This window comes from Eretmochelys imbricata, chromosome 1 (genome assembly GCF_965152235.1).
Source record: "Eretmochelys imbricata isolate rEreImb1 chromosome 1, rEreImb1.hap1, whole genome shotgun sequence".
NCBI classification, from domain to species: domain Eukaryota; kingdom Metazoa; phylum Chordata; order Testudines; family Cheloniidae; genus Eretmochelys; species Eretmochelys imbricata.
The window spans coordinates 295,118,504-295,262,682 of NC_135572.1; the positions used below are offsets into that span (position 1 = coordinate 295,118,504).

The following is a 144,179-nucleotide window of genomic DNA, read 5'->3' on the forward strand; positions in this document are numbered from 1 at the left end:
GCTGATTTGGAGTTTGGCATCACATTTTAAAAGACAAAGCATCAGAATGATGGATAAACTGAGGTTAGCATGCACGAGGCATGTATGTTTTAAGGATAGTGCTTAATTCTTTCATATAGGTTTGGACATCTTGCTCTAACATTTGGATTTTTACATTTGTATCTTTTCTTTAGCCCCATTTCCCCAGGCCAGGCTGTTCAGATTCCACTGAATTCACTTAGAGAGCTCTGAACAATGTCCCCAAGACCTATTTAAAACACAGTGTATATTGACGTAGTATTGATTCATACAGGGTGAAAATAGCATCTGAATTGTAGTCATAGCAGGGGTGACAATGATGAGTTTTATCGCAGCTGGTGGTTATTGTTCAGCAGATATGAAATCTTATATCAATAATAGCCATCCTGTAGAGACTGTTGAATAAGAACACAAATTATCTTTACATTATAAGTTTCCTCTATTCCCTGTCTTTCACTATGCCAAGAAAATATAGTTACTGATGCAGAGAGTTTCAGTTTGCTATGTCCTGCCAGTACTGGTCTCAGTATAGCATTATTTTTCTCTCTCAAAACAGTGATAATTCTCACACAAGGCCATATTAACACATAAGCACTAGAGATCCATGCCTTGGGCTCCAACTTTTGGAGTCATGTGATTACATCAGAATCTCATCCCTCATTTAAAAAAAAAAAGTATATTTCTAGCACTCGTTATTGGGAAAGAGAAGCTTGAAAATGTGACTCGTGTAAGCAGTGCAGTAGTGTCTGCAGACAATCGGAAACAATAGCTCTGAGAGGTGTGAAATGGCCTCGTCACCTCAGTACAGTGTTAACCCTGCCCCATTTCAAATGAAGATTGTGTGTGGGAAGAGGAGAAGAGTGCAGTGGGCCATGCCCACGCATCCAAGCACATACCCCACAACAAGGATGTGAGTACTAGGCTCCAGCTGATGCCCCCAGACCCTCTGGTGAGGAAAGAGGGCACCTACTACTGTTGATAGTGGGGTGGGGTGTGGGGGGCTTATTGCCTCTGCCTGTCTGGAAGGATAGAAGGTTCCCTACTATTGCCGCTCTGAGTGGGGGTGGGTGTCACAGTGTAGGGGAGGGCAGCAGAGCAGGGCCATGGGAGATGGAAATCCATTTCCTGGTTTGTGTAGGGCACCAGTTACCTTAATCCAGCCTTGCTCATAAACAATGCACAGGTGTGTTTTCAGGATCCAAGGTACCAACATTTCTAGTCCTCCCTAATCCCCTTTCGGCAACCAGATGGGGATGACTGAGAAATCTTTTTGTGGATTCATAGTACTATTTAACCCACCCCACCCCAGCCCCAGATCTAGAGTTCCTATCCCTCCCCTTGCAGCTACACCAGGCAATGAAGAAATGAATATCACAATATCAATTAAGCATTAACTGGCTCTGTGGATACTGGAGCATAAGGCTAAGCCTTTAATTAAATGAAAAACCAATAATCGTAAGTAGCAAACAACTTGCTTTCCTTAATGCTGATGTAGGAATAACAGTTCCAAACAGTGACTAACAAAACTAGAACCATATTTTAAACATTCATCCTGTAGATCTCTATATAGTCTCATATTTGTAATAAAAAGACGTACTTTATAAGTGAGGTGCAGCGGGAGCGTTCTGTGGGAAAGGCTGTTGTTTATATCAGTCTGCAAATACCTGCTGAATCTGATAGATTATCTAAATTCAATAGGCTAAGCTAGTCACATGTGACCCCTTTCTCTAGTCCAGCATCTCAAACCAAAAGAAAAAAGGAAGGAAGCTGCTTCAGGCAAGTAGACGACTTGTGGGTGGGTGGGGGAAGGTTATAATAAATGTTCACGGGAAGCAAGTGCCAATAAGAGCTTTGCGTGCGTGTAAGGACTTCATGTTCTCGACTTGTGTAAGCAAATGAGGGAAACTGATGCACTGACTGGTCAGGTGACTTGCCCACACAGCAGCTCCTGAGAGAAAAGGAAACAGAAGTCATTAGTCCAGTCACCCAGGACCCTGGTATATCACTAGACATCTTTTATATTAGAGAGAGACAAGATGTGTGAGGATCTTGGCAAGGTGGAACAGATTGCAAAACATAAGTAGCTAAACAATCTGTTCCACCTTGCATTTAGCTGTGACATTCTGAGTAAGTCTCCCAGACCTGAAGAAGAGTTCTGGGTATGTCGCTCGAAAGCTTGTCTCTCTCACCAATGGAAGTTGGTCTGATACAAGATATTACCTCACCCACCTTGTCGTGCTAATATCCTAGGTCTGACACAGCAACACTGCACACATCTTTTCTTGTAGGCACAGGGCAGTCCCATTGACTCAGATGGAGTAGTCCGACTGCAACCAAGAGCAGAATTTATCCTGAAATACCTATTGTTAAAGACTACTATAATGTTCAACTGCTGTAAGAAAATGGTGCACCATTTACTTGTATTTGGCTCAGTTCTCTCTATGGAAAATAAAGTAACACTTGCCAAGATCCTGTACAGCATACCATACGTATCCTTTTAGTATGCAGTAGCACATATATGATCATTTTTTTTCCTCATAATGTTTGTAGGATCCTCTTCTTACTTTATCCTTAAGTGATGTGTCTCAGTGTTTAGAAAGTCACTGGTGTATCATAACTGCAGTTCTCTCGGGCATGCCATGATCTGCACTGGCAACTAGCTTGCCAACTTAGAATCATAGAATCATAGAATATCAGGGTTGGAAGGGACCTCAGGAGGTCATCTAGTCCAACCCCTGCTCAAAGCAGGACCAATCCCCAATTAACTCATCCCAGCCAGGGCTTTGTCAAGCCTGACGTTAAAAACTTCTAAGGAAGGAGATTCTACCACCTCCCTAGGTAACGCATTCCAGTATTTCACCACCCTCCTAGTGAAAAAGTTTTTCCTAATATCCAACCTAAACCTCCCCCACTGCAACTTGAGACCATTACTCCTTGTCCTGTCCTCTTCTACCACTGAGAATAGTCTAGAACCATCCTCTTTGGAACCACCTCTCAGGTAGTTGAAAGCAACTATCAAATCCCCCCTCATTCTTCTCTTCTGCAGACTAAACAATCCCAGTTCCCTCAGCCTCTCCTCATAAGTCATGTGTTCCAGACCCCTAATAATTTTTGTTGCCCTTCGCTGGACTCTCTCCAATTTATCCACATCCTTCTTGTAGTGTGGGGCCCAAAACTGGACACAGTACTCCAGATGAGGCCTCACCAATGTCGAATAGAGGGGGACCATCGCTTCCCTCGATCTGCTGGCTATGCCCCTACTTATACATCCCAAAATGCCATTGGCCTTCTTGGCAACAAGGGCACACTGCTGACTCATATCCAGCTTCTTGTCCACGGTCACCCCTAGGTCCTTTTCCGCAGAACTGCTGCCTAGCCATTCGGTCCCTAGTCTGTAGCTGTGCAACTTCTTTGCATGTGCTCTAACTAACAAAATATTTAACTGGTACAAATGAAATATTAGTGGTTCCCCGGGTGTTCAGGAAACTGAACTGCTTTACTAGACCATCATAGGAATACCTCTTGTCTGAGCTAGTCAAAAACAGACTGAAAAAGCAAACAGGGGCATTGCTAAAAAATGTCACCAAAATCTGCCATTTTTTGTCAACATTTTGAAAAAATTTCCATTGAAATTTAAGCCAATTCTCCATGGAGCATTTACTTGCAGTAAATCAGTTATATTCTTCGAATGGCAACGTGCGATTGAATGATTCTGAAATAGGTACAAGTGCTGTGTTATGCCCATGACCTCACCCCACACCCCCAGCAATATTTACCATCTCATTGTTTGGCAACAGCAAAGATGTCAAGGGCAGCTGGAGTAGAGCATAATCAGTCAGGACGATCTTGTAGCTTCTTTTCTTGTTTTTGAATGGTACTTAGACGCTTATGATAAGAGGAAAAGTGTAGGGTAGGGGTTTGAAAAGAAAATGCCTGCTGACATGCTGAGGGTGCTTCATACTCAAGTGGTAGGGAAGAAGAGCAAAGAAGTGTGATGAAAAGTAGAGCACACACATGGCTAAAGGGGGGTTTGTTCCACTGCATGGATGGAGGAGGTGTGAGTGAAACATCATTGAAATATCCCCTGAAAGCGTCCACCTCCCCTTCTCTTATGAAAGTATTACAGTAATTGAAAAATCCCTACAAGGGGGCAAGAGGAAATGTTTTGTACAGAGAACAATGCGGCTTGCTATATTTCTATAATGAATGTGGATGTGCTATCGGAGGCATGGTCTTTGGAAAGAGTGCTCTGGCCATTGAACAATAGAGAAATTATTTCACTGAACATCTCTACAGTTTCCTATGGAAGATGCAACCCTTTGTATTTTTATGCATTTTCTTGGTTCTTATTTTCTTGGCAAATAACTGTACACTTCAATTTACTTGAGCTTGAAGATTTACTTTGAGCACATCAAAATAGAACTGCAAATGAAGACAAAGAAGCAAGGGCCTGATTTTTCAACACCACTTTTATGCTGGTATGACTGCATCAAAGCCAGTGGAGTTACACTGGTATAAACTGATACAAGAGAATAGAGAATCCGGCCCATTTTCTTTATTTTTAAAAAAAAAAAGAGAGAGAGAAGTGGGATTTTTGGTCAGGACCACCTGCGAAAGCTTGCACAGCGGCGATGCCTAGCACACTTTACATGGAGAGAGAACATTAGTCTCCAGTGCTGTTTATCCACCACCTGTAGCAAGTGCTAAATTCACCTAACTGACTTCAACAGAGGCCAGTATGTGAAGGGTTGATAGCTCAAGCTCACTTTTGAAAAGCAATATTTGTTTTTATTTAATGTTTGACAAACATGTTTTCTCTGTGAGCCTAAGGGGATGTAATGAGGACACCCGGTAAAAACTGGAATTTTTATGTAATATGTGGTAGAGTCAGCTAGAGATTTCAGTATGCATACCCCTCACCTGCCTCACCCTGCTATAGGCTCCTCTCAGACATCAATCCTCCTTTCAACACCTGTAAATAATATACTAGGCATACTTTAAATGGCCTTAGGAAGCATTTTTATATTAAACTACAACAAATGTAGCAACAGGTGTATGAAACCCATCCAAAGTATCTTTCAGACGTCAGGTTAAATCCTGTTCCTTTTACTCATGCAAATCCCATTGTCTTCAATGGGTTTACTTGTCTAAACATGGCAAACGCGATTTGGCCCATTGCATGAGCCTAATGTTGCAATATGCTTCATATTTGCTTCATTCTGCCAAAGGCACTTTAAGAAACCTTTTATATGTCTAGTTAGTAAAACTCCACACAGCAACAGAAAAGATAACCAATCAATTAAATGTGAAGACTGTCTTTGTCCTTCATCAGTTGATTCAGTCCAGTCATACATCATCTGATTCTAATGGTATTACCGCCAGTCTTTAATAAACTCTACATGTCACCAAGGTTAAATTTCTTATTCACGTACCTTGTATCCTATCTGTAGTAAAGGAAGAGTGTCAGAAGTTCTGGGAGTCAGGATAAAAGTTTGAGTACACATTATACATCTTAGAGATGATGAGCTGGGCAGACTATTTGGACTTGTTTCTGCTTTCTAAATCATGCAGGTGCTCAGATTCTCTGGTCTAAGAACCTGAATATAATACAGTACATCCTGTGCTGTGTTGTGAAGTTGCAGTGTTTTCTCCCTCTGGGCATCAATTTATTTCCCAAAACTCATTGAGCAGTCATCAGATAATTACAGCTGGGTGAATGCAGCAAAAATGTTTTCCACAAGAATTCACTCTAATTTAAACATGAATTTCCTCTATGTTCATGCTTCTGTTGTGTTTGGTTTCCCCAAGAAACTTGAGGGATGGAGTTTTACATCCTCAACCATTTGAAAAGACTAAGTTTTAAGCGTGCACGCTGGAATGTTTGTGGAAAGCAAAAGTGCCAGGTCATGATGACAAAGTTGTGCTGGTGCTGACATTACAGTATTCCTTTGCATCTGCCTGGGGCCAAAGTGGTCTGTCTGTCAGAAACGTGTTTCCGTTCTCTGCTGGCATCACTATTTCTTCCTTATGTTCTGGTGTTCAATAAAAAGCACTTGTATATTTTATATAGGACACTGTTTATCGCAGTAAGGGTATAACATTTCTCAAACTCCTTGCCAAACTAGCAATTAATTGAGCCAGGCAGGGGCCTGGAACTTGGACAAAACAGAACATTATGAGAACATAAGTAGATGAAGAACAAATAATTTATGAGACAAGGTGATCTGATATGCTTGTGATTCTAGCTTGCAAGAGGCACCCCAAACGGTTATTCACCTTAGGTCTCAGCAATATTTCAACAAACCATGCTAGGAACAATCATGTTGGAAAATGGTTGTCAAGTCCGGCAAAACTTGCTGCATTAGCTCCCCCATGACTCCTATGACAGTTGCTAGCATGACTGCATCATTTCCCCCCGTGCACTGTGGACAGGTTTTTTTTGTTTTTTAAAAAGCCACCTTGATAATCCAAAAGTGATGCTATATACAGTACTGTTCTTATTTACAGCAGTAGAGAGTGCATATACAGCCTTGCACAATCGCAACATTCTGTAACGGTTTGAAAATGGTTCCAAGTGGTGGTTACAAACTATCGTGTGGACGGAGCCTCAAAGAGCTTATAACAAGTTCACAAGGAGTTTTATGATGAAGTATTATCTTGTTTTATTTTGCTTTTGCATAGGGCCAGTTCTGGAGGCTGCTTAGGTGGCAGCGGCAGGGCCTATCACTATGGCAACACTGCCTTTCTGCGGCAGAAGGAGAAAGCCGAGGATAATCCACACAGCAGATGACACATTTCTGATGGGGAACCCGAGACGCTAAGTTCTTCTGGGCAGGGGACATGTGTTATATTTATGCAGGGCTTAGTGCTGAGGCCGGAGCCTCCGGGTAATACAAATAAAATAACCACGTAGGACGGTGATGGGGTAGTGAAGTGGACAACTGACCCACAAATTGCCACAAGCACAAACCTATCCATGCTCAGTGTAGGACTCAAACGTTTTCACATGGGTGAAGTGCTTTGGTGTAATGTTTACTCTCCAGGACAGGGCTCATAGTATGCAACTGGATAGTACAGAAGTCTTATGGGCCTGTTTCTCCACTGCCTTGCCTAGTCATTCAGGGTTTGATCCCGCACTACTCTAGTTTAGAGGTGTTTTGCTATTGCCTTCACTGGGAGCAGTATCATGCCCTTTCCTGTGCAAAGCAAGTGTGGAGAGGGTAGATAACGCTATTATTCTGATGAGGTAGTGTTTTGCAGCCATGGCCACAGGTGTAAGTGACAATCCAAGGTACAAGGCCGTGGAGAAGCAGGACATCGATGTTTTATTTGCAATATACAGGAATAGAAGGCTAACCCACCATTCTTTTCATGGAACAGCAAAATATGCTGCCTAAAGTAGCTCACAGTCTGTGGTGATGGTTGCCCTGAAAGTGTGATCAATACAAAGTCAGCTGCAAAGATCTAAATTAGTCAAACCAGGCATAATTCCAGACTCTCTAGACCGCATGCAGCTCCTGCACATAGTAAATAGACACACTGCCTGCGATAAAATATAATTAATAGGAGTTAAATTTCCATGTCGCGCTTCTGTTCAAAACATGCTACAATAAGCAATTTTGCGCCACAGTTCAGACCTGTCCTTGGAGATTTTATAGAAGAAATTGTAATTACATGCTCATTGCAGTGAACCTTGATGAGACAATGGTGACAGTCCAGTATATTCCTTCCATTTAGAGTGTATTCCTTTTATTCTGAAAATATAAATAAAACCACAGATGCAGCTGTATGTAATAAATGTACTGATCTGTTATTTGGCATGATTGCTATATTCCCTTGCCTCCTAGTTTGCCTCCAGATCTTTCAAACTGAAATACAGTGGGAAGCTGTTCACCAGAGAATGGAAATAAAATATTTCCCAATGCATTCATCGTACTTAAAGAGTTCTCAAAATATTTGCACGTTCAAGGAATTCTTTTTAGCTTGCAGTTATCCTGTAACAAAATATTATCCAAGTTATGAAATCCTTAGTCTTTATTCAGGCAGATTCCCATTTACCACATTGCAAGTTGTCCCAATAAGCACAGAGTTAAAACTTGAGCCTAGATTGTTATGGTGCAATTGAAATCACGCGGGACTACTTTCATAGTAAAATATCTGTGAGTAAGGTCTTTAATAAGGAATTAGTTGTTCGGTTTTAAGTGTTTTGCCCATGATAAACTACCCAACCACGGAAAGATTAAAATGTACTGGAAGATTGTGTATGTAATTCAAACTTCAGAAACAAATAATTAGAACAAAAGGATCAAAATTCACCAATTATCCCAATTTTAAATATGTAGAGATATACATAGAATACCAACTCCTATACACTTCTGCTTCTCCCTTTAAAATGTTTAAATCTCAGTTGAATTACTAACAGACCTGATAAAACAATTTTATTTAGTATAAGTCAGGGTTCCGTCAACATTAGCCACAATTACCAAAAAAAAAAAGACATTTCAATTTTCAGCTGGACAGATGGGCAAAAGGTGTGTACATGTTTGGTTTCTGCTTCTTGTTAAAAATCCACTTTCTTTGTTTCACAGCACGGTCACAAGTGAAAGATCTTGGTGCTACAAACATATGTGTGTATGCAGACAAGCTGTGGCCCACAAAGATTAAACCTTGGTGTTATGGTGAGAGCATGGCAGTATGAATGGAAGAAATATATTTCCTTTAAAAATAATTTTAAAAATCCCTTATTTAAGCAACCTCCTAAAAAACCAAAACCACAATACTACAGTAATCACCCAAAACATTTCAGTATTGCTACAGAGAGTTGCTGTATTCTGGATCTTTATTGTACTACAAACTTTAAAGGCCAATTCTGCTCTTGATAGCAGGTAGAAATATATTAAAAAAATGTAAAAAGTCATTTGTGTATAGATTATTACTTGGGGCAGCATTCTAAGAAGGAGAGTTTTACCTTAGTTCTAACTATAATCCTATGAAAGGTAAATTCCAATTTAGTCATATGCTATAATAAAAATAAAAAATGCTATAACAAAACTAAAGAGGACCTGATTTTGTGTGCGAGCCTGGATTCACACGTGTGTGTGACGAGCCTGCATTCACACAGGTTCCATTGGGCCAGATTTTCCGGCATGGTGAGTTGTGTGTGTGTGGGGGCGGGGGCGCATCAAAAAGCCAATTGCAGACTGAAGGCTGCTCTACATTCCATCAGCTGGTATCTGTCCCAAAGGATCATCCACCAGCTGAGGACTGGAGCACAATGCACTTTGGTCACATCCTTCCCAGTCCCTTCTCACCCTCTATACTGGGTTATGCGTGTATGAGTAGAAGTCAGCTCCCTGGGCTCTCCTTCCACTAGGTAATTCCACACACCATGGAAATTACAATCAGGGGAGAAGAAGCCAGTTGACTCCTCCTTTGTGCCACTAGAATGACACAGAGCAGGGGAGAAAATCTACACTATCATGTTCCACAGAATTACTCTGTATTCACACTGGTCTAAGTGAGAGGCACAGTTTTTAAAAAGCCTTTTGAAAGAGGACAAAGAATATAATCTCATTTGTTAAGGTTAAAGAACAAATACATTTTCCTTCCAATTAGTTTGACACAATGGCCTTTGCCAGCTGTGTCCAGATTGTACCTTGTAGCTGTAACTTTTTAAAAATTATGAATAAAGAAGGGCCTGAACCAACCCCCAAATTCCAGCTCTGAATGTCAATCGTGGGTTGGGTCTGAGTTCACAATGTGCGCGTCTCTCAACAATGGGCCAAATCCAAAACACCCAAATTTTGATTCAGATTCTGACCTGATGGCAACATCATAGCAAATCTGGACAAACTCTGCTGAGGTCAATGGAGCTACTCCAGAGTCACACACCCATGTAACTGAGAGAACAATTTAGCCTGTAGAATTTGATTCTGGTTCCAGTTTGGATCAGGAGTTTTGACTCAGGTCCATGTTTAATTTTTAAGACTTGAATTTTGTTCGATTTCCACCATTAAAGAAAGTCTTCAAAGTAATGTTTTTCCAGGCCCCTAAACTTATCTAATAAGGTAGCAGCATGTTGGTCTGCTAAGTAACTAATTCGGGAAGTTCTTTCTTTCTGTCATTGTTGTTTCAAGGTTTTAAATCATTAGAACAACACTGCTCTGCAGAACAGCAGCAGATGAAAAAGTAGCTGTCGTAAGCTAGGGCCGGTCTGATCTTTACATATGCATTAGTAACTGTGGTGGGTGAGGGAGAGAATAATATGTGGGAAGGGAATTAATTGGAGGTCAGCACAAAACAGACTTACATAAATGATATGATGCACACAAGTTGTCTTAAGAAATTAAAGATACTTGGGTAGGGAGGAGAGCTTTAATTGGACTTGACCTTGTAACATTCCCTTATGTTCCTGGGTGGGCTGGCTGGTCTATTTAAAAATGCCTGGTTCACAATAACCCCACCCAGTGTTTGGAGATGCTTCTCAGTACAAAACAAATGAGCATTTGAATACTGCTCCAGCATCTTAGCAGTTAATGGAAACAATAAGTACAGCTGTGTCATGTAGCACCTCGGAGATCCTTATCATGAAATGTTTTGACATTAGAAAATATTTTCATTAAGGAAAATAATACCAATAAAAACAACGCCTGCTACTAAAGCAACAGCTTTCCAATTGCCTATCTGCATGTATTTTTAGAAGAAACAAAACCTGAAATACAATAGTATCCACTAAACAGGGCAGTTTTTACACAAAGATTTGATTAAAGTTAATCGTAAACATGTGTCAAAACAAAAACCCTATCAATAATAGATCAGCCATTTTGTCTAATAGATCAGGAAGCCTGCACAAAGAAATACGGGATACACTCACTGTGCTGCTGATTTTCTGAACAGCTGAGGTTTTGGTGGGGGTGAGGGGTGTATAAAAGGGAGTGGAACTGGGACAGGCATAAGCTGATTTTTCGAGAAGGGCGAGGATTGTGGTTTTAAGGCCCTAGCTGCAGTACTAGGAATCCCTCAGCCAGAGTTTCTCCTGGGGCTCTAGGAGAGGCGTATGCAGGAACATGAACTCCAACCTCCATTAAAAAGGTACGGAGTATTGGATGTTTTAAATTCAAGCTGATTTGATTTGGCAAAAAGGTCATGTCACATGGTATGTTTCTCTTTCCCGATTGGCTGGCTGATTAACTGTAAGCCAGATTTCCAACATAAGTATTTGTAGTTACCAATTAAAAAATGGCTGGGGTGATTTTTCAACATTAGCTTAAAATATGTTGCTTCATGAAGGTGTGGCACAAGATCCACCCCCTACTATTATTAACTTCTGCAAGGCACAATTCTCTTAGCTCATCTGGAAATGCTGCTTCCTGTGGGTTAACGGGATCTTGATTCTAGACGTATTACAAACCCAGCATATCTAACCACAGATTAGGGGAGACCCTGCTGATTTAGTGGTGAAGTCCTTTCACAATGTTTAGCTGTTGCAAAATTCACTAAGCAGAATTTTCTACAATCATCAAGGTCCGGGTATAGCTTGTGTGGGCATATCATGTGCTCAGAAGCGATACGCACAATAAATCAGTACTAATTAACAGTCATCGAAATCAAAACTGCAGTTGAATAAGATGTTTACTTTCTGTCTATCCAAGTACTTATATCAGGGGTTTTCAAAAGTTTCCATTAAATCTTTTTTTGATGGAAAACTGGGTTTTGTTTAAATGAAAATTCTCATGGACATTATCAGCTTTCTGTGACCAAAAATAAATAAATAGATAAATAAAAATAAAAATAAAAATCAATGAATCAAAACCAAGAACCAATACCCACCCAAAAATGTCACTTCTGGGCCAAAAAACAGGAAGGTTTTTGGTTCTTTGGCAAAAACTCAGGTTTCACTGAGAAACCTCCGTCCCACCCTTCCATTTTCTGACCAAATCTAACTTACATAGCTCTCATCACTACAACATCTAGAACATAGCATCACTTCCAGGAAACCAAACCAAATTCACATTTGACACAAATGACTCAGGATCTTGCATAAGAGTAATTTACAAAGGCAATAAAGCATGCATCAATTCTGGTAGTTGTGTTCCAAGTATTACAAAAGTTCCTTTCTGATCTTATGTATCCTGCAACCTCAGACTCCTCTTTAAAATCCCTCTACAAGTCTGCTGCAGTTTCCACGGTATGCATCTGATGAAGTGAGCTGTAGCTCACGAAAGCTCATGCTCAAATAAATTGGTTAGTCTCTAAGGTGCCACAAGTCCTCCTTTTCTTTTCACTTTTTACAGTCAGCTTTGTGTTGCTAATCTCCACCCTGGCTTTCATTGTGCATGCTGTCCAGAAACCTTATTCCACACAATTTGATGCATTAAAAAAATCTGAAGAGGAAACAAGATATGGCCATATCATTAAGTCTGGCAGTTCACTATTGCAGTCCTTTCAACTTAGCCATTTCTTTATTGTTCGCTTGTCCTGTTAAATCTCATTTAACTTGTAGGTTTCTTAGAACATGGACCTGTCATTTTCTGTATCTTTAAAGTGCCTTCCACACCCACACAGCCGTATAAATAATAATAATTTGTTACAAAACCTTAAATTGAAATTGTATTAATGAACTAGAATATATTTCTATAACTTAAAAAAAATGCTCTACAATAGCCAGGTAGGTCCCTTTTAATGTGTCTTAAAAAGAGTGCAATAAGCTTGGCCAACAGAAGCTATGAAGTGTCCAACCCCATAATCGCAAACTAATTTCTAAAGTGACAAGTTAGATACTGTTCATGCAGAGACTGCCTTACACAGTTAGCCATAAATTGCACAAAGCTTCAGACACTTCCCTGAGGAAAGGAAATATTAACCAGGGTGTAAAACTATCCTTGCTCTTTTTGAAAAGTGCCTTCGGATCTTGAACATCTATCTGGACAGTTACCTTCCAGTTTAACATCACATTCAAAGGGCACTACCTCTGTGAGATTAGCACTTCCCAGAACTGCAGTGTAGTATCAGTGCAGGCTTGGATTCCAAGTTCTGGTGAGAGACTTAAATTTACAACCCTTGTGGCCTAAAGGCAAAGTTTTACCAAATGAGGCGTACTGACATGACCAGAGGGGATATAATAGAGCCAGAGGGGCCAACAATCCTAATTTTTATGGCGCAGCCCCAGATGTCCACATCATTGGAACAGGAGACAGAAAAATTTACTTGTTTTAATGATTTAGCTACAGAGGAATAGAATAGAAGCTTGATTGTAGCAGTGTTTTGGTTTTTTTTTGGAGGGAGGAAGTCGTACTTTAGTTCAGAACAAATTACTCTTTTTCTATTTGTCTAGTAAGGATTTTTTTTTTCCAAAATAGAGTGGGATCCCAAAATGAGTCTAGCTTGATGACTTTGTGAGTGATCTTTTTTGACTTACTGGATATCAGCTGTTCAGCGGTGCATTAAGTGTTGAAACATTGACACATGAAACATTCCATACTGTATCAGGTTCATGCCACCTAGTGGTGATAGTACATACAGTAGAACCTCAAAGTTACGAACACCTCTGGAATGGAGGTTGTTTGTAACTCTAACTCTGAATATACATTGTAAACTTTTGAAAGAACAATCACAACTGAACATTGACTTAATACAGCTTTGAAACTTTACTATGCTGAAGAAAAAGGCTACTTTTAACCATCTTAATTTAAATTAAATAATTTTTCTAATGTCAAAACATTTCATGATAAGGAATAAATACTTGTTATGTTATTAGTCCATGCCTACCCTGCACATGACAATTTTGTCTTTCACCCTCAGACATCATATGAATCCTTAGATTACTGAGGACTAGTGTAGTGGTCCTCAGTAGAAAGAACTGAAGGCAAGTACAAGCATTTGTAAACAGACCTGCCCATTACAGCCTGATCTGTATTCCCATCTTGGGCTGCTGAAGCCATCAGCAACCAAGGTAAGAAGGAGAAAGAGAAAAAAAAATCAGTGCTCTAAGCGTGCAATTCTCATTCCTGTTGCCCACATCTCCAGTATTCCATAGGTGCCCAAGCTGCAATGTAACCCGCAATCCTCCCAGTGTTCTTTTGAAGCAAATATTTGCACTGTAAAAAAGATAAACAAAAGAAATAACATTTTTCAATTCACCTCATACAAGTACTGTAGTGCAATCTCTTTATCATGAAAGTGCAACTTACAAATGTAGAATTATTATAAATATTTTTACGTAACTGCACTCAAAAACAAACAATGTAAACCTTTAGAGCCTACAAGTTGAAGCATGAAGGAGCATTTGAATGTTTAGCATATCTGGCATGTAAATACCTTGCAACACTGGCTACAACAGTGCCATACGAATGCCTGTTCTCACTTTCAGGTTCTCACTTTTACTTATTGTAAATAAGAATTGGGCAGCATTATCTCCCATAAATGTAAACAAACTTGTTTGTTTTCATGATTGGCTGAACAAGAAGGAGCACTGAGCGATCTTGTCTGAGGTGAATTGAAAAACACTATTTCTTTCATTTATTTTTTTACAGTGCAAATATTTGTCATAAAAACAAAACAAGCACTGTACACTTTGTTTTGTGTTGTAATTGAAATCAGTATATCTGAAAATGTAGAAAAACATCCAAAAATATCTATAATCAATTTAAACTGGTATTCTGTTATTGTTTAACAGTGTGATTAAAACGGATTAATCACAACTATTTTTTAATCTAGTTAATTTGTTTTGCATTAATCGGGTGCATTAACTGCGATTAATTGACAGCTCTAATATAAAACAGGCTCCAACCCCTGACACTTACAGAAAGTGTTAAAAACAAGTACAACTAGAAAGGCGGGAGCCGCAAAAACTGACTGTGGAAGAGCTGTTGTATTAGCATCGGTCTGTTCGGTCCTTATCAGTATGTTTTGGTGTTATATTCAGAACACAGGCAGCATATTACTTACAGAAACTGGAGGAACCATTTGTTTTGGCTAAGTTGAGTCTCTTGGTGCTCTGCAACAAACTGTAGAGCCTCTCACTTAGTTTCTTGGGGTGATGGGAGGTGGGCAAGATGCTGCTGTGAGTGGCGAAAAACAAAATACTAACTCCCAAAGTGTTTTGCCAAACCTCAACGGGGACAGCTGCACAGAGCCTGCCAGACACAGTGTCTGTACAAAGTAGAGACAGAAAGAGGAAGAGACACCAGGAATATTGGTTACAAAGCTTGTAGTATAAAGATTTTACATCAGAATAGCATAGATAGGGTTGCCATCTTAAAGATTAATCTTTAATTAAAGATTATATTATGTGAGGAAACCTCCAGGAATACATCCAATCAAAACTGGCAACCCTAAGTGGAGACCAAGCCTCAGTATTTTGTTTTCTGTGTCCCAACCCTGTGGAGACCTGCCCACAGCTGCATCTAGTGTTCTAGCCTCCTTCTCAAGGGGGAGTAAGTATTGTTTTATACTGCATGCTCCCTGCACTGCTCCCTGGAATGAAGCATCAGAGCAGTCATGACAGGTGCTGGTCAAATAACTGATTTGTCAGATCGCTGGCAGTTCCAAAGATATAAAACTATCTATTGGGTTTTGGTGAACATGAAACTGAAGTTTTTCAGTGAATCAAGAAGCTGGAAAACATTTGTTTTGGGTTGAACAAAACATGTTGGACCCCAAACAGAACATTTTAGGCTTTTATTTATTCATTAATAAAAGAAAGTGAAATTTTGGACTATATTCACAAAAGCAAGGAGATGGGGGCAAGAAGCCCTTTTACCCCATAGCCTAGGGTACTTACCTGTGACATGGGAGACTCACATTTTAATCCCTACACTAGAGCAGAGACTTGAACATGGGTCTCCCGTGAGTGGCCTAACCTCCAGGCTATTGGATGTTCTAGGACAAGGCTCTCTTCATCTCTCTTGCTGACCCCCAGGTTCCAGTCACTGCTCCAGTGATTTTTCAAGTATTTCAATGAAAAGTGGAACAACTTCAACAAAAGAGACTGACCCATCCAGCCCACAATACACTACAGCACAGGGGTTAGGGCACTCACGTAGCACCGGGGAGACCCAAGTTCAAATCAGGCAGAGTGGGGTCTTGAACGCTAGCCCCCTACATCCCAAATGAGTGTTAGAACTGGGGTGATCACAAAATCATTGGTGGTAGCATGATACCTAAGTCCTCTTGTGAATCTAGGTCAAAAACTGCTCAGGCAATAGTATTTGGCAAATTAGCGTCTAATTCTTTAATACTTTTGTTCAACCCAAAACTGCATTTTCTTTTTCAGCCAATGCATTAGCTGTCTGGAAACTTTTTCACACATGCACACGTGCACATGCCCGCACACACACACAAAACAAAGTTGTTTAGCTATGATACTTTAAAGTATCCAATCCCCCTGGGGCGTCCCCCCCACCACCGCTTCAGCTGCATCTTGTGTTCCAGCTTCCTTCTCAAGGGGAAGTAAGTATTGTTTTATATTGCATGCTCCCTGCACTGCTCTATTGCCCAAGGCCGAATAATTGATACCCTCCACCCCCTCTGCCCCTGCCCCCCCCACTCCACCCCTTCCATGAGGCCCCATCCCTGCCCCACTTCTTCCCACCCCTTCCCAGCCCCCAATCCAACCCCTTCCACAAAGTCCCCACCCCAACTCCACCCCCTCCCTGCCCCTATTCCAACCCCTTCCCCAAATCCCCGCCTCTGCCCCGCCTCCTCCCCTGAGCACGCAGCTCCCCGCTCCTGCCCCCTCCCTCCTGGAAAGCGCCTGGAGGTAGGCAGAGGAGCGGGGATGCGGCGCACTGGGGGGGAGGGGGAGCGGAAGCGGGGGGGGCGGGGAGCTTGGCGGCCTGCAGGAAATAACTCTGGGAGGGCGGGCAGCTTGGTGGGCCACAGAAAATAACTCCGGGAGGGCGGGGGATGGGGCGCAGGGAGCTTGGCGGGGCTGCAGGAAATAACCCCACGGGCCGTGTGTTTGAGACCCCTGACCTAGATGGAGCTACTATAAGGTGGGTGCATAACTGGTTGGAAAATCATTCCCAGAAAGTAGTTATGAGTGGTTCACAGTCATGCTGGAATGGCATAACGAGTGGGGTCCTGCAGGGATCGGTTCTGGTTCTATTCAATATCTTCATCAATGATTTACATAATGGTATAAAGAGTACACTTAGAAAGTTTGTGGATGATACCAAGCTGGGAGGGGTTGCAAGTGCTTTAGAGGATAGGATTAAAATTAAAAATGATCTGGACAAACCGGAGAAATAGTGTGAAGTAAATAGGATGAAATTCAATAAGGACAAATGCAAAGTACTCCACTTAGGAAGGAACAGTCAGTTGCACACATACAAAATGGGAAATGACTGCCTAGGAAGGAGTAGTGGATCACAAGCTAAATATGAGTCAACAGTGTAATACTGTTGCAAAAAAAGCAAACGTCATTCTAGGAGGTATTAGCAGGAGTATTGTAAACAAGACACGAGAAGTAATTCTTCCTCTCTACTCCGTGCTGATTAGGCCTCAACTGGACTATTGTGTCCAGTTCAGGAAAGATGTGAACAAATTGGAGAAAGTCCAGAGAAGAGCAACAAAAATGATTAAAGGTCTAGAAAACATGACCTATGAGGGAAGATTGAAAAATTGGGATATTTTAGTCTGGAAAAGAGAAGACTGAGAGAGGACACGATAACTGTTTTCAAGTACATAAAAGATTGTTACAAGGAGGAGGAAGAAAAATTGTTGTTCTTAACCTCTGAGAATAGGACAAGAAGCAATGGGCTTAAATTGCAGCAAGGGCGGTTTAGGTTGGACATTAGGAAAAACTTCCTAACTGTCAGAGTGGTTAAGCACTGGAATAAATTGCCTAGAGAGGTTGTGAAATCTCCATCATTGGGGATTTTTAAGAGCAGGTTGGACAAACACCTGTCAGAGATGGTCTAGATAATACTTAGTTCTGCCTTGAGTGCAGGGGACTGGACCAGATGACCTCTCGAGGTCCCTTCCAATTCTATGATTCTGTGATCTATAGTGTATTGTTATTATAGGTCTGTACCTGCTCCTCTTTGATATCAATCAGAATTTTGCCCTTGATTTCAGTGGTAGCAGGATAGAGCTTTATCTGGACGCACTAATTAAAACTTTATTTTATATTTCTTCATCAGACACCATCAAAAGCATAACCGTATTTAGACAGCTAAGATTTGTGAACTTGAGATCCAGCACATCCGCTGGTTAGAGAATCTTTTGAGGATATGAACAAACCCCCTTTACTGACATCCCAGGTTTTTAAGTAAAACAATTGCAGAAATTCCTTAATTTGTTTTTAAAGGAGAAACTTGCCAAAATTGTCACAGACTTTGATTGTCCCTGGTAAGGCATTCAGCCAGCACTAGCGTGGGCCAGGTTCATCTCCATGCCCAAGAGATGAAAGGTTCAATATCCTACCATTACCAATCCTCTAGGTCATTCTATCCTCTACTAAGCTTATAGTTCTGGTGTATTTATGACTTTTTTAGTTTAGATGTTTTGCTGAATATTATAACAAAACCCAAAGCCAAACACAGCCAAGGGTCTCAAGTTATATGAAAATCACAACTAAAACATTACAAAGGGCCTAATCCTGTAGCTCAGTAAAGTGGCATCAGTAATTTGTCTTTAGCAAAAACGGAAATCTTATAAACCTTAGCCATGTGATCAGTCCCACCAAATTCAATGGGGACTCCTTATACGAGTAAAATTTGGAAGAATTAGCCCATTATTGTTACATACATAAAGACCTGAGGCTTCCTAATAAAATTAGCTAAGAAAACTGCTGACTAAATAGAAGTAAATTATTAAATGACTCCAAATCATCATATTTAATCGCACATATTTTCTCAGTCTGTGAAATGTTGTTAAGAGCTAGTTTAAGTGAAATTAAAAATATATCCAAGATAAAAACTAACTGAAATTTGATTTTTGAGCTTTGAGAGACCGAGCAGCTGTGACATGGACCAGAGTGCTGGCCTGGTAGCACTTTTATTTCCCAAAATAGGTGGGAACTTTAGATTTTGCTACAAATATTTAAAAAGAGACAGCAGAAAAGATCACATCTACAGAAAGAGAACACAAGCTTGGTAAGGTCTAATCCCCACCCACTTTACTCTTTCAACTGAGGTCATATGTGCCACACTATAAAAGGAACAAGTCCTATTGTACTTTTCCTCAAGAAAACCTCCCACGGAGGACAGAGGCCTAGAGTGTTAGTTGAAGCTACCATGCACATTCAGGGGGAGGAGGGATTGTACACCAGCAGCAGTTCTGAGGGACTGTGTCCAAGACAAACAGAATACCGTTGGGAAAGAGTACACAACAGTGGCTGCTGGTTCACCTCTAAAAGACTGTAAAATAACCCCCTCTCCTCATATACACCTCCTCTGTTGGCCTAGCTGGTGTGGAAGTGGAAGGGGGTGGGGACAAGATGATAGTAGCACACTTACACTGCTCTTAAGACGCCCTAGAAGCAGTGGGGTACCTAGTTTCCTGGTCTTTATGTGCAACAACAGTGGCTGGGCCTGGCGTCTGCACAGGTCCCCTAGGGATAAGAGGAAGGCTCACTGCACAACTGTGCAGGGCTAATTCTCACTCCCAGTCCAAATGAAGCTGACTGAAAGATTCATAATAATTTCAATGGAAGTTGCATCAGACCCCCAGGGAACTATCTAGCCCCCATCTATTGAATTTCTCCTGAGGTTTTATCTGGAAGTTTGATATTTGTGTTACAGTGATAATGGTTTTGCCTTAGTAAGGAGTGGATGATTTGGCCCAAATCCTCTTTATACGGTACTATATTAGAGAAGTGTTCCGGGAAGCTGCAGAATGGGAAGGTGCTAGGAAACAGTCCTGCAGTCTAATATTAGATTTCTTTGTACTCACATGTATGTGCAGACAGAGTATGTGAAATGATTAACCATGGTTACACTAACATACTCCCATCTCAGGGAAAACTCAGCCTACTTCTTTCTGAGAAAGTGTGCTCCTTGCACATCCTCTAGCCTAGCTAGCCTATGTGCATCTTTGCTGGAAATCACTTCTAGCAAATTAGTGAAAGAGAGACTTCATTAGGAAAGAATAATTGCTGTCAGCCCTACAGCACTATGAGCGTTACATATACTTTGTTATATAACAAAAAGCCCTGCAAGCCCAAAGAGGAATGCACTACTCTTCTGAGCAGCCATATGATCTTATTGTCTTCAGCCTTGCCTCATCCCACCTGCCCAGCTCCTCTCTGTGTTTATTGTCACCTGCTGCTTCTCTTCATAGGGCCAGATTGGGACCGGTTCTTCCATAGCTGCACAAGAGTGAAGCATGGAGGAAACATATCTGAGGAGCATGTCCCACCACATGCAAAGGCCTCTCCCAATTGCATTCTCCAGAGAAGAGGCTAGTCTCAATTTAGTCCTAAAACACACAGGAGTTGGTGCAAGCAGCAGCTATAGCGAGCTCCTAAAAGCTGTGACAACAATATAATTAAGTTCAACATCCTGAGGAATAAACCAGCTATCAACTGATGGTGATTAGGAAGATGTTTCCTTATGAACAAGTCCACTGAGGGTTTCTGCACATTCCTCTGAAGCATCATACTGGCCACTGTCAGACAAGATATTGAGCTAGCTGGACCATGGGTGGTACAGAAGTTAACCTATGTGGTAATTCCTAGGTAATCCCTACGCTAGATCACAGGGAACATACCTGGGGTATACTGTAGAACCTCTGAGTTATGAACACCAGAGTTACCACAACCACGCACCTCATTTGGAACCAGAAGTATGCAATCAGGCAGCGCAGCAGCAGAGCCAGCCCCCACCCCAAAACAACTATACCGCACAGTATAGTATTAAATGAAACTACTAAAAAAATAAAGGGAAAGTTTAAAAAAATTTTGACAGGGTAAGGAAACTGTTTCTGTGCTTGTTTAATTTAAATGAAGACAGTTAAAAGCAGCATTTTTCTGCTGCAGAGTAAAGTTTCAAAGCTGCGTTAAGTCAATGTTCAGTTGTAAACTTTGGAAAGAACAACCACAATGTTTTGTTCAGAGTTACAAACAACCTCCATTCCTGTACACTGCCTCAGAGGGGGCAGAAAGGAGCAGATGAAGGTATCAGCCTGTGAAGCCAGCCACGTGCACTAGGGGAATAACCTGCACCATCATTTAGGATACTACAGAATGTACAGTACCCTTGCACACCAGGTGTCTTGAGGAGAGACTGTGCTTCCTTGACCACACCACACGATCCATCGTCTACAGCCAAGCTCTGCGATACAACCGCATTTGCTCCAACCCCTCAGACAGAGACAAACACCTACAAGATCTCTGTCAAGCTTTCTTACAACTACAATACCCACCTGCAGAAGTAAAGAAACAGATTGATAGAGCCAGAAGAGTTCCCAGAAGTCACCTACTACAGGACAGGCCTAACAAAGAAAATAACAGAACGCCACTAGCCGTCACCTTCAGCCCCCAACTAAAACCCCTCCAACGCATTATTAAGGATCTACAACCTATCCTAAAGGATGACCCAACACTCTCACAAATCTTGGGAGACAGGCCAGTCCTTGCCTACAGACAGCCCCGCAACCTGAAGCAAATACTCACCAACAACCACATACCACACAACAGAACCACTAACCCAGGAACTTATCCTTGCAACAAAGCCCGTTGCCAATTGTGCCCACATATCTATTCAGGGGACACCATCACAGGGCCTAATAACATCAGCCACACTATCAGAGGCTCGTTCACCTGCACATCCACCAATGTGATATATGCCATCATGTGCCAGCAATGCCCCTCTGCCATGTACATTGGTCAAACTGGACAGTCTCTACGTAAAAGAATAAATGGACACAAATCAGATGTCAAGAATTATAACATTCATAAACCAGTCGGAGAACACTTCAATCTCTCTGGTCACGCAATCACAGACAGGAAGGTCGCTATCTTAAAACAAAAAAACTTCAAATCCAGACTCCAGCGAGAAACTGCTGAATTGGAATTCATTTGCAAATTGGATACTATTAATTTAGGCTTAAATAGAGACTGGGAGTGGCTAAGTCATTATGCAAGGTAGCCTATTTCCTCTTGTTTTTTCCTACCCCCCCCCCCAGATGTTCTGGTTTAACTTGGATTTAAACTTGGAGAGTGGTCAGTTTGGATGAGCTATTACCAGCAGGAGAATGAGTTTGTGTGTGTATGGGGGTGGGTTTTTGGAGGGGGGTGAGGGAGTGAGAGAACCTGGATTTGTGCAGGAAATGGCCCAACTTGATTATCATGCACATTGTGTAAAGAGTTGTCACTTTGGATGGGCTATCACCAGCAGGAGAGTGAATTTGTGGGGGGGAGGGGAGGGTGGAGGGTGAGAAAACCTGGATTTGTGCTGGAAATGGCCTAACCTGATGATCACTTTAGATAAGCTATTACCAGCAGGACAGTGGGGTGGGAGGAGGTATTGTTTCATATTCTCTGTGTATATATAAAGTCTGCTGCAGTTTCCACGGTATGCATCCGATGAAGTGAGCTGTAGCTCACGAAAGCTCATGCTCAAATAAATTGGTTAGTCTCTAAGGTGCCACAAGTACTCCTTTTCTTTTTGCGAATACAGACTAACACGGCTGTTACTCTGAAACCTGTGCTTCCTTGAGCTCCCTCGAGGGTAGAATAGCTCTGCATTTCCCCGTCTGTGGGCCAGTGGCTAAATGCTGCAATTTGGTCCTCACACCATTAGCTATTTGGGACAGGGACTCTTTCCTTTGCATTGTGCTTTATAAGTCTTTATGCAGAAGCAATAAAAATATTGTTAAATGAGTGGTGATCAGACATTTGTGATAGCGGGAACATGCTGTCAAATGAAAAATTTTGCACAGATGCAAATCCTTGCTTAGAAAGACTGCACTGTTTCTATACGCTGTTCACACACTATTCTACAAGGCTATCAGGTAGACTTCTGCCTTGCCACTCACCCAAGATTGCCATCAGATTAATAGATTCCAAGGTCAGAAGGGACCATTGTGATCATCTAGTCTGGCCTCCTGTATAACACAGGCCCCAGAACTCCCCCAAAATAATTCCTAGAGCAGAACTTTTAGAAAAACACCCAATCTTGATTTAAAAGTTTCTAGTGATGAGAATCGACTTTGACCCTTGGTAAATTGTTTCAGTGGTCAATTACCCTCATTGTTTAAAATGTGCACCTTATTTCTATTTGAATTTGTTTAGATCAAATGGCTGGAAGTTGAAGTGTGTTAGACCTTTCTCTGCTAGACTGAACAGCCCATTATCAAATATTTGTTCCTCACATAGGTACATACAGACTAATCAAGTCACCCGTTAACCACCTCTTTGTTAAGCTAAATAGACTGAAAGACCTCAATCTGTCACTATAAGGCACATTTTCTACCCTTTAATCATTCTCATGCACTTTTCTGAACCTGCTCTAATTTATCAAGTCTTTTTGAATTGTGGGCATATAGAAGGCACAACAATCATCAACAGTGCCACCTAATGGTTATGCTGGGTTTTGGCAGAGCACCTCCCTGTTTAAAGCACAGTCTAGTTCTTCAGTGCCTCTGCCCCAAGGCTTACCAATCCTCTCCTTTAGCATAGAGACTTTGTTGGGGCTAGGCTCTGGAATAGTCAAGGTCTTTTCCAGCAGGTCTGTCACCTAGGTGAAGACTCCTGGTGTGGTAATGCTCTCTCGGGCCTGCTGTCTCCACCAGGGTCCAGTCCAGGGTCCAATGGTGGGCAGCTACACTCGACATCTTGGAGTGCTAAGCCACTGCCCTCCCCTGGACCACACCCAGTCCCCTTTAGCTTCCCAATGTAACTCACTCTAATCAAGTCTTTGGCCTGCAGTCTCAGTTGCCTGCCTCTTCTTTGTGGACAATGAGTTCCTGGGTAGTATTTTCCCTTCAGAGCTCAGAGCAGCCCTCTGTTCCTGTCAGCTGCCTCCTTCTGAGCTGCTCTACTCCCCTTTGTAAAGCCCTACCTCCAGCTTGTACAGGCTTTGCAGATGTGGCTGGGCAGAACCTCCTGGGCCCTGAGCTGTTTGTTAACCCCTTGCTCTCCAGTGTGGGGTTTGTACCCCCCATCGCAGGGCACCAGAACTGGACATGGTATTCCCACAGTGGTCATCTGCAAATTTGATCAGTGATGGCTTTATGTTTTTTCTCAGGTTATTGATAAAAATGTTAAATAGCATAGGGCCAAGCACAAATCTCTGCAGAACTCCACTAGAAACAATCATCATCAAATGGGTCCCTGTTTATAATAGCATGGAACTGACTAGGATCAGGAACCGGGAGAATCATATTTGAATGCCAAAAGGTTAAGTGTAATTTCCTTTCTGTTGTTCACCTAATTTCCATTCACTCCATGAGTTCTCTTTTCGCCAAATGGCTATGCAGTCTTAAAGTCAGTGTCACAGAACTGTGAATTATCAGTTTATTTGTACAGCACCAACTGGGGGCTAGCACTGCATGCACTGTCCATAACTAGATTTTATGGAGAGAGGGGGAATGAGAAGTGACAAAGCAGCACTAAATGGCAGTTTAGCATGTACTTAGAGAACCTTTGTATGAAGAATTGTATATGAGTTGTGTATAAATACTTCGAATCATCTAGCAAATAGCCCGCATGCAGTCAAGGACTGTCATCCACTTTTCTCTCACCCTGAAGTCCACCTAAGTTACCTGGCCAATACAGCTAAGACCAAGTAATGAGATACCAGAGGCCAGGCTCGGTCTCTTGTTTCTATTGTCACATTGGTACTACCAATCCTTCAGGCCACCCAGGAATTACATACACATTGCCTACATGAGTTACTGGAATGTCCAACCCCCTGCTCCAAGCAGGCCCAATCTCCCATTTTTGTCCCAGATCCCTAAATGGCCCCCTCAAGGATTAAACTCACAACCCTGGGTTTAGCAGGCCAATGCTCAAACCACTGAGCTATCCCAGCTGGTTCCTTTCCCCACTAACTACACCCCAAGCTCAGAGGGTTGGGTTCAGCAAAGCAGCCCTCTCCTCCTGTGAAGGAAGAGCAGCATATATGCTAGTCCCCTTCCTAAAGCTTAGTCAGCTGGGAGAGAGCAGAGTCTTGCCCTGCTCACTCTGCCAGGCTCCTAGTTCAAGGCCTTGAGAGGAACGGTACTGGGATTTCTTCCCAAACACTGTTTCGTCTCTGGACCATTTTCTCTCTGACAATGTCTCCTAGGTCCCTGTATATTAGACATCCCAAAATCTTAAAGGGAGCATGCCATGTGCGGGGTGCACTAACTCCTAGACACCACTACCCTTAAGGTGCCAGATCATCCCAACTTCACCCACCTCCTCTTTATTCCAGTCTTGCACTGACTCTACTGTTAACACCAGTTCTGCTCTTCTTGGTGTGACATACTTTAGAAATAAAAATGGATGAGCCATAGATACCAAATGACAGGTTTCAGAGTAACAGCCGTGTTAGTCTGTATTCGCAAAAAGAAAAGGAGTACTTGTGGCACCTTAGAGACTAACCAATTTATTTGAGCATGAGCTTTCGTGAGCTACAGCTCACTTCATCGGATGCATACCGTGGAAACTGCAGCAGACTTTATATACACACAGAGATCATAAAACATTACCTCCTCCCACCCCACTGTCCTGCTGGTAATAGCTTATCTAAAGTGATCATCAAGTTGGGCCATTTCCAGCACAAATCCAGGTTTTCTCAGGAGAGTGAGTTTGTGTGTGGGGGGGTGGAGGGTGAGAAAACCTGGATTTGTGCTGGAAATGGCCCAACTTGATGATCACTTTAGATAAGCTATTACCAGCAGGACAGTGGGGTGGGAGGAGGTATTGTTTTATGATCTCTGTGTGTATATAAAGTCTGCTGCAGTTTCCACGGTATGCATCCGATGAAGTGAGCTGTAGCTCACGAAAGCTCATGCTCAAATAAATTGGTTAGTCTCTAAGGTGCCACAAGTACTCCTTTTCTTTTTATAGATACCAAAGTATGTGACAAGAGTACATAAGCATTATCACCCAGTGCATCTCTTCAAAGGTGCTGAACACTTCTCTCACTAACTTTCAGTGGCGTTATGGGCGTTTAACACTCCAGAAGATCAGAGCCAAGGTGTCTTCAGTTGGCCACCCTAAAAATGGAGGCACCCCAAATCTATAGTTACTTTAAAAAAGGGTGACCCAATTGACTTGCTCACATTACACAAAAGTTAGTGGATGAGTTGAGAATAGAACCAGGATATCCTTACTTTAAGCCCACTTCTGCAACCAGAAAGATGGGGTATTGGGCTCCCCAAAATTCTGAGTCAAACCATCTGTCAGTTGGAAGAGGGTGTTTTACGTCTCCCACAAAGACATAGAACAATATTGAGGCATCAGGCCAGGATTATAGACTTTGGAAGCTATTTTTGAATCCACAGTCCCGCATGGCAACAAAACCCACGTTTCTGATGACCCGTGAAGCAGTTCCACAACTTAAACAGAATTATGACGTATAGTTAAGTTGTAGTTATTAAATGACATGTGAAATAAATTGACAAGCTTGTCTGAGAAACATTGGCTATTTATAGTGTTAAACTATAGAACTGAGGACAGCCCAGCTGGGCTTCTCCTTTGCTCCTATAACAGCAAGCGCTGGAGGCTACAAACTCTGGAGGAAGAGAACATGTCTCATTTGACCCCCTGAGGCTGACACATGGAGTGGAACTGACAGGCTCCAGAGCAAGCTGTGTCTAGCCCTCTTTAGCTGGAGGGAGGATTGCAGAGACATGGAGCCTTTGAGTGATGGCAAGAGGGACTTCCATGTAAAAAAAATAATTCTGTGGAACTGATCTGTGAATTTCTCTTTAAAGAAGGTTATCTGTAACTTATAAGCAACATGGATAATAGAGTTATGAAGGGATCCCTATGTTCCTAATAAAGATGATAAGCTTTTTGCTATCAAAAGTCTAACAAGAAAGTGAAAGGCAGGTCAGCTCAGCACACTTAATCACAAATCTTGCCAGAGTTATTAATGGATCAAATGCTGGGAGGCTTTGAGCACTTGCAAAGCTTATTGAAATCAGGACCCTGGAGGCAGAGTTAAGGTCAGAAGATAGGTCAGCACAGAACCAAGGCAAGGGTCAGGATATGCAGTGGGACCCAGTGATGCCAAGAGGCAAACAGATGGGTGAGTGTTGGGGGAAAAGAATTTGAACCAGAAAAATATCCATCATCAGGTTTAGAGAAAGAGAGAAGGACACATGCACACACACACCAAAACAAATAAAAATAGAGCTTTATGTGGGACTCAATCACAAAAGCTGAATTTGTTGATTCAGTGGGAGGAAAAGAATCCATCAGAATCTGTAATAAATATTGTCCAAACAAAATAAAATGCTTATGTGTATATCATAGGAAATAAAAGGATGTGTTGTTCAGATTTGATGAATGCTTGGAAGGCAAAAGTGTCTTGTATTAGCAGATCTACAAGTCCAAAACCACCTAATTATGTCATGTAATAAGATAGCCAGGGAATAATCGTACAAACAAACCATTTGTGTATATCATATATAGTCCCCTAAGTGACAGACTATTTTTATGCAACAAACACATTGATCCATTTAATATTATAGGCATAATGTATTCCACATTTTTAGTACCATATTTCCATAAGTTTTGGGATGTATATTACTGTTCTGAACATTTGGATCGAGTAAGACTATAAACCATTTGTACATTTACAGCATGCACATAAAATATCTGACTAGTCTGAGTGCTTCAACACTATTACATTATGTTACCTTGTATAACTGTTTTATTCCTCACTAATGTTTATGGGTTATTCAGAGGCAGATAGTTTGCATCATCAAGCCTAACACAGTTGCCTAGTTAATAGCATTACAGAAACAATTATGAGGACTCTGGAGGTTCAGTGTTGGATTTATTGCTGCAGGACTTCCTCCTCATTAGCCGTTCCTCACACACAGCTGTAAAGGAATAGGTGGTATTCCCATGATTCAAATGTGACCAATGTCTGCACAGGAATATGTTTTTCACTCCTGCAGGATAACTTATTGCGCCTTATTTTATTCAACAGGGAAATCCATAGTAAAGATATGTATATATTTTTGGGTGGTGGTGAAGATAACTAAGGGAGGTGATGCCATGTTATAGCTGCTTCTCCAAGCAAAGGATCAAAACCCACCATCCCTTTGAGTCCCTAAGAGTCCATCAGCAGCCAGTGGGCTTGTGTCTATAACTTGGTTAATTGGGAATAGTCTTGACAGATATAATGCAAGTGATGTTTCGATCCAGTTTCAATATATTTGAGGAAACAGAGATCAGCTCTCACTTGGAGGTCTGCATTTTGAACAAGGAACCTGCTGACAAATAGGAGGCCATACATAATGCACAGAGAGGTAAATGGGTTTTAGCCACTTAATTGGCTCTTTAAGGAAGTGTATCGAGGTGGAGCTTCTTGAACAATACAAAGAACCATAACAGCAGCAAATCAAGTTGTCTGACTTAGTGAAGCCCATGGTTTCAATTTCAAAAATATCCAATGGGTACCGGTATATTACATATCAACATTAGGATTTTTTGGCCTTTGATATCCCTTAATACAAGATGTGAAACTTCCTGAACATTTGGAATGCAGAACATTGCTTCCTCCTTTATTTCCTTGAATATACACAAATGTTTTATTTTGCTTATAAGCTAGTTATTAAGTTCTCCATCACCTCACACCAATCAACAAATTGCAGAGGAATGATTATTATTTACCTTTTATACAGGGCCTGGTCCCACCTAACTTTCGGTGAAATCAGCGGGAGCTGGAATAGGCCATATTTCAGTTGGAGCGCATAGTGCTTTCCAGACATAAAGACAATAAGATCCCTATCTCAAGAAGCTTAGTCTACACTAGACAGACAAATCAGTGAATAGCAACAGCAGATCATGCTAGGTACGAAGGTGGAGAGGGTCAACAGCAGAGGACAGAAAGGGTATGTAAAATACTCCATAAAACTTAATATTTCTAGTGTTTTGCGCCTCTCTATACCATGTTTTTTTAATTCAGTATGATCAGGCACACATACTGCCACAATGGAGATTAGGAGTGGAAAGCTAGTCAAAAGAAGTGAGCCTTGAGCAGAGATTTGGGAGGAGACAGATTAAGGTCTGCTGGCTCCATAAGGGTCAGTGAATGGCTGCAAAGAGTGGAGGAGCACTAGTGGCACAGTGCCTAAACAGGCTTCAGAAAGACATGAAACACAATTTTGCTCTATTTCTCTAAAACCTACTTTCAGGTTTGGTACTGATGTAAGTAACTAACAGATTAGGGATGTGATTTTTTTACCCATATAGTTAAACGGGTGTAACTCCCTCGTGCGAATTCAGGACAGGTCTACACTTAAAATGCTGCACTGATGCAGCTGCACCGCTGTAGCAGTTCAGTGAAGACACTACTACACCCACCGGAGAGGTTCTCCCACTGGGGTAGTTAATCCACCTCCCTGAGGCGGTAACTATATAGAGGGGAGAAGCTCTCCAGTCAACATAGCCCTGTCTACATGGGGATTAGGTATTGCTCAGGGGTGTGAATTTTTCAGCCGACAGTTATACCAATGGAAGTTTATCCTTAGGGTGACCAGACAGCAAGTGTGAAAAATCGGGACAGGGGGTAGAGGGTAATAGGCGCCTATTATGAGAAAAAGACCCCAAAATCAGAACTGTCCCTAAACATCGGGACACCGGGTCACCCTATTTATAGTGTACACCTGGCCTCGGTTACAGTGGACACTAGTAGTGCACCTTGTACCAGCACAGCTCATTCCCCTTCCTGGGCACCTGCAGCCTTGGGCTCCTCTTTGGGGCACCCTGGGATCCTCTCCGCCTTTCCTTCACGGGGAGCGGTGCGCCACGTACCCGCACCGCTCCCAGCAGCGAGCAGGCGCGTGTGCCCGCACCTCACAGCGAGCCCCTCCCCACCAATCCACCAGCGACGCGCGGCTGGGGCCGAGCCCGCTCCTGGAGCCCTTCAGCACCGGGCCAGCGGACCCGCTGCGGGGGGGCGGCGAGCGGCGGAAGGCCCAGCTAGGAGCCAGCCCGGGGAAGCAGAAGCCCCGCACGGGGCGACCATCCGCCTCGCGGCGGGGGAAGCCAGCGGGCTCGTGCTGGGCGCCGGCCTCGCGCTCGGGGCTCCCCGGAGCAGCCCCCAGCAGGGGCAGCCCGCGCGCGGATGGGCAGGGCCCGGGCCGGCTGCCTGGCAGCCGAGGCGTGGGGACGCCAGGCTCCGCTCCCGCTGCGGCTCCTCTGGCCTGTCGCCCCGCCCCGCCTGATTGGGCGGCTCCCCGCGCAGGCGCCGGGGGAGGGAAGCCAGGCCGGGGGCTTCGCCAGGGAAACGGGAGTGTTTACAGCCGCCTGCCCGGAGCGGCCCCGCCGCCGCCGCCGCCGCCATGCCGGTGCGCTTCAAGGTGAGGGCGGCCGCCCGCCAGGCCTTCCCGGGCCCTGGCTTAGTCTCCGGCCTGTCCCCCGCGCCGTCCGGCCGGGCACCGGCGCTGTGCGAACCAAGCAGGCACGGAGCGGGTGATGAGCTGCGTGGAGTGGGGTCAGGGCCGGTCGGTCCTGGTCCTGTGTGGGCACTGGGCTGGCCGGGGATGGTGCAGGACCCGTGTGGGCACTGGGCTGGCCGGGGATGGTGCAGGACCCGTGTGGGCACTGGGCTGGCAGGGTATGGGAGGATTGTACAGGACCTGTGTGGACTCTGGGCCGGCACAGGATGGGGGGATGTTACAAGACCTGTGCGGGCACGGGGCTGGCACAGGAAGGGGCGATGGTACGGGACCTGTGCGGGCACAGGGCTGGCATGGGATAAGGGGATGGTGCAGGACCTGTGTGGACACTGGGCTGGCATGGGATAAGGGGATGGTGCAGGACCTGTGTGGACACTGGGCTGGCATGGGATGGGGGGATGGTACAGGATAGGCGGATGGTGCAGGATCTGTGTGGGCACTGCACTGGCATAGAATCGTTTGTGTGGACACTGGGGTACTGAGGTAGAGTACAGGAGAAGGGTTGCATGTTGGTACAGGTACAGTGTGGCACCAGGGTAGCACAAGATGGGGGTGGCATGTGGGTGCTCATCCAGTAGCAGGTCTCTTAACTGAGACGAACTAAGGGGATGTGGCATCTCGCTCTTATTTATGTAGTACAAGAGATGTACGAGGTGTTCAGCAGAATATGTAGAAAAATAAGGTTCTTGCTCCAAAGAAGATTGATTCAGACAAATATGATCCAAGGAATAAATTTGAGATGAACTGGATCCATAGTATTTATTTTTTAAAATGTAGTTAAAACTTTAAATAGTATGCACATTCTAGATGGTATCCTTGACATGTGAAATGACTTTGTATTTGCACTGTTTCTGACATTACTGTCAGAAAACAGAACAAAAACTTTTTGCTTACTTTGATCAAGATTGTTTTAGAAGCAGAGGTACCTACCTGCTTATCTGACCGATTATGCTTTACAATGTGCCTGTGGATATTTAAGTGCTGGGAGATCTGTTGTTGGGAGGTAGGTGGAAAAATGGCACTACTCACAGTGTATGTCCATTTGCTGTAGGGATTGAGTGAATATAAGAGGAACTTCAAATGGAAAAAGTCAGATCTGTCAGAGTTTTGTAACCCTTCACGAGAGCAAAAATCCTCAAGGGCTGGACTTCGGTCTGATCAACTAGGTAAGCTATTAGAAATAACTGCCATAACTCATACATCATCTTTGCACAGAGCCCAAGTTTTGCAGAGAATGAACTAGTTTACATTTTTATCTAAAGTGAGAAATGTACATGTCATTCAATGGTGTATGTCCAGCTCTAAACATAGGCACAGAGTTAGCACGAGATGGGTTGTATTGCAGGGGTACAGGGTGGAGGTAATAAAGCAAATTAGTTATAGTAAAATAATTAGGCACTATTACTCTTTGCATGAAACAAGACAGAGGCAGGAATGGGAAGAGATGACAAAAGAGGCCACACATTAAGTGGAAGGCAAAAGATGAGTAGGAAAAGTTTGAACTAGTGAATAGGCATAAGCGATTAATGAAGGGATATAGATATGAAATAGTCTGCAGAGTGTACATATTAGAGTAAGATTGGTTGCCTTCTTTGAGCTTGACATTTAAGCATTATAAGAGTCATCTACTGGTAGTAAAATTGGTTGTCAGTGTAAGCATCAGGCAATTTGATAGCTTTGTCAAGACAAGTAATTATCCTATCTTCCATCTCACCACCTTCTGCTCTAAGTGCGAGGTAGTGTCTTTGACCTTGCCTTTTCTAACAATCATATAGCAATGTGTATGGTATTATTAAAAATATTCCCAAAACAGAACACTTGTTCCCCTGCCAAGAGAATGAGAATAAACACCTGACAGGTTGCAGTCATGTTGCTTAATGCGCTACTGGAAGTTTCTGAGACTTCCATACTATGGTGATGAGAGTAGTATAAGAACATGCATAGTATAGAATAGAGGTGAGTTACAATGAGATTTCATGAAATGTGAATTATTAGGCACCTGGGACTCAATTCTGTGAGATGCTGAGTGCCTTGACTATCAAGACCCAAGAGCTCAATTCTTCATGGAACTAGGGTTTTGTGGGAGGTGCTGAGCACATTCAGCTCCAAAGTGAGGGCACTGTGCTCAGCCCTGTGCACAATCAGGGCCCTGGTTTGGATAGTTCATCATGCCCTTCTCCCTGGCCTGGATCTTTTTTTAAAAATTGAACTGTAAGTAATCTCAGTTTAGGTTTTTAAAAAAAGATAACTTCAAGAAAGATCAAATCACAGGATAGGAAAATATCTACTTTAGGAAAACAGAAAGCTTTTTTTTTTTCTCTTGAGCTAAAAATAAATTACAATCCTTGTTAGCATGGAGAGTTAATTTAACAGTATCATGGCAGTTCTCTAACAAAAGTGCCATTGTTGTACAAGTCCCAACATTTGCACTTGCATTTTCTTATTAAGGAAACTGCACATTTCTGCCCATTGTTTTCATAGGAATACTACATTTTAAGTACCATTTGTGTCTTAAACTAGTACTTGCATTTTAACAATTTATAATCAACAAGTTGTATCCATGTTACTGGATTTTATTTAGTCAAATTATTTCCAAAATGAATATCTTAAAAATTGCAGTGATGCTTTTGAAATTGCTTTTCCATTCCTTTTGCTTCAGTCTGTTGCACAAGCTGGAGTTTAATGTAACTTTGAATGAATTCAGCAGTGTTGATTTTTAAGTTAAACAGCTCCCCAGCTTACCTTTTTGGAAAGTCCTCAGATGGAGTTTTGCAGGTGGCATTTAAAAATCACCTGGCCATCAGAGTCTTCTCTCTGTGTGTGTGTGTGTGTCTCAGGACACAAAATAAGAGTTTGGAACTGTGTTATCTGTGCTGGTTCTCTCTGGTCTCTCAAACCAACATGGTCTTCAAGTGGTCAGTGACAGCAAGACTTTCAAAGCAATTCCAAGAAAGCTACAAGCATTCCCTTTTATTTGAATCCAGTATTACTAACACCAAACATTCAAAAATCATGTCTTAGACCCAAAGTCACAGAAATGGCTAAAATCTTAATTAAAAAAATTGGGTAATTTTTATTGCCTTCTGATTTGAGCCTTTGTAAACTGTCACATTTTCAAGCTTTTTTCCATAACCGTGAGGGCTAGAAACTTTAAACTAAGATTCTCATCTACTCACATGCCTCTGGGAGCTAGGGATTTAAGCTAAACATCAGATATCACAAGACTCAAAATCATGTGGGTTGGCAAAAAAGCCATCTGTTTTCATAGTTTTTGTTGTGCTTAGGTTATGTCTCCCCCAGACCTTTGCTTCCATTTTATATGCCCACCTCTTTGTCTGATCACATTTAATCACACACATCCTTGGAACACTACTCACAGACACAGATTGGTGTCTCCACTGACTGATAATGTTTGGCTCACTTTTGGCTCTTTTCGGTTGAAATGCATACTTAATAGTTTCTCTTAACAGATTGTGGCAATTTAAGAATTACTCATAACACTTATCCAAACAAACAGATAGGTCAGCTTGAGTGCTGAAAATTTAATTCTGCCATATTCCCAGTGTTCCTCCAAATGTTACATTACTACTTTTGGCATTTATATGCTTTGTAGCCCAAACATTCTATGCATCTGACATTTAATATGCTACCTTCTGCCTGAAAGACAGTATATTCTCTTTCTAGCTGTACCCTAATTCCTCACAGATTAGTTTATATACTCTGCAACTATTCATCTCAGCCAAATAGAGTCCTTTGTTAGTTGTTTAACACTCTCCAGCAGGATTCTGTTGTCACACTTTATTTAACTACTATATGTTTAACCACCCATTTCCCTCTTAAAATGACTAATTTTGTTCTCCTTATCTTACATAAATCAGCTATTTTTTAATTGTTTAAAACCATCTCAGATAATCAGTGTCTCTTTTTTGTGTAAATAGGGAAAGATGTTTCCTAAGCTTTAAAAATATTGTGTAATGTATTAAAGATACTAAGTTATTTTAAAGGCTACTCTCGAAGATTTTTTTTTTTTTGAAAGAAGAAATCTGTGCAGGTGTCTGTGCAGAATGTTATTACGCATATGGTGACAGGTTACTGCTCTCCAGTGACTGTAAGGTTAAAACCTATTCAGCAATGCACCTATGCAACATACATAAGTAATTTAGGAAGTTCCATGCCATGCTTGGCCAGTGCAGATTGATGATTTGATAATTTTAGCCAAATTAATCTTTGTAGTGGCTGCGGGTTAAATTTCTGCCCTCAGCTATGCTCACTGACTCCCATTGATTACACTGGAAGTTGCAAAAGAGGCTTGTACGACTTGATCTTGTGAGGTTTCAGAGTAACAGCTGTGTTAGTCTGTATTCGCAAAAAGAAAAGGAGTACTTGTGGCACCTTAGAGACTAACCAATTTATTTGAGCGTAAGCTTTCGTGAGCTACAGCTCACTTCATCGGATGCATACAGTGGAAAGTACAGAAGATCTTTTTATACCCACAAACCATGAAAAAAATGGGTGTTTACCACTACAAAAGGTTTTCTCTCCCCCCACCCCACTCTCCTGCTGGTAATAGCTAATCTAAAGTGATCACTCTCCTTACAATGTGTATGATAATCAAGGTGGGCCATTTCCAGCACAAATCCAGGGTTTAACAAGAACATCGGGGGGGAGGGGTAAGAAAAAACAAGGGGAAATAGGTTACCTTGCATAATGACTTAGCCACTCCCAGTCTCTATTCAAGCCTAAATTAATTGTATCCAATTTGCAAATGAATTCCAATTCAACAGTCTCTCGCTGGAGTCTGGATTTGAAGTTTTTCTGTTATAATATCGCAACTTTCATGTCTGTAATCATGTGACCAGAGAGATTGAAGTGTTCTCCGACTAGTTTATGAATGTTATAATTCTTGACATCTGATTTGTGTCCATTTATTCTTTTACGTAGAGACTGTCCAGTTTGACCAATGTACATGGCAGAGGGGCATTGCTGGCACATGATGGCATATATCACATTGGTGGATGTGCAGGTGAACGAGCCTCTGATAGTGTGGCTGATATTATTAGGCCCTGTGATGGTGTCCCCTGAACAGATATGTGGGCACGGTTGGCAACGGGCTTTATTGCAAGGATAGGTTCTTGGGTTAGTGGTTCTGTTGTGTGGTATGTGGTTGCTTTTGAGTATTTGCTTCAGGTTGGGGGGCTGTCTAGGCAAGGACTGGCCTGTCTCCCAAGATTTGTGAGAGTGTTGGGTCATCCTTCAGGATAGGTTGTAGATCCTTAATAATGCTTTGGAGGGGTTTTAGTTGGGGGCTGAAGGTGATGGCTAGTGGCGTTCTGTTATTGTCTTTGTTAGGCCTGTCCTGTAGTAGGTGACTTCTGGGAACTCTTCTGGCTCTATCAATCTGTTTCTTCACTTCCGCAGGTGGGTATTGTAGTTGTAAGAATGCTTGATAGAGATCTTGTAGGTGTTTGTCTCTGTTGCTATTACCAACAGGAGAGTGGGTTTGTGGGGGGGTGGGGAGAAAACCTGGATTTGTGCTGGAAATGGCCCAACTTGATTATCATACACATTGTAAGGAGAGTGATCACTTTAGATAAGCTATTACCAGCAGGAGAGTGGGGTGGGGGGAGAGAACACCTTTTGTAGTGGTAAACACCCATGTCAAGGTTCCTCCCCCACTCTGAACTCTAGGGTACAGATGTGGGGACCTGCATGAAAATCTCCTAAGCTTACTTTTACCAGCTTAGGTTAAAACTTCCCTAAGGTACAAATTAATTTTATCCTTTGTCCTTGGAATATCCACTGCCACCACCAAACTCTAACTGGGTTTACTGGGAAACGTAGTTTGGACACATCTTTTCCCCCAAAATCCTCCCAACCCTTGCACCCTACTTCCTGGGAAAGGTTTGGTAAAAATCCTCACGAATTTGCATAGGTGACCACAGACCCAAACCCTTGGATCTGAGAACAATGAAAAAGCATTCAGTTTTCTTACAAGAAGACTTTTAATAGCAATAGAAGTAAATAGAGGTAAAGGAATCACCCCTGTAAAATCAGGATAGTAGATACCTTACAGGGTAATTAGATTCAAAACATAGAAAATCCCTCTAGGCAAAACCTTAAGTTACAAAAAAGACACACAGACAGAAATAGTCATTCTATTCAGCACAATTCTTTTCTCAGCCATTTAAAGAAATCATAATCTAACACATACCTAGCTAGATTACTTACTAAAAGTTCTAAGACTCCATTCCTGGTCTGTCCCCGGCAAAAGCAGCATATAGACAGACACACAGACCCTTTGTTTTTCTCCCTCCTCTCAGCTTTTGAAAGTATCTTGTCTCCTCATTGGTCATTTTGGTCAGGTGCCAGCGAGGTTACCTTTAGCTTCTTAATCCTTTATAGGTGAGAGGATTTTTCCTCTGGCCAGGAGGGATTTTAAAGGGGTTTACCCTTCCCTTTATATTTATGACAACCCATTTTTTCATGGTTTGTGTGTATAAAAAGATCTTCTGTACTTTCCACAGTATGCATCCGATGAAGTAAGCTGTAGCTCACGAAAGCTTATGCTCAAATAAATTGGTTAGGCTCTAAGGTGCCACAAGTACTCCTTTTCTTTTTGATCTTGTGACAGGCTAAGCACCCACATCTCCCACTGACTCAGCTGGGAATTAAAGGCACTCAGCATGTATGTAAGAGCTCAACATTTCACAGGCCCATAGTTTGTAAACTGTCTTTGCTCAAAGATCTACAAAATTTATTAAAAATCAATCTAGTGTTATATATTCAGATTCTCATCCCAGTATGTTAACATTCTGATCTTGTGTTCCAGTGTCTTTAAATCCTAATAGACTTATTTTATTGTGCTCAAGCTTAATGCATATTTTGCAGGAATCACAAGAGAGCCAAACTTCATTTCCAAGAGAAGGGTGCCTTACTTCAACCCACAGATTTCAAAGTCCTTTGATTGGAGAGGGGACAGCGATTTGGAGGGATATTTGGACGACGCACCAGAATTCGAAGGCACTGGGCCTGCAGAGTCACACACAGATAACCACGATAATGATAGAAATCTGGAAAACATTGAAACACCTGAAGCACCCAGGCTTCCTAAAAAAATTCGGTCTCACTCTGCAGATTCTAGGATTGAATCAGCCATCACCCTTGCAGAAAACAGTAGGAAGAAGTTGCCACCCGCAACTCCAGTGAACCAGAAAGCAGTATTTGTATCTCCAAAAAAGCACTTAGAAAAAATGGATAATGGGGTAGGGATCATTAGAAAAACTTTTCCCTTTCTTATAGTCTATGGTTGAAGTTAATAATGTGACTATTACAGTAAATTAAATACAGTTAAGCAAGCTTTCATGCTTAAAACTTTCTTCTTTTTCTTATAACTTTGTCTCTATGCAACTCTGTATTTTGATGTTAATCTATGTTAAGACCGCATTATGTTGGAAGAGCTGTTTGTTAGGACCAGATTCTGATTCCACTTAAGTCCATGGGAGTTTTACCATTTATTTCAAGTGAACTAGAATTTAGCCCATGATTTGTAGTCTTCCAAGATATTGTCGAGAATGAGATAGCGTATCTTTCATTCAGTTAGTTGGCCTGATCTAAGGATGTGGATTATAACAGCTTAGTTAAAAGAAAATTGCAGCAACAGAAAGTAGAGGAGAACAATAAGTGGAGATTTTTCTGATTCATTGACAGTTTCACAGAGTCCTGCAAAAGAAATCGGGCATGAATATTTCACCTTCAAATAGTTTCCCCAGAAATTCTGAATATCAAAGGCAGTTTTTATGGAAAACCCCCCCAAAAAACTCTCCAATGCTTGCAGCTGACCAGGTAATTTTAAAGAATCTGAAAAGTAAATATATAATTTAGTTTATCAGTCAATAAAGTCATTTAATTACAATACTTTCCTTATATTTTGTTATGGTAGATTGGTATGTTATTTACAGTGCCACTTTTGTTTTATAATATATAAAAGCGCATTAATTCACATATGATCCCTTATAAAAGGATCTGATCCTGCCTCCCCCTATGCAAGCAAAACTCTCATTGCAATTTTATGTACTTCAGTGGGAATTTTGCTTGTGTAGAGTCTGCAGGATCAGTTCAATAATAGGTAGGTGTTGTAATATCACATTGTTTAAATTATGAAAGACTTCACAGAGCGCTCCTTTTCATTGAGATTTTATTACTAATCCGTACGATGCTCTCCTAATTGGTGCTCATTAAAACAGCTGTTCCATTGCAAAGAACAGGAAGTCTGAAGCTGTAAGGTTTTTTTTCTTTTGAAGTTTACTCCAAAAACATACAGTGTAAGGGCCCTGATCCTGCAAATGTTTACACGTGTGTTTAAATTTACTACTGTTTACTACAAATTTGGGATCAGTGGGACTACTCAGAATAGTAAAGTTATACACATGTAAAGTGTTAGCAGTATCAGGATTTAAGATTGAAATTTTTATCATGAGATTCTAGTGTTATTAACAGAGTATTGTATCTTGACTTTCTGACTTATATCTGTGAACAACTTGATGAAAAGTACATCTGAATATTACAGTAGTAGAGATACCTGATCCTTAAACAGATGTATTAAGAATGCCCAAATTATCTTGACCTCAAGATAATTGTTCTAATCCAAGCCCATATAGCAAAGTTGAGGAAAATTTATCTCTATGGCATATGGCGTGTCCTTTAAGTTTCAGTAATCTGTGGGAAGATCAGGTCTGACCAGTTGTAGAATTTGCTTGACTATTACATCTTCGTTTATAACACAGAATTAATTGCAGAAAAAGGAATGGATCAAATTACTGCGCAATAAGAGCCTTATTTTAAACCATGAAAGAGTCCATCAGTACTTACTGACAGGCTGTAATGTAGGTTTTATCGTGTATTGTTTCAAAAATCTGTGATCCTGAATACCAATCTAAAGGTGAATTGCAAAGATTTGCCAACTACCTTCGTCCCCAACTGAAGAAAATATGCTCTTTTAGAAAAAATAAAATAAAGTCACAAATAAGGAAAAGTAGTTGGGTCTAGACTTAGAAATGTCTCTGAATTACATTCATGCAAAGGAATAAACTGAAAAATAATTACTGAAATTAAGTAATTTCCCCATTTAGCCTATAAATCTAATAGGTAACTTTTCCTCATGCAGTATTTGTTCACCCTTTGCTTCTCTGTGTGCATATTGGAGGAGTCACTACGGTAACTAATTTTGAAAATTTGACTTTAAGGTTAGGAAATTAACTTCTTTTGTTTTTTAAATTCAAAGGTTATTCACAATACAAGTAAATCCATTCCCCCATTTAAGTCTCCCACAATTATCCCTGAAACTGAATATGAGAGAAGTTTCAAAGTTTCTCCTCCAGTGATGGGACCAAAACTGAAGTGTGATTTGGAAGAGAGAGAATTTCCTGTATGTGCACCAGTAAATATCTCCCCTGAAAGAAAGGTATTCATATACATCTTTGAATGGTATTTCAGTAGTCTGTTTATAGTGTTTTTTTCTGTTAAGTTTTATAATTATTACATTTGACATTGCAGTCCATTGGGAATGGTTCTGCTCTAAAAAAGGACTCTAAAAATAACATTGTGAGGCTCCCTGGGTTTGTCTCTGTGATTTCTGTGTGAAGTGTGCTCAGTTTCCAAAATAAAAGATTTTTCTTTTTGCTAACTGCCAACCCAAATCCTTAGCTTGGCTCTGAGATTCTTTCCTTTCTGTGTACTGCTGCTAGCAATATGGATTCTGCCAGGCAAGTTATGCCCTGCTTGGCACCTGTGCAGTCTCTTGATGACCAACAAGGAGTAGAATTCAGTTAACTTTCTATTGAGTGTGTTGGTTCTCCAAGTCTAACAGGAGTAAAAAGCAATCATTTTTTTGTAATCACAAAACTCCAAAGCTATGCATTTGAACATGTACAAGGAACAAATCCAGTCTGTGTAAAGGTACCAATTTTACAGTCAATTTTCAGACTATAGTTACGCTTAAAGAAAAAATGGGTGCAGGGATTGTAACTTTTATTCAACTCACTTTTTAAGTTGATAGCACACCATGTAGTATAGACAGATTCCAGTGTCTAGTTCAAACGTTAGGATGTCTTTTGTAAAGCCCAGACAGCAGTCAACTACCTTTTAGGTCTTGCATACACTAAATTATTTTTGCAAAGATTTCTTAACCATTGCTATTGCCAGTTCAGCTGTACTACCACCAGTGCACTTGAAGTTTAGAGAAGGTGTGGGTTGTTGGTGCAGGTTTGGCACCAATTCATCTTGAGTTGGTTTAGAATACACTATGGTAAGAACACTGGTAGTGACGGGCTTTTTTTCCTGGTAGCAGAGCTGAACTAATTATACCAGTAGTAGAAAATGTTTAGAAAAAATATCGGTGTAGACACAGCCTTCAGGGAACATGACGATAGTCTTTTTATTAAACTCAGATCCACTGGAATAATGGTATTCTGTCTGGCTGAGAGTTCCAAACTACGTAAAATCTAACCTACTTTGCACAGTCGTAGGATAAACAAGATTTTTCTAGTATGCTGCTCAGTGTTTTACCCATTTTAAAGCCCTACAGAGTAGGCTATGCATCCTTCAGTAATGAGGTCTGGATGGGACGCTGTTCAGTCCATCATATCTGTTTCTTGATAAACTAGCTTTTGCCCTCTGTTTTGCTTCTCTAGCAAGTATGAAGAAAGTCTGAAAAGTTTGGGGTTTGGTTTAAGTTTTCTGCTTATTTTTAAACATTGGAAATACAGGTTATAGTGTACCCTGGAAGAGAACAGGAGAAGTAAGTAAAATTATAACGTTACAGGAGAAGAGACAGTTGAGCAAATGAAGGAGTAAGGAATTTTTAGTTACGCTGTCGGAAACATTTTTTTATATATATTTATCTTCAGTGATGAATATATATTTTGGAGAACAGTGTGTTTCTAAAGATTCATCACACCCGCCTCTTCAGTTCAGTGTGCTCTTGCAATATATATCTGAGGGCCTCCAGCAAAACCAGATAGCCACATGTGACAAAGCTGAGATTTAAGGTAAAAAACAAGCAGGAAAAATGAAAAATTTGAACAGGGGAAAAACCCTCAAACCTTTTGTAAATCACAACGCAGCAAAAAAGAGTGCAAGCCAAGTTTTCTAAAAAATCCTAAAATTCTTCTCACGTCACTTTTAGGGGCTTTCTCACAAAATAATAGAAGAAATACAAAAATTCCCCCTACTTTAGTGCAACATTAAAGATGTACCATATTTTTTAAATTTCAGAAATACAAAGATAAGATTTATATAGCAGTATTAACTTAGCCACCTTGCATAGGTGTAGTACTGTTTTATTCCTGTGGTTTCTTATTAAATGTGTAGTTTTATGTTAAATGTATTCCATAAAGTATATAGGATGTATGATGTGGCTGAGTGAATGTTGCAGTAGGAACCTGAATATTGGCATTTCCAGGCTTTGAGATTTTTTCAAAACAAGCAAGCTTAACATTGCTGTCTTGTAGAGATTACATTAAATATGTGTATGAGAGCTTGTCTACATGTGTGTTAGTGCGCAACGTGCGGGTGTGCACTAACTGGCCATGTAGACCCTGCTGGCGTACACTAAAAGTTCCCTAGTGTGCACTGAATAACTGGCTAGCCAACAGTACTGCAGAAAAGGATTGGGGATTATAGTGGATCATAAACTGAATATAAGCCAACAACGGGATGCAGTTGCAAAAAAGGCTAATATAATTCTGGGATGTATTAACAAGAGTGTCATATGTAAAACACAGGAGGTAAATGTTCCACTTTATTGAGCATTGGTGAGGCCTCAACTGGAGACTGTGTCCAGTTTTGGGCTCCACACTTTAAGAATGGTGAGGACAAATTGGAGATAGTTCAGAGGGAAGCAATAAAAATGATAAAAGGTTTAGAAAACCTGACCTGTGAAGAAAGGTTAAAAAAACTGGACATGTTTAGTCTTGAGAAAAGGAGGCTGGGAGAGACCTCAGAACAGTCATCAGATATATTAAGGGGTGTTATAAAAAGGACTATGATCAATTGTTCTCCATGTCCGCTGAAGGTAGGACACGATGTAAAGGGCTTAATTTGCAGCAATGGATATGCAGATTAGATATTAGGAAAAACTTTCTACCTATAAGGGTATTTAAGTTCTGAAATAGACTTCCCAGGAAGGTTGTGGAATTTGCATCATAGGAGGTTTTAAAAAACAGATTGGACAAGCACCTGTCAGGGATGGCCTTGGGATACTTGGTTCTGCCTCAGTGCAAGGTACTGGACTTGATAACTTCTTGAGGTCCCTTCCAGCCCTATATTTCTATGATTCTATCATTTAAAATGTTAAAAAAAAAAAAAAAAAAAAAAAGCTAGTGTGACATAGAATTTGCATTTACAGAGTTTGTTTAGTTTGTTAGCTAATATGGTATTTCTAAAATTATCTTTGCCTTAGAATGAAAGGAAAGAAACATTCCTAAAGCCAGCGGGAGATTCACCAAAACAAGGGAAATCAGAAACAGAACAGAAACCACCCAAACAAAAAAATAAACAACATATTACTCAAAAGCCCCGCTCTTTACATACAAGTCTTGGGTATGTATGTATAGAAAAACTGAACTTAGGTATTCAGCACCCTAATATTGTGAGGTGTGGTGGGCATTCATCATTTTGACATTGGAATCAAGTGCATTACCTTAGCATATCTGTCTAACACCTCTTGTCCACATACCTCTTTTTTTTCAACTTCATACTAGCATTGTGATTGTGCTTGCTGTGGATAAACCAAAACACTGCTTCATCCTTCACCAGCTCACGCTGGACCAGTGTAGTGCTGGAAACAAAAGCAGGAGTTCGGTTAGTTCTCCCAGTCCAGTCCCCTATTGCTGCTGTTTATCTTTCAGTGACTGCTTTGAAAATGTAGACTGCTAACTCAGTCACCTGTCAAGCTGCTCACTTACTGGTTGCATGCTGGCCTTGAGGTACTTGGTTGTTCTCTGCTCTGCCCAGTTCCCACCATGCCTCATCATAGGAAGGCACACAAGATTAACATGAAAACTTTCCTGAGCCATAGAGTCACCTGAAAAACATGGAGAAAACTGAGTTAGTCAGATGATGCTATGGGTATTGCATATACCTTCTGCCTCTCAGCATTACTTACATTGCCAGGATTGCCTTGGCAGTCCATACACTTTTTAATTTTTTTTAAAGCAGCAGCTCCTATGCTTCTAAGATCTGAAAAAGAGAAAGAGAAAACCCCAGAAAATGGACATTAATCAGAAACGTACAATCCACCCCACCACCTTCATTCTCTAGTAAATCCATGTGCCTTCCTATTGTGCTCCTTCACCCACTTGTTTTCTTTAAGGTTTTACTGGGATGGGGTGGCTCTGTGTCTTCTGTCTAAGCCTGGGCCACTCCTGTCTCTGGACCTTGGAAGATAAGTTTGTTTTGCTACAAACCAAGAAAAAACACAAAGGCAACAGATGCAATTTATTCATGGAAAAATAAATGAAAATAAAATGAGATTAGGCTCCTTAACTCTTTGGTTGTCAGTGTTTCGGCCTTCAGGCTCAGAGTCAGTTTGGCAGTGGCTTTTGAGGGAAGGGTGGTGATCCTCTGCCATGGTATCTGCTTTCTGTAAGACTGTAGCCGCTGCCCTTCATGATTCTACAGTGGCTATTTGTGCAGGACAGAAGCATTCAAAGCAGTTACTAGAGCAAATCCAAATTGTGAACACATGCAAACACACAACACTTATCTTTTGATAGAAAGAAACTGCATCTGATATGTGTCAATGCTTTGCAATATATACTCCTGAAACAGAATGACTAGTGTGGATGCGCTGCAGTGTTGCTTCTTGAGCTGGTTCAGTCACACCATCATTAGTAGAACATATGGGACCAAGTTGTGTCAGTTTCAGGGAAGGGAAAACAGGACTCTGGTCAAAAGTTAGGAGAGATGTCAACTGAATTTTTCCTACATATTAATATATACTGGGTTAATTTTACTTTTTAACTTTTGCCTTTTATAGTCTGTATTCCTGAAGAAGTGTTGGACAAAAGGGTTATTTCACGTTTATGCTGAAAATGAAGTTAGTTGTATTTTGGGCCAAGATTAAAAGAGGATGATTGAACTGCTCAGCAATTTTTTAGGTAGACAGAGCTAATTTCAGTATATGTTTATATGTTTGTATATTTCACATGAGGGGAAATGTGTGAAGACTAATTAATTTTAGTAAGTGCTGAGCACTATTGAAAATCACAGTACTTCTTTAGGTGCCTAAATATGCCTAACTTGAGGCACACATTTTTCAAAGTTTTGGCTTTGGAATTCATCTTTAATTGTCATGCAGCTTTTACTGTGCAAGAGCACTTATAATTATATTTATGTAATTATGAAATTTGTTTTTAAACAGTCTCCTAGATGATAAACAAAAAAAATAAAATTTTACTGTCTCCCCCCCTCCCCCCTTAATGTTCTAGGAAGGTGAACACTGAATATAGATCAAAATTTTTGTCCCCAGCTCAATATTTATACAAAGATGGAGCTTGGTCACGTATCAGGAGAAACATACCAGATCAAGTGAGTATCCATATAAAATTTTCTAAGCATTCTTTTAGGGCCCCAGTGAGCAAGGTGCTGAGGGTCCTCATCTCCCATTGAGGAAATTCAGGATTCACCCCCTTTGTAGGGGGCCCAACCCCAAGGTACTCCATTCTATCAAATCCTTGCAATATCTTTGTGTGGTCCATGGGGCAGACATTGTGACTCCACAGTGGGATTTCTGTGCCTAGGACATGCTGAGAAGGTAGGGTCCAACTAGTTATGATCAAACCAGGGTGGAAATGTAATTGAGATGGTCTGTGGGAAAGGCCTCTCATTCTGAGTGTTTGCAGAGTCAGCGTCCAAAGACACTAATGCAGAGGGAGTGAAAAGGAATTGTATTCCGATCCCTTGCTTCACTTGCTATACCAAGCAAGTTTACTTTGCTTTGTTGAGATAAAGATATGTTTTGCCTAAATGTGTATATATAGTATTATATGGGGAACTAATTTTGTAATTTGTTGAGATGTGTCACTGTAAAATTTTAGAACAATTGAACCTCATAATAATTACTGTGAAACCAAACTCATGAGGACCTAAGAGGACTAAAAACAAACAGTATTTTTTAGTTTTGGTATGTATGAAACCTCAGCTTAGTACAATTAAAATTTTAGGAATTTCTAAGTTATTGAGCACACTCTGATTGCAAGTGTTATGGAAACCCTTTGCTTTTAAAGTGAAATACCATTTTGTCAGATGACGATTTCCCATGCCCGTAGGATTTGAGATATTGTGAAGGTAACACTAAAAACTCCAGGGAGGGAGTTTGAGATAGTGTGTGGCTGTAAGGTGACCCAAACTGGTTATGGGGTGGGTGAGGACAAGGAAATAAAATGTTTATCTGCTAGAATCTTTTTTCCTACTACTTTTTAGTCTAATCATGCAGTACTTATCAAAATCATGGATGAAGCTGCTGTTAATGGAGAACTACTTTGTGCCTTATCAGGCAATAGTGATCCTTACTGGGGTGAGGTGGAGAGTTTTAGGAGGTAAATGTTTGTGGCCTTTCATTAGAGAGTAAGAGAAATGAGCAAATTCCCACATTCTAGGACAATAGACGTATGTTTCCAGTTGAGCCTGGCCTTCCCCAGGAGATTTTTTGTTTATGGGGAGTCACAGAGAAAGCTTGTTGGAAGTCACATGGGAACGAAGAGGTTCCATGATGAAGTATTCAAAACAAAACTGGTAGGATTGTACACTCACTCACTCACTCACTCTTCTCTCCACCAGATTCTCTTTTACTTATGACAGTATATTTTTATAGTGTATACTTCAAAAGTTGTTTAACTTTCCCTTTCATCTTCCTTGACTGGGCTCTGCCATTCAGATTCTGATTTATACTTCACCTGAGAGTATATCAGACTAGTTCTGCCTGTAGACAGAGAGCAGTATATAGCTCTTAGAGCAGGGGTGCAGTAGCTTTCCCTCATATACACGGTTTACAGTTTGGTTCAATGGCTTTGAGCACTTCCACTATAAAAAGTGTTCCAACACCACTGTTCTAGAGGGGTGTTCTCATCTTGCTGGCTCTTATTACTGTGTCTGACTAATATCCTCACACAATGAAATGAGAATACAATATAACCCTTTGTCTCTGAAATAGTTTCACTAGGGAGGCTTGCAGTTATTTTTATTATACTTTTTAACTAATTAAAAATGAGTTGAAGTGTAGTAAAGGCTGAAAAGTAAGTTAAAGCTGGGAATTTACCAAGCTTCAGGAGAAAAGGTACAAGAAGGACATAAAACAAGTTAATAACTCTTATGGACCTGATCTTTGCTTCTCCACTAGTTTTCCTTGAGTTAAGGCCTGCAAGATCAGGCCATATGTGACAAATAATAAATAGAACCGAATAAAATATTTCAGATACATTTGCAATTTAAAAGATTTCCACCATCTGAGAAATAGATTTCTGCAAATCAGTGAGACGAATATAAATCCCTAACTGGAAGAAAAAGTGAAGCTATGATCAGTTAAATAAAAACCCCCAAAACAATCGCCCCTCCTTTTCCAAAAAAAAGAAAATAAAAAACAGTGACACAAATGTGCTTTGGCCCTTCACAACTTAGACCTTTTGTGCCTAGCTGATCTCGTAATTTATCATGCTGTCATCCACCACTGTCACTTTACCAACAACGCTAGCTTTTACTGTCCACCCTGTCAGCTTCTCCGTTCAACCACCACCCTGCCTTCTCCATGCCATCCCGGATGCATGTGGAAAAGTTCCATGAAAAGATCTATACAACTACTATCTTAACTCTGTCAAATCTCTCCTTAAAACTGGCCTCTGCTCTGACATCTACAAAACATTGCTTGCTGATTCTAGCTAGATAGGTTCCCGCATTCCTACCATTCCTCTTACTTTACCTCTACCTCCAATTTAAAAAGTGTAACAAAACTGTGCCAGTCATGCCTGTATTTATTTCCTTGAGTGTTATATCCCCATTCCCAGGCCTTTGGTCAGATCTACACTCTGAAGGTTTTACCAATATAGTTATATCAGCAAAAATAACGAGGAGTCCTTGTGGCACCTTAGAGACTAACAAATTTATTTATAACTCCTTGTTATTTTTGCTGATACAGACTAACATGGCTACCACTCTAATAGTTATATCAGTATTCTGTTCTGGCAACGTGCTCCTAGAGCGGACGCAGAATATAATGACAAAACTGCATTTTTACTGGTATAGTCATGGCAACTGCACCTGTGTTTCCGCAGCGAAGGGACCCACTCTCAGGCTTCCAGATCCCCAGTTGATGCCTTTCTGGGTGAAGACCTGCATCTCTCTCCCTCCCAACAGGGGTATTTCCAGCATACACAGTTCTCTGCCTTCACTGTATTATCCCCAGCACAGACAGGTTGCTCAAGGACACATGCTTGCTTTCTCTTCAGAGACGGTTAATAGGTATAATTGCTACAGTTATAAGGTATTACCCAGCACTTCCTATGCAAGCCTACTTTATTCTTAAGATAAAAAACATTACAGAGAAAATATATTAAAAATAAAAGAAATTACATGCATGCTAATAAGTTTACCAGAGTTCACCCTAACATGGATTCTGACATCCAAAGGGACTGCTTGTGGCTACAAGTTCATCACAGCTTCAGTTCAGAACAAGCACCCAGATTTATGAGGCCTCAATAGATCCAGTCCTTTTAACTCTTCCCAAAGAATAAGGGCCCTCAGGACAAAGAGTCCTCTCCATTTGGTGGATCAGGAAGAAGGCCATGAGCCAGTTTAAAACCAGGGTGTTTATCCAAAAAGCCTTTCTTTGTCTGTTGTTCCCTGGAGAATCCAGTTTGAATTAGTGTATGTACATCTTAGCAGAGAGGTCGCCTCAAAGGGCTGATAATGGAGGAAGTACATTAGCATCCCCCTTCCTACTAGAGAAGGTACCTATAGTGCCACAATAGCACGTACACAATTGCATTTTTAATACAGTGTAGCCCAAAGGTACTAACCTTAATTGAATAAGGTTTAACCAAATTCAAAAAAGTTTCTTAATTCAATAAGATTTATTCAAGATATTGTCAGTCGGCCACATAGCTTATTCAAGCCTCTCCTCAGCAAAAGTGCAGTTTTGCTGGTGTAACTGTATCTACAGTATGGGGGTCCTTGCCAGCACACACATGTCAGTCAGGGGTTCACACATCATCACACCCCCATAAACTAAACTGTTTTTTCACTCTTTAGTAATTTAAACACCTGAAGCTGTTCTCAAATTTTGCAAAAGCATTCACCTATGAGCTGAGACCACACAATTTCAGCCCCAAAAGAGATGTTCTAAAGCATGTGAAAACAAGGGTTATAATGAAAGTCTCATTATAGCTTTAGCTATAGTGACTGCTTGCAGGAAACTGTTCTAATATATTTTAGAATGGTAGTGGCAATTCTTCAACAAAAAAACTTCAAAAACAGACTCCCAACATGAAGCTGCAGAACTGGAATTAATTTGCAAACTGGATACCATCAGATTAGGCCTGAATAGAGACTGGGAGTGGTTGGGCCATTACAAAACCTAAACTTAATTTCCCCAATATTAATTTCTCCCTACTGTTACTCACACCTTCTTGTCAACTATTTGTAATGGGCCACTCTCTTACCACTTCGGAAGTTATTTTTCTTCTCTTGGTATCCTGCTGTTAATTGATTTATCTCGTTAGACTGACCTCACACTTGGTAAAGCAACCCCCATCCTTTCATGTATTTATACCTGCTCCTGTATTTTCACTCCATGCATCTGATGAAGTGGGTTCTAACCCATGACAGCTTATGCCCAAATAAATTTGTTAGTCTTTACAGTGCTACAAGGACTCCTTGTTATTTTTGTTCTAAGATGTATTAGTAAGGGTTATTTTCCAGCAGTAGAATAAAAATCGCCTTGAATTATCCTTTTAAAAAATTAATGTGAGGTAATTCATAATCACAGTAGGACTGTCTAGGGTCTGTGTCCTGCTGAGATAATGCTAGCTCCTGGGTCATTGAAAGAGCTTGGTTGTTCTTTATACTTCACAATTCACTGGAGGCAGACATTCTAGTATGCCTTTCCTTCCCATGCAGAGTCCTATTGCTCTGAATTTATATCCGCCTGTTATAGTTCAGCCTATCAACTATCATTAATTTTCATCCCTCTGCTTAAACTGAATAATCTTACAAATTTCATTGTATTATCATCATGCTGTAGTCTTAAATGACAGATTCTCAAAGAATAGTTTGTTTGTTTTTAAATTGAGAGGCCCAGTGAGCCAAAGTCTGCAGTTACATCAATGCAACCCCAGTGAATTTTCACTCCTCTATTCATTTGTCTGCACTGTGATTACATGGGTAAAACAGAAGGCAGAACTTGCCCCCTTAGTATAATTCTTCCAGCAGATAAACAGAGAAATCTAATATATGAATGAAGGGTAAATAAAATAAACTAGTTGAGATTTAATACAAAAGCATGCGTGTTCTCAGCCATTATATTATTCTCCTGCATTTCCATTAACCTTTTTCATGAGCCAGTATCAGTATAGCAATAATACTGCTACTATCAGGGACCTTGTATAATTCTTAAGAATATAAAAATATAAGCAAGATTTTTTTATTAGCAAACAGTGTTTGGGTGGAGGGCAAGATTGTGTGTGTGTGTGAGAGAGAAATGGGAGAGCTCTCACAATCTAATTTCTTAATTTTGTGAAAATATTTTTAGCAATATTATTATGGCATTATAATGACTAAAACTAAGGAGTTAAAACGTTTATATTTTAAGGCCAAAAGTAATTTCTTACTATTCTTAAAATGTATGTTTTCCATCTCATGCCTCGATGTTACAGTGACTGGTATCTTAGCATGAATGCCGTAGCTATTGATATTGATATTATAGTAGCATCTAGAGGCCCCTTGCAAAATCAGTTCCCCATTGTGCTAGGTGGTGTACAAATGTATAGCAAATGACTATTGCAGTGTCAAAGAACTCAGTCTAAGGTCCTGATCCTGCAAACACATTTGCACATACTTAACTTTATACATACGAGAAGGTCTATTGACTTAAACATCCACCTTGAAGTGTTCAGAAGTTATGGATTTAAAAGTGATCAGTTAGACTTAGATGCTTAAATGCATCACTGCAAGAAATGCAAAATATTGCTAAAATATAACAGATTACAACATTTTTGTACCTAATCTCTAGGAGGCAGCATAGTGCTACGGTGACAGTTTTACAATGGTTCACACAGTAGTTATGTTAACGTCATGTCGTAGAAAAGAAATATTAAGACTGTTTCTGTATTCCTCCCCCTAGGATTCTCAAAACATCCTAAATTACATGTGGTATATGGAGGTTGGTTGCACCTAAGTTCTTGTTTTAATGCTTGGAACAATTACATGGTTTCTGAACATTGACGAAGAAATAGAATCCAGCACTAAACTTGTCCATAGATGCTGCATAATTTTTTCATGCTTATTGAATAAGTGATCGGTAACTATGCATTAGCTTGACTGCTCAAACACATGCTTTCTAAATAAATACATTTGCTATTTTGGCTTAACTTTTTGTTTTTTTGCTTTTATTGCACCTTGCAGTATTTTTGCTGTGACTGGTCCTGTTCTGTGTGTAACATGCCTTTCTATTGTAATTAGCATTAGCAAGCGCAAATAATACTTCACAATAACTTAACTGATTTTTAAAATATCAAACAAATGTACCCTGTGACATCTGTATGTGCAGGTGAAAGAACTTCGAGAGAAAGCGGAGGCTTACAGGCAACGAGTACAGGGAACCCACTTCTCTCGATATCATCTGAATCAGATTCTTTCAGATAACAACAGACTTTGGGACGTGTCCTCAAATTCCAGTTCAGAAGAAACCATTAGCAACACCATCAGAGCTCTAGATCTAGCTGGGTAAGGTGCTTATCCTGGATGTGAAGGGAATGTAGAATTGTAGCTTTAAAAACTGAAATTTTTAAAAAGTAAATTGAGATTTAACACAACTTTAAGATCCCTAATGTTTACAAGACTTTGCATAAATGTATTTAAAGCAGATGGAATTTCAAATACTTTTCTACTAAAATTTTATTGTAATGTGTTGAGAACCCAAATAAGAAGTTTGACTTCATTTACTGAAGGAACAAGATAGGATATGCTCCCCCGCAGCCTGCTTCTCACTTGGCAAGCAGTCCTCACACACTCCTGTGTAGGTTCACCAGTGTTTTATTTGTCATTAGGAGTGCTAGAACCATTTGTATAGTGGGAGCGCTGAGAGCCACTGAACCAAACTGTAAACCCTGGATATAATGGAAACCACTTCAAGTCAGGGAGTGCGGTAGTACCCCTACTTCCAGCACCTATGTTTGTCATGTACAGTTGTGTCCATAGGCATGCGTACGGGGTGTGTCGGGTGAGCCCAGGCACACCCTAATGCGGGGGTGGGCAAGCTTGTCCTGCCCGGCTCGCCTGAGCTCCCGGCCAGGGAGGCTCCCCCCGCCCCTGCCTTCCCTCATCCCCCAGAGCCTCAGCGTGGTGCGTCCAGGAGTGGCCCTGGACAGCGGGGTGGCTCCGGCGGGACCTGAGCTCCTGCCACTCGGAGCTGCGTGGTAAGGGGGTGGGGCTGCGAGCTCCCTCTGGCCGAGCAGCAGGAGCTCAGGTCCCGCCGGAGCCACGCCGCTGCAGCGGGGGAGGCGAGGGTAAGCGGCATGGTAAGGGGGCCGGGGGAGTTGGATAAGGGGCAGGGAGTCCCGGGGACAGTCAGGGGACAGGGAGCGGGGCGGTTGGATGGGACAGAGGTTCTGGGGGTGGTGGTCAGGGGACGGGGAATGGGGGTTGGATCGTGGGAAACCCGGGGGTCTGTCAGGAGGCGGGGGGGGTGGATAGGAGTTGGGGCAGTCAGGGGCCAGGGAGCAGGGAGGGTTGGGTAGGGGGTGGGACCTTGGGTGGGGGGGGGGTCAGGGGACAAGGAGCAGGATAGATCAGGGATTCTGAGGGGGGGCAGGAAATGGGCGGGGGGCAGGGCCAGGCTGTTTGGGGAGGTACAGCCTTTCCTACCTGGCCCTTCATACAATTTTGGAACCCCGATGTGGCCCTTGGGCCAAAAAGTTTGCCCACGCCTGCCCTAATGTCTCAAAAAGAAAAAAGTGGCTTTGCGTTTTAATTTAATTGCATGATATGCTCTGTATAGAAAACCCGTGTTTGCTCACAGCATGCGTCCCCACTACTGTGGTGCCACATTACCATTGGTCCTCCCCTCCCCTTCCGACTACTATTCTAGAAAATTCTTTGACCTATATAAGTGGCCGCGTGAGGCGTGCCCAGTGCAGTGTCTACTGTGTTGGTAATGTTTGTCACGTGTACTCTACTGAAACAGCATAACAAGCCCGTGGCTTTACGTTTTAATTCAATTGTATGATACCCCCTTTTAATTTTAAAATATGGATCGGTTTGTTGTTAAGAAAAGGAGCAGACAAGCTGTTCACGTGAAAGAGCATTTTTGAAACTAGCACATGTGAAAAACAAACTAAGAAGTACAATGTCGCAACAGCGCCTCGATTCACTTATTATTTTGTACATTGAACAAGAATTGGCTTCGTCAGTTAATTACATTTATGTGATTGAGGAATTTAAGTCCATAAAACCTGGTGAGCAACGTCATTCTCTAGGACAGGAAGATGAAGAAACCTTAATCTGTTTTGGTCAATTTGGGTTAGCTCATTATCTGGTTAAAGATAAAGATCATGAAAATTGACTGTATCTTTGTATACGCCTGGTTATCACTACAGCAAAAATTTAGTATTTTGTGTCTCATTTTTTAAGTAAAGTTTAGTTGTTAATTTAAAAAAAATTAAGTTTAATTAAGTTTTAGTTTCTTTAGTTTGTTTGATAAATAAAAATAATGTCCTTTATGATAGAGTATTTAATAAATGTTCGCCTTAAAAAAAAAATTCCCTGGGTGCGTACCCTAATGAAATGTGCTGCGCATGCCTATGGTTGTCTCTCTGCAGAATAAGACTTTCCCCAAGCTTCACCCTTCTCTCTAAGTACAAGCTGGGGGTGGAGGGAAGAAATCTCCTCTCTCTGAGATCCTGGGCTGCTTTGCCCTTCCTTTTCCCTCTCTGTTCCTGTCTCCCTTTTAACCATCCCCATCTGATGAACTGAATACCCCTGTTAACTGATTAATCATTCAGTCCTTAATCAATTATCTCCTAATTTAGCACCTGCAGGGAAGTTTACAGAGTGGTGAGTTAGCCTTGGGCTACTCCCACGCTATCACAACCCTACATTATGTAAATTTTGTCATGCCTACATACATTTGTATTGGTGTTTTTGTAGAAACAAATCAATAGGCTTGTGAATAGCAGATCTAGTCCCACTGCACTTCTGTTTCTAAAATCAAGAAAAAGCAATTATGTATTCACATTTTTTTGCCTCTGCCCCTTGGGGACCATAAAGATGGATTGAGCAGATACTAATTTTGTCATTTATTGCTAATAAGTTTTAGAGACTTTTATTAATAATGTTGTATAGGTAATTATTCCTAAACCAAAAAAAGCAGTTTGGTCACTCACCTTAAATCTGATTGTTCAAAACATTGTATGGGATACTATATATACAACCCACTTTCTCCCAGGCAGTGTCTTGGAGGCATGGGGTTAGGGGGGAGGGAGAATAATTGATCTATTTGTGTAATTGTAGCCATAATAAAAGCAAGATGAAACTTAAGACATTATGGTTTATTACACCATAATGTCTGATATCAAATGCAAGGCCAGATTTTCAAAACTGTCTGGTTTGTTTTTGTGCAAAATGGATCTTTGTACACTAGTTTCATTTGCATGCACAAATGCCTGATTTCTATGAACAATTTAAAGACCAAGATTTTCAAAAGATGGAGCCTTAAGATAGGCTCTAAAGTCTGTTTAACACCAGCCTAATTTTCAAAAGTGTTCAGCATCAAACAATTCCCATTGACTGAGGTGCTCAGCACATGTGAAAATTAAGTAAGTGCTGAAGTATGGACTTAAAAGTCTACTGTAAGCTCCTTTTTTTGAAAATGACTGATTAATCTGTATTCATTTTAATAACTAAACTCTTAATTTCTGACAGGTTCTTGAATTGGATGTATGCAGTTTATGGAGACACATACGTAGTAAATTGGAAAAAAACAAGTGAATATTTGGTGAGGGAAACATAGTTTGCTTTGTTTTATAGAGTTCCTGAGAAACAGATGTCTGCAAGCCAAAACATACTGCGGCAGCCTGACTCAGTAGAACAGTCCCAACAGAACAATACAGAGAAGTTAGGCATGTCAGATGCCTCTACTGTACCAGTCAGAAGACGTCTAGCTTGGGGTGAACAAGACAGTACTGAACAAGTGGAAAATCAGCCACCAGGATTAGAGGAAGATGAAGAAAAAGAAAATAAACAAGAATCAGCAGAGGCTCAGAAATTGAAAGAAAATAAGGATCCTACTGTGGACAACAAAGTAAAAGGGTACATTTTAAAATTTCATTGTCTTTCTTCTTACCTTTCCATGCTTTATGGGGTGATTTAAAAATAAACTAAACTTTACATGCTAATGCACTTAACAGGTAATTAGCTAGGGCACTAGTTTGACAAGTTCTGTATGTTAATAATTAGCAACAAGTGTCTTAAACTTCAGAATAAGAGAGGATTTGTTTCTTACACCAATTTCCTTCAGAGATGAAGGGCAAAATGGAGGAAGAAATAGACCCTGAGCTGCTTCGCAGATTTGGCTCAGCGAATGATTTCCGTCAAAGAAAATTAGATTTTAGTAATGCAAAACTTTTTTTTTAAAGTGTAATTTGTAGAAACTAAACACAAAATACTATTTTGATTAATATGACTAAACTTAATGCATAACATTTAAAATGTTAAAAGTTGTACAGAAGGCCACTCAGAGTAGGCAAGTGATAGTGCAACATATAGCCATGTGGAAAACTAAAATTAGCAGTCTGCTTCATACTCAATTTTGAAGGATTGGTAGGACTGAAAGGATAGTCTGTTCTGTCACTGTTGAATGGACTGCATAATATAGTGCTTAAGAGTATGTCTACACTGCAGGTGGAAGAGTGCCTCCCAGTGTGGGAAGACAGACATGCACGAGCTCCGCCTGAGCTAGCACACTAAAAATAGCAGGGTGGCATGTATGTACCCAGAGGATTAGGCAGGACTGTACTCAGGTGGCTAGCCCAATCCACTCCCCCTGCTGCTGCATCCACACTGCTGTTTTTAGCATGCTAGCTTGAGCAGAGTTAGTGTGTCTATCTACGTGCACTGGGAAGCACCCTCCTAGCTGCTGTGTAGACATACCCTTTGACTTTTTCAGCAAACTTGAACAGTGTTGATGGGCTTTGCAGGAAGCTATGTCCAGATCTCCCTGGGTGTGGTTTCCTGTTACGGGGGAGAGGGAGGGGATGTATTGGTAACCTTGGAGTTCTGAAAATGTCTGGGTGTAGGAAAAAAAGTAGGAAGATATTTAGAAATATCAAGGACTTATTTCTGAGTACAGTATTTGGCAGTCAACTTTCCCATGTTTCCTCTAATTACAGTTGAGTTCTAGGCCTTTTACCGTGCATGTTTTACAAACTCCGTTAGTAACACATGATGTTCAGTCATATTTTCTATCTTAGAAAATACTTTTATGACTCTCCATCACGGTAGTATCTGAGGATCTGTGTCTTTAACATATTTATCCTCACAACACTCATGTGAGATAGAGAAGTGCTGTTATCTCATTCAACAGACTGGGGACAAATAGACTAAGTGACATGCCCAGGGTCATGCAGGAAGTCTGTGGTAGAACAGGGACCGAGGCCAGAGCCCTAACCACTGGACCATCTTTCCTCATTTTTGCAGAGAAAATGCCTCACTACCGAAACCTTCAGCAGATAGGTCAGATTCTTCTTCAGTATCTTCAGGAGAACGTGGCAGGCTTTCTACTCCAAAGTTGAAAACAATTGGTGGAGCCCAAAGAACTCATCATGATCTTACCACGCCAGCTGTCGGTAACAATATTTAAAATGAAAAACAACATTTTGAGGGAATTCATTTATTAAAAGTTTTTAATGTAACAAAATATTTTATCTTCTGTTACTCTAGGAGGTGCAGTTTTAGTGTCCCCATCTAAAGTGAAGTCTTCATCGCCACAGCAGAGAAAGAAAAAGTCTTTAGAAACACAGTATTCTTCATCTAAACAAGCCTCAGGAGAAAGAAAATCCAGAAGGGTGAGACAAAGCAAGCATTTGTCAATATGCAGTGTAGAAAGATACAGATAGGATATCCTTTTTATGTCAATTTGAATAATTGTTTTAAGCTTGTTTAAGGATTGGGATGTTCCAGTCTAAAATTTTCAATGTTATCTGTGATGGAGAGGCTGATAGTCATAGGCGCCAACTTCCCCTCTTCCCTGTGGGTGCTCAACCCTCCTCCTGCCCCCGCCCCTGCCCCGCCTCTTTCCACCCCTGCCCCAACCCCGTCCCCTCCCTGCCCCTATTCCAACTCCTACCCCAAATCCCTGCCCCAGCCCCGCCTCTTCCCTGCCTCCTCCCCTGAGCATGCTGCTTTTCCACTGCTCCCCCTCCCTCCCGGAGTGTGCTAACCCTGCCAAACAGCTGTTTGGTTGCGGTCGGGTGGGAAGCGCTGGAAGGTAGGCAGAGGGGTGGGGACTCAGCAAGCTCAGGGGAGGGGGAGGAGGAGGAGGTAGGGCATGGGGGGGGAGCTTGGCTGCCAGTGGGTGCAGAGCACCCACTCATTTTTTACCGTGGGTGCTCCAGCCCTGGAGCACCCACGGAGTCAGCACCTATGCCGATAGTTACATATTTTTGTTAAGCAATGGAAACTGAAGGACTATGGGAGGGAATGCTGCATTATTTCCCATATATATTTTGGCTCTGAAGTGCGCGGAGTCCAGCGGAAAGCCTGCTGCCAAGAGCAGCTGATCTCCCTGCTACCCTTATCCCAGCTCATTCCTGAAGTCATGCAGAGCTCCAAACTCCATGAGTTGGGTAGAAAAGTATGCCGCATTGGTGTCAGTCTCCCTTTCCATTGTTCTTGGAATTTTCTGCTTCATTTTACTTCAGATTTGATTTCTCTGTGCATCCTAGCGTAGGGGTCAAAAAGATACTAGGACAGTATTTAGTTTCACGGGTCTTTGTGGCTTATAGATTCTAAGGCCAGACAGGACCACTATGGTCATCTGGTCTGGCATCTTGCATAACAGGCCACAGAATTTTCCTGAATTAATTCATATTTGAACTAGAGCATATCTTTTAGAGAAACATCCAATCTTGATTTTAAAACTGTCAGTGATGGAGAATCCACTACAACACTTGGCAAGTTTTTCCAATGGTTAATTACCCTCTTTGTTAAAAATGTACATTTTATTTCCAATCTGAGTTAGTCTACCTTCAATTTCTGACAATTGGATTTTGTTATGCTTCTGTATTCTAGAGCCCATTATATTTTTGTTCCCCATGTAAGTACTTATAAACTCTGATTAATTCACCCCTTAGCTTTCTGTTGAAGTGAAATAGATTGAGCTTATTGCGTTTCAAAAACCTTCCCAGTCCTTAGTCACATCACTTCACAAGCAGGTGTGTGGTCTCAATTTCTAAATATGTATAGGATTTCACTGCAGATTTCTCCCAGTGAGGTAGAATATCTAGTAGAAGCAGGAACACTAATGAAATTTTTTTTTAAATTCAGAGTTCAACTTTTGCCCTGGGTAATAAGCCTCAGTCTGAAATGACAAGTCAGCTATAACTATCTTATGTCTTCAGCTTTCCTATTTGGCTACCCACTAAAATTTATTCATAATCATAATTCCTTCTCTCTTTATATCCTTCGCTGTTTTCCCTCATGGATATGAAATATTGGTTGTTCCCTTTATTCAGGATTTTCCTCAATATCTAATAGTTGGTATTTTAACAGTGCCATAAATATTATTGCATCCTGTCTCCCAATTTCCTGCTTGGGATACCTAGGATCCTGTCACTGTAGCAATGTTCCTGGCTTCCCAAGTGTTCCAAATGTCTTTTAGTTGCTGGCTGTTTTTTAGTAGTGTTTTAAATCCTTTAGGGGTTTTGTGACTAAGTTAATGCTGTTTTATTGTTATAAAAGAGTCAGCCCACTTTTCAAAGTCCTACACTGGCCTTCAGTGTTAATAATACTGAGCAATTCATAAACATTAACCTTCACAAAGCTCCTCTGAGGTAACTGAGTATTAATCCCCATATTAATCTCATAGTCCCGCTTTGCAGATGAGGAATCAAAACACAAAGATTGTGACCACAAAGTTGTTGTTAGAGGTAGGATTAGAAATTCAGGAATCCAACTACCAGGCTTTTGCTCAGTCCATTAGTTTAAACTGTCTCTGTGTTTTCTCTGCTCCTAGAGATGGTAATGGAAGCTTGGAAGTGATTTATTTTCCAAAGGCAAGAATCTGACCTGGTATTGTATGTGAATGCACACATGGCCTAATAGTGTAGGGCCAGATGAAATTGAGAAAGCAGTCTAGTGCTTTTACACATGTGTAAAGCCTTTTTTGGGTCATGTTTAGATTATCCCTCATAATGTGAGCTTTGCTTAACACTGTCCCAAAGCCTCAAGTCACTTGCCTGGCCTGGAAGCTCCAGCAAGACACAGCCAACATGTATCAGCTGCATATGCCTCTGTACTTGATGTTTGATATAACTCAAATTTTCAGTTGTGTGTATAAACTAATAGTAGCCTTTTCTATGGTATTTCAGTTTGAAGGGGAAGCAGAAGCTGTATCACTACTTGCCTCCCAAGCTGCTGGATTGAAAACTTTAGATCCTTTGCCTCTGAGGAAGGATTCTTGGCCCACTGTCAATGCTGCTGATGAAAGAGCGTCTCCCACTTCAGCACATCCAACTACAGCGCCTGTGCAGAAATCAGTCAAAAGCGCTACTCTCCCCTCCTGGAATCCATGCTGTCGCATTCAAGGGACTCTCAGGGATCCCGAGTTCCAGCATAATGGTTGGGTTTTTTTTTTAAATAGGATTTTTCCATCCACTTAGTTTGTATGGTAATTGCTATCTTGCAAGTGTGCAGGGCCCAAAATTTTGTGACTTCAACAAAGAATGACTGCTTATTGCAGAGAAACTCTTTTGTACCAGTATGTTTCATCTTGCTAGAACAACTGTACTATTCTCCACCTAAATGAGATACTTTGAGCTACACTGCTATGGGGAGATCTGGCCTTTGTTCTATGCTTAGGTTCTAGTATCTGTCTGTCTAACAGAGCTTTCTTGATTTTAGTAAGGAATTACTGGATACCTCAAATAATTGGTTCTGTGTGAACAGTTTTGTTATCTCTTCTGTAGACAGCAGGGGGGAAATCTAGTACATTTCCTTTTAGGGTTACTCACACCGATGAGTAATTGGACACCTCCACAACATCATCATACCACTCTACAGTGCACCCTGTGTGAGAAGAGCAAGGACAGTAGGCTAGGTGTGATACAACCCTTATTTCCCTCTCTCACCATAGTTTTCCAGGGGGAATCAGCTGAGAAGCTGAGGCTGTGATGTTTACGTGCCCTTTTATGTGCTGTGGAGCACCCACCTTTGCAGGGCTGGGATGTTCAGGAGAGAGTTGCTGGCAGATGAAAATCTGTCATCATAGTCCCATCTGTGAGGTGGCCCTGGCCTCTACAGGATCACCAGACATCTATGTGGATTTTGAGAGAACTGTAGGTTTTTGAGGACCCTTGTGTGTGGAGTGGGAGAGAAGGGGACAATCCAGCCTTCTCTATCTTTAAAAGGTCTGTTGGAATCTCAGCAGCATTTCCTGGTCCCTGCAGCTGTGTCTAAACTGCACAGTAAGTCCATGCTCTAACCACATTTGAGCCCAAGCCACCCTTCCATCCTCACACAAATCAGTCCGACTGAGGTCGGCAAGTACTCAGGACCCAGGTCCTAAGGGCCTGCTGGTAGTGTGAGTCAGACCCCTAGTGCCTGCTGTGCCTTGGGCCCAATCCTGTCGCGTTGCAGTGTGGATGCAGTTGAGGCCAAAGGCCAGAGCCAGAAGGTCTGCATACCGCAGTATGGCTGTGTTAGGACAACTGAGAGACCTGGGTCCAGGCTTACAATGCAGCGTGGGCACAAGCACAGGATTGCAAACACTGAGTCCATAAGCCTGGGTCCCACAGACCCAGGTTTACAATGCAGTGTACACATACCCTGTGTGAACTCTTCACTAGAGGAGCGATTTGAGCCAGAGTGGCTCAGAGTAGTTTTAAACGACAATAGTAACCATACTATGGTGGCATCTATGTGATAAATAACAAAACCCCTCAAGCACTTAAATGTCAAAGTGAAATTTATATACTTAAATCCCAGTTCCACAAAACTTTAATCACATGCTTAAGGTCCTGCTCTTGAAAAGCACACAAAGTCCTTGCATCTTCAGAGATGGATGAAGTAAGGTAATAGTTCCATTTTACAATGGAGCAAGAGGTAAACAGGTTCAGTGAGTTGCCTAAATCCAGAAGAAAGTCACTTAGAGCTGGGATTAGAACTAGGGCCATATCCTACCTCCAAGTCCTGAATGCAAATCATTAGATCTTATTTCAATGTGTAACTACAGTAACAGCCTCCAAAGATGCTGCCTTGAAAAGTATACAGTCCAATACACTTATTCCATCCTCATCTCAGCACCATTTTCAGGGTACCCTTATAAGAAACTTATTATAATGGGAGTTGTTATTATGGGGATAAGGGAGTCTCAGTCCTGTAACTAGCAAGTATGCAGTATCCTAATTGATAGTTACATTTTTAGAAGTAATGTTCTAAATAGTTTTTGACATGAAGTGTCATCCCATATAGGGTTGTGATGCAGAAACAGATCTTTTTAATGGTGTAAAAATAACACTTGTGGTCTTTTCTTCTAGGGAACATTGCAAGTCCAAAGATGAGCCATTTCCAGTTACCACTGCAGGAAAGAAACTATAATGATGAAGGTATTTTTCATTCTGAAATATTAAACAGTATGTATCATATGGATGACTTCTGACTTTATCTGCACCCCAATGGGAGATGGGTGTATACAGGACATAATGCAGCCATCTCATACCTAGACCAGTAAAACCTTTATGCATAACCAGATCATCATGTCATCAAAAGAAATCCAAATATTTTTCTCTGCCCAGTAATCTGAAAAGTTAAGTACAAACCCTATGAACAAACCATGAAATGTCGTTAAAAATGAAACCGTTCATAACTGTGGTTCAGTATGGCTAATATAAATATTTGTTCCAAACTCAGATTTAACTACCCCTTTAGCCCCCCGACATTTTCACAAGCCTTTCTGCTTTCTGGTTCAAGCCTTGACTACATGCAAAGTGCAAAGGTATTATGCCTGAGGGTGCTTTGGTATTTTTAATCCAACTAGATAGAACATAGAAGTATTTGTAATCTTATTGGATATCTTGTCCTCATGAGCATTTGAATACAGGCTCTATGTATTCTCCAAGGGAGCTTTCAAAATTGAGTGTCTATGCCAGGAGACTGCCTCTCTGACCTGATGCACTGCTGTACATCCATAGTGTTATTACAGATTTTGTCACTGCTCTAGCAAAATGGTCACTATCAGGAACAGTCTTAGATTATCAGTTTTCCAGACAAAGAGAACAAATAGTACTGTGACTTTTCAGAAATCAAACAGAACTTGACACTACACGCCACAATGTGCTGTGTTTTCTGTGACTTTAAATCAGATTGTTTAACATTTAGTACCATCTCTGAAACTTGCCTTAGATCTTTGAAAGCCTTTGGTTAAAACATTCTTAAAATAGGTTCCTAAATTGCACGTACAAAAAAATCCCCTTTATGAGCATACTGCTAATTGTAGCTGTGTATATAAGTATATGGTTGGGATTTCAATGTATTTGTATGCATAACAAATTTGTACACTCAAAATGCCTGCATTTGGGCATAATTGAGTCTATTTATGACAGCTCATGCTTTGTCACTAGTTTTTAGTAACAAAGATGCAGTCTGGTACAGCGCTGTTATCTAAAATGTGTGGTGAGGTTGTGGGATGCTACAGAGTTTCACATACTTTATGCAGATATACAGATGCTTTGCTGAGCAATTTGCACTGCCCACATGCTTTCCAGCCAGCTGCAGTGACTAAAATAAAAAGAATTGCCCTGATCCTCATCTACAACCAAGGAGCACACAATGCATCTCAAGGCCGGGGGGGGGGGGGGGGGAGGGAGGGTACAGAGGAGCTTTAAGCTGGTCCCCTGGCGTAACTGAGAGCAGCTTGAGGACAGCTCTAATTTACACTAGCTGCCATAAGCGCCAAGGAACCATACAGCACCTAGGGATTACTAGAACACACGAACCAAAACCACACCAAATATGCTGGGGAAGGGGAAAAAAGCATAGGAGTTACTATGCCAATTCTGTACTACTGGAAGATCATTTAATGCTGTAAAGATTGGGCACAATGACTCTAGTTTTCAAAGGAGAGCTTGCTGCTCGACTCCCGCTGCATTTCATTGGGAAATGAGCACCTAATTTAAAAATCCCAGTCAGTATGCTTGTAGCTTTCTAATTAGCTTCCCCTTCAACAACAAAGCTAACAATTTAGAAATTTGTTTGTATTTGATTTTGTAGCATTCATGGTCATAAGTGGCATAAAAACTTTTGTATTTGAGAAGTCAGCCACAGCTGTCTTAATTGTTTAAAATTTATGTCTGATCTGTGGATTTAGTTATAGATTTGTTTTCCTTGTTGCATGCACTCACAGATGACAGATTGTCCCAGATCTCTGCTCGCTCTGCAGCCTCTAGCTCACTAGCATCTCAGATTCTGGAACGAGCTCAGAAGAGGAAAGAGAATTTCTGGGGCAAGTCGTAGTGTGTTCCACCAGGGAGTCACTGTTTTGTACAATGATGTATTTTTGTTGCAGTTTTGTGGAATTTTTTGGGAAATTTTGTATTTTGGGCCTTTCATATACTGGTAAGATGGCCTGACCCTGCGAGGTGTCAAACATTTGACACTTCTGTTGAAAGAGATGGGAGCTGTGGGTAGACAGTATGTACTATTTTACAATAGCCTGCTTTTAATCTTTCAGTTATGGCATCTCTTGAAATTGACAGTAATTATTTGTATACAGCTTGTATATAGTTTCTAAAGATGTTTTACTACAAGAATATAGTACTCCAAGAACAGTATTATGGGACGATACCATCGTTCACCTAATACTGTACCTCAGACATTTGATTTCAAGCATGGCTGAGTTAGGAGATAGTTATGTTAGGGGTTTGTTCATAATCCTGTATGAATTCTGAATATGTACAGGACGGTGTTGTCATGAAGTCATTTAGCAGTATCTGACCCTACTACCAAAAAAGCAACATTTAATATTTCAACAAATGTGATGTAAAATGTGCAACACATGTTGAGGTTTTGGTTAGGACTCTAGGGTTGTTCTAGTTAAAAATAAATAATTAAAAAAACCCACACACTTGTTTCTTGCCTAGAAGACTTTGACAGCTTACTATATGGGATCACTGTTAGCCATGTCTGGAGTATCCATATGGATGGCTGTACTGTTGTCAAGACCAGTTTTTAAATGTTGGTTTTAGATACTAGGGGGTAAACCTTCATTTCAAACATGTATTTAATTACCCTCTCATACTCCTCAATTACCTCTTCTAGTTGTCTGTTTCTGGGTGAGTGAACTACTGTAATGATGGTCACAGCTAAAATTGATGGTGATTTATGCTGATGGCCTATTTTTTTTCTTTTTAATTGACAAAAGCAAGTTACATGAAGTAGGTGAAAATAATTGCTTAGCTATTTAAAAAAATTAAGTTAATGTTTGCTGTTTTTAAATATATTTGTACAATAAAGAATTTGAATTTTGTATACATTTAAAAATAAAAAAAATCAAGTTTGTCTTGTTTCTGTTCAGCTTATTGTGCCCAACATGGGCAGTAGCTTGCCTTCGAGAAGGCCACTGAGAGTCAGTCTCAGTGAACCTGTCTCTTCCAACAGACAGAGGCAGCTGGTCAGACAATCTCTGTGGCCTTCTGGAAGACAAGCTGCTGCCCTGGAAGAGTCCAGAACTGCTCTTTATAAAAGCTCAGTTACTCACACTATAGACAAGTTGACATTTGGAATCATTGATTAACTGGATCCAGAGCCAAAGACCATAGTCCAAGTTGAAAGACCAAAGCTTCCTCTGAACTGGGCCTTTACAAACCAGCTTGCTGCTCTATGTTGGTATCAGGAATGAGCTCCTACCACTATAAACAAGATGTAAGAAACTTTTATACAACTGTTAACCCCAGAAGGGGAGGCTGTCTTGAAACTTTACTTCTTCCTTTTTTTTTTTCTCAGCTGAATGATTTCCTTTAGAAATGTTTACCCTTTCCTATCAAGCTCTTCATGCCCATTTCACAAGGACTCAAATACCATTTAAAATGGTGTTGGTTGAAAATTTTCCAGAGTGTTTTTGATAGAAAACTGGGTTTTTGATAAAGCATATTTTTGTTTTAAAAAATAATTTCCCACCCAGTCTTTCCATTTTTTGCCCAAATGGAATGGCTGGAACCAGAAATACTTATTTGGAAATAGTGCTGTGGTGCCTTAGGGATAGGGCCCTACTCAATTCTCAGTCCATTTTGGTTAATTTCACAGTCACAGGATTTAAAAAAATCATACATTTCATTATTTCAGATATTTAAATCTGAAATTTCACAGTGTTGTACCTTTAGGGTCCTGACCCAAAATGGGGTTGTGGGGTGTGTCACCATGCCTCTGTGGATCACAACTTAGAATACCAATTTTAGGACAAGCTGCTGGGGAAAAGGGCAGACATACCCCAATACTGGTGGTTATTCTTCCATGAGATGTACCAAACCAGCAACGAAAGTAAACTTCTGTCTCACCACACTGGCTAGTAAGAAGTCAGAAATACAGCCTCTTTAGGTATTCCAGGCCTGGATTCAACACCCAGACACGAGACTTCATGATGAGTGGTTATTTAAAACCAGTGTCATCAAACAAAAGGTTCTTTTAATCCCAAAGGACCAGCCATGCACCAAGGTCAATATATAACTCAGATCTTATCCAATAATCACGCTGTTGCCAATCATTTTGTATCTAAAATTTAAAGGTTTATTTATAAAAAGAAAGAAAGGTGCGAGTTAAAATTAAAGGAATCAAATACAATAATTGTGAAGTTCTTGGTTCAGGCTTGTAGCGGTGATGGAATAAACTGCTGGCTTGTTAAGTCTCTGGTGGCTTCTAAATCATTGGAAGGTCTTCAGTCCCTTGGTTAGAATGCTCCCATTAGTATACATTCATAGTCCAGAGGTTTGGGCAGGAAAGAGGCAAAATGGAGATGGGCCTTTTATAGCTTCTGTCAAGTGAAGGAAAATTACTGTGGAAAATTACAGGTAACAAGATGGTGCTTGGAGTCACATGGGCAAGTCACATGTCCATGCATGATTTTGCTTAGTCCTAGCAGAGGCCATCACAGGAAAGTCCACTAAGCATAGATAAGCGTCTTCCATGGTCCATTGTGAGTTAAGTGTTCCTTGATGAGCCTTTAAACTTGAATAGTCCCAAGACGTGCAGGCTAAATACCGTGTGGGGGTTACCACAGGAGCAATCATTTGAAATACGGGTACATAGTCAATCATAACTTCAGATACAAAAATGATACATGCATACAGATAGCATAATCATACTCAGCAAATCATAACCTTTGTCGACACCTTATTTGACAACCATTGTACGAAGTTTGTTGCAGTTATATAACTGTGGCAGCAACAATGATCTACCTGGTCATATTTTATCAGATAAGGTAACGGGGGAGATGCAAGGTTATTGTAGGGAGGTTGCAGTGTTGCCACCCTTACTGCTGCTCTGTTGCTGGCAGCGGCACTGCCTTCAGAGCTGGGCTTCTAGTCATCAGCTGCCGCTCTCCAACTGCTCAGCTCTGAAGGCAGCGCCGTCGCCAGCAACAGCGCAGCAGTAAGGGTGGCCTGGTACGGTATTGCCACCCTTCCTTCTGTGCTGCTGCTTTCAGAGCTGGGCACCTGGCCAGCAGCCGCTGTTCTCTGGCCACCCAGGTCTGAAGGCAGCGCAGAAGTAAGGGTGGCAATACCGCGGCACCCCTGCGACCCTTTTTTGGGTCAGGACCCCCAGTTTGAGAAACGCTGGTCTCCCTCTGTGAAATCTGTATAGTATAGGGTAGAAGCACACAAAAGACCAGATTTCATGGGGGAGACCAGGTTTCACAGTCCATGACGTGTTTTTCACAGCTGTGAATTTGGTAGGCCCTACTTATGGGAGTTGTGGTTCGGTGGCCTCATTTATGCTAATCTTTGTCCTGAGTTTCCCTCACCTATTGCTGCAGATACCTTGAACGATTATGTAATAAGACCTAGTCTACTGGATAAATTCAGTGCGAGGTAATATTAAGGCAGCATTGAACTTCAGATTTTAACACAGCTTTGAAAAATTCTACTCCCATTAGCAGCAGGGTTTTTGCAAATGCAAGTAATTCCACTTTGCCAAGTCACTGAGTCACTGCCTTGCAGTCAGAGCAACCACCACGCAACAGGAAATACAGAAGTTTCAGTACACCTGACCTAACGTCTCAAGAGTTGTATATATGTAGGTCACTAAGTAGATCAGCAGTATCTCATAATTAGCATGATATAGCTTGGTTTTAATTTCTAAAAATTAAAGGAATCATACATATGGTGGAATAGCTGATAATGGTTTAGAATTTATTTACCATAACATTTTTAACAGGTACAATGAGATTCTGGTTTCTGGTGTGTAACCCTCCACTTCTTCAGAGGGATGGCGCCTACCACAGCAGATCTTATTAATAACTCTTGTTTATGCATTACTGTTGTACAGTACATCTATGGATGATTACTATCACCAGACAATGGGCTAGCTTTCTTCTATTGTAGCACCGTTGAAATAAAGAAACTGAGTCCAATTTTATGTTTGCAAATTGTGTTGAATCTTCATGTCACTACAACAGAAGTTATAATCACATCTAGCAGAATAATACATGTAGTATCCATATACTGATATGTAAAATTGGCTCAGTAGGGGGTTCTATTGAGACCACATTTATCTCAGTGCTTTTGGTAGAAGACTATTTAAAAAACCAGCCGCACAAGGTTGTTCAAAGATTAGCCCACAATTAGCTAATAGTTCCTTCTCTATTCAGTTTCTTTATTATTAAAAAAGCATCACAGTATGACCCTTTCAAGAACAAAACCTTTAGATTATAATGTTTAAGTGGCATCTCTTATTTAATGTACCTAGAAATTACATAACTGCACAAATTTAAAGTCAGAGAGGACTCAACTTGTAGAGGAATCCCAGTAGTACGAGAGAAACTAGAAGTGTTATAACCATGGGAAATGATGACACTCACATCCGTCATGCAATGCCGGAGTACATAGGCTTTGTGCCAAGGACCAGCCCATGAACTGGAGAGGACTGAATTACCCTAACCTATACCTAGTCAACTACAAGCCAATTCCTGCATGACTGTCCTGATGGTGTGCATAATGGATGTACATCAAAGTACAGTGTTGGCTGTTTACCTGTGGGTTCATTGAACAGCAACGAGGAAGCTTTTGTGGCTTTAGGGGCAGAAGTGATGTAAACTTCCAGTCCTCCCCAAAAATGATATATGGGTTAGTAAGTCGTTGTCGAGAATGTAAAACCACGATAGTTTCCCAGTGAATTAGGGAAACTCCATACGTAATTACACCTAAATGGTTATCATTGGGGGGTCAGTCATGGGGGACACTGCTAATTTCTGAGACATCACTGGAAAAAATGAGGTTAAGGATATAGAAGCTCATGTGCAGTTTTAATAGAGTTAGTTGGGCTGATTTTTCAAAAAACGTTAAGAACATTTTACTGAGGATCAATTTTTTTTTCAGTTTAAACAGAATTACCATGGATCAATTTACTTGATTTAGACACTGTTATGGGAGCATCCCTCTGGCAGCCCAGTGCAGCATCACCATTACATCTCTGCCTCAGTTTCCCCAATGGGCTTTCAATAAGCACACAAAGGCTTATATCTATGAGCAGTGCCCTTTCAGGGGTCTACTTTCTTTAACTCAGAGATGAAACTTTATACAAATAGGCCTCACCCCAGCATCTCAAGTAGGAGGAGAAGGGGACTGAGTTACCTTCGTCCAGCAACCCCACTTATGTCCAAGTCCCTTTAAAGAGTGAAGCCTTCTTGACCTGGAACCCTTTTCTGGAGCCAGGGCCTCTTGTTATCAGCTGGGGAAGTGTCTCTCCTCTTGGGTCTAGGTGCCCACAGAAGGGAAACTGCAACAACCCTTCCTCAGAACAGCATATACTCTCTCTGATCTGGGGATTTCTGGTGCTACCTAGTGAAGTCCTTCCATCGGGGGCACATTCTGGTGAGACTAGGCCCTCGTGGTTCATCCCATTCGGAACTTCTCCCATCTAGGAACATTCTTCCATAGTTTCCTTTCCTGGTGAGCCCTCCTCACATGGGTCCTCATAAGAAGCCCTCCCCTCGGGAACACTCTCATACAGGGGGTTGTTCCTTTCCTTTCATCAAGCCCAGGGACTTCCCTGCCTAATTAACTGCCTCCCAGTTACTCAATAAGTTAATTAGTCCTGTCTGAATCCGAGTTGCCTCATTTCTCGTGGAGCCTATCAGAGATATGCGGCACACTTGACCGTTTCAGAAGGCTGGCTATCCTCTGGCAAGCACCTTTGCTAAACAGGGTGGCTAACCCCAAGCATTAAAAATTATATGAGTCAGGCCCTGCAAAAAAAATCATAAGACTTTAAATATATAAGTTGTAATCTTTTCATTTGCCTTCTGTTTTCTGAGAGTTTTAGAGTTTGCACTTTCAAGCTTTCCTCTGCAACTGGAAGGGCTAGAAGGATGGGTTGATATAGTCCAGAATCCTGGACTCTCCAAGATTAGAGAGATTTAGGAAATTCATAAAAGTGAGTACTGTGCAATAGGAAGTAATTAATACGTGGGGGAGACTGTCAGTATAGCCAAATTAAATCTGAACTTCAGCTGTGGGACTAGGCAGACACAGTGAAGGGCAACATGGAAGGAAAGAGAAAATTCATGGCCAACCTCTGACTCTCAAGATTTCTGATCATAAGAGCAAAGGAGGGTGACCATGGAGTCAGACATGCGGCGTAAAAAAGCTTTTACCAGGAGGAGGTTAACACTTTGGAGGACTCGGCAGTAAGACGACATGACGTAGTCAGGGGTTAGGATATGATTGAGACAGTCATTTACTATACAGATGGAAGAGAGAGGCTCATGAAGTATTACTTGTGTTGTCTGGAAAACAACAACATACGTCCAAATTTGCAATTAGCAACACAGGAGAAGACTGGTGGAGAAAAGGACGAAGGTTAAGCCTTCAATCACTACATAAAAGCAGGGATGAAGGAAAGATTCAGGGCCCAGTTCTTCACTGCCTTGCACCTCCTGTAATCATTTACACCTATGCCATGTTGGGGTGGGCACATGTAAAATGCTACCGCAGCTGAATAGCATTTTACACCCATGTTTCATAAGTATAAATGATGAAACAAGGCCAAAAGCAGTGAGGAACTGGGCCTTCAAAGCCTTCAGCAGAAAGGAAAGAGACTGGCTGGGGTTGGACCAAATTCACCACTGGTGTAGGTAGATACAGTTCCACTAAAGTCAGTGGAGTCACTTACACAGCTGATAAGTCTGGCCCATAGGATTCAAACCCAGAGAGAAAAGTGCAGGCAAAACTGGGTCTTGATTGGCATGATCATGGAGAGGGTGATTGACAGAACAGACAAACAACCAGTGTGGGGTCAGGTCGGACCAGAGGAGACAGATGCGAAGCCCAGGGGTCAGTAGTTAATTACTGTGAAGGAGGATGTCTGAATCCTCATTGACAATGGTCGATCCCTGGCAGTTCTCTTGCAGTGGTGGATGGAAAGGTGAGAGAAAATCACCAGAGCCTTACTAAGGCAAAAGGGGGTTGGCTACAGGACAGCAGTTAGTAACAGGGGAATGGTTCAAGCAGGAAACTTGAAAGAAACTCGAGCCTCATACCCAACCTCTCTCTTTGTAGCTTTCCTCCCACTCTCCTTCCCACCTCTTCACATGCTGTCTGTCTTATAGTGCCCTCCTCCCAGTGGGCCAGGTTTTGCTCTTGCTGAGCCAGCTCACTCCCTGGGTCAGATCTGCCTGAGCTCACTCAAGGAATCCAGGGAAGCAGTTTCCAGTGGAGTTAGTAGTTTTATTTTAAGCCTTCTTCACAAAACAAATAAAAACCTGGCAGATTCTTCCCTCAAGATCCTGTGCAGGCCGAGTAGTTCCCTCTCCAAGTCTGTCCCTCACACCAGTAACTTCAGCAACTCAAAATTTCCTGGCTCTTACCTCAGAGCCTCAGCAACAAAGGACATCACAGTGTCTCCCTCAGCTTTCTGGACAGAATTGCAATCTCCCCTTCTCCATTGCCTGCTGCCCTCTTTTATAACGATCAGCTAATTAATTTCCAGCTCTTTTCTCAGGTGCAGCAGGAAGGGCTAATCAATAAGCCAGCCAGCGGCAGGTCTTTGACCCCAGAGAAATGGTATCCCATATACCTTGACATACCTCCCTGCCACCTCCATTTGAGTGGCCCTGTAGGAACACTCACTACAGAGCCCTTTGCCTTCTTTGGTTCTTGGAAGGAAATCTGCTTTCCTGGGCCAATGTTCTGTTTGAAATCGAAAAGGCTGTAAAGCTAAGTAAGTACTAACTTGTCTCCTACAGGCATTTGAGTACTTTGAGGCCATTCGAGTCCTTAGTGCCGCATGATCAGTGACTAAGACAAAGGATGTTCCAACCAGGAAGTAGCTCAGTGCCTTTATGACCCAGTGTACGCCAGGCATTCCTTCTTGAGGACAGAGTACTGGGTTTCCCAGTCTAAAGGTTTTCTACTTTTGTAAAGGCAAGGGTTTTGTCTTGTCTGTGGAAAGTTTGGGATAGCACCACACCTCAGATGTCTCTTTGTAAACTGAATTCTTGAGAGAAATCAGGGATGTGCAATGCTGCCTTGCTGCAGAGAATCTGTTTAATTTTTTGAAATGCTTGATCACACATGGGGACCATGTAACTTGTCGAGGGGCTGATTTTTTAACAAGGTCGGTAAGATATACAACCAATAAGGCAAAATTGGGCACAAATTTGCTATAATACCTTGCTAGGTCTAGGAAGGCCTAGACATGCTTTTTAGTTTTTTGTATGGGGTGTTTGCTAGGGTGTCAACTTTGTCCACTAGGGCTTGGACATTACTGTTCCCTAGATAGCCCAAATATTTCTTTTCCCATTTTCCCACCTTGCATTTCTTTGGGTTTGCTGTTAGCTGGGCCTCCTGTAGGCCTTGAAGTATGGCTGCTAGGTTCCAGAGGCATGTGGCCCAGTCCGGACAACCACATTATCTAGGTAGGTCATGGCACAGTGATGGTGGGGTCATAACACCTTGTACATCAGCCTTTGATAGGTGGCCAGAACCCCAGGCAGCCCAAAGGGAATGGTAACAAATTGGAACAGGCTCACTTGGGTAGAAAAGATGGTTTTTTTCAGCAGTTGGGAGTAAGGAGAATTTACCAATAGTCCTTAGTTAGATCTAATGTGATAAAATGGGCTTGACTGAGGTGATCCAGCAGGCGATCATTGACTTGGGGCATTGGATACACATCAATGTCAGAAATGGTGTTTAACTGATGGAAACACAAAATTGTACAATTCCATCTGGCTTTGGTGCCAAAACCATCAGACTTCACCAGGGACTATGAAACTCTGCAGTTACTTCCAATCTTTACATTTCCTGGACTTCCTGAACTAACAGAGGTTTTACACCTTCTGGTATTTGATATGACTTCCAAATGGGCTTGGCCCCAGCCCTCTGTGGATGTGGCAAGTCACCAGTAAGGTTTGTCCCTGAGTGGGAAGAACACCTCCTTATAAGATCCCAGGAGCTTGTTTATTTGTCTTCTCTGCCCATTAGACAGCTCCACCCCAAGTGACATCTCCTCTATCCCAGTTTTGGCCCTCTTAGGGACCTCAGGCCCCAGATCCTCTTCTCCTCCTCCAGGTGGATGAAGGATCTCCTTTACCCCTCCCCTGCCAGGGTTTTAATGATAAATGATACATGATAAAGCTGCTTTGTTTTTGCTGGTCTGGGCAATAAATTTTGTAATCTATTGGTCCCACCCCATGGAACACTTCATACAGGCCCTGCCATTTGGCCGGAACTTTCTGTATGAGTGGGGAGGGAGCAGGAGCACTCAGTCTCCCGGAAATCATATTGTTGCATCTGGGTCTATTGGGCCTGAGAGAAAGAGGTTAGTTTGGGCCAAGTGGTCCAAGCTTTCTGACCTTTCCCTCATTTGAATGACATACTGGAAGACAGTGGTAGAGTGGGTGGAGGTGAGCTCCCCAAAACTTCCTAACCAAGTCTAATCTTTCTCAAGGCTGACTCCCATTAAAAAGCTCGAAAGGGGAGAAGCCCATGGAGGACTGTGGTACCTCTTGCACTCCAAAGAAATGATAGGGGAGCAGCTGTCTTTGGCCTCTGTTCCCAGAAACTTATTTAACATATCTGTCTAGGGAAAGTAGATTGAGGTCCAGAGCGGTCATACTTTCAACAGTGCCCAAACATGTTGGAACACCTGGGATATGAAATTAATCCCTTGATCAGTGATGACTTCTGATGAAAGGCCAACCCAGTAAAACATTTGGAGTAGCTCTCACACTAGGGTGGAGGCAAAGGTGTTTCATAAACGAATTGCCTCTAGCTATTGGGCAATATAGTCCACAAGTACCAAAGTAATGACCTTAGGTGAACTTCTGAGGGTTCTATTATATCAATCCCCACCCCCTCAAAGGGGGTTGCCATGAGGGAAGGGAACTGCTGGGGGCCCAGGCCTTATCCTTTGGGGCTACTTTTTGGCAACTGAGACATGATAAACAGAAATTGGCTACCTCTTTATATATCCCTGGCCAAAAGAATTGGGCCAACAATCTTTCTTGGGTTTTCACCTTACCTAGGTGTCCGTTGGGAAGAGTATGGGGTAGCCATAGGAACTCCTGTCAGATGGGCTTGGGGACTAGGAGTTGGTATCTGTGTTCTTCAGTTTGGGGATGTCTCTCTACTTTGTACAAAAAAACCTCATCCCATAATTCAAAGCAGGGAAACTGATGAGATGCATGTTGAGTGGTGACCACCCTGTTGACTATGGGGAGTTGGTTGAAACATTCCTGGAGTGTTTGGTTGTCATGTTGAGTTGCCACAACATCATGGATGTCACTCAGGATGCTGCAGTCTAGGTCGTGAAGGGGGCCTGCAGTGTCTGTGGATGGGGATAACCTACAAACAGTTGGAATGTTCCCTCCCCAGGGTCCACCCTTTGGGAAGGTTCTTCTCCAGGCTCCATGGAGTTGCCTCCAGCACAGCCCCAGGCTTGTCCTCCATCCAAGGCTTCTTTTGCTGTTTTTCTGATCTCTGGGACCTTCTTGAGACTTCAAAAAGATCAGATGGAGTGATGGGGAAATATGTCCTAGGTATCCTCAGGGGCGGAGGGTGTCTTTTCTTGTGGCTGAAGAGGGTCTGGGTTGGAGGGAACAATTTCTCTTCAAGGAGGGTCCAAAGATGTTCCCAGTTGCATTCCAGGATCACTGGCCAGGGTAGGCAATCTGCCACTCCTGCCTGGAGGCGCCCTAGCTGGTCTGCTTCCTACAAAATGACAGAGGTCATTGGGTATGTATTGATTTCTCCATGGATGCAGGAATACTGGACGTATTGCTCAGGATCCAGGGCTTTGGGTAAGACTAAGTCCAGTGGAAGTAGATTTTGTCCACACCCCAAATCTATCAATTCTTCCTCCATGTTTGGCCCTATTTTTATCAAGACCACGAAGTACCTTGGGATCAGTTCTATTGATTGGTTTGGATTCTCACCCACTTGACTGAAGAGGCTTCCTATCTAGTCGCATTCCATTGTAGGGGATTCCCGTTGAATGTGCCCAGGTTGCCCACAGTTATAACATACCACTGGCCCTTTGCGGGAGGGCGATAGTAACCTCTTGAAAGTCTGGGATCTTGGGGCCCCTGTTCCTGGTGGGGACCTTGTGATGGGGAGGAACGTTTCAGTCGCTCGAGGTGGACCAATACTGTAACCTTTGCGAGGTTGGTAGGTTATCATCTCTCACCTCCGTTCTAAATGCGGCCAGCTAACAGGTAGACCAGCCTTCCCATTCCTTGCTAAGTTGACCTCCAAGAACCAATTAGTTGTCTTAGACTGCCTCCACAGTAGATGTAGGGCAAAACCATCAAACCCAGGTTTGTACCAACATAGGGAGAACATGCCGTTATTGTTCTAGGACAATATTGTCCATGAGCTCTGCCACTGCGTTGGCTTCTGGGTTTAGCCATTGGGTAGCCAAATCCTCAAGCCCTCCCATCTTCTAATCCTCTCCTTCCTTTTCCCAGGCTAGGACTATAATTAACCCACATTAAGTGCCCTTCCCATCACAACATTATATTAAAAATAAAACATAATCTTAGTTAACTCTCCTTTCGCTCTCCCAGCTCATCTTGTCTTACCTGTGTCCATCTTTTATACCTCAGTTTGCCAGTGACTGTACAAGGGAACTGCCCTGCACCTGCCCTGGATCCAATTAGAGGGATGGCCCCCTGCACAGTTAGCTGCAGGATTGGGGCCTTAATTTGCAAGGGCGTCAGGACATGGACTATCTCAATATTCGTTACTTGTGAATATTGTCGGTGCCTAATAAAGAATAATAATACATCTTTCTTACCATTTGATTTTGGGTAATATTTACAAAAAGTTAAATTCCTCCTTCGCTTGTAGCCCTTCCACCGCCCCCACCATTATTTGAAGCACAAAGTGTAGTATTTGTGCTCTGAAGACCCTGGTTTATCTGAATAGAATGAAGAACACGGAATTCAGTTAGATGAACAGTTGTACAAATGTGAGGCAGTTCAGTGCAAATGATGCTCACTGTGGGACATGCTTCAGTTTTGGAAAATGAGGATTTGGGAGCAAAGGGGGCTCCTATAAATGAGGTCTTACTATATTGATTATATTTAGACCTTGATCTTTCAAAGAGAGCTGTGTGGACACAGGTGGAACTCCATCAATGTCAGTAGGGCTCTGGGCAGGTGCATGGACCCCAACTCTTGGGGGGCAGGGACAGCGTCTGATTGTGTATTTGACAGCACCTAGCACAATGGGGCCCCAGTCTCCACTAATGCCTCTCGGCACTACAGTAATACAAATAATAAATAAGTATAAATGTAGAACATGTTTACAAAATTGAATCAAGTCTAAAATCAAACTGCTGAGTGAGCTGGTGTGTTATGATCAAGACAAAGGTCACAAAACCTGTCAACTTTACAATAAACAATTTTTTCAAAAGAGCATCCCGGGTTCACATCCGTGTAACTTCAACAATACGTCAGGAAAAGCCCCTGTCCACCCCAACATTAAAAATGGGGTTACTTCTTATAAGAAACGGAAGAGTGCAAAGCCCTTGTGGTTGTGTTCTGTGTGGGTTTGGGTGGTGGTTATTCTCAGAAGAGGATGCTGGAAAGTAAGAGACTTGCTGATGTCATTTTTAATTCATCACCAGACACCCAGGAAAAAGATGCTGATGGGTCTATATAAGATGCACCTAGACTCCAGCACAGCACAACAAGAATCCCGGCAAAGGTAAGATTTGAAGTCTACCTGGCTTTCTTGCTTTGTCTTACCCAGTCTTTCTCTCTGATGATGGCCGTCTCTCTTTCTCATCGGTGCAGAATACTGTAGCTGCGGCCCAGCTGAACTCACTACTTTGGATTTTGAGCTATGGTGTCCATACAGAACTGGATGAGGTGCTCCCCGGCCTGGATCTTTTTCTGCTTCTGCTGTCTTCCTCTCCTTCTCCTGGCCCTCCCCATGCCTCCAAAAGGAGCAGGATTTGCTCCTGCCAGTCACTCCTGCAGACTGAGAAAGATCAGCTTCCAGCAATCCTACATCAGGAATCGCACTTACACGTTGGCCAAACTGGTATAGTAACCTATCTATCTATTATGGTAGTACTTGAGTGTCCTCTCTCCTCTCCATTGCAATGGGTCTCCCCTCCCATATTCCACTTTCTTTCTACCCCCGCCCCCCACCTCTACATGGACATGTACTTATGCTGCAGTGATGCTTTTAGAGGCAGGTATAGTACACTACCTGCTAAATACATAGTTTTGTGAAACTCCCTCAACGATCTGTGGAGGGATAACCTACTGGTGAAGCATAGCTCATTTCTAATGAACTGCTGTGCACTCCACTAAATTTCTTCTGCTTTCCCTGGGGCTGGCAAATTTTGAAAAAAGAGTTTTCATTTCTCTCTCCCCCTAGCCCCACTCAAAGCTGGCCATGGACATTACTCTAGGAATAACTAGTAAGCTCCTCCGAAGAGTACAACCTCCTATACACTTCTTCTGACTCTCCCTCCTCCCCAGTAGGCTCAGCCTTCTCCATCTCACCCGGGGTCCCCTCTGAGGTATAATCCCTCAATCTGGCAGCTGTCACTCAAAGCAGGGTGTCAGTTGTAGTGTCCTGCACTATTGTTGTAGAATATTGACTTCCTTTCTACCTCTCAGGCTAGTCTCTCAGACCAGGACACGGACAACAGGCTCATTGGACAGCAGCTGTACATTAACGTCCAGGTGAGCTTTACATACGCTGCACAAAGCCAGCTGCCTAAGCTGCATTTCTTGGTTTATTATTATATAGGGTGACCCTCCTACTCTGTGTTTTGTAGGAGACTAATCGCTGCTATGTGATGAAGAGGGTAATAGAGATCATAGTGAACGAAGTACTTCTCTCTGCGACCAGCAACCGTTACCCATATATCCATGAGGTGGCACAGTTCTTAGCAGCTCTGAGCACGGAGCTAAGTGGCTGCGTAAGTACTGCACACTTCTACAGACCCTGGCTGTTTCCCGTCCTACCTCTCCTGCACCTTCCCGTCTCTGGTTCCCATCCTTCGTTCTGCTCTCAGGTGGCTTCTGAATTTCAAGTGTAGCCTTAGCAGTGTGCTGTAGTGGCAAGGTGAGCACCCACTGGGTGCTGAAATCAAAGGAAACCTCAGATCAAGATACCCAAATTCAGGCTTGTGAAATCAAATAGATTAATAGAAAGGTGTGAAACAGAAAAACCGCACTGTCACACCTTCACCAACCAAACCCTGGCTTTTGTTTTTCAGAAATTCTCAGGACACAGAGAACATGTCGAAAAGAACCTGGAAGAAATGAAAGACAAAATTAAGCAGGTTTGTTTTAACAAGACCAGTGCCAGGCCCCCAAGTAGCTATTACAAATAACTTACTTGCTGATTTTAAGACTAACAGATTAATGAATTGGCTGTGATTTGCCAGGTCATTATTTTTCATTGTTGTTCCAATGTCCCTATTGAGCTTGATCCAAAGCCGACTGAAGTCAGTTGGGGTCTTTCTGTTGACTCCAATGAATTTTGGATTGGGCCCATTATCAGCTGTGACTAATGATGAAAAAATACCCATTTCAGTTGGCTCTTGTGTAATCCAAAACTATAAACAGTTTAATGCAGAAAAAAACACAGTTGTGAAGTTAACCTTCTAAAGTGAGCAGACATTATTTAAGGGGTAAGGGCTGCAGTGGTGATAGGGGGGCTAGGGACATTTCTACTTCTCCTTTGTCTTATTTAGATTGTAAGATTTTTGGCATAGAGATCATTTCTTATCTATAGCTCTGAACCAGCAAGTGAATATTTCCAGTGAAGTTAAGAGACTACTCACTTGCATACAATTACCCCCATGTGTAAGCACTGGCAGGATTGGGGCCTGTGTTTGTTAATGGTGCTATGCAAGTATGTCCCTGAAATGGTAACCTGGACTTTATGTTCTTTATTGCCCAAACTGAGACTATAATGATATGCAAACTGTAATAGAGATATCACCATGTGCACTTAATGACTGAATGAATGTAACGCTACAGACAAGTCATTGCAATTTTTAACCTTAAAAGAAAATAAATAGATTTTTAGAACTTAAAAACTTCCTCCACCAACTGTGTCATGGTTGCTGTAGTGTACAATGTGATCTTTTATTGGAAAGAGACTGTAGGCTGGACTGTTCAGCCAATCGGGCAATCAGTTAGGGACAACTTCCTCAGATGTCATATTGAAAGCATCATAAGCCAAACCTCAGCACTGTTATGATGCTACTGTATATTGTGTGATTTCTATGTTCACTTGATACATCTCTTGAGTAATTTAAAATGGAATTGGGCAAGGTCCTGGAATATAGACTGGAGGGAACAATCCAGCATTGCATTGGTTTGGATTAGGTAGTTTCCATCTTGATGTCTACTGACATTAACAGGATTATTTGTAAGAGTAAAGTGAACAGAATTTAGCCCTATTTCTATGAAAATATTATATTCCAATCTAAATCTTTGGTGACATAATGAGATATTAAAGAATTTTCTTTTTTTTCTCTATATATAGTTGGGAGTTAGTGGAAAGAACAAAGCAATTGGGGAGCTGGATTTGCTCTTTGATTACCTGGAAAATGCATGCACTGAAGCACCGAAGAAAATTGTTACTAGTAAGGGAGGAAACAAGAGGAAAAACTGAAAGAACCTCCAGGAAACCACTGCTATGATACAAACCATATATCTATTAGGAAGAAGCACCTTTTGGAGTGGTAGTTATTTAACAGTGCCAAACATTTCAACTTCAACCAAGTGCTTAAGTATTTTGTTGATTGGGGCCTATGTGCGCAAGCACAAGTGGATATTTTGAAAGCTATGCGGTGGTGCTTGCCTGCATCTGTCCCAATGTCTTTAACTTGAAAAATCTTTCTAGGAAATGTTGCCGTCTTTTTGTCAAATTGATCCTTCTCTAGAAAACAAATATTTCAGGTTCTTTTAGCAAAAAGTATTTACAGGCTTTTAATATTTAATGCTAATTTATTGAACAGCAATAATTATACATTTATTTATATAAATTAATAGTGTGAATTTATTTATAAAAATGTACCAGAGGCTTTTACATGAAATATGGTATAACTTACAACTGTTATTATAATATTTATAGAATGATACATTTGAAAGAGCTGCTTATTTGATATCTCTTTCATTGTTATTTATTATAATAAATACTTTGATTTTCCAAATATTGCAGTTTCCTGAGGCTTTTCTTTCTAACTCAAACACCTGCACATGCAGGAAGATGCTGCTTGGCTGACGGTCCACTGGCCGCACAGTATCATGGGGGATGCAGGGTCAAGTTCTGGGACATGCTTCTCCCTCTGTAGTGAGAATTCAATAGAACAGTGCAGGGCCTCAGAGGGGCATCTTTGCATTTCCCCTATGCAGGACCAGGCAGGTGGAACCAGATCAGCCCCGGATGGTCATTGCAGCAGTGAGTAACAGACAGAGTAAAGGAATGCCCTATGCTCGGGAGTCCTGCTGCACAGGATTTGGGCACAAAACTGGTGTAGCTAACTCTGCACCTCCCTTGTGCCAAGTGCAATTCATCCCTGCCTGCCCCACCTTATCAACTCCACTGGTTATAGCTCAGTAATGAATTCCCACCTGCCCTTTTGTAATAGATTTGCACTGGGGAAGGGACATTAACGTAAGTGGAGTTATTCCTGATTTACACTGGTTGAAGTGAGAGGTAATTCAGGCTCCTGAGGCTGGTCGTTCACTGCCTGAACTGGTAGGCTCACCTAGAGAACATAAAGGGAACGTTTTGTGTTGCCTGCTGGTGAGCCTTTGTGGGTGACCCAGGGATAGCCCATTCTTTGTCTGGCCCTAATTTTTCTATTAGTTCTAATAGTTATTTATATAGCTTTTAAAATAATAAAGATGCCTGTCAAGGCTGATTCCGTACTCTGGCACTTTGAGTGTGGAAGGTGGGCCCCGCAAGGATTTTAAAAATTAATACTGGCCACTCCAGGCTGGTATTAAACTCCCAAGGTCACAGCTTCTCTCTGACCTTGGATAGCTAGATGCCACCACCACCCAAGTGCAAGCTCTCCCCCCGGCTCTTTTGAGAACCCAGGAAGGAACACTTGGGAATTCCTTCCTGTGAGATACCCTCAAGCCCTTTCACCACCCTTCCCGGGAAGAACTGAGAAAATAACAAAGGAAATCAGCTGTTGCCACAAGCTAATTAAACAACATATGCATAAACCTCTTAGGGACACAAAAATCCAATCCTAATCTTAAAAAAGGTAAATTTTATTAAATCCCAAAAAGAAAGGAAATACATTTGGAACTTAGGCTTTTTGCTAGATCCAAAAAATTACAAAAGAAACAATTAAGCATCAAGATAGCTCTCTTGAGGTTCAGCTTAAAGGTTACAAGCAAAACAAATGCATCTGGGGTTAGCACAGAGGAGTCCACAAGCCAATAAGAAATAAAAGAAATAACCCTAATTGCATCTTCCTAGACATTCCCTTATTACTTACATATCTGGGGTTTCAGATAAGTAGGGTTGAGGTATGATTTGATGCTTTTCCTACCTGGTTTTAAAGCTTTTTACAGCATAGCTCCAGCCCTGTCCTACTCTGTCCCGCCTCTCCAGAGAACAACAGCAAACAAAGGGAAGTTTTTTTCCCTAATTTTAAAAAGTTCTAGCCCTCCCATGGGCTCTTTTGGTCAGGTGCCCATTCCCTTTCTTTTAAATAGCCAGGGAGACTTTTTAACCCTTTGCATGTAAAGCAAGCAGGAAACAGTCACCAAGAAGGACTTTATAGCTAACTGGCTGGGTGTCCATAAAAAGCAGCTACTTCCCCCCCCGCTTCATTTACCACAATGACTATCCCCAGCTCTAGGCACCCTACTATAACTAATCATGGAATAAACACAATTATTTTAAACCTCAGCCAATCTGAAAGTCATTCCACAGGAACGGGGTTGGCCGGCCAGCCAGCCACCGGTCCTCTGCATCACTGTGGGATGCATATCCTCAGCTCTCTCCAGGAGGCCTCTCAAACAGCTGTCTTTTGCAGCATGCCCACAAAGTCACCACACTTGGACCAGGCAAGCAATAGGCAGCCTGCCCGCTCTGAAAGAGGCCTTGACAATCTCCACACAAAAGGGACCCATTACTTCCCTACTGCCTTTCACCAACCAGAAAAGACATGAATCCTCTGGATCCAAAGCACAGGCTGTGGTATGAAGTTCTTCCAACAACTCAGGAGCATTGTTGGCCAAAACTCTAGCAGAGAAGACAAGGCCTTTGTCCCCTCAGGAGTTTGCACTGTGACCACTGAAGAAGAAAACCTATCCCTAATGTGATCAGTCTTGTCAGCAAAATAGTAAACAATGCCCTCTCAATGGGAAGATCTCAGACCAGTTACTGAGCTGAGATAGCCTGGTAAATCCAAACTATCTACCATCTAAAATGAACTTGCTGATTGAGATTTTGTAGATGCTATGGTGGAGGAAAAGAACTTTTTTTTTTTTGCCCTCTACCTGGAGCCTCAGCAACAGAGTTCTTAAAAAATCTGCATGTTGGAACCAATCAGCCTTGGCATGAGACTTCCACTATTGTCACTCCAGATGTCTTCCCTCTTGCTTCATTTATCGCAGATCATCCATAAACTAGGGTGACCTGGGAGAACAAGAGGCTGGGGGGGGTGGGGGGGGGCAAGAGACACCTCAGAATACAGAGCAAGCAGACCTGCTTTTTTGCTCATAGATAATTACAAAGCAACTTCTGGACTTCACACAGCAGAGATAGTGAAGCCCAAAGCTTGGAGAGCAGTTTCCACATCTTGCTGAGTAAGTATGGGTGACAGCCTAACTATCTCTTAATCACAGTAATCACAGGGTTTCTCAATGGTGACATTTCCATGCTTTACAAGTGACCCAGAATCAATGAGAGCACTGACATGTCTAATATCTGCTGTTGCTGGATGCAAAATCTGGACAAATGAAAGGTGCAAATATCCAGAGGGGCTGCCCAAAAATGGTTGTATCATGTCAGCTTGTGGCTTTGAGATACAAATAGTAGTCCAAGCCCAGATCTGAATAATCTAAAGGGTGAGCTGAATAAATCTTCCCCATTGGGATCCCTAGCAATAGATACCTAGGACCTGATATTGCTCTTACTCACTTCAGTGTAACTCAGGAGTCAGTAGATTTACAATCTGTATAAAACAGGTTTAACTGAGAGGAGAATCTGGCCCCTAGAGTGAGCTAATATTGGCACAGAGGTTACAATCAGTCCCAGGTCTATGAATGATGCTGTCATGAGAAAGATTATAAAAATGCAAAAGAATAAAGCCTGGAATACAACCTTGAGGGGTTGTATAGTTTAAAGGACATCTACCCAACAACATGCCACATATGCAAATATAAGATTGAAAATAACATACCATCCCTAAGATTCCTGACCATAATTCAAGAAAATCGAACAATGTGCTAATAAGCCACATGTGCAGGATAGGTAAATGGTGTAATTGAAACTATGGTAGGGGTGATAACAGTTCTGTGTCTGTAATACATCGCTATCAATTTACACATTTGTAATATATTTCTCCTGGTGTGTGGATTGTTTGTTAATATGTAACTTCAGAGATAGTCAAATGAGAGTGGCTTTGGCCAATTAGGCATGTTCATCACGAACAAAAGTATTAAGCATTTCAGAAGTTATGTAAATCAGAGGAGTCTGTCTCTGTTTAACATTAGGGACCAATCCTCAGGTGAAATATACAGATTTTGGTTTCCTTACTATTAATAGGAATATATTGATGAATGTTTTTAAAAAGAAAAGTATTCCTATTCCTGCCCACCTCCAGGGAGAAAATAAAAAATATTTTGAAAACAACCATTCACTTTCCTTCAGCAAAAATAACCCAACAGTGCACCCAAATAAATAAACAAAAGTAGTCTTTAAACTAATGGTTCTCAACCTGCGGCCCATGGATTACTTGTGGCCCGATCAGCACACAGCTGCAGCCTATGTGACATCCTGAAGGCCCTACAGGTAGTATATATATTGTGTGGATGTGGCCCACATAATGCATAGAGAACTGCATATGTGTTCCACAATGGTAAATAGGTTGAGAACCATTGCTTTAAACATATCATCACCATTTAAGGGGCAGGATTAAATACTGGCAGAACTGGGCCAGTTTTCTTTGTAGAAATTGAGGTATGGACACATGGCAAGTGTTTCAAAACCAAAAACCACTCCCTGTTTTAGTAAAAATATGTCAGATTGAAATACTGTGAAGAAATTGAGTGAAAACTTATATTTGACTGTTGCCCCACTTAAAACTTTAGGGTATCCTTGTCTATGAGAACTTGTGAGACTCTACCATGGAAATCTGAGTCCCAGTTTCAGAATGACTGAATGTGAAACGATGTTGTTTCCTGAGAATTGCAAGGTTGCATTGATAAAAAACCTACCGTTTTAGCTTAGTTAGCTCTCCAATTGGCATCTGGCATAGGACCCAGATGCCTGAAAATGTGCAGGGAGCCCGCTCATTTATTTGTGATAAATTTATTTGTGATAAATTTGTGATAAACTAGTCAGTTTTTTTGTGATAAATCTATTCTTGAGGTTTCTGGATTTGGTTTTCATTACTCATTGATATATATGGGTTGTAACAAACTACCCAGGTCCTCAAGAGCCCATTCCTGATCCCACTGACATTAGTGACAAAATTCCCACTGATTTCAAAGGGTGCAGGCTCAGGTTCTTAATCTGTGTTTATATTGACTGAATTATACTGCAATATTATTAACATTTTAATACATTTGTTAAAGTGGAAGTGAAGAATCAATGCTGTCTTATGGGAGCTGTGCTCCAAAAACTCCCATTATTGACGATTCCCTGGGGAACTAGAGTTATTGTAGAATTCACTCATGTTAAGATTATATACAGATGTCCATTATAACACCTGATTGTCATTTGTTCCTAACTTTCCAAACGCTCCATCCTTCATCTTTGATAAACTTTTCTCACAGGTTTGAGTAAAACCTCTTCCGTCATTTTGGAATGAGGTCAGTGGTTTTTCAAGCCTTTCTATATTGTGAACCCTCGCATGTTATGAGAGGAAAAAATTGCAGTCTTCCCCCCACTCTGTGCTCCCAACTAAAGGATAGTGGTTCTAACCCCAGGCTGAGAGTCCCTGAGTTAGGTAATGGCACTTTCTCAACCTCGTTTTGCACACTGATAACTCAAAAATGGTTGAACTTGGAGGATTCCCACACTGCATGTGGCTCTTTCCCAGTGAAGAATAGTTGCTTTGCTAAGAGCAGCATTTACAAACAATATAATAAAAACATATATAGATGTTCACCTTTAACATTCACACAAGTGCAGAGCAACATTCTACTACTTCTGGTAGTGCTATGGTGGTGGTTAAAAGAAACAGTTATGCAACTCCACAATGCTGTGAAAAGGGTTCACATGCGTTTAAGTGGTGCACTTGAAAGGGTGATGCACAAAGCTTACTGGTGGGGCAGCTAGGGTGTGAGGGGGTTTCTGCTACATGGAGACCTGCCTAGAAGGAAGAAGTCTGAGATGGTCAACTCATTTTGTATCTTGCAGTGATGCGTTGGTCACATGGTAATGACTTTTGGACACTTCAGTTATGAAAGCTGAGGCTATGTCTACACTACAACCTATGTTGGCAAAACTTACGTTGCTCAGGGAGGTGAATATTACATTCCCCTGAGTGACATAAGTTACGCCACCATAAGTGCTAGTGTGCACAGTGTTATGTTGGCAGGAGAGCTTCTCCCACTGACATAGCTACTGCTGCTCTTTGAGGGTGGATTAATTATGTCGATAGGAGAGCTCTTCCTCTTCAGCATAGGGTGGCTACATGAGAGATCATACAGAGTCGGTATACCTGCGCTGCCATAAGCCCCCTAGTGTAGACATAGCCTAAATAAAATCAGTGACTTAGGTCTTGATCCTTCAGAAATGTGCACACATGCTTAACTTTACTGACATGAATAATTTCACTGACTCCAATGGGACTGCTTACTTGTATAAGTGTTGGCAGGTGAAAAGCTTTACATATTGTTATTGATTTTTACTTTAAGAACATCTAGGCAGCAACAGTGTGAATTCATATTTCCCCTGTAGATATTTCCTAAGTTTTCCATTTCTATTTTAAAATCAGTAACAGAACATTCCCTGTACACATCCTCTCATGTTGGTGACCCAGTAACATGGAAAATGAATATCAATATTAAAATTTGCATTTTATGCAAGAAAAGCCAGTGAAGAGTTTTTTAAAGTAAGGTGTTTGTAGCAACTCACCCTTTCCATACTTTTGAAAAGCAGAGAAGCAGTCTGAATTTTTGCCCGTGACTGTTAGGTTTCTTAGGTAACCTCATTATCTAAACCAAGATAAGGGAGAAGTTGCAGATTTATAAATTATCTCTGTCTTTGCTGTGTGGTTACAGGAATATGAGATAAATGCGATGTTAACATACAGTGGTGACAGATTAGCAAGAATAAACCTCGGTAGTTTCAAAATTTTGGATAAACATCTAAAAACCAGATGCTTATCAGGAACTTATTGAACTTATTGAACTTATTGGCCATTATCTTTGAAAACTCGTGGCGAACCGGGGAAGTCCCGGATGACTGGAAAAAGGCTAATGTAGTGCCAATCTTTAAAAAAGGGAAGAAGGAGGATCCTGGGAACTACAGGCCAGTCAGCCTCACCTCAGTCCCTGGAAAAATCATGGAGCAGGTCCTCAAAGAATCAATCTTGAAGTACTTGCATGAAAGGAAAGTGATCAGGAACAGCCAGCATGGATTCACCAAGGGAAGGTCATGCCTGACTAATCTAATCGCCTTTTATGATGAGATTACTGGTTCTGTGGATGAAGGGAAAGCAGTGGATGTATTGTTTCTTGACTTTAGCAAAGCTTTTGACACGGTCTCCCACAGTATTCTTGTCAGCAAGTTAAGGAAGTATGGGCTGGATGAATGCACTATAGGGTGGGTAGAAAGCTGGCTAGATTGTCGGGCTCAACGGGTAGTGATCAATGGCTCTATGTCTAGTTGGCAGCCGGTGTCAAGTGGAGTGCCCCAGGGGTCGGTCCTGGGGCCGGTTTTGTTCAATATCTTCATAAATGATCTGGAGGATGGTGTGGATTGCACTCTCAGCAAATTTGCGGACGATACTAAACTGGGAGGAGTGGTAGATACGCTGGAGGGGAGGGATAGGATACAGAAGGACCTAGACAAATTGGAGGATTGGGCCAAAAGAAATCTGATGAGGTTCAATAAGGATAAGTGCAGGGTCCTGCACTTAGGACGGAAGAATCCAATGCACCGCTACAGACTAGGGACCGAATGGCTAGGCAGCAGTTCTGCGGAAAAGGACCTAGGGGTGACAGTGGACGAGAAGCTGGATATGAGTCAGCAGTGTGCCCTTGTTGCCAAGAAGGCCAATGGCATTTTGGGATGTATACGTAGGGGCATAGCGAGCAGATCGAGTGACGTGATCGTCCCCCTCTATTCGACATTGGTGAGGCCTCATCTGGAGTACTGTGTCCAGTTTTGGGCCCCACACTACAAGAAGGATGTGGATAAATTGGAGAGAGTCCAGCGAAGGGCAACAAAAATGATTAGGGGTCTAGAACACATGACTTATGAGGAGAGGCTGAGGGAGCTGGGATTGTTTAGCCTGCAGAAGAGAAGAATGAGGGGGGATTTGATAGCTGCTTTCAACTACCTGAAAGGGGGTTCCAAAGAGGATGGCTCTAGACTGTTCTCAATGGTAGCAGATGACAGAACGAGGAGTAATGGCTTCAAGTTGCAGTGGGGGAGGTTTAGATTGGATATTAGGAAAAACTTTTTCACTAAGAGGGTGGTGAAACACTGGAATGCGTTGCCTAGGGAGGTGGTGGAATCTCCTTCCTTGGAAGTTTTTAAGGTCAGGCTTGACAAAGCCCTGGCTGGGATGATTTAACTGGGAATTGGTCCTGCTTCGAGCAGGGGGTTGGACTAGATGACCTTCAGGGGTCCCTTCCAACCCTGATATTCTATGATTCTATGATATTGAAATAGTTTGGCTGAAAAAAACAGGCTGGAAATCTTGTGAGGATGTCTTTCTTGTGAGATTTTCAGAACTTTCAAGTTTGGATCAAGGGAGATGCAGGAGGAGAAACACCTTCTTTGAGGGATTTCCGCCCCAGGTTGTGACCTATAATAAGCACAGACATTTGAGAAAATCTAAAACCAAAAAAGAGCTAATTAAATGTTTGGTTTTGGTCCAAATTGGACTAATGTGTAGGTTTATTCTTATTATATCAGGATGCTAGTGATAAAAGAATCTGAAGGCTGGAAAGAGATATCTTTAAATGAGATATCTTTAGGGGACTTGAGCTTATCACTCAGTGCAAGTGGTACAGATTTAACTTGCCTCTACAGCTGTAGATGAGAAAACCAGCAAGATTAAGGGATTTTCTGTACAGAATGATATAGGATGGGCAGGAATGGTGATCCTAGCCTGTGTTTGCCAGAAGCTGGGAATGGGCGACAGGGGATGGATCACTTGATGATTATCTGTTCTGTTCATTCCCTCTGGGGCATCTGGCATTGGCCACTGTCGGAAGACAGGATATGGACTAGATGGAGTTTGGTCTGACCCAATATGACTGTTCTTATGTTCTTATCGTTAACTTTGCTCATGTGAGTAAGGTTAAGTGTATGCATCTATGTTTGCTGAATTGGTGCCTAAAGCTCTAATTGGAACACGTATCAAAGATAACTTGCTTGTTTGCTGTAAATTAGAACACACTAAAAATTTCATTAAATCTACAAATATTTAGATTTGGGAGCATTCCTGAATTTATTGTTGCTAAGAAGCTCTTAGTTAAAGTTTCAACCTTTAAAATTTAATTGATTGCAATTGAGCCTCTTTTAAACATACTGTAAGTGTGTTATATATGTTTTAAAACATCCTCTATTTTTTAAAATACTTCTGCTGTAACTAGAAATATTATACTCATTTTCACAACAGCATATCACAAAGATCAGATAATTAGGCCTGGAAATGCATACGCCATCTGCAGTTAAATGAAAATAATATTTCACTTTTTTCCTGATATTGCTAAAATAACACACAATTGATGCAACAAATATTATCTTTATCATCTGAATTATATTCTCTGGTGTTTTAGACATCACTGTTATCATTATCATAAACTATATTTAATTCAAAATAAGTGATATATTTTTTCTATTATAATGCAAAGTCTCTAATTGTATTAGTTTAATAAATAATAGTACTTCTTACAGGTGAATAACTGGATACAGCTGTTGAAAGATCTGATGCAATCTTGCTATCTAAATATCAATAATATCTTGTGATGCTTTATTTTTCTATAACCTTTTAGGCTTCATTTTTTTAGTTCACTCTCTTATATATAAATGATAGCTAAAAGGAGACCAGTTTTTTCACTACACTTAACTGTTTCTATGGTGCTCATTTTTGTGCACTAGTCTTGTTGAATTTTATGTATTTTTAAAAATCAGTATGTTTTGTGTGACTCATCATTCAATTCCTGTATTTTGTCTTTTGAAAGAACACAGACATGTAATTATTTCAGAGGGTTAATTAAAATAAATGAACTCTACCTGGCAAAAATATGCAAGATCAGAGAAATAATGAGATTCCCTAAGACCTGCAGCTAGCAAAGAAAAGAAAGGAATACCCCGAGTGGGAAATGGAGAAGACAGAGGAGAGAAACGTAAAGAATGGTTAACCACAAAATAGAGAGAAGATTCTAGAAGATCATCAAATTTACCATGTGCCATTATCCCACTACCTTCCCAAGCAGGTCTCCTCCTTTTTCTGGGCCCACCACTGGAGAATAGGTTGTGGGATGTTTGTAATGCTTTGAACCTTCACCAAGCAGATGTTTAGCTGCTGGAAGTACACTAAAAATGTTTGTTTTCAGCAACCAAAACCAGACACATTTCTGCCCAACATATAAAACTAACCAAAACTTGTTTGGGTTGTCAACAACCAGAAAGTGATTTTTGGTTGCCATAAGATTTTTTTTTTTTTTAATGAAAATTTCCCATAGCAATTTCTGTTTGATGAAAAAAGCCATTCTGTGTTGAAAAAACATTTCAACCAAACAAAAAATTCTACCTGCTCTAATAATGATTTTTCTCAGGGCAGTTTCTGTCATCTGTTTTTCACCTGCCCAGTATATCAGTTCCAACACTTTTTCTACTCTCTGGCTATGTATCTCAAATTTCCCTATATAGATAATAAAGTATCACTGTAGTTTCAGGAGATTTTCCAGAAATTATATTATTTATTATTTCAGAAATTATATTGCAAAATTTCTTCCTTGATAAAGTTTGTATTAAGAATGATACTGTCTTTTCTAAAAGTTAAGTCTATCCTACTCACCACTGTAATGTTGTTTTCTCCATCCCCTGAAGTCTTTGCAGGATTGAGGCTTTAGTCACTGGAAGGTCGTAGTTTTTTAGCTCATCTCTCAGTTCACTTCAGCCAGTACCCCTCCTATGGATCCCCTGCAGGAGCTTGGAAGCTCTCTTGGTGCAACCTTGGATGAGGGAGTGAAGTGGGAAAAAAAAGTCAGAGTAAGAAATGGATGAAAAAATAGAGCAGAGAGTGGGCAGAGTGGAAAACAAATTCAGATAAACGTGAAAAATGGGGCAAAGAGGGGGAGGCAGAAAGAGAACATTTCTAATTAAAAATAGGTAGTGTTTATCATCTTACCTCTAGCTATTGCAGGGATTGCAGGGACTTTTCGAAAACCGTCTTGAAATTACAAGAGAAAAATGCTACACAGATTGGAACTAGTGGTGAACATCCATTCATTGTGTAAACAAATAACAGCTAGGAATAGTATTATGTCTACTGGTGGAAGTTCAATATTGATGTCTTCGGCTGCAGGGTATTCTCACAGATTAACTCTGCTTTGGGCTTTTGTTAATATGAATTTGGTGGCAGAAAAATAATAATGCTCTATGAGGAGTTTAGAATCATTGTAGTTAATTGAGTTGAGGATGAGACTAGCATGCCTACACTTGAATACTATCTTTCCCATGCCCTAATTGCTTTACCAAAAAAACACTTATTCAACAGCCGTCAAGAGTATGGACAGTAAAATCTGTATAAGTGGGTGTAGTTCTTAGCCTCTATCATAGAATCATAGAATCATAGAATATCAGGGTTGGAAGGGGCCCCAGAAGGTCATCTAGTCCAACCCCCTGCTTGAAGCAGGACCAATTCCCAGTTAAATCATCCCAGCCAGGGCTTTGTCAAGCCTGACCTTAAAAACTTCTAAGGAAGGAGATTCTACCACCTCCCTAGGTAACGCATTCCAGCGTTTCACCACCCTCTTAGTGAAAAAGTTTTTCCTAATATCCAACCTAAACCTCCCCCCCTGCAACTTGAGACCATTACTCCTCGTTCTGTCATCTGCTACCATTGAGAACAGTCTAGAGCCATCCTCTTTGGAACCCCCTTTCAGGTAGTTGAAAGCAGCTATCAAATCCCCCCTCATTCTTCTCTTCTGCAGGCTAAACAATCCCAGCTCCCTCAGCCTCTCCTCATAAGTCATGTGTTCTAGACCCCTAATCATTTTTGTTGCCCTTCGCTGGACTCTCTCCAATTTATCCACATCCTTCTTGTAGTGTGGGGCCCAAAACTGGACACAGTACTCCAGATGAGGCCTCACCAATGTCGAATAGAGGGGAATGATCACGTCCCTCGATCTGCTCGCTATGCCCCTACTTATACATCCCAAAATGCCATTGGCCTTCTTGGCAACAAGGGCACACTGCTGACTCATATCCAGCTTCTCGTCCACTGTCACCCCTAGGTCCTTTTCCGCAGAACTGTTGCCTAGCCATTCGGTCCCTAGTCTGTAGCGGTGCATTGGATTCTTCCGTCCTAAGTGCAGGACCCTGCACTTATCCTTATTGAACCTCATCAGATTTCTTTTGGCCCAATCCTCCAATTTGTCTAGGTCCTTCTGTATCCTATCCCTCCCCTCCAGCATATCTACCACTCCTCCCAGTTTAATATCATCCGCAAATTTGCTGAGAGTGCAATCCACACCATCCTCCAGATCATTTATGAAGATATTGAACAAAACCGGCCCCAGGACCGACCCTTGGGGCACTCCACTTGATACCGGCTGCCAACTAGACATGGAGCCATTGATCACTACCCGTTGAGCCCGACAATCTAGCCAGCTTTCTACCCACCTTATAGTGCATTCATCCAGCCCATACTTCCTTAACTTGCTGACAAGAATACTGTGGGAGACCGTGTCAAAAGCTTTGCTAAAGTCAAGAAACAATACATCCACTGCTTTCCCTTCATCCACAGAACCAGTAATCTCATCATAAAAGGCGATTAGATTAGTCAGGCATGACCTTCCCTTGGTGAATCCATGCTGGCTGTTCCTGATCACTTTCCTCTCATGCAAGTGCTTCAGGATTGATTCTTTGAGGACCTGCTCCATGATTTTTCCAGGGACTGAGGTGAGGCTGACTGGCCTGTAGTTCCCAGGATCCTCCTTCTTCCCTTTTTTAAAGATTGGCACTACATTAGCCTTTTTCCAGTCATCCGGGACTTCCCCCGTTCGCCACGAGTTTTCAAAGATAATGGCCAATGGCTCTGCAATCACAGCCGTCAATTCCTTCAGCACTCTCGGATGCAACTCGTCCGGCCCCATGGACTTGCGCACGTCCAGCTTTTCTAAATAGTCCCTAACCACCTCTATCTCCACAGAGGGCTGGCCATCTCTTCCCCATTTTGTGATGCCCAGCGCTGCAGTCTGGGAGCTGACCTTGTTAGTGAAAACAGAGGCAAAAAAAGCATTGAGTACATTAGCTTTTTCCACATCCTCTGTCACTAGGTTGCCTCCCTCACTCAATAAGGGGCCCACACTTTCCTTGGCTTTCTTCTTGTTGCCAACATACCTGAAGAAACCCTTCTTGTTACTCTTAACATCTCTCCCTAGCTGCAGCTCCAGGTGCGATTTGGCCCTCCTGATATCATTCCTACATGCCTGAGCAATATTTTTATACTCTTCCCTGGTCTTATGTCCAACCTTCCACTTCTTGTAAGCTTCTTTTTTATGTTTAAGATCCGCTAGGATTTCACCATTAAGCCAAGCTGGTCGCCTGCCATATTTACTATTCTTTCGACTCATCGGGATGGTTTGTCCCTGTAACCTCAACAGGGATTCCTTGAAATACAGCTAGCTCTCCTGGACTCCTTTCCCCTTCAAGTTAGTCCCCCAGGGGATCCTCGCCATCCGTTCCCTGAGGGAGTCGAAGTCTGCTTTCCTGAAGTCCAGGGTCCGTATCCTGCTGCTTACCTTTCTTCCCTGCGTCAGGATCCTGAACTCAACCAACTCATGGTCACTGCCTCCCAGATTCCCATCCACTTTTGCTTCCCTCACTAATTCTACCCGGTTTGTGAGCAGCAGGTCAAGAAAAGGTCAAGAAAATCAAATAACTTAATTTTCAAAAGTGACTAGTGATTTTGGATGCCCCAGTTTTTCAATGCCCAACTTGAAATATTTTAAAGGGGACTGCTTTTCAAAAAGTGCTGAGCCCCAACTTCTGAAATGTAGACCCTTCGCAGGCATCCAGAATTGGACACTAAAAATTACTAGTCACTTTTGAAAATTTAAGTTTTTATCTTTGTATGATCATGAAAGGGAAGAATACTGATAAAAGATGCACAATAGGAAAGTTTTAATATTTGTGCCTTGGAAATTTCAAACTGGAATCCGAATATAACCTGTAGACTGATTGAAGTCTAAGGAGTCTGATTGATCTGAGAAATTCTGATCAGATGATTGAGGTAAAATTTATAGTAATTTGAAAGAAATCTGTTGACAATCAGCTGTTTTACTAAAAGGCAAATGAAAACAGATCAGTTGATTAAGGTTAAAAAGATTAGACTCTCTGACCAATTGAACCATTACAAGCTTCCAAAGGAGGAGAGTAGATAACCAGAGTGTTTAAAAACAATTCACATTCTATACCACTGCCATGGTGTTATTTACATACTACAAACAGAGATAAATCTCCAGCATAAAAGTAACAATATTTTATTTTTCTTTCTCCAAGTTTAAGTTTTCATTCTGCTTTATCAAATGCCTTTGGAGTGTTCTGAAGTTTCTCTTCCAACAACAACCTAAAATATTCTGGATGTGGTATTTATATAATCCCAGATTTAGTAATGTGCATTTTTACACTCATGATTACATACGTATAATTGTGAACACCTAGTGGTCAACTAAAACACTGCATTTATGTATATTATATAAAGGTCCTTGCACTGAATCATCACATGCCCAGGTGCAAAGTGTGTATGCATAATTTAGGCATCCATGTCTGAAAACTTGGCTCATAATGTTTAGTAATTATAAAACCTATTAACTCAAATGATTAGTAATAGTTCATAAATGTCATAGATGATAACTGAAGGCTACAGGGAGTGGTATATAAATATAATCGTATATTGTACCTATCTAGTGTATCTATACCTATCTACCTATGTACTGAACTGAAACATTTCCCCTAACAATGTTAAGACGCTTGCAGAGCCAGCTTTGGACGCTGGGAGCTATTCCTTTCCAAACTTCTCTTCAAGAGGGTAGTCACTAGGGCTCCTCACATCTTTCTGTCCCAAAACCAACAGGGGTGCTGCCATCTACAAAACTCCACAAGAATCCATCACTTCAGATAATCTTGCTGAGCCCTAAGATTGCAGCACTCTGTCATTTTGGGTCTTGCAAGTGTCCTCAAACTGGCTCTGGAGATTTGAGCACTGGTGTCCATATGAATCTTTGCAGGTTTCCTTAGCATGGACTGTTAGAAGTGCAGGCATTATGCTAAAAAGTTGGTGAACTGAATTTTTTCTCAGTTGAACCATATACATTTAAAGTACTGAATAGCTTCAGTGCTTCAGGATTCAGATATGTACCAAGAGCACTCTAAATATTATTTATTATTTGTGTTATGGGAGTGCCTGATAGCCCCACTCAAGCACTGAGCTACCATAATCAACCCTTATTACGAAGACAGTCTTTGCTCCAAACAGTTTACAAACTAAGCACGTACGCCGACTTTTAGCTCAACTTCTAATGGGCCAGTAGCTTAGTCTGCATTTCAACAGGATGTCAGCACTGCAGCTGACATTCCAACTTGTGCTATAAAATGGTACCCGCCCACATATCTATGATTAGAATTAAGCCCTAAATGTTCACTGTATTGAACTATTAAGTTTTTATACGAGGGAGCCCTATTTTCTTTAGTGCTTTTTATTATTGGCATGCTAACCTTCTGCACCAGTTAATCTAGGTCTGAGCTGGATTCAAATGCTAATTCCATGGCCACAGAAAGACTGCTCTCTGGCTTGCTGAGTCATGTGGGGAGCTCTGCAGAGGTGGAGAAGCCCAGGAGACTGAAGTCACTAATGCCTTCTCACTCTGTGGCAGGAGCATGCGGAAAGTGGAAAGTGAAACTTCCAGCCCGAAGACCTTTCAGCCACGTCTGAAGTTTCAGTGGTGCAGATGATCATCAGACTTCTTGTGAAAGCCCATCACTGTTGGGCTACATGGCCCATTTAAAACTGGAACTCTCCTGTCACTGCAGAGGGTGGGGAGGCAGGGGATGCAGCTGCGAAATTTGCAGCAAAGTACGTCATGTTGAATATATTAGCCTTGCGCCCTGAGATCCACTTCCAGGCACAAACAAGGAGACAGCTGCTATAATGCTTAAAGCTATTTTAAACAACAGGTATTGTCGTGAAGTTCACTACAATCTGATCTGTCACGTTTGTTCACTATGGTATTTAAACAGTAAGCACAGAACCCAAAGCTTAAGGTAGCACCAAACACACCTAAGAAACCTTAGCTCTCCCCCTCTTCCATAATTCCAAAATGTTAAGTGATCCCCATTACTACCTCCTCTTTGTCTCTCTCTTTTTTAACAGGTTTCAGAGTAACAGCCGTGTTAGTCTGTATTCGCAAAAAGAAAAGGAGTACTTGTGGCACCTTAGAGACTAACCAATTTATTTGAGCATGAGCTTTCGTGAGCCACAGCTCACTTCATCAGATGCATACCGTGGAAACTGCAGCAGACTTTATATATACACAGAGAATATGAAACAGTACCTCCTCCCACCCCACTGTCCTGCTGGTAATAGCTTATCTAAAGTAATCGTCAGGTTAGGCCATTTCCAGCACAAATCCAGGTTTTCTCACCCTCCACCCCCCCACACAAATTCACTCTCCTGCTGGTGATAGCCCATCCAAAATGACAACTCTTTACACAATGTGCATGATAATGAAGTTAGGCCATTTCCTGCACAAATCCAGGTTCTCTCACTCCCTCACCCCCCTCCAAAAACCACCCCCATACACACACAAACTCACTCTCCTGCTGGTAATAGCTCATCCAAACTGACCACTCTCCAAGTTTAAATCCAAGTTAAGGATTTAAACTTGGAGAGTGGTCAGTTTGGATGAGCTATGGATTTAAACTTGGAGAGTGGTCAGTTTGGATGAGCTATTACCAGCAGGAGAGTGAGTTTGTGTGTGTATGGGGGTGGTTTTTGGAGGGGGGTGAGGGAGTGAGAGAACCTGGATTTGTGCAGGAAATGGCCTAACTTCATTATCATGCACATTGTGTAAAGAGTTGTCACTTTGGATGGGCTATCACCAGCAGGAGAGTGAATTTGTGTGGGGGGGTGGAGGGTGAGAAAACCTGGATTTGTGCTGGAAATGGCCTAACCTGACGATTACTTTAGATAAGCTATTACCAGCAGGACAGTGGGGTGGGAGGAGGTACTGTTTCATATTCTCTGTGTATATATAAAGTCTGCTGCAGTTTCCACGGTATGCATCTGATGAAGTGAGCTGTGGCTCACGAAAGCTCATGCTCAAATAAATTGGTTAGTCTCTAAGGTGCCACAAGTACTCCTTTTCTCTTTTTTAAAAAACTTTCCTAGGCCCTGATCTCACAAAGTGCTTCAGCACGTGTGTAAGTTTAAGCACGTGGATAATCCCATTGAAGAACATAAGAATGACCATACTAGGTCAGACCAAAGGTGCCCAATGCCTCAATCACATCACCCCTTAGTCACCTCTTTTCCAAGCTGAAAAGTCCCAGCCTTATTAATCTCTCCTCGTACAGAAGCTATTCCATACCCACTAATCATTGTTGTTGCCCTTTTCTGAACTTTTTCCAATTCCAATATATCTTTTATGAGATGGGGTGACCACATCTGCACGCAGTATTCAAGATCTGGGCATACCATGGATTTATATAGAGGCAATATGATATTATCTGCTTTATTATCTATCCCTTTCTTAATAATTCCCAACATTCTGTTAGCTTTTTTGACTGCCACTGCACATTGAGTGTGTGTTTTCAGAGAACTATCCACAATGACTCCAAGATCGCTTTTCTTGAGTGGTGGTAACAGCTAATTTATACCCCATTATTTTATATGTATACTTGGGATTATGCTTTCCAATGTGCATTACTTTGCATTTATCAACATTAATTTCATCTGCCATTTCGTTGCCCGGTCACCCAGTTTTGAGAGATCCTTTTGTAGCTCTTTGCAGTCTGCCTGGGACTTAACTATCTTGAGTAGTTTTGTATCATCTGCAAATTTGGCCACCTCACTGTTTACCCCGTTTTCCAGATCATTTATGAATATGTTGAATAGGACTGGTCCCAGTACAGAGCCCTGGGGGACACCACTATTTACCTCTCCATTCTGAAAACTGACCATTTAGTTCTACCCTTTGTTTCCTATCTTTTAACCAGTTACCGATCCATGAGAAGACCTTCCCTCTTATCTCATGACAGCTTACTTTGCTTAAGAGCCTTTGGTGAGGGACCTTGTCAAAGGCTTTCTTTAAATCTAAGTACACTGTATTCACTGGTTCCCAACAAATTATGTTCATCTATGTGTCTGACAATTTTGTTCTTGACTATAGTTTCAACCAGTTTGCCAGGTACTGAAGTCAGGCTTACTGACCTGTAATTGCCAGGATCATCTCTGGAGCCCTTTTAAAAAATTGGCTTCACATTAGCTATCTTCCAGTCATTTGGTACAGAAGCTGATTTAAATGATAGATTACAGATGACAGTTAGTAGTTCTGCAATTCACATTTGAGTTCCTTCAGAACTCTTGGGTGAATACCATCTGGTCCTGGTGACTTATTACTGTTTAGTTTATCAGTTTGTTCCAAAACCTCCTCCAATGACACCTCAATCTGGGACAGTTCCTCAGATCTGTCACCTAAAAAGAATGGCTCAGGTTTGGGAATCTCCCTCACATCCTCAGCCGTGAAGACTGATGCAAAAAATTCATTTAGTTTCTCTGCAATGGCCTTATCGTTCTTGAGTGCTCCTTTAGCATCTCGATCGTCTACTGGCCTCACTGGTTGTTTAGCAGGCTTCCTGCTTCTGATGTAGTCACAATTTTTTTTGCTATTACTTTTTGAGTCTTTCGCTAGCTGTTCTTCAAATTCCTTTTTGGCCTTCCTAATTATATTTTTACACTTCATATGCCAGCGTTTATGCTCCTTTCTATTTTCCTCACTAGGATTTAACTTCCACTTTTTAAAGGATGCCTTTTTGCCTCTTACTGCTTCTTTTACTTTGTTGTTTAGCCACGGTGGCACTGTTTTGGTTCTCTTACTATGTTTTTTAATTCGGGGTATACATTTAAGTTGAGCCTTTATTATGGTGTCTTTAAAATGTTTCCATGCAGCTTGCAGGGATTTCACCGTTGGCACTGTACCTTTTCATTTCTGTTTAACTAACCTCCTCATTTTTGTGTAGTTCCCCCTTTCTGAAATTAAATGCTACAGTGTTGGGCTGCTGTGGTGTTTCCCCTGCTACAGGGATGTTAAATTTAATTATCTTATGGTCACTATTACCAAGCGGTCCAGCTATATTCACCTCTTGGACCAGATCCTGTGCTCCACTTAGAGCATGGAATTACTCTCTATGAATACATTCCTCACCGCTGTTACAGCTGGGGTGACCAGAAGCAGAGAGGAGTCCATCTTGACTCAGAGGCTACGCATTACCTTATTAATTGGTAGTCAGATTCCCTCAATCTACGTTCCGGTGAGTCTATTTGCTAGCTCCTTACACTGTTTCCTTCTTCCTACCAGCATCATGTCTGCCCTCTGTGCGTTAAACTTGAAGCAAACCTTGTCATCCCTCGGTTTATTTCTTCGAGACCCTGGGACATCCTGGTGATGGCTACATCAGAATGTAAAGTTGAGAACAAAAAAGTACACTGATGACATTCAGATTTACAGAGGACACTGGAGTCCGTGGCATCTTATGATCTCTCTAACATTTGGTCTATGCTAGAAAATTAGGTCAGTTTAACTATGTCAGTCAGAGGTGTGAAAAATCCACACCCTGAGCAGTGTAGTTAAGCTGACCTAAGTCCCCATGTAGACAGTGCTAGGTTGACAGAAGAATTCTTCCATTGACCTAGCTACTGCCTCTCAAGGAGATGGATTACCTAAGCCAACAGGAAACTCCCTCCCATCAGCATAGGTAATGTCTCCACTGAAGCCCTTCAGTGGTACAGCTATGCCATTGTAGCATTTTAAGCGTACACAAGACCTTAGTGATCTCATATATACTTTAAGTCATTTTCTCTGGCCTGCTCAAACCCCTTTGGGCCACTCCAGCAGCATAAATGGGGGTAGAAAATTATAAGATCTTCCAGTTGGGTATTCCTAGAGACTATTTTAACTTCCAGTAGGGACTGAACTGGCCCTAGGATCAAGCGTCTATAAAAGTTGCTGAAAGCTGCTTTCTCCTGGCACATGGCCTTACTCTGAGCACAGCTCAGCCAGATCGGGGAGCTTGGCCACTGGGGCAAATTCATCCCAGGTGTAACAACTTCTCATCTCTGGTTTAACTCTATTTACTGTGATGCAGTTCTAAATTTACCCTTTTTTTAACTTTATTAAAGTCAATGGAGTTACACTAGAAATGAGTTTGGTCCTTTGCTCCAATTTCATCTCAGAACCTGACAGTTCTAAACCCTAAAGTTTCTGGGCCAGATCCAAAGCTAGTGTAAATTGGCATTGTTCCATTTGGCCCTTTGTGTAGAAGTAACTATCTTACCCATAATGCTTTTAATTCTGTCACCCCTCTGTCAAGTTATAGCAGATTCTGACACCTTACAGACAGATTTCCCATTCAACAGCCTCTCGGTATATTCTTAATGCAACTTTTTTATTTCACTCTACAAGCACCAGCCCTTGAACAGAGGTGGTCACAAACAGTATATAGGCAATCCCGTCTTTTTGGGATCTCAATCCAAACACCAGTGCTTGGTTCCCAGGAAGCAATTCTGCTTTGATAAGTGACTCTAATTAGAGAGATTAAGGAAGAGCACAAACTCCCATGCTACCTACCACAGCTCCCTGAAAAAATACAAACTTTTTTTTTAACGACTGAACAGCACTCACATGCTCAGAAAAAGAACTGGGAAAACTACACAGAACAGCACCATGATGTGACTCCCACCACCACAACATCTTTCATGGTGGTTCCTTGTTACCCCTTAATACTTTCAAAAAAGCGACACCTTAAAAATTAAAATAAATGGTGTTTTCTCTATTATGACATAGGTTATTTCATAATGTACTGACAGAAAGAATTCATTCGCTCAAACAGAATCCTTAAAATACAAGATCACAGGTGTGATGCCAGCTTAGTCCATTTCCCTTGGGAATAACTGGCTTTCTAATGCTTTTAGAATAGTTTCAAACTATGGCATGTGTTTTGGAAAAAGCTACCATCACACTTTGCAGAAATCCTTTACACTTGAGAAAATATTCAGAAACCCACTACCTTTTGTCACAAAACCAAGCTAACCAATTTAACCATTTTCTCTTCAATAGACCACTGAAGAAAAAGAAAGAAGCCTTTCAATGTGAGAGCGAAGCTCTTCTTTCTTGGAAACCTAGCCCTTATTGCCAGTAAATATGGAGATTGCTTTTACAAACGTCACAGCTGGTGTGGTCAAACTAGCTGAAAGTGGAGCAAGATGTATCAAAATAGAGCAACAAAAGTGATCTACCAACACATCAGCACTATATTATCTATATGAACATCTCAACAGAAAAGCTGCTGTGAGGGTTCACAAAATTAGGTTAACCTTTGTCATCTAACCAGTCTTTTTATATCCCACAGGCTGCTGTGACTATACCAGAGGCAGGAAGGAGTGGGGAGAATGAGACCGTATTCTCTTTTCAGGTCTGGTCTTCTTTTAGTTCTACTGTGTCTTTTCATTGCTGAAGGCAAAAAGGCATCCTCAGGCTGTCGAAAAGGAATGATCTCCAAAGTGACAGAGAACCTATATGTCAAGGCAACTACTTTCAAAGCATCTATTCCAGTAAGTTAATCCCATTGGTTGGAAAGATTATATGTTCATTTTTAATTACTTACAGATATTTCTGTGGCATCAGAGTATCTGAGCACCTGGCAATTTTAATAAATTAATCCTCACTACACTGCCATGAGATTGGACAGTATTGTTATCCCAGTTTTAAAGATGGGTAAAACAAGGGGGCATAGACAGGTCAAGTGACTTTCCCAAGGTCATGGAGGAAGTGTGTGGCAGAGTTGAGAACAGAACTCAGATCTCCTGAGTTCTAGTCCTATGTATTAATGATTATTATTTACTTGTATTACCAGAGCACCTAGGAGCCCCAGCCATGTCCCATGACCCCATTGCGCTAGGTGCTATACAAACACAGAACAAAAAATCCATCTTTCCTCCTTCTGATCTGGAGGGGAAGGTTAGATGTACATTAATCTAAATTAAAATTCATTATTCTTTGTAGAAAGATCTCATCAAGAACAGAAGATTGTTAAAAAAGACAACCAAAAATTTGTTTATGGTAAGATCTGGATTCTTTGTTTTCCACTTCTTTACTTTGATCATATTTCGTTCTGAAGGAGGTCGGAGGGACTGATCAAAAGGAATGGTTTCTGTTAGAGAATTTGGTGATTTGTATTTAATTCTGAGGGACAATATTAGACTGAGGACCATAGATTGAAAAACTCCCTACGAATAACACATTGGGCTATTAACACTGAAAAAGATTCTCTTACAGGCCCCCCAGCACTGGGATGTAGGGGGAGGGAATGGGAAAGGGAAGGGCTGAGTGACTGTAGTGCCAGGTGGGGGCAGTTGGAGGCACTTTGTCCCTGTATAAGGTAGAGGCTGGCATACTGTCTGGGATGATAGCTGGGAAGACTAGTACTGGTGCTTGGGAAGGGGGGAACGGGGGGAAGCGCATGCCGCACCAGTGAAAATGGTATAGCAGGTGCTCTTCCCCAGCTGTACTTTCCAGGGACTAGCTAGTTCACCTGAGGGCCAAGGCCATAGTTATGCCCCCATCTGCCCACATATGGCCTGTTAGGGTGTGTATTATGGCAGGAAGGCTAGTGGCCCCACATAGCATTCCGGAATCCCAAACAGCTGTGCTGAATTTCCCCCCTCCCCCAGTGCAATATTGCACTGGAAGAGGAGAATTGGACTCCTGCCTCCCGGTGAATCCACATAAGGACACCTATAATTTGGCCCAAATAATGTAATTTGGGGTTCACTATATTTGCTACATGTCTATGTTTCGCATTCTAGGACAGAAAATAATAGATTCATTGATTATACTTTTGTTAATGATCAGTCTCTGGTGTATTTCGCTTTCGGGTTAGCACAATATTGCATTGTCTGGGTTGCAATCCCCCCTGTGGTAATGTTTATTTGTTCAAAAAAATAAAAGCAAATGGCTGTCCATCGGGACGATAAAGAAATTGACGAAAGGATTCCTATTGCCTGTCTGTTTTATAAATGGTGAATTTGATAAAACTTAAATTTTAGGCCAGATTTGATGTGACACTTTCACATTGAATTAATGTCTGATGTATTTTGTTTTCAGAAAAATTGCAGCGTTCGAGATCAGCTTCTCTCATTCTATGTGAAAAATGTTTTTGGAGGCCTTGATTTTGGAAGTGAAAATGTCTACCTGGCTAGCGCCTTTCAGGCCCTGCAGGAGAACCTAAACAACTGTGTGAGTATCTTCTTTGAAGCCAAGTGAGCCAGGCTATCCTAAGCACCAGAAAAGGGCTAGATCATCCTTTTAGCAGGCGGGGTGATTCAGAGCTCTCTGAGGAGCACAATGCTTTCCTGGGGCTTCCCAGTTGTGCGGGGGAAATTTTACTACACTCATTTAGCATACGCCTAATGCTAGCGCTGCTCTGTGTGTGCGCATGTGTACCATAGAGCCTACTCCCAACCCACTCTCCACCTACTGCTTCCAGGGTGCAGCTACAACCTGAGCACTGAGGCTGCAATTGGACAGGTAGAGCTGGAAGAGGGGGACTCTGAACTCTATCCTATGTCCCAGCACAGCAGGGCACAATCTCCTGGAGGTTAGCTGGAGGTTGTCTTGTGCCAACACAGAAAACACTCCATGTGAGGGAAGCCTGAAGACACGTTTTTTTCCCTCACAGAAGACTCCTAACTCCACTGACCTCCATAATAACTAGAGATGCTCACAGAGCATAATACCTGTTATGTGTTCCTACTTCAGCAATGTACCTTTAAGGAGTGGCTAATTCTTACCCACACTTCATTAATGCAGCAAAAAAATAATATTTCCATTTGAAACCGCTGCTCGTGTTTCATCAAAAATGAGACAAGAATCCCAAAGTATTTTGAAACAATTTTCACTGTATCATGAAACATCAGTTATTTACTTTCCTGAATTTTATTTGTATGAAAACAGGATTGTTGGTCCTTAGAAATTCATCCCCTCCACCTGTTTTCTCTCACTTGAAATCACAATCCCTTGTCATAATCTCTTCCAGTCATGGTGTCACAAACAGAGGATTCTGATAATAAGTGACCATAGGTGCTGGAACTAGAAGTGTGCTTGACGTGGTTTCGATCATATCCAGGGTTTACAGTTCGGTTCAATGCCTCTCAGCACCCCCACTATACAAATTGTTCCAGCACCCCTGGAAATGACTAGCCGTTTATATACAGATGAGGAATGAAAGAGGGTAGAAATGTATGACACAAGTCATAGAATCAAAATGTATCTAATTATATCTATTAATAAATGTATAAGTAGATATTAATTCCATACAAATATTTGCAGTACAAAATAATCAAATGTAGAGAAGCCCTTGCAGCATTACAGCTCAACTAAAACACATTCTACATGTTTGTACCACATGAAAACATTAAAATATCAATGGGAAAATCCCCACCAGTACTCAGACTCTATCGTTAAGGACATCCTAGGTTTTTGTATGTTATAGCAATTTTTTATATATACATATATATATATATATGTATATACTACATTCATACATACATGCATGCACACCCATCATGCAGTGTGCCATAATTTGATGTCTTTGACATGTTCAGTTTGCCATATTGTATTTAAAAGGTAAAGAAATTCCACTGTTTTTTCAGAAAATCAATTATGCCATTAAAGGCACCAACACATTCCAAGAAACTCAAACTACCAGCAATGACTGAATTATGCATATTAATTACTACCAAATAATTGCACTCTTTGCAACCTGTAGCACACTCTAACCTACAAATAACTTGGATCCTGTACTGTATAACTATGTAGACAAGATACACGGGGTTTTTTGTTGTATTGCACATTTAGAGCCAGTGCTTACTCGATAAAAATCTAAGTATTTTAGAGTTTAGATTTCTGGATATTGACAGGAACTATACTGAAAAAATATTTATAGGCGGGAGAAGTCCCCTTCTCTTCTACTAGGAAAAAACAGGTATTTGAGAAAAGATTTAACATTAGCTTTCAGAATTTACTATAAGGCAAGATTTCTAATTTTTGTCATTTCGACAGCACTTTTAAAAGTAAACGCTATACTGATTTTAAATCAATGATACAAAATCTTACATAAGAATAACATAAAATGTAGACAAAGAACAAAACCCAATGAATACTTTACACGAAGTCCTGGATTGCTATACCGCTTCACCCCCAAAGAGCTTAGCAATCTCATGATCCTCTTATTTGCACATCTGTTGTCTCCTTTAGATAAGATACATTCTTCCTTTTTATGATTTATCTTATGTATAAGATGCTCATAAGAAGGAATTTCTTCCAAGTCAACATGCCGGTCTCAGAGGAGTGGCACATAATGATGGTGCCACCTTCCGGGGAATCAAGTTCTTGGGACAACCAAGGCAATAGTAATTCATTATCAGACAAGCATCTTGTATAGTCCCATGTACTCCAGAAAAGTCATATAGCTAAGATAGTTCTGACTCAGTCAGTAACATATGATTCCATACTATATATAAAAACTTCTATTTTTTGACCAAATATTTCTGATATAAAGGCCCTACCAAATAATGCGCGCTATATTATCATTCTGATTATTACACCATCAGCTCAAGTCATTATCCAGTAGGCTATGGGAAAATTTTTCACAAGCATCTACCTGATTTAAGAGACAAAATCTCACTTTCAAAAGTGACTTAGGTACTGAGGATCCTTATTCCCATTTATTTCAATGAGACGTGTTCTCCCGTGCCTAAATCTCTTTTGGAAATGGATTTAGGCTCCTATGTCACTTAAAGCTTTTGAAAATTTTACCTTACATTTGAATAATGTGCCCAAATCCAACAAATTCATTGCATGATTTGAATTGTTGCAATTTAATTTCAGACTCACTAGCAGATCTTACACCGCAGCCCAAACATAATCTATCTAATCATATAGAGAGCTCACTTTCCCATTAGGTGGAAAGAACAGTTGTATAATATGTATGAACACTTGGGGCAGAATTATTCTCTATAAATTATTTTGGGGCAATTTTATGTCCTGTATTTTACAGAAGGTCACATTAGATGATCACAATGGTCCCTTCTGGCCTTGGAATCTATGACTCTATGAACAGTCATTTAAAAAAATAAATTCAGTGTCATCTCTTTTGGATGCATTAGTTCTGTGGCATACTGTATCACTGTTTAAAAGTATAAAGAATCATGACTAATTTGCCTAAAAAAAGCCTAAAAAGTAATGTTTAAATATTTTGTATAGAAAAGTTACAGCATTATCCATTAAAGTAGCTTTTGTTTACATTTTCTCTTTCCAAGGCACTTCTGATAAAGGTTAAAGGCAATCTAGACCTCAGTAGTTTTTTGCTTGATTTGTTAATAAGAAATATCAGATCTTGACTTCCTCATTTGCAGGAGAACTCCTAGAAGGAATAAGAATTAGTGGGACAATGACATCACAAAAGATTTTAACCTGATGAGTTGAGAGTAGTGGGGATCTTTAGTCGGAGTGTCACAATTTTTAAAATCATTTTCGAATCACTTGGAAAACTTCTTTTAAAATGAACACTGCTAGTAAAAGACATTGTCAATGGCTTCATGCTCCTGACTGTGGCGGCTCTGTGATTTGTGCGTGGGGCGGGGGAGGAGGGCATGTCTTTTTTGTGTGTGTGTGCTCTTTGGGAGAGTGAGTCTCCCCTAAGTTTGTCTTCTAGTTCGCTACACAAATTCCAAATCTGGACTCCCTACTTCGCCATCAATTCAATCAGTCCACATTCTTATTCTTTGTATTGTGGTAGCACTCAGAGGTGCCAGTCAGGTTTGGAGCTCCACTGTGCCAGCTGATGTATAGACACAGCATAAAGGACCCTAAATGCCAATTCAATCAAAGAATCAAAGCCAATTCTATAGGGATAGCTCTGTGATCTAAGCATCACACAGGCTCCCTGGAACCATAGGTTCAGACCTCAGCTGCTCAGCCCTTTGTCCTTCTAAATAAAGCTCTGGATTTTGCCCTCCTTACATTGAGCAGTACCTTACTCCTGGAGCAGGCCCATTCACTTTTTAACTCAAGCAGATGAGCAGTTTTGACAGTTTTTCCTGAAGAGTCAAAGGGAGCAAGTCTTTAAGTCTGCTTTCTTTCTCTAATGTTGCTCCCAGTGCTCTAGGGCCCCATCTGCTGATGGATGCCATGAAGGTCACTGCAGGAGGCTCCGTAGGCTGCTGAAGGGAAGAAAAAAACATTCAGAATGATAAAAGCAATGTACTGGACCAGTATCTTACTGAATTCCAATCTTTAGTTTTTACAGCATGGTTAGACTAAATAAACCCTTTCCCTCCACACCCAGCTTCATTTTGATCCTTCAGTGATTACATAAAACTATGTTTCAGATAGCCATATGTGGCTGGTCGGATACCACTACTTGACACTTACATCTATGGCTTCCTTGCTAGATTTAGTTACAGGAGAAAATGGTTTTCAGGCTTTATTCTGACAAAACTCCCAATGACTTCAATGGGAATTGAAAGTTTGCAGTTCAAGATTGCAGAATTGGGCTTAAGAACAATCATTAAAAATTCCACATGGAAATGTAAATTAACTTTGTAAATAGCTTTGAACCCACTTTAAGTAACCATGTAAGGGAACAGAATTGCACTCACTACTTTGCAGAGGTCTCTTAAAAGAAGGAGGTTCCTAACGTGAGTGGTCCCTTGTACAAGTTTCACTGTTTTATGTTTTATAGCTTTCCCAAGTGTGCTCACATATCTTCCAAAAGTTTATATAAACTCACCCATTTACAACAGCAAGTATGGCCCAAACGTTGCTACCTTTACATATCTGTATCAGAAGCCCCGAGGAGGCTATATGACGGGCTCTGTTCTTCCTTATTATCAGTTGCTTACGCCAGACTCCACATTACAAGAAGTTCTTCTGATTTTCTTCTTGTCCCTTCAGCTACCATGTGCTCCATCCACTAGAATAACTACGGCTGTCAAAAAAATAAAGAAAACATTTGATAAGGTAAAGCCCTGATAGTTGATTTCAAAGTTGCACTGTTTGAAAACATGGTTGACTTCTACTTCTAACACCTTTCTCTTACTAACAGCTTGGAGAAAAGGGCATCTACAAAGCCATCAGTGAACTTGATATTCTCCTTCCCTGGATTCAGACTTACATAGAAACCATCAAATAAAAGTCAAGGAAAGTGACACAAGAAAATGCCATCATACTGTGCACGCTAATCAAAACAACAAAGCACTGTAAATCATCAGAAAGATGATATGCAATCAGCCTGGCAGTAATTTATCACACTGAAAAACTGTTTTTGTCCATAAAGTCGTCAAGGCTGGGATTTCCAAGAGCACTCAGAGTTGGTCTAACTGTTCTCACTGAAGTCAATCATGGGATCAAATTCAGGCCTACCTGGAGCACTTTTGAAAGTCCCACCCAAAAACCATACGTTCTCATAGAAGAACCAACGAAGTAGTACAGTACCACGGGCAGATGACACAGCCCTTGCTAGTACTTCACTCATTGCTCTGTACTTTGGGATAAAGCGCTATATCTAGTGATTTTAGTTTGAGTGCAAGTGGTTCTAATTCTTTAAGGCTTACTTTTGTGCTTTGTTACGGATGTAGACATTGTTGGTGTGTAACATTATATACGTAAATGAGACATGTTAAGTGTTTGTGATTACTGTTAATTTAATGTGATGTCTAATAAACATACCATTGTTAATGACAAAATATCTGCCTATTCCTTATGCGTGTTCTTTGAGATGCGGTTAACTATCACTGAAATGATGCAATGCAGAAAGCATATCACAGAATGGAATGCTGAGATGATAAATAAATTAATACAATTACTGATCTGGGAGATTGGGTTTGCAAAGTAAATTTAGCCTAAGTGTAAGTATTATTAAAATGAGGCTAAGGATTTACAATGAATCTTTCATATATTGTATAATTAAGAAAGAGCTCTAGTCTGAAATAGAATTGACTATACATATTTTTAAAAATTCCCAGTGGAGACTAATCAGGAATTCAAAATTATTTTAATCCATAGTATAAAGTACATATGTTGGTGTTTGCAAATACATGGTGGAATAGTTTTACAGCACCAAGCTGCACAGTAACTAATGTTCACACATCACTTTTACTGACCCGACGATACACAGGGCCACAGCTTGCCTTGTGCAGTAACACTCCATAAGCCAAGGGTGTGTTTTTTTCTCTTAGGGCATAGGTCCCCAAACTGTGGGGCGTGCCCCACAGGGGGCACAGAGGAACATGCAGGGATGGGGCGCACCTGAAGTCTGGGCCAGGCCCATGGTGGTGGGTGGGGGGCGAGGAGGGAGCTCCACCCAGTTCCTCTCCAGGTCCCGGCCCCGGCTGCTGATCCTGTGCCCAGGGCTCCGCTCCCGGCTCTGTGCCTGGGGTGCCAGCTGCCGGCCTCAGCCCCTGGCCTTGGCTCCACTCCTGGCCCCGCCCTCGCCCCCAGCTGTAGCCCCAGCCACGGCCCCCTTATTCCTGTCCACGTCCCCCCTTCCCAGAGCTGCGGCCTGCTCCTGGCTCCATCTCCGGGGGCGGAGGAGGGGTAGACACGGGTAACAGGGGGCGTGAGATAACAAGTTTGGGGACCACTGTCTTAGGGCAATAGGTAGGCAGTTTGGGGGCAGAGGCATGAATGCTCTGTGCACATGCTGCAGTCAGCAGACTGTTACTGAGGGAGAGTATGGGATTCCCTTAGGGCTCAATCCATTATGAACTCTCTTGGGTTCCTGCACAGGGGAGCAGGCATGTGTAAGGAGCTACTTGCCTCCTTCCCTGGCTACCCACATTCCTGGAGCCTATGCAGGGCCCAGAGCAGCTGCTGGCTGGTTGCTATTACTCTTCCAACACAGGTAGGTTGCAAGTGGGCAGGCAGGTGAGGAGCAGGTTGAGCTTTGGCTTTACTCCCAGCCTCCAATGCCCTGGTCAGCACCTGGAGCCCACATGGAGGAGGAAGCTGTGACTGTGATTCTGAGAGTCACAATCTGCCTTTTACCCTGCTCCGGGAGAGCACAGCTACATGTTACCACCGGAGCAGGAACTGAGTGGGGGGGTCAGATGGTCACGCCCCCCCCTCCCTTTTAACTAAAGAAACATATGCACCGTGGGAAAAACATCAGAGGTGCTGGTTGTGGGGAGGCATGGGGGGGGGTCACATCCTCCCCCCGATTTCAGCCAGGGATCACACCAGAATGTGGCCAGCAACAGCCTGTCGGCACTGCATGGGCAGGAAGGGACGGGAGCTACTTCCAGCCATGAGGGGAGAGGGGAAAGGGATGACTTGGCCCATATCTTTGCAGAGCTCTATTCCTTCTCCTCCCACCCCTGTGGTGGGAAGCAGCTCCCATCCCTTCCTGCTCCCACCGTGCAGAAAGGCAGCTATCGCCTCCAGGTTGCTGCTGGCCACTGACATAACCTAGCTGCCTCCTGTCCCCCAGCTGCAGCGCAGGCAGGAAGGGGTTAAGCCTTAGGGCATTGTTCACTGGAGCCCCAGGGAACCTGACTGCAGGGGCTTCAGTGGCTGTGGAGACTGGCCGGAGAAGGCTTTCCAGGGGAGGGTGTCCCCTGCAGGAGGAGTGGCACCGCACATGGCTGCTGCCTTGGTAACAAAGCCCAGGGGACGGAGCAGCCCCGCACTCCCTGGGGACAGTACCGGGGCCAAGCTTGGTGGTGGGGTGGGGTGAGATGGGGCAAAGCTGGTGCTAAACCCCTGCCCGGAAGGCTCCTGCAGAGCCTGCGAGTTCGAGGTGGGAACAGGCTGGAAATCACTTCCCTCCCCGCACCCACTCCAGTAATGTTTAGAACAAAGTTGTCTTATTTTTTTTGTTCATACCTTAAATATTATAATGTGGCTACACTTTGTACTCTGGTTATGTGTATTACAGTTGTACTCTCTGGGATATTTAAGCAGCATTTTAACTCCTTGGCCCCCCCCCACTTCTACAAAGGTCCTGGCACCCTTGTATGCTACCTCTTACTGAAGCTGGATCACAGGGTTCCAATTCACCCTTTACTGAAGACCATTCAGATATGGTCCATACTGCCTCCCCACACAAACCTTCTTTGTCTTTCACAGTCAGGATGGCTCAGGGACCCACTGCATGGCTGACTCTACTCTGCCTCCTCAAACAGCCCTGCTATATATTGTAAAAGCAGGATTTTGCTCATCGTATACACGGTACCAACAAAATAGCTATGTACCGTGAAATGTGATGACAGCCAATATGCAGTGGCAATTTGCAATGCACTCTAATTTTCTTTAGCATCAATTACTTCATTTTAAAAATGGATACCAACATTTTGATAGATTTCTGGAAACCTGTCAGGAATCATAGCAGCATTTACTGATGACAAGCTATTATTTTCAATCCATGGGTTAATTATGTTGCTTGATCGCAGATTCTGTCACTCACATAGGAGAACAGAAAACTATCCCTTTATATTTATGTATAACATGAAGAATGATGAGATGAAGAAAGGAGCCTTTCAATACAGGCAATGAACTGTCATAACATCAGCTTGTCAGCTTTGCAGTCTGGCAATTAACTTTCAGCAGTAGTATTTACCACACACTGAACTATGGGATTTTTTTCCTGTTAAATTAAAAGGACTGCTGCTCTTGAACAAATAGCATTGATTGAATAGTGTGTTTTGACAGAAATAACAGAATGAATTTCAGTGACAGAATGCATTTCAGTGCTCAGCTATACTGAGTGCAGCGATCCTGGCTCAGATTCTTTGCTGGAATAAACTGATGCAGCTCTCTTGACTTCAGTGGAACATTGTTAATTTGCACCGTCAGAGAATTTGGTACACAGTGTTTAAAGAACTGAACTAGATGTGTCAGGACAAACAGCAAAGCTGTGTTAGTCTTGTAGCTATGTACAGTAACAGGTATACTTACTAGACTTGCACTTATCAATCCCCCAAATCATCCAGAATAATACATTATATACATATTCCATAGGTTTGGTAAAAATAAGAGAATCTGGAGAGGTCTAAGTAGAGGGAAAATGGCAGCAGTTTCACAACCATGGACAATTTGCAGGTAAATTAAACTTTTTTTCAACTGCTCTATATCTTCAAAGACAGGAAATCAGATGAGTTCACATGAGAAAATAACAGCTTTGGAAAAAAAACCTTTGGTATCTCTCATATGATTGGTCAATGGATGACTGAAAACTTCCCAATGCTCATTCTTTACTTTTCAATCCATATCAACTTTTTCACTTCATTCTTTCCTGACACTACTGGAGAAATCTAATGATTTTAAGTACCCAATGACAGGATGCATTAGCGATGTTAAAAGGATAGGAGAAAAAAGGAGGAGCTAGATGCTGGATGGTGAAAAGGAGGAGACTGAAGTTACTAGCTTATGAGAGTTTAAATCGTCACGTAATGTCTGTTAAAAACCGGATAAAATGAGCTGTCTGATTCAGCTGGAAGCACTTCAGTTTAGCGTGGATTTAGAAATACCTGAAAATCACTCCTGATAAAATCAACAGAGAATATATCACCTACCAAAAGTGACATCAGTTTACAATATTTTGGCACCACAAACTCAAAAGTTCTTGCTCAATGAGGGCAGTAAATATACCAAATGTTAGACTTACACATACCTTCTTTCAGAGTAGCAGCCGTGTTAGTCTGTATTTGCAAAAAGAAAAGGAGGACTTGTGGCACCTTAGAGACTAACCAATTTATTTGAGCATAAGCTTTCGTGAGCTACAGCTCACTTCATGCATCCGATGAAGTGAGCTGTAGCTCACGAAAGCTTATGCTCAAATAAATTGGTTAGTCTCTAAGGTGCCACAAGTACATACCTTCTTATTCCACAAGGGGGCAACCTTGTAATGGCATTGTACATTGGTATTTTTTTTTCATGGTTTGTGTGTATAAAAAGACCTTCTACACTTTCCACAGTATGCATCCGATGAAGTGAGCTGTAGCTCACGAAAGCTTATGCTCAAATAAATTGGTTAGTCTCTAAGGTGCCACAAGTACTCCTTTTCTTTTTGCGAATACAGACTGACACGGCTGTTACTCTGAAACCTACATTGTAATTGTAACTTTTGCAGGTACCTGGCAAACCAAAGTATATTTACAGCGGCCACAGCAATATATTAAGTAAGCAACAACTGGCCCAATAACATGTATTTTCTATTTATGATTTGAGGCACATAATGCAGTTTATCCAAATATTTTGGGTTAAATCCTAGTCCCACTGAAGTCAGTGGGAGTTTTGCCATTGACTTCAACGGGACCAGGTTGGATTTCATCCATTGTGTTTAGGTGTCACAAGCAGTTGTGCTATCAGAAAGATCAGTGTCTTTAGCAGACAATTATATTTAAGTATAAAATAATTTCAAAGAAAACTTTGGACAAAGCATTCAGGGCTCTGAAGCCAAATGTTTCCTCCAAATGATGTATACTATTTTTTAGAATGGATTTCCATCTTTCCTCTTTTGGAATGATCTACTCTTCCTACGCACATTGAGCCCGCTCCTGCATACCTTTCAGTAATATACCCTAGTAACAGGCCTGGCTCTAGGTTTTTTGCTGCCCCAAGCAAAAAAATTTTGGGCTGCCCCCCACCCCAGCCCTGGGCTCCCCCCCTTCTCCCCTGTTGCCCGAGCCCTGGGCTCTTCCACCCCCCCATGCCCTGCACCCCCTGCCACCCTAGCTCTGGGGTCCTCCCCTTCCCCCCACCAGTGCCCTCCCCCCCACAGCACCCACCCTGCCGCCCCAGCCCTGGGCTTTCACACACCCCCATAGCACCCCCCTGCTACCCCAGCCCTGGGTCATTGGCAACTCGCTCCCAGGGCGGGTCATCAGCATCCCGCTCATGACACTAGCAGGGGTGGAGGCTGCATCCACCCGACTCCTTTCCAGAGACCATGGAGGCCCTGACTCTGCCCACTCCCCCCTCGCCTCCAGCCAGTCCGGCACTGGCAGGGTCGGGGTAAGCAGCAGGGCTCCCGGGCGGCGCCTCAGCCCAGGGTCCCTCCAGCAGGGGTTCCCGCCTCCAGGATCGGCCGGGAATTGGGAGGGCAGAGCTGGGGGGAACTCCCCGGCAGGGTGCTGAGGAGCCGGGGCAGGGCAGCCCCAGAGGGAGAGGCTGGCGGGGAGCAGAGCCCCAGAGAGCAGGGTGCGGGCCCTGCATGGAGGTGCCTCGGGCACCTGTCCCCTCTATGGCCCCGCTGCTGCTGCTGCTCCTCGTTGCCCTGCCGCAACCCCTGGGCAGCTCGGGCCGCTTCGACCAGCCCCGGCTGCGGCGCTGGGGGGCTGCCGCCCTGTGACACTTGCAGGCGGCTCCTCTGTGCGCCCCACGAGGCGGCCCCCAGCCCGAGTGTCCCGCGCTCCACGTGTCGGAGCCCGCCGGCGGGGTGAACGACAGCAGCCCTAGAGCGCCCTCCCCTACACTGCTGCTGGACCCCAGTCCCAGGGCCAGCTTTGGCCACTCGCTGCGGCTCTTCCACCTGGACTTCGGCCGCAGCTTGGGGGCCGGGACAGTGTCTACCTGGGTGAGCGCCTGCAGGGCCGGCCCCCAAGCAAAAAGAACAAAAAGGATGTCCCGAATGCCGCCCCTATAGATGTGCTGCTGCCAGCACCTGCTTGCTTTGCTGGTGCCCAGAGCCGGCCCTGCCTAGTAATAGGGAAATATAGTCCGAAATCTCTCTCTTTTATTTGAATATGTAATTCTGCAGAAAGAGTTTGTAGCTAACAGAGCCTGTTCAGGGAAAAGGAATGGCAACCAGGTGCAAACAGAGAACTAATGAAACCACGGTTTGTGTCCCCTGTGCAGCGGAAACGCACAGGGGACACAAATGACTACTGCTTTGGAAAGGGGCAGGAGTTCTGCCTAGTCTAAAGAGGTTGCCAGTCACATTACATGCTCAGGCAGACCAGTGGCCTGACCGTGTCTGCAGGCCATTAATGCTCAGATACCATGGTAACTGGGGCAGTGTAAGAACCTGAACAGAACAGAAAAACCCATGGCCCGCTCCCCCCGAAGCAGTGGAGCTAGCCTGGCCTCCTGCCGATCAGAGTGCTATGTGGAAATTCTGACCTGCTGCCATCTGGGTGTTATAGGATGGGAGAAGCCACCACAGGGCAGGATTGGCCCCTAGTATATTTTTATAACTCTTTCAATTGGATGTTGACACGAAGCAATCGTCTGACCGTATCCGCTGAGGATTAGGAATTGTGTAATTGCTAAAGAAGACATTTGCTTGCTCACTTGTTAAAACTCATGACAATAGGTGGCAAGGCCCCGCACTCAGTGGCACTTGGCTGAGTGGTGGGTCTCTCTGTCTTTCCTGTTCATGCTGTTCCATTCTGTACAAGTAATTCAATAGTCATGGGAACAGAGGGGCTGGAATCTGCATCTCCCACCTCCCAGGTAGGTGCCCTAACCACTTAGGCACCTAACTCTGAGAGAGCTCAGCTGAGAATCCCAAGAAGAGACCCTCTGGGCCAGACCTCGGTGCCCAAATCCTATTAAGAGGTGGAGCTTAGGCCACACCCCTCTCCTCAGCATTTCCTATTGGCTAGCTCAGCATGCTGGTTATTGTGGATGCCATTCTCAGGTGCCTATCTTTCCCCATAACTGTACAGGGAGTCTAGATGTCTAACTGGGGGCTGTGGATGCCACTCGGTGGCAAGGCACCTAAAAGTTGGCAGTAGGAATATTGAGCATTGCAATGCCTCTGTCCGGAGCAGCAGAAGTGCCCTAAAAGTGGGGGGCTACATGGGCCCGAACCATGACCCTTCCGCCCCCGAGGCCCCATCCCCGCACTGCCCCTTCTCCCCGAGGCCCCCCTCTTGCACCACCTCTTCCCCTGAGGCCCCGCCCCTGCTCACTCCTCTCCACCCCTCCCCGCATTGCTTGTCCTTACAACCAGTAAAAAGTGAGAGGGCCATGGCCCCCTGGCTCCCCTGTTCCAGCGCCCCTGGCCTATGTCCCTTTGTGGATCTAGCCCTAAGTTACTTAGGAGTTTTCAAATTTTCAGATTTACTCTGTGCAGCTGTCATAAATATAAAGGGAAGAGTAAACCCCTTTGAAATCCCTCCTGGCCAGGGGAAAGCTCCTCTCACCTGTAAAGGGTTAAGAAGCTAAAGGTAACCTCGCTGGCACCTGACCAAAATGACCAATGAGGAGACAAGATACTTTCAAAAGCTGGGAGGAGGGAGAGAAACAAAGGGTCTGTGTGTCTGTCTATATTCTGTCTTGGCTGGGGATAGACCAGGAATGGAGTCTTAGAACTTTTAGTAAGTAATCTAGCTAGGTACGTGTTAGATTATGATTTCATTAAATGGCTGAGAAAAGAACTGTGCTGAATAGAATAACTATTTCTGTCTGTGTATCTTTTTTGTAACTTAAGGTTTTGCCTAGAGGGGTTCTCTATGTTTTTGAATCTAATTACCCTGTAAGGTATCTACCATCCTGATTTTACAGGGGGGATTTCTTTATTTTTATTTACTTCTATTTTTATTAAAAGTCTTCTTGTAAGAAAACTGAATGCTTTTTCATTGTTCTCAGATCCAAGGGTTTGGGTCTGTGGTCACCTATGCAAATTGGTGAGGCTTTTTATCCAACATTTCCCAGGAAAGGGGGGGTGCAAGTGTTGGGAGGATTGTTCATTGTTCTTAAGATCCAAGGGTCTGGGTCTGTAGTCACCTAGGCAAATTGGTGAGGCTTTTTACCAAACCTGGTCCAGGAAGTGGGGTGCAAGGTTTTGGGAAGTATTTTGGGGGGAAAGACGCGTCCAAACAGCTCTTCCCCAGTAACCAGTATTAGTTTGGTGGTGGTAGCGGCCAATCCAAGGACAAAGGGTGGAATATTTTGTACCTTGGGGAAGTTTTGACCTAAGCTGGTAAAGACAAGCTTAGGAGGTTTTTCATGCAGGTCCCCACATCTGTACCCTAGAGTTCAGAGTGGGGGAGGAACCTTGACAGCAGCCGAAACAGCATGGCTAGTGTAGGCATGCTGTGCCATTAGTATTTAGATTGGCACTGTCCCACTAATTTTGTTGTCTAGTGTAAATGCAGACCTAGAGGCAAATCTAGGATCCAGAGCCAAAATTCTCCAGAGCTGAGAGGTTTTCTGATGCCAGGTTTTGTTTAGGCCCATCTCTCCTTCAAAGCGACATGCAAACCAGATTATCTGTGAAAACAGTTTTCATATCCAGTGTTTACTAAATCTACCTGCCAAAAGGAGGGGGCGGCTTCTAGCAGTCACAGTACAGCAATAGGAGACACAAGTCTGTGGTTCTATTCCTGGCTCGTCCACTGATTTGCTGCATGACTTCGGCCACAAACTGCTTCTCAGTCTCCTCATCTGTAAAATGAGTGAGATAGTATCACCAGGCATGGTGCAAGGCTTCATTCATTAATCAATCAACATATGTAAAACAAAAGGATATCATTACAGAACTGCAAAAAAGAAATAATTATTTAATAGTGGAGTATTGCAGCAAAAACAAGCCATATACAAGTCACTTAACAATACTGTATTTTGTATAAAATTTTCTTTAAAACATATAGCAATTAAAGGACATTACAAAATATTACATGTGGCCAAGAATTCACTATATTTTTGCATCAGACAAGTAAAAAAAAGCCATTTTATATTTCAGCTAAAACTCTAGATGTCACTCTTGGAAAACAAGACTCAGACCGGTGCCAATTTTCTTTTGCTTCCTGTGTTAGTGGAGAAAGTGTTAGTCTTTGTCTCACAAGTAATTCCTGTTAAAGTAACACTGAGGTGGAAGAGTCCAGTGATGCATTTCAAACTTTCTTATATAATTGCCATAAGCTGTCTGAGAATTGAAACTTCAGTTGCAAGGGAGAAAGAACGGGTGTATAGTGAAGGACCAGGACTAGATATTAATTCCTGGATCCATCACAGACTCTTTCTCTACCTCACTTTTCTCATTTGTAAAATGGGAATAATAATGCTTAAGTATCTACCATTGGGAGAAATTAACTCCTGTTTTCAATGTGTGCAGAAATCCTCAGATGGAAGTCAATATACAAGTGTTGTAGTATTGTTAGCATATATATATGTATATTCTATGGTCTTATTTGCATAGCACAGTGTTTTTTAATCTTTTCGGATTGGCAACCCCTTATTCGAAGTCCAGATTTGTTGTAACTTACATTTTTTACTCTTACTTTTATAATAAAGGTATCAGTGATAACAAGAAGTCTATATAATATAGTTGTGTGAGTGCGTGTTTGGAGATGTTCTCAGAGAATACTTGATCTTGAAGGGTAAAGGTGTGCGGTGCATGGGGAAAGAGATTTTCTTTGCTTCAAGTTGCAATAAAATTTTCAGTTCCTCATGACCTCCCTGGGACTCATGACTGACCAGTTGAGAAATACTGCACTGGTGCAAAATGACAGCACTGCATACCCTTCTGGCACTAGTCACATAAAATAACAACAATAATAATAATACTAAGAGAAAGTCCTCTGAAGTACATGTGTCAGCATGAAGCATTTCTGACTTTCCCCCCACTCTTTGTCTGTTTTGTCTATTTAGAGTATAAATTCTTCAGTGCATAGATTTCCCCTTACTTTGTGTTTTATACAGTGTGTAGCACTATGGGGCCCTTATCTCAGCTGGGGACTCTAGGCATTACCATAATGCAAATCATACATAACAATAATGATAATTTTCCTGAAACTATATTATACGGAAAAATCATCCCCCTCCCCAGCAGTGAGGAGGGAGGGATAGCTCAGTGGTTTGAGCACTGGCCTCCTAAACCCAGGGTTGTGAGTTCAATCCTCAAGAGGGCCATTTAGGCATTGGGGCAAAAATTGGGGATTAGTCCTGTTTTGAGCAGGGGGTTGGGCCAGATGACCTCCTGAGGTCCCTTCCAACCCTGAGATTCTATGATTTTCCTGGTGACCAGGAATGAAGTTTTGATACTGATTATTATAACCTGGGTTTTGGTTGGCTGTTTGGTCACTGTTTTTCATTTGTTACAGCTGCACATTAACCTCCGGAGAATGTAACAACTGGCACATCATCACAGAAGAGACTACGTGAACAAACTGGAAACTACTATGCCTTGTCCTAAGGTCCAGCAAGAGGCCTCCCCAGTCCTGCTTTCTACAGCCATCACAGCGTGACCTTTCAAAACAACAAACAAAAAAGCCCCCCTTATTATCTCAGAGCTCTCAGGCCATCTTCTGTTTATCAGCATCTCCCTTATTTCCCATGTGTTTGAAAGTGACCCACTCTCCTTCTAAGACTTATAATTTATTTCTTGTTTTAGGTTTGAATGAACTAAACTAGAGGGCAAATCCAGCTCAAATGACCCTGTGGGGTCTCCTGCTAACAGAACCTGTGCAGTTCCACGGTGCAGGGCGTGGGGGACATGGATCGCGCCCCCACCATTGTGCAGCATAGAGCTCAGCTCCATTATGGCCAGCATCCAGGGATGGGCAGGGCATGACAAGGTACTACACATATCCTATCCCATGGTCCCTATTTCATGATGGGGAGTCTGAGCTAGGATATGTGTAGCGGCGTATCTATTCAGAGAGTGGGTGCTACTGTAGCTGTGGAATGGCTCTGCAGTCGCTGCCTGGCCTCAGGTAGGAGTCCTTTTTTCTGGTGCATCTGCCCAGTTTCAGCCCAGCTACTTTTTAAAGTAAGGCTGCTGTGGTAGCACCTGCTAATGAAGAGCAACAATAGGTGTAGATGATAGAGGAGCATAAGCCACAGACAAACAACTGGGTGAGGATCTTATTTACTTTAACTAAGTTTTTATATTTGAAGTTAATGCCTGGCTTACTGTTTCCGATGTTTCCTTCTAAGATTATAGAGAGAGTTGGAAACTTGGAGAGTTGCACTAGGTCCATGAGAAGCATTACTGGAAGGGAAAGAAAGATAATGAATATTATAATATAGATTGAAGTTTGGAGACTGTCATGGTATTAAAACACTTGGTGACATTTTACAGTGAGTTGACAGTAATGTTACATTACAGGGGAATTCTATGAATACCATTATTTCAACCCCAGGAACATCAGAAAAGCTTGTCATAGTTAGCAGTATTAGAGTGACTCTGAAAGGCATTAAAAATGAATAGTGAAAACATGCTGTTGAAAAGGCCAAGCTATGGAACTTTTTAATTCAATGTATAAAATCATAGAAATGTAGAGCTGGACTGGAACTTGAGAAATCTTCAGGTCCAGCCTCCTGCACTGAGGCAGGACCAAGTAAATCTAGACCATCCCTGACAGATATTTGTTTAACCTGCCTTTAAAAACCCTACTGATGGGGATTCTGCAACCTTCCTTGAAAGCCTATTCCAGTGCTCAAATATCCTTACAGTTAAAAAGTTTGTCCTAATATCTAACCTAAACCTCCCTTGCTGCAGATTAAGCCCATTACCTCTTGTCCTGCCTTCAGTGGACATGGAGAACACTTTATCACTTTCTCTCTTTAAATATGATAACATATTTAAAGCCTGTTATCAGGTTCCTCCCTCAGTCTTTTCTTAAGTCTAAATATGTCCACTTTTTTGAACCTTTCCTCAGACGTCACGTTTTCTAAATCTTTTATCATTTTTGTTGCTCTCTTCTGGACTGGCTCCAATTTGTCCACATCTTTCCTAAAGTGGGGTGCCCAGAACTGGACACAGTACTCCAGCTGAGGCCTCACCAGTGTCAAGTAGAACAGGACAATTACCTCCCAGGTCTTATATATGATACTCCTTTCAATACACCACAGAATATTAGCCTTTTTCACAACTGCATCACATTGTTCACTCATATTCAATTTGTGATCCATTATAACCCCCAGATCCTTTCCCTATTTTGTAACTGTGGATTTGATTTTTCCTTCCTAAGTGTAGTACTTTATACTTATCTTTACTGACTTTCGTCTTGTTGATTTCAGACCAATTCCCAAATGTAACAAGGTCATTTTCAATTCTAATCCTGTCCTCCACGTGCTTGCGACCTCTCCCAGCGTGATATCATCTACACATTTTATAAGCATACTCTCCACTGCAAGTCCTTAATGAAAATATTGCATAGAACCAGAACCAGGACTGAACCCTGTGGGACCCCATCAGATACATTATCACAGTTTGACAGCAAACTGTTGATAACTACTCTTTGAATATGGTCTTTCAACAAGCTGTACACCCACCTTATAGTAATTCCATCTAGACCATATTGCCCTAGTTTGCTTATGATAATGTGGGACTGTGTCAAAAGCCTTACTAAAATCAAGATATATCATATACATTGCTTCCCCCCACCATTAGGCCAGTAACCCTGTCAAAGAAGCAAATTAGGTTGGTGTGGCATGATTTGTTCTTGACAAATCTATGCTGGCTGCCTTTTAACCCTATTATTCTCCAGGTGCTTACAAACTGATTATTTAATAATTTGTTTTAGTATCTTTTCTGGGATTAAAGTTAGGCTGACTGGTCTATAATTACCTGAGTCCTCTTTGTTCCCTCTTTTAAAGATAGATACTATGTTTACCCTATTCCAGTCCTCTGGGACCTCATCCATCCTCCATGAGTTCTTGAAGACAATTGCTCATGGTTCTGAGATTGCTTCAGCTAATTCCTTAAGTACCCTTCGGAGGGAGGGATAGCTCAGTGGTTTGAGCATTGGCCTAGTAAACCCGGGGTTGTGAGTTCAATCCTTGAGGGGGCCATTTGGGATCTGGGCCAAAAACTGGGGACTGGTCCTGCTTTGAGCAGGGGGTTGGATTAGATGACCTACTGAGGTCCCTTCTAACCCTGGTATTCTATAATTCTCTGATGAATTTGATCAGACCCCCGCTATCTTGAAGACATCTAATTTATCTGAATATTCTTTAACCTGTTCTTTCCCTATTTTGTCTTACATTCCTTCCTTCTTGTTGCTAATATTAATTGTGATGACTATCTGATCACCAGTGAAGACTGAAGCAAAATAGGCATTAAACATCTCGGCTTTCTTGATGTCCTCATTTATTAGCTCTCTTTTGCCACTAAGTAGAGGAGCTACACTTTCTTTTGTCTTTCTCATGTTCCTAATGTATTTTAAAAACCTCTTCTTATTTCTTTTTATGTCCCTTGCTAGGTGTAACTCATTTTGGGCCTTAGCCTTTCTGGTTTTGGCCCTGCATGCTTGTGCTTTTGTTTGTACTCCTCAGCAACTTGTCCATGTGCCCACATTTTGTAGGAGTCCTTTTTGATTTGCAAGTCATTAAAGAGCTGCTGATGGAATCATATTGGCCTCTTACTATTCTTCCTATCTCTCCTTCACATTGGGATAGTTTTCAGTTGTGCCTTTAATATTGTCTCCTTGAGAAACTGCCAGCTCTCCTGAACTCTCCTTTATCCCTTAGATTTTCTTCCCCTGGGACCTAATCTACCAATTCTCTGAGTTTGTTAAAGTCTGGTTTTTGAAATCCATTGTCCTTATTCTGCTGCTCTCACTTTCCTTAGAATCATATCTATCACTGCATGATCACTTTCACTCAAATTGCTTTCAGATTTCCAACCAGTTCCTCCCTGTTGGTCAGAATCAAGACTACAATGGCTTTCCCCCTGGTTACTTCCTTCACTTCCTGAAGCAAAAAGTTGTCCCAGTATAGTCCAAGAACTTATTGGAAATTTTGCGTTTTGTCATTTTATTTTTCCTACAGATGTCTGAATAGTTAAAGTCCCTCATTACTATGGGGTCTTGTGTTTTGGATATTTCTATTATTTGCTCTAGAAATGCCTCATCCACCTCCTCTTCCTGAATTGGTGCTTTATGGTAGACCCCTACAATGACATCTCCCCTATTTTTTCTCCTTTTATATTCACACCTCTCACCTCCTTCCTGATGTATAATGCAACACCTCCTCCCTTCTTTTACGTGCCTGCCTTTCCTGAACAAGCTTATACCCCTCTATACCAATATTCCAGTCATGAGATTTATCCCACCAAGTCTCTGCTGATGCCAATTGGATCATTATTTAGGTTATGGGCTAATACTTCCAGTTCTTCCTGTTTATTCCCTGTACTCCTTGCATTTTTGCATGGACACCTAAGATATTAAGAAGATTCCCCCATTAATTTCCCTCTTGTTGCTCCTATGACCCTATTGTAATTTCCCATGCCACTCACAACATCTAGTCCTCTGTTAAGGTTGTCTTTTTTATACTTGCCTATGGGCTTTTGTCACTTGCCCACTTTGAACCGAGTTTAAAGTCCTCCTCATTAAATCGGGGAGTCGGTATGCAAAGATGCTCTTCTTTTTGGTCAGGTGGACCCCACCTCTTTCCAGCAGACCTCCTGCTTAGACCAACATCCCATGATCAAGGAAGCCAAAGCCCTCTGTGCAGCTGTGCATGAATCTCCAGGATGTGCTTGTCCCTGCCTGAGCCCTTACCCTCATCCAAGAGGATGGATGACAACACTACATGTGCTCTTAACTCCTTCCCCTTGCTCGCAGATTCCTGTAGTCACTGCTGATCTATTTCGAGTCCTACGTGGCTGTATCATTAGTACCCACATGGATGAGGAGCATGGGGCAGTGGTGAGTACTAATGTGAGCAGGGATCCAGATATTCACTGGGTCTAACCAAATTAAATACAGTGGATTTTACTCCACCCTTGGACTCCCCAGGGTTTGCTGAAATGTAGAGAATTTTGCTTCTGTAATAAAACTGTAAACTAAGTGCAACCGTTCTGCCATGAAAAGCTTGTGCAATGCTAACTAGGAATTATGTGTGGTACATCAAGTGGAGAATAGACTCATATGAGAACTGAAACATTCAATGAACTATGAGACAGTGAAAAGAGGCATCTTTCACTATGGAAAATGATAGCTGTTTTTATTTTAGTAAAAACAATTTGGAGTCTGGTGGCACCTTAAAGACTAATAGATTTATTTGAGCATCAGCTTTCGTGGGTAAAAAGCTCACTTCTTCAGATGCATGGAGTGAAAATGACAGATGCAGACATAAATATACTGACACATGAAGAGAAGGGAGTTACCTCACAAGTGGAGAACCAGTGTTGACAGGGCCAATTCGATCAGGGTGGATGTAGCACGCTCCCAGTAATAGATGAGGAGGTGTAAATTCCAGGAGAGGCAAGGCTGCTTTTGTAATGAGCCTGCCACTCCCAGTCCCTATTCAACCCCAAATCAATGGTGTTAAATTTGCAAATGAATTTTAGTTCTGCTGTTCCTCTTTGAAGTCTGTTTCTGAAGTTTTTTTGTTCAAGTATAGCTACGTTCAAATCTGTTATAGAATGTCCAGGAAGATTGAAGTATTCTGCCACTGGCTTTTGTGTGTTACCATTCACGATGTCCGATTTGTGTCCATTTATTCTTTTACGTCGGGACTGTTTGGTTTGGCCAATGTACATGGCAGAGGGGCATTGCTGGCACAGGATGGCATATATCACATTAGTAGACATGCAGGTGAATGAACCTCTGATGGTGTGGCTGATGTGGTTGGGTCCTCTGGTGTCGCCAGAGTAGATATGGGGACAGAGTAGGCAATGAAGTTTGCTACAGGGATTGGTTCCTGGGTTAGTGTTTCTGTGGTGTGGTGTGTAGTTGCTGGTGAGTATTTGCTTAAGATTGGGGGACTGTCTGTAAGTGAGGACTGGCCTGTCTCCCAAGGTCTGGGAGAGTCAGGGATTGTTTTTCAGGATAGGTTGTAGATCGTTGATAATGTGCTGGAGAGATTTTAGCTGGGGGCTGTACATGATGGCCAGTGGTGTTCTGTTATTTTCCTTGTTGGGCCTGTCCTGTAGTAGGTGATTTCTGGGTACCCGTCTCACTCTGTCAATCTGTTTCCTCACTTCCCCAGGTGGGTATTGCAGTTTTAAGAATGCTTGATAAAGATCTTGTAGGTGTTTGTCTCTGTGTGAGGGATTGGAGCAAATTCGGTTGTATCTTAGGGCTAGGCTGTAGACAATGGATCGTGTGATGTGTCCTGGATGGAAGTAAGTATAGCGATCAGTAGGTTTCCGGTATAGGCAGTAGTGGAGCTGGAGCTGGCTTGCACCGGTTCGCTGGAACTGGTTGTTAAATTTAGAAGCCCTTTTAGAACCGGTTGTCCCTCATGGGACAACCGGTTCTAAAAGGGCTTCTAAATTTAACAACTGTCCAAAAGTGGCGCCTTAGGCACCGACTCTGTGGGTGTTCCGGGGCTGGAGCCCACGGGGAAAATTTGGTGGGTGCAGAGCACCCACCGACAGCTCCCCATCCCTGTCCCCAGCTCACCTCCGCTCCGCCTCCTCCCCTGAGTTACTGAGTTACACCCTGCTCTGCTTCTCCGCCCCCCACCACCCTGGCTTCCCAAGAATCCGCTGTTCGTGCGGGAAGCCTGGGAGGGCTGAGAAGCAAGTGGCGGCTTCGCGCTCAGGCCCAGGGAAGCGAAGCGGAGGTGAGCTGGGGCGGGGGAGTGTGAGGAGGGCCGGCCGTGCTGCAACAGGTAACCCTGGGGTAGGGGGGCGCAGGGGAACTGCTCCCCGCCCCAGCTTACCTCCATCTTCCTGGGCCTGAGCACGAAGCCGCCGCTTGCTTCTCAGCCCTCCCAGGCTTCCCGCACGAACAGCTGATTCTTGGGAAGCCAGGGTGGTGGGGGGCAGAGAAGAAGAGCAGGGCGGTGCGTTCAGGGGCGGAGGCGGAGTGGAGGTGAGCTGGGGCTGGGCGCAGGGCAGGGAGCTGCCGGCGCGTGCTCTGCACCCACTAAATTTTCCCCATGGGTGCTCCAGCCCCAGAGCATCCATGGAGTTGGCGCCTAAGGCACCACTTTTGATGTGATCAGTGGGGGGAGCGGCCGCTCCCCCTGCTCCCCCCTAGCTACGCTACCCCTCCCCTAGGAGCCAGAGGGACCTGCCGGATGCTTCCCAGGAGCCGCCCCAGGTAAGCACTGCCAGGACTCCCCACCTCACCCCCCAGCAGGTCCCTCTTGCTCTTAAGGGCAGGGCAGAATGGGCACCCACTATGGTGCCCCACAAGACCCTTCTGCCAGTTCAGAGGGCAGTCAGGGGACAGGGGTGGATGGGGTAGGGGTCCTGGGGGTGGGCCACGACCCCCTCGTGGGGTGAGGAGGGAACCGGTTGTTAAGATTTTGGCAGCTCATCACTGGGTATAGGGTAGTGTTTATGTGACCATCACTTATTTGCACGCTAGTGTCCAGGAAGTGGATCTCTTGTATGGACTGGTCCAGGCTGAGCTTGATGGTGGGGTGGAAATTGTTGAAATCCAGACGGAATTCTTCAGGGGCCCCCTTCCCATGGATGAAGATGTCATTTATTTATTTTATTTATTTTAGTAAGTCCCTTAAGAAGAAGACTGTTGCCTGTTAGCCATTGATGTTGGAGCTTTTGTTTATTACTTAAAACACACACACACACACACACATACACACACTATTATATTCAAAGACTAGAATCCATTTGACCTCAAGGTTGAGAAATCAAACCGTGAAAAGCCAGGAAATTCCAAACATTCAGATTTCTACCACAACTAGGATGGATCAAAAATGATGAACATTTTTCCACTGAAATGTCAGGAATTTTCAACCCGCTCCAACCACAGCATTAACTGGGCCAAATTGCACAGTTTCTATTCCTATTTTCCTTAATAAACACGAGCGGCTAGAGTGTGCCTGGCCTCTACATGGGTGCACAGTGGGTGGGGTGGGCATAAGGAGCTTTCTGCCTCCTTGGTGTGGCCTATATAAGGACCAGGCACAATTCCCTGTTCCCTCCCACTCACATGGAGGGCCAAATGCCCCACTATTTTTTCACCTAACGCCACACCAAACAGCTGGAGGAGGAGCAGGGCTCTCCTCTTTTACCCTCTAACTCAATGGAAATTCCCCTCTCGCCCCCTCCCCCCCACCACCTGAAAAGGAGAAAAGATTTGCATTTAGGTTTCCCACCTCTCAGGTGAGCGCCCTAACCACAGGAGCATAGAGTCATTCTCACTCTCTCTCCTGCCCAATGCATATTTAATTATTTTATTATTTAGGGAACAGCTTCAATAGGAGAGATTGACAGAGATCCAGATCAGAATATCTCATAGAAGACTCATGTTCAAACCCCTTTTCCTTATCAGGCAGAGGGAGGAATTGAATTAGGTTTCCCACTTCTTGGGTGAGTGCTCTAGTCACTGAGCTAAATGTTCTAACTGAGGATACCTCTCACATTTTGTATGGTGTTAGGAATACTTTGAAAATTTCTACCAGATTGGACACAACAGGTCAGATTCATGGGGCAACACCTAGTTTGAGGATCCCAATGGGCCTTCGGCATGAGATAGGCATTGTCCGTCAGGACTGTGGTAGCAGTGCACATGCTCAGAGGTGGAAACTTAGGTGCCTTGGGCACACCTAATAGTGGAAATTTAGGACCTCCAAGGATGTCTGCAGCTTAGCGGAAGTTTGAGGTTCTCAGTAGCTCTTACATTAGGGATTTAGGCACCTAAAGTGGGAGTTAGTCTTTTTGTAGTCTTGGGCCCAAGATCCTAATCCATTCCTAGTGAAGACCAAGGGAGTTGTGTCATTGATTTCAATGGGAGCAGGATCAGGCACCTATGACATATGTTACTTAGGGACTTATTTAACTTCACTGATGTCAATGGGGGTCTTTCCCTTGACTTCAAGGGGGGTTGGATTATACCCATAGACTGGTTGTAGGGCATTAGTGGAAATTTCAGTAGACTCCATTGGCTTTTCATCTGGTGTCTATTGCTTTCTAACTGATAGCTTCTACTGCAGGATCAGTAGAATCAGTGGACTGACAGTCCCATTGTATTGTTCCAAAATCTAGCTGCCAGCTGTAACTGGCAGGGACTTATTAAAAAATTTAAATGGGAATTTCCATAACAGCATTACTGGATCTTTGGATCTAAAGGTGTGTACTGTAGGAACTGCAAATTCCAAGAATACTAACTCATTTCTTGGGACTAATCTAGGAACCAACTTGCTTAGTGTACCACTTATGCCAGATTTTAGATCACACAAACTGAATTACACAAACACTGTAGCCATAAAATATGCTGGTGATGAGTGAATACCAATAGGTCTGGAGGTTTCATTTAGAACAGGGGTCTCAAACTCAAATGACCACGAGGGCCACATGAGGACTAGTACATTGGCCCCGCATCACTGACCCCCCGCTGCCCCAGCCCCGTCCCCACTCCACCCCTTCCATGAGGCCCCGCCCCTGCCCCACCTCTTCCCACCCCTTCCCTGCCCCCATTCCAACCCCTTCCCCAAAATCCCCACCCCAACTCCCAGGGGGTGCAGGAGGGGTGCAGGGTGCAACAGGGGGCTCGGGGCAGGGGGTCAGGGTGCAGGAGGGGTGTGGGGTATGGTGGGGGTCGGGGTGCAGGAGGGGTGCAGCAGGGGGCTCAGGGAAGGGGGTCAGGGTGCAGAAGGGGTGTGGGGTGCGGCAGGGGGTTGGGGTGCAGGAGGGGTGTGGCAGGAGGTTCGGCTGCAGGAGGGGTTCGGGGGCAGGCTCTGGCCTGGCGCGTACCAGAGGCAGCTCCCCACCTGCCTGCCCCGCCCCTGAGCTGTTCCAGGGAGCAGCCGGAACCTGGGGGAGGGGGGTACAGGGGTCTGTGTGTTGCCCTGGCCGCACCTTCAGGCACCGCCCCACCCCCCCCTGCAGCTCCCATTGGCTGGGAATGGGGAACCGCAGGCAATGGGAGCTTTGGGGGAAGTACCTGGAGGCGTGGCCAGGGCAACACACAGACCCCTGTGCCCCCCGCCCCCAGGTTCCGGCTGCTCCCCGGAGCAGTGTGGGGGCAGGGCAGGCAAGTGGGGAGCCTCCCCTGCCCCCGGTGCGCGCCAGGCCAGAGCTGGAGCCGCTCTAGGTAAACGCTGGGGGGTAGGGGAGCCGCGGGGAGCTGGTGGGCAGCAGAAAATAACCCCATGGGCCGTGTGTTTGAGACCCCTGATTTAGAACTTCATCAGGGTATCCAAAAGTTAGTGTTCCTCTGAACTTCAACCCATTTTTTTTAAACTGCCTTATAGATGATTGTCATATTTTTAGCTATTTAGTTAGGTCTCCAGTGGCTTTTAGACATTTCTTAGAGGAATGCAACATTTATTATTAATTATTATTAATGATTTATTAATGTTAATTGATTGATATGGTTAAGAGTCCCCCACATTTTTCTTTTAAGGCTTGTTGGTACTTACGGTAGAAATGTGACTGATATGTTCTCTACTGGGCAGGGCGTGTGTGTGCGGGGGGAAGTAGGAAATAACCTCAGTTGCAGCATATAAGGATGTAGTAAGTCATTTCTGTTGCTAACTACTATGATTGGGTTATTCAACCACCACCAATCAATGACATAAATGTTAATTATATACTTCAGGGTCAGGGTTTTGTTGAAGATGATGTATAATAGCACAAATTTAGTATTAATATACCACTGCTAGTTATTTCCTTCTTTACAACACCCCTGAAAGAACCAATGGTATGAGCCACCACAGCTCTTTGACCCTAACCACGAGTGAAAAACCAAGTTATATTTCCTAGACAAATTTTATCATGTCAAATGTTAACGTGTTTCTCTGTTCCTGTGAAACACCTAAGGAATAACCAGTGGCACTTTCCAGATGATAAAGAGATCACAGAGATAAACCACAGGCTTGGTAAATTACTCACTTGATCATATATTTGCAGTGTAACCCTTTACATATGAGGAAAACCATCGGTGAATGAGAAACCACAGTGTGCTGTGTCAGTGGAAAAGGCAGTTTGTTTTTCTCTCTGCATGAGAGGAAAGATTGTTTTACGTAAAATTCTCTATAATCAATTATAATAGATGTGAATTCCAAACCAGCGGATGATCAAAACAATGACTGGAGAAGAGCAGCCTACGTGAATTTTAAATTAAGAAATACCTTCGTGCACATACAAAGTTTATCCCCTGCATGTACAAAGCCACCTTTGTTCTACCTCCTACCTCAAGTGGAACTCTAACATGGTGGATGATCGGGGCCATAATACCGTTTCTCAATTGCATGCTATTTTTTCTACATTACTGATCTATCTGTAGTACCATTTGCAATATATTTTCTACTCCTGAATATTTAAACTACTGACTGACCACAATACTTTAATAATATATTGGAAGGACAGAATAGGTCGTACTGGTGGGGGAGTGGCATTATATGTGAAAGAAAGCATAGAATCAAATGAAGTAAAAATCATAAATGAATCAAACTGTACCATAGAATCTCTATGGATAGAAATTCCATGCTCTAATAATAAGAATATAGTGGTAGAGATATATTACCGACCACCTGACCAGAATGATAATAGTGACTGTGAAATGCTCAGGGAGATTAGAGAGGCTATTAAAATAAAAAACCCAATAATAATAATGGGGGATTTCAATTATCCCCATATTGACTGGGTACATGTCATCTCAGGATGGGATGCAGAGATAAAGTTTCTTGACACCTTAAATGACTGCTTCTTGGAGCAGCTGGTCCTGGAATCCACCAGAGGAGAGGCAATTTTTGATTTAGTCCTAAGTGGAGCACAAGACCTGGTCCAAAAGTTGAATATAGCTGGACTGCTTGGTAACAGTGACCATAATATAATTAAATTTAATATCCCTGTGGCAGGAAAAACACCATAGCGGCCCAACACTGTAGCATTTAATTTCAGAAAGGGAAACTACACAAAAATGAGGTGGTTAGTTAAACAAAAATTAAAGGGTACAGCGCCAAAAGTGAAATCTCTGCAAGCTGCATGGAAACTTTTTAAAGACACCATAATAGAGGCTCAACTTAAATGTATATCCCAAATTAAAAAACATAGTAAGAGAACCAAAACAGTGCCGCCACGGCTAAACAACAGAGTAAAAGAAGCAGTGGGAGGCAAAAAGGCATCCTTTAAAAAGTGGAAGTTAAATCCTAGTGAGGAAAATAGAAAGGAGCATAAACACTGGCAAATGAAGTGTAAAAATACAATTACGAAGGCCAAAAAAGAATTTGAGGAACAGTTAGCCAAAGACTCAAAAAGTAATAGCAATTTTTTTTTGAAGTACACCAGAAGCAGGAAGCAGGCTAAACAACCAGTGGGGCCACTGGATGATCGAGGTGCTAAAGGAGCACTCAAGGATGATAAGGCCATTGCAGAGAAACTAAATGAATTCTTTGCATCGATCTTCACGGCTGAGGATGTAAGGGTCGGGGCGGCTCTACCAATTTTGCCGCCCCAAGCAATTGCCACCGAATTGCCGCCGCCGCAACAGCAGCAGGGCTGCTGCTGAAATTGCTGTCGTGGGACATGGACTGCCACCCCATTCTGAATGCCGCCCCAAGCACCTGCTTGGAAAGCTGGTGCCTGGAGCCGGCCCTTGTAAGACAGTAACCCAAACCTGAGCCATTCTTTTTAGGTGACAAATCTGAGGAACTGTCCCAGATTGAGGTGTCACTGGAGGAGGTTTTGGAACAAACTGATAAACTAAACAGCAATAAGTCACCAGGACCAGATGGTATTCACCCAAGAGTTCTGAAGGATCTCAAATGTGAAATTGCAGAACTACTAACTGTAGTCTGTAAACTATCATTTAAATCAGCTTCTGTACCAGATGACTGGAGGATTGCTAATGTGATGCCAATTTTTAAAAAGGGCTCCAGAGGTGATCCCAGTAATTACAGGCCTGTAAGCCTGACTTCAATACTGGGAAAACTGGTTGAAACTAATATAAAGAACAATATTGTCAGACATATAGATGAAAATAATTTGTTGAGGAAGAGTCAACATGGTTTTAGTAAAGGGAAATCATGCCTCACCAATCTACTAGAATTCTTTGAGGGGGTCAACAAGCATGTGGACCGAGGGGGAACCAGTGAATATAGTGTACTTAGATTTTCAGAAAGCCTTTGACAAGATCCTTCACTAAAAGCTCTCACGCAAAGTAAGAGGGATAAGAATGCCACAGGATAAGAGAGAAGGTGCTCTCATGTATTGGTAACTGGTTAAAAGATAGGAAACAAAGGGTAGGAATAAATGGTCAGTTTTCAGAATGGAGAGAGGTAAATAGTGGTGTCCCCCAGGGGTCTATTCCGGGACCAGTCCTATTCAATATATTCATAAATGATCTGGAAAAAAGGGTAAATAGTGAGGTGGCAAAATTTGCAGATGATACAAAATTACTAAAGATAGTTAAGACTCAGGCAGACTGCAAAGAGCTACAAAAGGATCTTTCAAAACTGGGTGACTGGGCAACAAAATGGCAGATGAAATTAATGTTGATATATGCAAAGTAATGCACACTGGAAAGCATAATCCCAAGTATACATATAAAATGATGGGGTCTAAATTAGCTGTTACCACCACTCAAGAAAAGTGATCTTGGAGTCACTGTGGATAGTTCTCTGAAAACATCCACTCAATGTGCAGCAGCGGCCAAAAAAGTGAACAGAATGTTGGGAATAATTAAGAAAGAGATAGATAATAGGAAAGAAAATATCATGTTGCCTCTATACAAATCCATGGTACGCCCACATCTTGAATACTGTGTGCAGATGTGGTCGCCCCATCTCAAAAAAGATATATTGGAATTGGAAAAAGTTCAGAAAAGGGCAACAAAAATGATTAGGGGTATGGAACAGTTTCCGTGTGAGGAGAGATTAATTAGACTGGGACTTTTCAGCTTGGAAAAGAGATGGCTAAGGGGAGATATGATTGAGGTCTATAAAATCATGACTGGTGTAGAGAAAGTAGATAAGGAAGTGTTGTTTATTACTTCTCATAACAGAAGAACTAGGGGTCACCAAATGAAATTAATAGGCAGCAGGTTTAAAACAAATAAAAGGAAGTATTTCTTCACACAACACACAGTCAAACTGTGGAACTCCTGGCCAGAGGATGTTGTAAAGGCCAAGACCATAACAGGGTTCAAAAAACAACTAGATAAATTCATTGAGGATAGGTCCATCAATGGTTATTAGCCAGAATGGGCAGGAATGGTGTCCCTACCCTCTGTTTGCCAGAAGCTGGGAATGAGTGACAGGGGATGGATCACTTGATGATTACCTGTTCATTCCCTCTGGGGCACCTGGCATTGGCCACTGTCGGAAGACAGGATAGTGGGCTAGATGGACCTTTGGTCTGACCCATTAGGGCCATTCTTATGTTTTTATGTTAATAATGAGGAATTGTCAACAAGTGGGGGCCTGCAGAGGCTGGTTCCCAGTCATACACTATTCATTATCATCATCAGTGATCTGGAAGAAAATATAAAATTATTGCTGATAAAGTTTGCAGCTGACTGGTGGGGTGGTAAATAATGAGGAGGAAGGCTGCTAACACAGAGTGATCTGAATTGCTTGGTAAACTGGGCATAATCAAACAATATGTGTTTTAATACAGCCAAATGCAAGATCAAATATCAAGGAGTAAAAAGTAACATCATGGCCTCATTGAAGTGAATGGGAATTTTGCCATTGAATTCAATGGAGCTAGGATTTCACCCAAAAATGTAGGCCACACTTATGGATGGGGGACTGCATTGTGAAAAGAGTGACTCTGAGAAGGTCTTAGGGAATCACCGTTGAAAGCCAGTATGATACTGTGGTAAAAGAACCATGAATCCTGATGAACGTGATTCCTACATGCATAAATGGGAATACTGAGCAGGAGGAAGTAGCTGATATGACCTCAGTATATGGCACTGATGAATTCACCACTAGTAGACTGTGACCAGTCCTGGTGTTTACATTTTTAAAACTGGAGAGGTTGTGGAGATGAGCTATAAGAGTAATTGAGGGGGTCTGGAAAACATGCCTTGCAATGAGATACTAAAGGAACTCAATCTATTTAGCCCTATCAAAGAGAGGGTGATGAAGAGGCAATTTAATCATGGTTTTATAATTACCTGCACAGGGAGAAGATGCTATAGGGTTCTTCACTCAAGCAGAAGAAAGTACAAGATCCAGTGGTGCAAAGGTCAACTGGAAATAAAATGTAAATTTTTAAGTGAGGGTAATTAACCATTAGAAAAGCTGAACAGGCAAAGTGGTAAATTCACTAACACTTGGAGCCTGTGATTTAAGACCAAATCTCTTTCTATATGTTTTAGGTTGACAACAAGTTATTGGGCTCAGTGCTGGAATTACTGGGTGAAATTCTATGGCCTGTGTTACGCAGGAAATCAAAGTAGATAATGGTCATAATGGTCCCTTCTGGCCTCCAAAACTATGAATCCACTTTCATTGTGATAAAGCTCCAGTATGTCTTTACAGACGTATAGAAGTTCACTTCTTTCTACAGAATGTATTTTAATAATTAGGATCTCAGAACGGTGCTCAATTTGGATAGCTAGACTGAGCAAGAAACATGCCCCATCCAAGTCCACAGACTAGCTGTGGAGTCACTTTCTACCCATAGACGAGGTAGTCCTGGGCATCCCTAGCCCAGAGCAACCATGCAGGACATAGCAGGAGGACCAGCAAACCCATGCCGTGCTGGATCCTGTGAATCCACCCCTTTCCCAGCTGACCCATGTCCTGTTCCCATCGCATCCTTGTATATGCAATACATGCCACTACCTTCATTAGGTGTAATGCAGGGGATGAGGCTGTCTGTGCAGCTCAGCCTTCCTTAGGTGTAATTCAAGGCATTATGCTACAATTATTGTTATTTATAGAGCATTTTATTTATGTGAAGCACTGCAATATACGTGATCACCTTGGCTAAGGTTGCTGAACAGTTCCATTCTAAGACTCTGCTTTCTGTTGCTCAGAACTTTTCAAATGGTGAAATGTTGGAGGCTTGAATCTGCCAAAAAGTGAACATTTCTGAAGTATCTGGGCAAAACTGATTTGCCATTTTTCATTGTGGGGGAGTGAAAATAATCCACACTTTTCTCCAATTATAAAAATGTCTTGTGTCCTTTTCTGAGCAACTATACAGCCAAAATAGCTCGGTTTTGACAGCTGACACTTGTTGTGGAAATAGGGGGGCCTTTGGTGTCTTGATAAAAACTAATTTTGATTTGACTGAGTTATGAACCTTTAACAATCTCAATGTACGTAATTCGATTTGTACATATTTTTATTAGTCTTTTAAACCTAAGAAGGGCTGTACTTTACATTGAGTCTGGATAACATAGCAGTGTACTGTATTGAAGGTGCACAGGGACTGAGGCAAGAACCCTGCAGACCTCTTGTATATATTTATGTAAAAAAGGGTGGAGACCAAGTAGTAGCCTGCAAATGTTTACTGTACGTGCTTTTCATAGATATCACCCAGGATTTCATGCATTTTACCAAACCATTACATAAATACAATCGCACTCACAAAAATCTACTGAAACTTCAGCTGCCATTATTAGATGACTAACCATATCGTAATCAGCATTTTTACATTCCCAGCAAGACCAGAAAGATCCCATTGCTTAAGCAGATTTCCTGACAAATGTTTACCAGTGTTACCCTCAGCATAGTCAGTAACCTGTGATGTAGAATCTATCCATGGGGGAAGGAAAAAAATAGAATGTGGCCTAATAGTATGGGCTCCTAGTCCAGTTATATTTAGAAAGGTCAGCACCACTGAAAACTGTGGCCCTGATCCTGCAAATACTTAACTTTGCACTTGTGAACAGCTGCACTGAAGTCCATAACTACTCACATGCATACAGTTAAGCAGATGTGTAAGTGTTTGCAGGATTGGTGCCTACATAAGGAAAGCTATCCAATTCCAAACAAATGTTTAATTCATACAGATGTTTTTAAACATTAAAAAAAAATCTTGCCACTTGCAAGCAGTGCTGTTTATGTTTTGATTATGGTAAATTCTGGTAATTAATTACTGACTTTGTTCTTCTACACATTTGCTTTGCCCACCCATTGTTTCCTCATCTTATGAATAGGTCAATAAACTCTTTGGGGCAGAGACTCAATGCCACGCTTGAAGCGGAAACAAATTATTTCCGCTAAATTCTTTGGCATTCTAAATGTTATTTCATGTTCATTTGCTTGTTAAATTTTTTTTTTTTAGTTTTAGGGATTTTCACAGTACCCAAATCAGTATATTCTCAAGCACCCACCCAAGGCAACTCAACTTTGGTAGTTAAGATCACTGAAAAGACAAGAAGTGTAACTTAAAAATTAAAATAAAGAAAAGGAGTACTTGTGGCACCTTAGAGTCTAACAAATTTATTTGAGCATAAGCTTTCGTGTTTTCCACTGAATGCATCCGATGAAGTGAGCTGTAGCTCACGAAAGCTTATGCTCAAATAAATTTGTTAGTCTCTAAGGTGCCACAAGTACTCCTTTTCTTTATGCGAATACAGACTAACGCGGCTGCTACTCTGAAACCTTAAAAATAAAATGTATTCACAGACTGCCCACAGTAGCTTTTCAATAGGCAGTCTTATTTCCTGTCAGATCAAGAGGAAACACATCATGGCTGCACTTTAGATTATTGTACAGCATCTAAAAACTAAAGTTGTTGCACATTTCTGGTTTGCATTTAAAATTCAAACCTGAACTGGAAATTCTTGGCAGCCAAATTGTCATTAACAAGCCCAGTTTAAGGTAAACTGGCATCTGTGGCTGGATTGATATACAACAGATTTTCTCACCCACTCATAATGATCTGGAGGCAGGACAGAGGAGGTAAGTCTGAATTTGCATACCAGCTTTGCCATGGGTACTCCTATTCTGTGATTAAAGAAAAATGGTTTGCTTAGTCACCACAGTGATGAATGGCAATAAAAGAGCAGCGAGGGTGAGGGGAAACCCCACCGAACACAATTTAATGGATCATTTTAAAAGAAGGGATTGCATCACACTGCAAGTACCTACTAGGAAACTCCCTTATACAATTCTAAATGGCTATGACAAGAAAAGTCCATTCGTTGTTTTCAGGTATTTCACAAATATTTCCTAAGCTGTTCTTAATATTTATAATTAAATTACAAACAAACATACACACACATTCACATGTAGACATTCACATTATTAAGTTATTATTCAGGGCCACTAATGGTGCTTTTTGAAACAAGTAAAAAGACAGGTTTCAGAGTAGCAGCCATGTTAGTCTGTATTCGCAAAAAGAAAAGGAGTACTTGTGGCACCTTAGAGACTAACAAATTTATTTGAGCATAAGCTTTCGTGAGCTACAGCTCACTTCATCGGATGCATCCGATGAAGTGAGCTGTAGCTCACGAAAGCTTATGTTCAAATAAATTTGTTAGTCTCTAAGGTGCCACAAGTTAAAAGACGGGATTCCTAGCTGTCAATCCCACTCATACGAGTACAATTAAATATGCATTGCTATGTATTATATTTATTGGTAATTTCTTATAAAGTAAACACACGAATGATTAATGACACACAAATCTGTACAATTATGGCATTTTTAACTGTGAAAACTGAATTGTGCAAATGTACCCAGAGAATGGGATGGAGACTTTTTGAATTTAAAGAATGGAAACAAATAAAATGCCTGGATTTCAAATCAAAATCCAATGTGACAAAAAAGCAGTGAATTATCAAACCATTAACACAGGAAGAGAGTTCAATAAACTCATCATGCTAAGAAAACGAGTGGGGCAGGCTCACTGAGGGGATAGAAAAGCCTAAAAGATCAGCAGATGATTTTTTTTAACCAAAATTCTATTTGAGGTAAAATCTTATGAAAAGTGCTACATTGACAGTACTGGACACCGAAGCCACCTGTTCAAAGTTCAGTCTCTTGACTGAATTTCTAACAAAGAACCGACTATGATGGTGGTTTTTATGATGTGGACACCTGACGACTAGGAAGTTGAATGTGTTATCTAACTTGTTTCACACGGATCCTAAAATAAGTATCAGATTATAGTGATTTTCTGTCACTAGACAGGAACCTACGTGAAAAAGGATCTGTAGTCCATTATCAAGAACTTGAGAAACTCTAGTGTATTCTTCTGTCATATCCCTTTAAAAATAATAGATTATATAAAGTGAGGATATCACACCATCTGGAGGCTGAAGTTTAGGGGGCATTTTCTTGGAAAATGGATAAGATCTTCTGACAAGGAAAGTGAATATTAGACACTGAGAGATACCTCCAGAGATATCTATGGAGGTAACAGCCAGCTCTAGTGGAAAGCTAATGCATACTCACCCTTGGTTGGGATCTGGGAAAGTGGCCCTGAACTCCTGGATGGACCTGGACAATCTGAGACTCATGGTACTATAACAGGGCGTGATCCTGCAACCGGATCTACACAGGCAAACCCTTTCCCCTGCATGGATTCCCCATTGACTTCAGCGGGGCTCTGTGCTGGCAAAATCTGCTTACTCAGATCTCCTTAAAGTATTTGGCTTTTACAAAGCTAGAAAGAGAAAGGAAATTTAAACCACACGTGTATTCATACAGACATGCATATGTGACACAGGCACACATCTATACACATGCACAACAAATAATGAATGATGACTGGCCTCTACAATATTGACGGGGGGCGGGGGGACATCTGTGATTGTGAATATAATGTCTGAGGCCAAAGGATTTGCATTTCATTGGCCCAGTTCTGCTCTGATTCACATGACCCATAACTCGATTAACGTCACAGAACTGAATGGAATTCAACGAAATTGTCTGAACTGGGTGAAAAAAAGGCAGAAGTTGGCCAATGACCCGGTCATGAACATTGTTGCATTGATTTTAAATTGTATGGTGTACTGATTTTAAAGACATTTCTACACTTCAGAGAGGGCTTTGTACAACCTCTAAATATATCTCGTAATCTGGGATAAAGTGAAGGACAGAAGTTAGTCAATTATCTTATTCAAATGAAACAGTGGAAAGTCTGATAGGCAAAGAGCATCAACAAAGTAGTTGTAGAATGGCATCCATACTGCAAGGTATTGTAGGTATTTGTCATCAAGAAATCAAATTAATTTACTTAGACTAAACAAAATTATCCCTTTCCCTGGAGTGGCAGGGGGTATAGAGATGGGAGGAGGAGTGATGCGTTTCCAAACTTCAGCGATAGTATTTTTTATTTCAAAAGTCAAGTGGCTGAGAAAGTCTTTGTAGTAGTTCAAACACGGACATGGGAGGCATGAATATGTAACCAGAAATAACACTACTGCTATGTGTGAGCTATCTGGGCCCCTATGAATATAAAAAGTAGAGCTTTTTATATTAATAGGGTAAGGAATGGTGTCCCTAGCCTCTGTTCGTCAGAGGGTGGAGATGGATGGCAGGAGAGAGCTCACTTGATCATTACCTGTTAGGTTCACTCCCTCTGGGGCACCTGGCATTGGCCACTGTCGGTAGACAGGATACTGGGCTGGATGGACCTTTGGTTTGACCCAGTATGGCCATTCTGATGTTCTTATGTAGAGCTGCTTTTGTGAATTTTTATGTATTCCATCAGAAATTTTAAATTTACCAGCCAGCCCTAATAAAACCTATAGTCTTACCATGGTTATTGTCTCTGAGCCACAAGGAGTGCCAAAGGAGAATTAGGGCAGAATTAATGAAGGACCCTTAAATTTCCCTGACTCAGTAGGATACAGGAGCCACTGTGAATGCAAAAAGAAAAGGAGTACTTGTGGCACCTTAGAGACTAACCAATTTTAAAATGAGTCAAGGATGAAGGTGTTATTGCAGAGTATTGTTTTTGCTATTGCTGAGGGCCATTCTGACTTTGGCAGACGAGCATGCAAAGTCAAACAAGAAGTTCCTTGTGTTATAAAGGATTAAACTTCACAGAGAAGTGCACAGCTGCTATACATCCTTTTGGAGACCATGCAGTGCTTATTGACTCTCACAGACTCATTCAGACTCTGAGACAAGAACCAGTCACAAGACTGAGAGACTCTAGTCAGGCTAGATTACAGCCGCATTAGTTACGTGTTTATTTTCTAACTCATTTCTGGCTGTTAATTAAATAAATGTCTTCCTAAAACCTACATCAGTCTTCATGGAAATAGTCCTTGTCCCAGTCAGAGCAGTGTTAATCTGGGAAGGACTAGCGGCTCATGGAGGATACTTTTTAGGGGACAACTAGTTTTAATAATAAGCCATTCCTCCGTAGAAGACTATGCAGCCAAAAAAGCCACTAAAATCAACTCAAAACTCTTAACTGATAAAGCTAGTTTTAAAATTTAAAATTAAAAAATAAATTTACATCTGGGTACAGTAATGACTATTTCAACATAATAGCAATGGGACCTTGCATGTTTTACTTGGAATTCAAAAAAAGTAAATAATAAAATGTATTTGTATATTTGTTCATATTACTTTATCATAACTAGAGAAGACCGGCTTTTGCTAAAACCGATGAAAGCAGGAATGCCTCTATATTATTTTTAAAATCAGATTATCTAAACTAAGTACGTAGGAAAATGGTTGCACGGTATTTTTATCTTGCTAGATAGCAAAAGCAACCATATCACTGCTTTCATACAGCACTAGCTGTCAGTCATTGATGTTTCAAGTGTTGCCAACATCAAGCATTTGTGAGTTAGGCCCCCCAAAATCATGAGGTTGTCTTAAAATCATGAGATCTTTTAAAATAATAAATTTGTGGTTCTTTTTATTTGCCTTCTGATTTTGAGCTTATGGGGTCACATTTTCAAGCTTTTCTCTGCAGCCACAAAGGCTAGAAAGTTATTTCTACTTTTAATGAAAGCTGGGATTCTTATATAATCGCCGACTCCAGGGGCTGGCGCTTTAAGTAAAACACCAAATTTTTTGAGACTCGTAATAAAATTGTGAGAACTGGCAGCACCACAACACAATATTCTGGTGCAGGAGATGTGGAATTTTCAAGAGTGCGGCTGGTTGGAGAGTAGCAGGTGGAGGTGAGAGGCTATTTGTGGAAAAATCCACTTAGGGTATGTCTACACGGAGATAAAAAAACACGTGACTGGTCCAGTCAGCTGACTTGGGTTTGAGGGCTCAGACTCCAGGGCTGAAAACTTGCCGTGCAGACATTCAGGCTCGGCCTGGAGCCTGAGTTCTGGGACCCTGCGAGGGTGGAGGGTCCCAGAGCTTGGGCTCCAGCTTGAGCCCAAACATCTACACAGTGATTTTTAGCTCTTGCAACCTGAGCCCCATGAGCCCAAGTCACCTGACCCAAGCCAGGCATGGCCATGTTGCAGGACTTTTATCTCCTGGTAGCTGACCCTAGACTCTGGTTTCAGGACTTTCATTCTCAATATGTTCACAAAATGCTGACCGTATGTGGGGTTAGCTATTATGACTACACTTGTGCAGTTTTTCCACTGACATCCCTTTCATCTGAAAACGACATGAGAGTTGGGAGTTCCTTCCTTTTTCTGGATTGTAGGTTTTTCACCACCAGGGTTAAGAACATGAGAATGGCCATACTGGGTAAGACCAATGGTTTATCTAGCCCAGTATCCTGTCTTCCAACAATGGCTGGTGCCAGATGCTTCAGAGGGAATGAACAGAACAGGGCAATTTATCGAGTGATCCACCCACTGTTGTCCAGTCCCAGCTTCTAGTAGTCAGATGTTTAGGGACACTGAGAGCATGGGATTGCATCCACGACCATCTTGGCTAATAGCCATTGATGAACTTATATCTAATTCTTTTTTTAACCCAGTTATACTTTTGGCCTTTACACATCTCCTGGCAATGAGTTACACAGGCTGACTGTGTGTCGTGTGAAAGAGCACTTCCTTATGTTAGTTTTAGACCTGCTGCCTATTAATTTCATTGGGTGACCCCGATTCATGTGTTATGTGAAGTGGTAAAGAACACTTCCTTATTTACTTTCTGGGATGATGAGAACCCAGCTCTTCACAGTGGGCCACTAATGAGATACATCAGAATATTCCAAACTGTAGGAGGTCGGAGTGGGTGGAGGGCAGAGGCTGGTAGTAAACATCCATATCAACCCCATAAATGCTTTCCAATGTGTTTGCACAGAAGGATCCACTCAGCATAAATGGAAGCATGTTGGCTTTACCTCATTGCATCCATCAGTCTGGGGATGTCAGTCTTGGTCAATGAAATGCCAGGTAGTAGGCATCCAACTTAATCTTGCCTTTATAAGAGTGAGGCACACTGCAGAGGTGGCGAAGAAGGTCTGAGCCAACCAGCCTGTAAATGGCATGATGATCCTGGGTCAGTGTGCTTCACAGGACACATTACTTGTGCTCCATAAAAGAGCAGTATGAAGTCCCCACACTACTTCTCTCCACAGCATCATGTACACAGGGTAGCTGAAGGCCTAGCTACATTTCCAAACCAGAGTGGAGCCACGGAATGCCATCTATTGTAGTTTGTCAGCTGGGTCTCCACCCTGACTGACACACAAGGAAGCACAGAGACCTGCCCTGCTTCTGCACAGAAGAAAGGAGAAAAGAGCTCCCTAAGGTCTCTTCCTCCCCGCCCTGGCCTACTAGGCAAAATCCATGCATAGAACAATAGCTATTCATGATAAAGGGTCTTGAACTCACTAAATTGTACACAGCATATTTTAGGGTATTTCTATATTCTCATTTGGTCAGCTGCAGAGCAACTAACACTTAACCTCCATTCCAACTTTGTATTTAAAATGATCAAGATTCTGTTTATCAAGGTATTTAGTGGTACACTGAAAATAAACCCTTTCCTTTCTGCTTGCTCTAAATCATTACAAAGTTCCTGGGAAATTTAGTGAGACACAGCCAAATATTAATGTTACACATAACATAATTCTCCATTTTAGATGAGGCCTCGGATGCCTCTTGCAATCCAACTCCATTGGAGGTTGACTCATCATTGCTGTAATTTAAGGCCAGTCCAGCAATCGCAGGGAAATCTTAGCTAAGCTCCAACCGGAGACAGCTGAAGGGGATAGTGATTCCTTGAGTTGCTTTTCAGTGACTTCTGGCCAGCACTTGCGAAGTGGCTCTGATAAGTTTTAAAGGGAGCCACATCCACCTCACCCACAAGGGAGAGTTTCCACAAAGTGGGACCTTTTAAAAGTGGGGGATGAATAAAAGAACAAAAGGATGGAAGGGATAATGGAATAGCTCTCAAAAAGTTCAGGCTTAGTATAAATGCCTACTCAGACCCAGGCTGCAGGCGCACTGATTTTCCTTTAGTCTTTATTTATTTATTTGGGAAGTATTAACATGTATACAAATTCTACCCATGTAAATATCGGAGATAGAACAACACTCATTAGAACAGTGAGCTTTTGTTTAAACAGATATTATACAGTAATAGGGTCATCAGATCTTTCTGTTTAACAGGGTGTACCATATTACAGGATGAGCATCTTTCCAAGGACATCATTGGTGGAAATTGCTGTAAGGTGCTGCTTGAACGGATAAGTGTTAAACCTCTACTTTTGCATGAATGATCAGGTGACTTACAGGCAGGAAAGTGAAAAAAAATGCTTTAGATTGTTTTACACCATTCCAAGTCACCTGAGCCAGACCTTGCCTGAGACACCATTGCTAGAAATATTAGGTTATTATAATATCATTGGGTGGGACAGATTTTAAAGTTAGTGTTCTCTTGTAATATTCACACCAAGTAATTGCAGCTGGTATATGCACATCTAGTCTCAGCTGTAAAAGGTCACATAAAATGCTGCAAAAGACAAGGATGCAATTCAGGCCATCTCATTTAACTGTGTCAATGTCAGGGCTCTGTCCTGGTGTTCTGGGACACAGCCTCCCCTGTGTTGCACTGTTGGTAAAGTCTCATCTCATCTACAGCAATATTTCATAAATTAACCAAGTGCATTTATTGAACAACTGATCTCCAATTTCTGTTCTTTGATCCACAAATAATTGTGGTAAATCCACAGATTTAGTAGAGAAAGACATAGTCACATCCTTGTAATAACCTGTGTACTCCGTGTCAGGTCTCTGGTCTGGGCTCTGAGGCGCAACCACAGTGTTGTGCTGTTTCATATACACAACAGAATTCCACATAGAATAAGGGCATTTTGTTCTTTCAATTTTTTGACCTTCAGTTTTTTGTCTTCTATCCCCGTTGGCACCTGACACACAGAGATTGCAGCATGAATGTACATGAATAGTCCTAGCTGGAAAGGGAGTGATTGGATATTCTTAACAGCCTCCATGTCAGGGCTCTGTCCAGGACTGGACATGTCTGTAGTTAAGTCATTTTGTTTGTGTGATGCTACACTTGTGACATGTACCCTGAATGGCTGAGATGGGAAGCATATATTAGCGCTGCGACAGAAAGGGAGTTTCATAACTTAATTTATAGACCTTAGTTTGCACGTAGGATCCAGCCATTGTATCTTGTACTCCTGACACTGCAGAATCACAATTATCCATTCACAATGGTGGTAGCAGTTTACACCTATTTTGCATAGAGTAAGTAACCACACAAGCCTGCAGGTACAGCAGAGCCCTACAGGCTGCTCTCCTTGTCTCATCTTGGTCCGTTGGGGCAGATGTTGCTGCTTAGGAAGAGAAGGGGGTAACT

General features: G+C 42.1%; 3 protein-coding genes and 1 long non-coding RNA gene across 7 annotated transcripts; 3 read left to right on the top strand and 1 right to left on the bottom strand.

The window, feature by feature from the left end:
• Positions 1–1,363: 1,363 nt before the first annotated feature.
• LOC144259498 (uncharacterized) lies at positions 1,364–5,843 on the bottom strand. The gene is made up of 3 exons (XR_013344846.1): positions 5,451–5,843; positions 2,248–2,345; positions 1,364–1,966 (listed from the first exon to the last, which is right to left on the bottom strand). It is a non-coding gene; the product is annotated as an uncharacterized LOC144259498 (long non-coding RNA).
• Positions 5,844–30,254: 24,411 nt separating this feature from the next.
• SAXO6 (stabilizer of axonemal microtubules 6) lies at positions 30,255–64,590 on the top strand. Of its 4 annotated transcripts, none has more exons than XM_077833227.1 (15): positions 30,255–30,590; positions 31,640–31,754; positions 37,477–37,850; positions 38,296–38,430; positions 39,869–40,048; positions 43,046–43,185; positions 45,075–45,174; positions 50,978–51,016; positions 51,404–51,579; positions 54,880–55,161; positions 56,548–56,696; positions 56,791–56,915; positions 59,439–59,688; positions 61,605–61,673; positions 63,470–64,590. In XM_077833227.1, the coding sequence occupies exons 1-15, from the start codon at positions 30,255–30,257 to the stop codon at positions 63,577–63,579; spliced, it is 2,580 nt and encodes an 859-aa protein (XP_077689353.1). In that variant the 3' UTR covers positions 63,580–64,590. The 4 variants fall into 4 exon arrangements, with proteins under 4 accessions (XP_077689353.1, XP_077689362.1, XP_077689372.1 ...); XM_077833254.1 differs by having other exon boundaries at positions 30,382–30,489; positions 63,470–64,588; XM_077833236.1 differs by lacking the exon at positions 38,296–38,430.
• Positions 64,591–76,622: 12,032 nt separating this feature from the next.
• Positions 76,623–79,424, top strand: IL22 (interleukin 22). The gene is made up of 5 exons (XM_077839725.1): positions 76,623–76,823; positions 77,411–77,476; positions 77,572–77,715; positions 78,016–78,081; positions 79,296–79,424. The coding sequence occupies exons 1-5, from the start codon at positions 76,623–76,625 to the stop codon at positions 79,422–79,424; spliced, it is 606 nt and encodes a 201-aa protein (XP_077695851.1).
• A 21,658-nt stretch (positions 79,425–101,082) lies between these two features.
• IL26 (interleukin 26) lies at positions 101,083–107,885 on the top strand. The gene is made up of 5 exons (XM_077839844.1): positions 101,083–101,244; positions 101,696–101,752; positions 102,797–102,928; positions 107,648–107,713; positions 107,799–107,885. Exons 1-5 carry the CDS (start codon positions 101,083–101,085, stop codon positions 107,883–107,885), a joined length of 504 nt encoding a protein of 167 aa, XP_077695970.1.
• The last annotated feature ends 36,294 nt before the right edge of the window (positions 107,886–144,179 follow it).

Bases quoted from the DNA above. Each gene is read 5' to 3' on its own strand.
- IL26 (XM_077839844.1), top strand. From the start codon at position 101,083: ATGAGACCGTATTCTCTTTTCAGGTCTGGTCTTCTTTTAGTTCTACTG. The intron at 101,753-102,796 runs GTAAGATCTGGA...TTTTGTTTTCAG, and splicing joins CAACCAAAAATTTGTTTATG to AAAAATTGCAGCGTTCGAGA. The intron at 107,714-107,798 runs GTAAAGCCCTGA...TCTTACTAACAG, and splicing joins TAAAGAAAACATTTGATAAG to CTTGGAGAAAAGGGCATCTA.
- SAXO6 (XM_077833227.1), top strand. From the start codon at position 30,255: ATGGGCAGGGCCCGGGCCGGCTGCCTGGCAGCCGAGGCGTGGGGACGC. The intron at 51,580-54,879 runs GTAAGGTGCTTA...TTTGTTTTATAG, and splicing joins AGAGCTCTAGATCTAGCTGG to AGTTCCTGAGAAACAGATGT. The intron at 56,697-56,790 runs GTAACAATATTT...CTGTTACTCTAG, and splicing joins TCTTACCACGCCAGCTGTCG to GAGGTGCAGTTTTAGTGTCC.
- IL22 (XM_077839725.1), top strand. From the start codon at position 76,623: ATGGTGTCCATACAGAACTGGATGAGGTGCTCCCCGGCCTGGATCTTT. The intron at 77,477-77,571 runs GTGAGCTTTACA...TGTGTTTTGTAG, and splicing joins AGCTGTACATTAACGTCCAG to GAGACTAATCGCTGCTATGT. The intron at 77,716-78,015 runs GTAAGTACTGCA...TTTGTTTTTCAG, and splicing joins GCACGGAGCTAAGTGGCTGC to AAATTCTCAGGACACAGAGA.